Genomic DNA, 128,144 nt, shown 5'->3' on the forward strand with positions numbered 1-128,144 from the left:
AGCAACTGAGGCCAATAGGAAAAGGGGAACAGGTACTAGAGAAAAGGTTAGATCAAAAAGAATTAACCTAGAAGGTAATACCCACGCACAGGAAATCAATGTGAGTCAATGCCCTGTATAGCTATCCTTATCTCAACCAGCACAAACCCTTGTTCCTTCCAATATTGCTTCTACTCTCTCTACAACAAAATTAGAAATAAGGGCAAAATAGTTTCTGCTGGGTATTGAGGGGGGAGGAGAGGGAGGGGGCGGAGTGGGTGGTAAGGGAGGGGGTGGGGGCAGGTTGGAGAAATGAACCAAGCCTTGTATGCACATATGAATAATAAAAGAAAAATGAAAAAAAAATATAAAAGAATTAACCTAGAAGGTAACACACACGCACAGGAAATCAATGTGAGTCAATGCCCTGTATAGCTATCCTTATCTCAACCAGCAAAAACCCTTGTTCCTTCCTATTATTGCTTATACTCTCTCTACAACAAAATTAGAAATAAGGGCAAAATAGTTTCTTCTGGGTATTGAGGGTGTGGGGGGGGAGAGGGAGGGGGCGGAGTGGGTGGTAAGGTAGGGGGTGGGGGCAGGGGGGAGAAATGAACCAAGCCTTGTATGCACATATGAATAATAAAAGAAAAATGAAAAAAAAAGATGCCCCACTACTGACGAATGGATCAAGAAAATATGGTATTTGTACACAATGGAATTTTATGCAGCCATGAAGAAGAACGAAATGTTATCATTCGCTGGTAAATGGATAGAATTGGAGAACATCATTGTGAGTGAGGTTAGCCTAGCCCAAAAGACCAAAAATCGTACGTTCTCCCTCATATGCAGACATTAGATCAAGGGCAAACACAAGAAGGGGAGTGGACTTTGATCACATGATAAAGCGAGAGCACACAGGGAGGTATGAGGATAGGTAAGACACCTAAAAAATTAGCTAGCATTTGTTGCCCTTAATGCAGAGAAACTAAAGCAGATACCTTAAAGCAACTGAGGCCAATAGGAGAAGGGGACCATGAACTAGAGAAAAGGTTAGTTCAAGAAGAATTAACCTAGAAGGTAATACACATGCACAGGAAATCAATGGAAGTCAACTCCTTGTATATCTATCCTTATCTCAACCAGCAAAAACCCTTGTTCCTTCCTATTATTGCTTATACTCTCTCTTCAACAAAATTAGAGATAAGGGAAAATAGTTTCTGCTGGGTATTGAGGGGGTAGGGGGGAGAGGCATGGGGTGGGGGGGGTAAGGGAGGGAGTGGGGGAAGGTTGGAGAAATGACCCAAACATTGTATGCACATATGAATAAAAAAGAACCCTAGTACCACCAAAAAATTAACTAATTAAATGTACAAGCAAATATAATAAATATACACTATATGTGCTCACTGCCATGCCAAAAAAAAAAATCTATCAAGGACCTTAATATCAGACCTGAAACTCTAAAATTGGTACAGGAAAGAGCAAAAAACACTTTGGAAGTAATAGGTATAGGCAAGGACTTCCTCAATAGAACTCCAGCAGCCCAGCAACTAAGAGAAAGAATGGACAGATGGGACTTTATAAAGTTAAAAACTTCTGCACAACAAAAGGAATGGCCTCTAAACTGAAGAGAACACCCACAGAGTGGGAGAAAATCTTTGCCAGCTACACATCAGACAAAGGACTGATAACCAGAATATACAGGGAACTTAAGAAACTAAATTCTCCTAAAATCAATGAACCAATAAAGAAGTGGGCAATTGAACTAAACAGAACCTTCTCAAAAGAAGAAATTCAAATGGCCAAAACACACGAAAAAATGCTCACCATCTCTAGCCATAAAGGAAATGCAAATCAATACCACATTAAGATTCCACCTCACCCCTGTTAGAATAGCCATCATCAAAAACACCATCACTAATAAGTGTTGGCGAGGATCTGGGGAAAAAGGAACCCTCTTACACTGCTGGTGGGAATGCAAGCTGGTGCAACCACTCTGGAAAAAAATCTGGAGGATTCTTAAAAATCTAAACATGGGATCTGCCATATGATCCAGTAATCCCACTCTTAGGCATATACCCAAAGGAATGTGACTCAGTTTAGTCCAGAGGCACCTGCACACCCATGTTTATTGCATGGCTATTCACAATAGCTATGTTATGGAAACAACCAAGGTGCCCCACTACTGACAAATGGATCAAGAAAATGTAGTATTTATACACAATGGAATTTTACTCAGCCCTGAAGAAGAATGAAATCTTATTATTTGCAGGTAAATGTATGGAACTGGAGAACATCATCCTGAGTGAGGTTAGTCAGGCTCAGAAGACCAAAATTCATATGTTCTCCCTCATATGCAGACTTTAGATCTAGGGCAAATACAGCAATGTGGTTGGACTTGGATCACATGACAAGGGGAGAACACATACAGGAGGTATGGGAATAGATAGAAAACCCAAAACATGAAAGTGTTTGATGTCCCCACTCCAGAGGAGCTAATACAGAAACCTTAAAGCAGAGGTCAACACAGGAAGGGGATCAGGAATCAGTGTAAAGATCAGTTAGAGATGAACCAACTTGGGTTGTAACACATTTGTACATGGAAGCAATGCTAGGAATCTCTCTGTATAGCTATACTTAACACAACTAGCAAAAACACTTTGCCTTTCTTATTATGCTTATGTCTTCTCTTCAACAAAATTAGAGATAAGGGCAGAATAGGTTTGCCTGGAAGTGAGGGTGGTTGGGGGGGAGAGGATGGGGGTGCGGGACAGGGGGGAGAAATTACCCAAACAATGTACACACATGTGAATAAATGAATAAAAAATAAAACTAGCACTTCAGAAGATACTCAAATGAATCTTTCACACAGAAGAGAAAATATAAACATAGCCATAAAGTATGTGAATAAATAAATCACACAAGATGAGCAGATAAGCAATTGTAGAGTAGGCCTGGAGGAATGGCTCAAGCAGTAAGAGTACCTGCCTAGGAAGTATGAGGCCCTGAGTTCAAACCCCAGTGTTGCCTCCCCCACAAAAATTGTAGAGTAAGAAAGAATCAGACAGACAGACACACAGATGCACACCAACAATATGGCGGGGAATACCACATACCTCACAATATCAAAATAGAATGTTAGTGGTCTCAACTTCTCTATCAAAAGGCATTGATTTTCCAACTGGACTAAAAAAACAAGACCCAATGCTTTGTTGCCTACAAGAAATGCATCTCACTGACAAAAACAAAACATCAGTTTAGAATAAAAGGGTGAAAAATAATTTTCAAATAAATGGACTTCAAAACCAGGCAGGGTTAGCTATACTTATATCTGATAAAATAGGTGTCACACTAAATTAGTCAGAGACAAAGATGCTCATTCCATACTAATAAAAGGAACAATACATCAAGAAGAAATTGTTAACTTATATGCTTCCAATGTCAGCATACTGAACTTCGTTAAAGAGCACTAGACTTAAAAGCACACATTGACCCCAACACAATGATAGTGGGAGAATTCAATGTCATACTGTCACATCCAAACAAAAATCAACAGAGAAACCTCAGAATTAAATGGCACCATAGATCAAATGGACTTAACATACACCCACAGAGTATGGCATGCAGCAACAGCACAATAGACATTTTTCTCAGCAGCCCATGGAACTTTCTCCAAAACAGATCATATTTTAGGAAACAAAGAAAGTCTTACCAATTCAAGAAAATTGGAATAACTTGCTGTATCCTGTTAGACCACAACACAATAAAACTAGAACTTAAAACAAAAGAAACTAGAGAAAATATTCAAACACATGGAGACTGAACAGCATGTTGCTGAAGAAACAGTTATTGAAGAAATCAAGGGGGAAATAAAAAAGTTCCTGGAATCAAATGAAAATGAAAATACAGCCAGTGAAAACCTATGGGATACAGCAAAGGGTAACATTCATAGTTATGAATTCCTACATTAAAAACACAGACAGATTTCAAATAAATGACCTAATGCTACATTTCAAACTCTTAAAAAAACAAGAAAAGCCAAAACCAAAATCAGCAGAAGGAGGGAGATAGTAAAAATAAGGGCTGAAATCAAAGAAATAGAGACAGGGAGGGGGGCAAGAAAAAATGATATAAAAGGATCAACAAAACAAAAAGTTGGTTCTTTGAAAAGATAAGTAAGATTGGTAAATCCTCAACCAATCTGACTAGGAGGAGGAGGGGAAAGACCCAAATTAATAAAATTAGAGATAAAAAAGGGTATGTCACAACAAATACCAGTGAAATATAGAGATCATTAGGAAATACTTCAAAACCCTGTATTTAAATAAATTGGAAAATCTAGAATAAATGGATAAATTTCTAGGTACATTTGACCAAGTAACATTGAACCAAGAGGACATAAATCACCTAAGTAGATCTGTAACAAGTAATGAAATTGAAGCAGTAATAAAAAGTCTTCCAACAAAGAAAAGACCAGGACTTGTTGGATTCACTACAGAATTCTACCAGAACCTTAAAGAAGAACTAATATCAACATGCCTCAAACTTTTCCCTGAACTAGAAAGGGAAGGAACTTTCTTTTTTTTTTTTTTTTTTTTTCATTTTTCTTTTATTATTCATGTGTGCATACAAGGCTTGGTTCATTTCTCCCCCCTGCCCCCACCCCCTCCCTTACCACCCACTCGGCCCCCTCCCGCTCCCCCCCTCAATACCCAGCAGAAACTATTTTGCCCTTATCTCTAATTTTGTTGTAGAGAGAGTATAAGCAATAATAGGAAGGAACAAGGGGTTTTGCTGGTTGAGATAAGGATAGCTATACAGGGCATTGACTCACATTGATTTCCTGTGTGTGGGTGTTACCTTCTAGGTTAATTCTTTTTGATCTAACCTTTTCTCTAGTTCCTGGTCCCCTTTTCCTATTGGCCTCAGTTGCTTTAAGGTATCTGCTTTAGTTTCTCTGCGTTAAGGGCAACAAATGCTAGCTAGTTTTTTAGGTGTCTTACCTATCCTCACCCCTCCCTTGTGTGCTCTCGCTTTTATCATGTGCTCATAGTCCAATCCCCTTGTTGTGTTTGCCCTTGATCTAATGTCCACATATGAGGGAGAACATACGATTTTTGGTCTTTTGAGCCAGGCTAACCTCACTCAGAATGATGTTCTCCAATTCCATCCATTTACCAGCAAATGATAACATTTTGTTCTTCTTCATGGCTGCATAAAATTCCATTGTGTATAGATACCACATTTTCTTAATCCATTCGTCAGTGCTGGGACATCTTGGCTGTTTCCATAACTTGGCTATTGTGAATAGTGCCGCAATAAACATGGATGTGCAGGTGCCTCTGGAGTAACAGTCTTTTGGGTATATCCCCAAGAGTGGTATTGCTGGATCAAATGGTAGATCAATGTCCATCTTTTTAAGTAGCCTCCAAATTTTTTTCCAGAGTGGTTGTACTAGTCTACATTCCCACCAACAGTGTAAAAGGGTTCCTTTTTCCCCGCATCCTCGCCAACACCTGTTGTTGGTGGTGTTGCTGATGATGGCTATTCTAACAGGGGTGAGGTGGAATCTTAGTGTGGTTTTAATTTGCATTTCCTTTATTGCTAGAGATGGTGAGCATTTTTTCATGTGTTTTCTGGCCATTTGAATTTCTTCTTTTGAGAAAGTTCTGTTTAGTTCACATGCCCATTTCTTTATTGGTTCATTAGTTTTGGGAGAATTTAGTTTTTTAAGTTCCCTGTATATTCTGGTTATCAGTCCTTTGTCTGATGTATAATTGGCAAATATTTTCTCCCACTCTGTGGGTGTTCTCTTCAGTTTAGAGACCATTTCTTTTGATGAACAGAAGCTTTTTAGTTTTATGAGGTCCCATTTATCTATGCTATCTCTTAGTTGCTGTGCTGCTGGGGTTTCATTGAGAAAGTTTTTACCTATACCTACTAACTCCAGAGTATTTCCTACCCTTTCTTGTATCAACTTAAGAGTTTGGGGTCTGATATTAATATCCTTGATCCATTTTGAGTTAATCTTGGTGTAGGGTGATATACATGGATCTAGTTTCAGTTTTTTGCAGACTGCTAACCAGTTTTCCCAGCAGTTTTTGTTGAAGAGGCTGCTATTTCTCCATCGTATATTTTTAGCTCCTTTGTCAAAGATAAGTTGCTCATAGTTGTGTGGCTTCATATCTGGATCCTCTATTCTGTTCCACTGGTCTTCATGTCTGTTTTTGTGCCAGTACCATGCTGTTTTTATTGTTATTGCTTTGTAATATAGTTTGAAGTCAGGTATTGTGATACCTCCTGCATTGTTCTTTTGACTGAGTATTGCCTTGGCTATTCGTGGCCTCTTGTGTTTCCATATAAATTTCACAGTAGATTTTTCAATCTCTTTAATGAATGTCATTGGAATTTTGATGGGAATTGCATTAAACATGTAGATTACTTTGGGGAGTATCGACATTTTTACTATGTTGATTCTACCAATCCATGAGCATGGGAGATCTCTCCACTTTCTATAGTCTTCCTCAATCTCTTTCTTCAGAAGTGTATAGTTTTCCTTGTAGAGGTCTTTCACATCTTTTGTTAGGTTTACACCTAGGTATTTGATTTTTTTTGAGGCTATTGTAAATGGAATTGTTTTCATACATTCTTTTTCCGTTTGCTCATTGTTAGTGTATAGAAATGCTAATGATTTTTCTATGTTGATTTTATATCCTGCTACTTTGCTATAGCTATTGATGATGTCTAGAAGCTTCTGAGTAGAGTTTTTTGGGTCTTTAAGGTATAGGATCATGTCGTCTGCAAATAGGGATATTTTGACAGTTTCTTTACCTATTTGTATTCCTTTTATTCCTTCTTCTTGCCTAATTGCTCTGGCTAGGAATTCCAGTACTATGTTGAATAGGAGTGGAGATAGTGGGCATCCTTGTCTGGTTCCTGATTTTAGAGGGAACGGTTTTAATTTTTCTCCGTTAAGCATAATGCTGGCTGTAGGTTTGTCATATATAGCTTTTATAATGTTGAGGAACTTTCCTTCTATTCCTAGTTTTCTTAGAGCTTTTATCATGAAATGATGTTGGATCTTATCAAAGGCTTTTTCTGCGTCTATTGAGATGATCAAGTGGTTTTTGTCTTTGCTTCTGTTAATGTGGTTTATTACGTTTATTGATTTTCGTATGTTGAACCACCCCTGCATCCCTGGGATGAAGCCTACCTGGTCGTGGTGGATAATCTTTTTGATGTGTTGCTGAATTCGGTTTGCCATTATTTTGGTGAGGATTTTTGCATCAATGTTCATTAAGGAGATTGGCCTATAGTTCTCCTTTTTGGAGGTGTCTTTGCCTGGTTTTGGGATAAGTGTAATACTGGCTTCATAAAATGTGTTTGGCAGTTTTCCTTCCCTTTCTATTTCATGGAACAGTTTAAGGAGGGTTGGTATCAGTTCTTCTTTAAAGGTCTGATAGAATTCAGCAGAGAATCCATCAGGTCCTGGACTTTTCTTTTTGGGGAGACTCTTGATTGCTGCTTCAATTTCATTTTGTGTTATAGGTCTATTCAGGTGATTAATTTCCTCTTGGTTCAGTTTTGGATGATCATATGTATCTAGAAATCTGTCCATTTCTTTTAGATTTTCAAATTTATTTGAATATAGGTTCTCAAAGTAGTCTCTGATGATTTCCTGGATTTCCATGGTGTTTGTTGTTATCTCCCCTTTTGCATTCCTGATTCTACTAATTTGGGTTTTTTCTCTCCTCATTTTAGTCAGGTTTGCCAGGGGTCTATCGATCTTGTTTATTTTTTCAAAGAACCAACTTTTTGTTTCATTAATTCTTTGTATGGTTTTTTTGGTTTCTATTTCGTTGATTTCAGCTCTTATTTTTATTATTTCTCTCCTTCTATTTGTTTTGGGATTTGCTTGTTCTTGTTTTTCTAGGAGTTTGAGATGTATCATTAGGTCATTGATTTGGGATCTTTCAATCTTTTTAATATATGCACTCATGGCTATAAACTTTCCTCTCAAGACTGCCTTAGCTGTGTCCCATAGGTTCCGGTAGGTTGTGTTTTCATTTTCATTGACTTCTAGGAACTTTTTAATTTCCTCTTTTATTGCATCGATGATCCATTCTTCATTAAGTAATGAGTTATTTAGTTTCCAGCTGTTTGCATGTTTTTTGTCTTTACTTTTGTTGTTGAGTTCTACTTTTACTGCATTGTGGTCAGATAGTATGCACGGTATTATTTCTATTTTCTTATATTTGCTGAGGCTTGCTTTGTGCCCTAGGATATGATCTATTTTGGAGAAGGTTCCATGGGCTGCTGAGAAGAATGTATATTGTGTAGAGGTTGGATGAAATGTTCTATAGACATCTACTAGGTCCACTTGATCTATTGCATATTTTAGATCTTGGATTTCTTTATTGAGTTTTTGTTTGGATGACCTATCTATTGATGATAATGGAGTGTTAAAGTCTCCCACAACCACTGTGTTGGCGTTTATATATGCTTTTAGGTCTTTTAGGGTATGTTTGATGAAATTGGGTGCGTTGACATTGGGTGCGTACAGATTGATGATTATTATTTCCTTTTGGTCTATTTCCCCTTTTATTAGTATGGAATGTCCTTCTTTGTCTCGTTTGATCAATGTAGGTTTGAAGTCTACTTTGTCAGAGATAAGTATTGCTACTCCTGCTTGTTTTCGGGGGCCATTAGCTTGGTAAATCTTCTTCCAGCCTTTCATCCTAAGCATATGCTTATTTCTGTTGGTGAGATGAGTCTCCTGTAAGCAACAAATTGTTGGATCTTCTTTTTTAATCCATTTTGTCAAACGGTGTCTTTTGATGGGTGAATTAAGTCCATTGACATTAAGTGTTAGTACTGATAGGTATGTGGTGATTCCTGCCATTTAGTTATCTTAGTTGTTTGAAGGTTTGATTGTGTGTACCTAACTTGATGTTACTCTCTACTGTCTTGCTTTTTCTTATCCTGTGGTTTGGTGCTGCCTGCCTTTTCATGGTTAAGTTGGGTGTCACTTTCTGTGTGCAGGATCCCTTGCAGAATCTTTTGTAATGGTGGCTTTGTGGTCACATATTGTTTTAGTTTCTGCTTATCATGGAAGACTTTTATTGCTCCATCTATTTTGAATGATAGCTTTGCTGGGTAGAGTATCCTGGGGTTGAAGTTATTTTCATTCAGTGCCCGGAAGATCTCACCCCATGCTCTTCTTGCTTTTAATGTTTCTGTTGAGAAGTCTGCTGTGATTTTGATGGGTTTACCTTTGTATGTTACTTGTTTTTTCTCTCTTGCAGCCTTCAATATTCTTTCCTTAGTTTCTGAACTTGTTGTTTTAATGATGATATGTCGTGGAGTAGTTCTATTTTGATCTGGTCTGTTTGGTGTCCTGGAGGCCTCTTGCATTTGTATGGGAATATCTTTCTCTAGATTTGGGAATTTTTCCATTATTATTTTGTTGAATATATTACGCATTCCCTTCGCTTGCACCTCTTCTCCTTCTTCGATGCCCATGATTCTCAAGTTTGGTCTTTTGATGGAGTCGGTGAGTTCTTGCATTTTCTTTTCACAGGTCTTGAGTTGTTTAATTAATAGTTCTTCGGTTTTTCCTTTAATTACCATTTCATCTTCAAGTTCTGAGATTCTGTCTTCTGTTTGTTCTATTCTGCTGGATTGGCTTTCCGTTTTGTTTTGCAGTTCTGTTTCGTTCTTTTTTCTGAGGTTTTCCATATCCTGGCTGTTTTCTTCTTTATTGTTGTCTATTTTTGTCCTGAGTTCATTTATCCATTTATTCATTGTGTTCTCTCTTTCACTTTGGTGTTTATACAGTGCTTCTATGGTTTCCTTTATTTCTTCTTTTGCTTTTTCAAATTCTCTATTTTTATTGTCTTGGAATTTCTTGAGTGTCTCCTGTACATTTTGGTTGACCCTATCCAGTATCATCTCTATAAAATTCTCATTGAGTACTTGTAGTATGTCTTCTTTTAAATTATTCTTGTAGGCTTCATTGGGTCCTTTGGCATAGTTTATCTTCATTTTGTTGGAGTCTGGCTCTGAGTTTCTGTTCTCTTCATTCCCCTCTGGTTCCTGTACTAATTTTTTGCTGTGGGGAAACTGGTTTCCTTGTTTTTTCTGTCTTCCTGTCATTGTCCTTGGTGTTGTTACTGTCCCTGTACTGTGTGTAATTAAGTATTTTCTAGCTTGTAATAATAACAATGGTAATATTGAGAACGGAAGAGTGAGCTGAGATGGAAAGCAAGAAGTTAAAGAAAAGGGGAAAACAAATATACAGACAAGAGGGAGAAAGCAGAACAAGGTATCAGACAAGAGAGTTTCAAAGGTATAAACAGGGAGTGTTAGTGTACTAATCGACAGTAAGCTGAACAGACAATAGAGAGACAGAGAGAGGATTGAAAATCAAAGATAAAAAAAATAAAAAATAAGTATATGAAAGTAATATCTATTTATAAAAATGAATTAAAATAAAATGGAAAATAGGAAATAAAAAAAAAAAAAAACCAAAAAACTTCCAAGTTTATATGCAATGCAATTTCAGTCTTAATAATTTGGATGTCCGTCTTAATCTCCAGTCCTGGAGTTGGTGCCTCAGATGTTGTTCTGTAGTTGTCTCATCAAAGGGGATGCATAAAGTAGAACAAAACTACACTCACACACACACAGAAGAAAAAATAAAAAAAAAGCCCCACCAAGTGTCCCCAGTTCAAATGCAATAGTTTCAGTAAGTTTTTCGGCTTGCAGGTGTAATTCGGTTGTTCTCTCATCAAAGGTAGGGAGAAAAAGAAAAAAAAGCGTCTGGAGGCAGTTCTGAGAGTGGTATCTGCAACTGTGGCTTGCCTGCCTGCTGCTCTCAGCCTGTAGCTGGCGGCGTTATTTATGCAGATCTCTGGGGTGAGCTTAGCACTCACCTGGTCCCACAGGCTTTGTTTGCTCAGAGTTCTCCTGTGCGGGGGAGGGGGGCCTCTGCTACAGGCTTTTCCCTTTCCAAGCACTGGGAAAGGCGACACTGCCCCGCGTTGTCAGGCCTGCGTGTTTATTTACAGTTCACGTGGGAAGTGGGTCTTCCCTCCTCTCACAAGCGTCCCTGCTCCTGGTTGCTGGCGCGCCCCGCTCCCGCCAGAGCCTCTCCGGCCCGCCCAGCTCGTTTCTTTACAGTCCCGGGAAGGATTCCCTTCCCCCAATCTTCAGCGCTCAGGGCGCCCCACCCTCTTTCCAGCGCGTCTTAACTGTTCTTATTGCTTAGTACTCAGTTTCTCTTTTTTTCCCGGGTGGAGGTCAGTCTGTCCAGGGGGCTATGCTGCTCTGGCCCAGGCTTGTCTGTGGGGGAACCGCGGTACCGCGAAGCTCACCTGGTCCGCGTCTTCCCAAGCCGTATGGGCGCCGGCCACTGGCGGCCCCGGGGGCCTCCTCGGTTCTCCGTTTAACGTGAAGTGGAGATTCTCTGCACCGGCTCTAGCCGCCATCTTGGAATCTCTCGGGAAGGAACTTTCATCCCCAAACCAGACAAGGACCCAACAACAACAACAAAAGAATTATAGGCCAATCTCTTTAATGAAAATAAATGCAAAAATTGTCAATAAAATATTGAGAAGCTGAATTAACATATTAAAAAGGTCATACATAATCATCAAGTCAGTTTGATGCCAGGGATGCAGAGATGGATCAATATATAAAAATCAATAAACATAGTACAGCATATAAACAGAAGCAAGAACAAAAATCACAAAGTTGCCTCATTAGATGCAGGAAAAGCATCCTATAGTCACACCATATTAAATGGGGAGAAAGTGAAAACATTTTATCTAAAGTCAGGAATGAAACAACAGTGTCCACTTTTCCCACTTATTCAACATAGTTTTGGAATTTCTAGACAGATCAGTAAGACAGAAGGAAGAAATACAAGGAATTCAAGTGGGAAAGGAAGAAGTCAAACTATCCCTATTTGCAGATGATATGATGTTATACCTAGAAGAAAGTAAGAATTCAACCAAAAAAACTCTTAGACACCATAAATACTTTCAAGAAAGAGGACACAATATTGATATACAAAATCAGTTGCTTTCCTATATAGCAACAATGAACAGATTGAGAAAGAATTTAGGAAAATAACCCATTTATTTTATTTATTTATTTATTTTCATTTTTCTTTTATTATTCATATGTGCATACAAGGCTTGGTTCATTTCTCCAACCTGCCCCCACCCCCTCCCTTACCACCCACTCTGCCCCCTCCCTCTCCTCCCCCCTCAATACCCAGCAGAAACTATTTTGCCCTTATTTCTAATTTTGTTGTAGAGAGAGTATAAGCAATAATAGGAAGGAACAAGGGTTTTTGCTGGTTGAGATAAGGATAGCTATACAGGGCATTGACTCACATTGATTTCCTGTGTGTGGGTGTTACCTTCTAGGTTAATTCTTTTTGATCTAACCTTTTCTCTAGTACCTGTTCCCCTTTTCCTATTGGCCTCAGTTGCTTTAAGGTATCTGCTTTAGTTTCTCTACGTTAAGGGCAACAAATGCTAGCTAGTTTTTTAGGTGTCTTACCTATCCTCACCCCTCCCTTGTGTGCTCTCGCTTTTATCATGTGCTCATAGTCCAATCCTCTTGTTGTGTTTGCCCTTGATCTAATGTCCACATATGAGGGAGAACATATGATTTTTGGTCTTTTGGGCCAGGCTAACCTCACTCAGAATGATGTTCTCCAATTCCATCCATTTACCAGCAAATGATAACATTTCGTTCTTCTTCATGGCTGCATAAAATTCCATTGTGTATAGATACCACATTTTCTTAATCCATTCATCAGTGCTGGGGCATCTTGGCTGTTTCCATAACTTGGTTATTGTGAATAGTGCCACAATAAACATGGGTGTGCAGGTGCCTCTGGAGTAACCTGTGTCACAGTCTTTTGGGTATATCCCCAAGAGTGGTATTGCTGGATCAAATGGTAGATCGATGTCCAGCTTTTTAAGTAGCCTCCAAATTTTTTTCCAGAGTGGTTGTACCAGTCTACATTCCCACCAACAGTGTAACAGGGTTCCTTTTTCCCCGCATCCTCGCCAACACCTGTTGTTGGTGGTGTTGCTGATGATGGCTATTCTAACAGGGGTGAGGTGGAATCTTAGTGTGGTTTTAATTTGCATTTCCTTTATTGCTAGAGATGGTGAGCATTTTTTCATGTGTTTTCTGGCCATTTGTATTTCTTCTTTTGAGAAAGTTCTGTTTAGTTCACGTGCCCATTTCTTTATTGAGAACCCATTTATAATAGCCTCCAAAATGAAAATACATAGGAAGAAATTTATCAAGGGAAGTGAATATATGATATATATATATATATATATATATATATATATATATATATATATATATATATATCTATATATCTTTTGGTGGCACTGGGGTCTGGGCTTTGAACTAAGGGCTTATAAATAATGGCCAATAAATAAATGAAGACCTGCCCAACTTCCCTGGCCTATCATTTGAGCCACTCTGCCAGTCGTATAAAAAGTATAAATTATTTAAGACAGAAACTGAAGAAGACAGCTGAAGAAGGAAAGATCTCCCATGCTCATGGACGAGCAGAATTAACATTGTGAAGATTACAGCAGTTTTGTGAAATTACAAAATGTAATTTATATTTTCAATGCAATCCCATTAAAATTCCAACTACTTTCCTCTCAGAGATTGACAAAATAAGTCCTAAAGTTCAGATGACTGAAAAAAGGCCTGGCATAGGCAAGGAAATAATGAGCAAAAAGGGCAGCACTGGAGGTATTTTAATTCCTAACTTCAAACTATTCTACAGAGCCAGAGCAATAAAGATAGCATGCCTGGCGTTGGTGGCATACACCTGTAATTCTAATTACTTGGGAGGCTGAGATTGGGAGGATTGCAGTTTGAGGCCAGTCTAGGTACAAAGTTCATGAGACCCCCCATCTCCAAAATAACCAGAGCAAAATGAACTAGAGGTGTGGCTCAAGGGGTAGAGCACCTGCTTTGGAAGCACAAAGCACCTGGTTCAAAACCCAGTCCTACAGAAAACGCCTAGGATGGTACTGGCATAAAAACAGACGCCAAGACCAATGGAACAGAAAAGACCAGACATAAATCCACACAGCTACAGTCAGGTGACTGTTGACAAAGGAGCCCAAAATGTACACTGGAGCAAAGAGTGTCTTTACCAAATGGTGCTGGGAAAACTGGATATGTGCATGTAGAAGATTGAAATTAGATCCCTTTCTTTCATCCTGTGCTAATATCAATTCAAAGTGGATTAAAGACCTTAGTATAAGGCCTGACACTTTGAAACAACTGCAGGAAAGAGTATGGAATACACAGGAACATACAGGAATAGGCAACAACTTCCTATATGATTCTGTGATTAAAAGAAGGGGACAGCATCAAACTATATATATGCAAAAGTTCTTAATAAAATTATGGCAAATCAAATGCAGTAATACATCAAAAAGATCATAAACCATGACTTAGTTTCATTTCAGGGATGCAAGGATAGTTCAACATATGCAAATTAATAAATGTAATACAGCATTTAAACAGAAGTAAAGACAAAAAAAATCACATGATCATCTCAACAGATGCAGAAAAAGCCTTTGACCAAATTTAGCAACTTTTCATGATAAACATAATGAAGAAACTAGGAATAGAAGGAATGTTCCTCAATTTAATAAAGGCTATATATGACAAACCTACAGCCAACATTACACTAAATGGAGAAAAACTGAAACCATTTCCACTTACATCAGAGTAAGACAAGAGTGTCCACTCTGCAGGAGAGCAAGGAATACACTGGGACATACAGGCACAGGGAAAATCTTTCTAAATAGAACACCAGCGACTCAGCAATTAAGGGAAAAGATGGACAAATGGGACTGCATCAAACTAAAAAGCTCTGCACAGCAAAGGAAACAGTTAATAGACTTAAGAGACAGTCTAAAGAATGGGAGAAAAGCTTTGCCAGTTATTTGTCTCATTAAGGGACTAACAGGTGGAATCTACAGGGAGCTCAAAAACTAAACTCCCAAACAACAACTCAATGAAGAAATGGGCACATGAGCTGAATAGGCAATTTTCTTTCTGTATTCTTTCTTCTTTCCTCCCTTCGTTCCTCCCTCCCTCCCTCCCTCCCTCCCTCCTTTCTTTCTCTCTTTTTTCCTTCCTTCCTTTCTTTCTTTCTCTTTCCTTCTCTCTCTCTCTCTCTCTCTCCTTTCTTTCTTTCTTGTACTGGGGCTTGAACTCAGGGCCTTCACCTTGAGCCACTCTACCAGCCATTTTTTTGTGAAGGGTTTTTTTGAGATAGGGTCTTGAAACTATTTGCTGGGGGTTAGCTTTGAACCATGATCCTCCTGATCTCTGCCTCCTGGGTAGCTAGGATAACAGGCATGAGCCACTGGTGGCTGGCTGGCTTTCTTTCTTTTTTTTTTTTTTTTTAAATAGGGAAACCACTCAGACAACGATCTCATCTTCTTTCTCCTTCAAAGGAGAACAATCATCAATGGCAAATGGCACCTGCAAACAGTAGCACCAGGAGCAGGCTTCACACTCAGGTGAGGACATTAGGCAATTTTCAGAACAAGTGGTACAAATGGCCAATAAATAAATGAAGAACTTCCCAACTTTCCTGGCCAAAAAAGAAATGCAAACCACTTTGTTCTTGTTTTTAAATATCAAAGGTATGGTGAAATTAAACATGCCACAGAAGAAGCAATAACTGTTACTGATTTTCCAACTTTGTTCTTGGTAACCACTTTTTATTCCATTTCTAGGTCAATTATTTGACATGGCCTCTTACCAGCAACATTATTAGGGGATTCTGTATGCTTACGAACAAAAAATGAGATTAAATAAAACACAAGAGAAATTGATACAACCAAGAGATGCAGTAGCCGGGCATGGAACCCTCATGTCTGTAATCCTAGCTACTTGGGAGAATCGTGGTTCAAGGCCAGCCTGGGCAAATAGTTTGTGGCACCCCCATCTTCCCAGTAAGAAGAACAAAATGGACTCGAGGTGTGGGTCAAGCAGTAAAGCACTGGTCTTGCAAGTGCAAAGCCCTGAATTCAAGACTCGATCTATTAAAAAAAAAAACAAAAAACTGAGGCACATGAGAGATGCATGAAGTAAACACATGGATGAGGCTGCTATCAGAAAATGTGGGCTACTGTTCTACAATAAACTTATTACAGGTGCACTCCAAAATAACAATAAATACAACCAGGCTGGCCAGGAACCTTGATCCTCCTGATCTTAGCCTCTCAAATAGCTAGGATCAACTCTCTTTTAAAACTTTTTTTTCCCAGTGGTCAGGATGAAATCCAGAATTTCACACATGATAGGCAATGAGCTCTATCACTGAGGTAGCCCTCGGTCAAATAAAACTGGAATTTGTATACATTAGACAATAACTCCCTATTCTCCTCTCCTAACCTCCGTGGAAATTAGCATCCCCCCTACACCTTTTTAAAATCAGTGATGGGGATGAAACCAGGGCCTTGTGCCACAACCACCAGTCCTCCTGCCTTAATTCACATCGTCTTTCTGCCTTAATTCCTCTAAATGGTCTGAGGTTCCTTACGTTAAGGCCTTCATGTTCTTCCCTCAGGAATCAGGACCTGTGAAGAGGGGAGTCAAGTGGGTCTGGCCCAATTCTCTGAAATCACAGTCCTCTGATATTCTAGATGATCTCTCTGAGTGCAGTGGCCTAGATTTCAGTGGGAACTTGGTGAAGTAGGAAAGGGTCCATTGTCAGGTGACTTGTGGGCAGAGATCAAAGAGACTAAATGATCACATGTCACTTGGAGGGCATGCACAGGGCCGTGATTAAAACTATTAACTTTAGATGGGCCCCACTGGCTCACACGTGAAATCAGAGGTACTCAGTAAGCAGAGATAAGGGGGATCAAGATTCAAAGCAAGTCCCAGGGAAATAGTTTGCAAGACTCTGTCTCCATCTTCTCTCCTGACCCACCAGGCACCTCTATGTCTCACCCAAAACTTTCCCACCCCAGCTTTGCCTACTGTGTGGGCACAGTCCCCCCCAACCAAACACTTATCCTCTTCCCTTTTCAGACTGTCAAAAATCTCTGCATTTCCAATGCTCAGTTTCCCAGGGTGGAGTGGCATAATTCCTTATGCTCTTCAGCCCCACAAACATATCCCGTGCTACTTCCTCCACCAGTGCCAGCAGCTTTTGAGCTGTTTCCAAAGCAAAGCTCAACCCTGGAGACAATGCTCAGATACCTCCACCTGCATTGACCTCACTCTCTTCAATAGGTTCCACCCTGTAGAGACACTCAGTGACCTCACCAAGTTCTCCCTTACCCCCAAATCAGGGTTTTACCCAATAGCCCAATACTAACCTCTTACAGGGGCTGTGCTGTCTACTCTTTTTCAGTCTGGGAAATGGAAAAACCCCACTGGTGCCAGACCAAAACATTCTCCTGGGGGGGGTGGGAGGAAGTGGCAGACTGGATGAAGAGGTAGAGAGCCTGCCTAGCAAGCCTGAGGTCCTGAGTTCAAACCCCAGTACTGCCAAAAACAAAAATGACAAAACATTCTTCTGTCTGCACCAGGCCTCTTGTTCCTGTGTGCAACATCATCCTATTTTTGCTTACCCACCAACTGGTCAGGCACCTGTATCCTTGCATACTAGAGTCTGGACGTGGATACACTACAAAACAACCAAACAATCCAGGTTCCCCTTTAGCTTCCCTGCCCTTGGGAGCCCAAGTCTAAAGAACCATACAACTCGTTCCACTCCTTGTTGGCCTGGGACTCAAACTGATTCCTTAGCAGGAGTGGTGCTCCAAAACCAGCAAACTCTTTTTTTTTTTTTTTTTTTTGGTGGTCCTAGGGTTTAAACTCAGGGCCTGGCACTTGCAAGGCAGGCACCCTACCTCTTGAAGCACAGCCGATGATAACATTAAACTTTTTTTTACTTCTTGGCAGCACTAGGATTTGAACTCAGGGCCTCATACTTGCAAGGTAGGTGTTTTTACCATTTGAGCCACTCCACCAGCCCATTGACGAACCCTTGACCTACTAATTGCTGAAGGGGCAGGGCGAGTGTGGCTCTTTTTACAAGAAAAATGCTGATTCTATGTCAACAAGTGCAGGTTCCTTCACAATGCTGCTAAAAATGTCTGGGAAAGCACTCCTGATTCCTCACAACAAGGGATGGATGACTGGGGACAGTGGTCTGCCTGGATTAAGTGGATGCCATGGATGGCCCCTTTATTGGAAACTCTTAGTTTTTTCCTCATTCAGCTGACATTGGACCTTCTATCTTTCTTTCTCAGATGCTCATGGTTTGGTCCAGGATACCACCTAAAAACAGGTCATCTATGCTGTTCCTCCTGTGGGAACACTACAGACATCTAAAACAAAAAGTCCCTGCCAATACCCTCTACCTTTCAGAGACCTCAACTCCCCAACCCAGCACAAAGCAGTTAACAGACTATTGTGATCCCTTCTCCAAAACTACATATCAAAAGGCAGACATGTAGGAATGTTAAAGTGAACATTAGGGCAGCTTTGTTGCGACCAGATGCCATTTCTTATGACTTGCAGATGGCTTACTGAAACAACTCAGCCAGCCTCAAAGAGTTACAAACATCTGCCCTTAACCATTGTCACCAGGGACAAGGGATAGTTAAACAAGTGACCTAATCACAACTTATCTTTCTTATCTACCCAGCAAAAGAATTTTCCCATCAGCCATCTTCCTGGTACTTTTCTACCAAACCCCTGTACCTACCCCCAGTCTGTAAGTAGCCACGGACCCTACCTTCTCTTTTGGAAACAGCCCACCACATATTCTTTCCTGAATTAAACCTGTGCTGATGTTGAGTGGTCTCTTCATCTATCTCTCTGCATTTTTCAGTTTATCAGGAATTTGGTGAAGTGAGAATGGATCCATGGTCTGATGAGTTGTGGGCAGAGATCAAAGAGACCATCTGATCACATGTTTCTTGGAGGGATGTGATTAAACATATTAACTTCTATAAATTAAGGAAAACCACTCAAGGCCCCACCAAAAACCTCTCCCTCTTTCACTCCAGGCTGGGAGGGGCCTTTAACAAATACACCATCCTAAACACTGAGACACCGAAGGGTCTGACAATTCTTGGCATACATTTTATCAGGAAATTCTAACAAGAACCTAGACAAAAACTCCAAAATCTGGAACAGGGTCCCCAAACTCCCTTCTCAAGCTAACCAAAAATAGCCTTCAAGGCCTTCAGGAGAGGCGGCATTGAGGGGCTGATTGTATGGCCATGGCAACTGCCAACTCCCTGTCATTCCAGGGAGCCCCCAGGCTCTGTGTACTAGCCCTAGCCTTAGTTAAGGTAATCCCAGGCCACCACAGGCTTCCCCACACTCCTAATTGGCCTGCTATAATAATGGCCAGCCTGGACATTTCAGTTCCAATGCCAAAATCCATGTCCCCCACCAGACTCATGTCCATGCTTCAAACAGGAGTGCCATTGGAAATGACACTACCTTTCCTTTTTCACAGGAGAGGTCATTTCAAACCCAGCGTCCTCATAAACAGCTTATTCCTAGGGACTGGCAGATGCCTTTGACTTGTTCCTGGACTATGAGGCATCAACAGATGGGGGGACCTGTAGCTTGACTGATGTGGTCCAGGGGCTCCAGAGGCTCCCGTGTTCTCCATCTCCATCTCCCGTGAAGCCCTGAATGTGACAGGAAATAAAATCACTTTTCTTTTTTAGCAGTAGTGGGGTTTGAACTCAGGATATCACACTTATTAGGTTGGCACGCTACCACTTGAGCCATTCTGCCAGCCCATAAAATCACTTTTCTGACAGTGATGGAGACTTCATATTTTGCTCTAATTACCCCATCCCAGGACTCACTGTTCAATCCCTGATCCTCCTCACGGGAATAGATGAACAGGTCCCACAGGGTAGGTTACTTGCCTGCTTGTCTGCTCATCACTGGAAACTGCTGTCTTTACTCATTTTTTTCCTGGTACTGCCTTATGCCCATGTCCTGTTCTGGGTAGAGATGTCTACTGCAAGCTAGGATCAGCCTTAATGTTCAGAGGACAGGCAGCACTGAGTCCACTGTTTTTTTTTGTTTGTTTGTTTTGTTTTCAGTACTGGGGTTTGAACTCAGTGTCTTACACTTGCTATGCAGATGCTACACCATTTGAGCTACAACCCCAGTTGACAGTGTCTACTCTTGATTGGCACTTCTGGTCCCCAGCCACAACTCACCCTGACCACTGACCCTTTGTTACTTCACCAAATTCCCCTGAGGTCTGGAACCCTACACCCCGTGGACATTCTCTTTCTACAACTCCAGTGAAAACACTTCTAAAGACTTCAGCTTCTTCCTTAGCTGCCCCCAATATCCTCCAAAGTCAGAGGTCCAAAGAGGACTCTAGCTCTTCACTACTAAATTTTTATCAGCTGGCCTAACCCCTCCTCCCCCGCAATGTGCTTTGCAACATGCCTGTCCTGGTAGTAAACAAACAAAAACAAAAAAACAGATGGCCTTTATAGGACAGTATGAGATCTCGAGGGCATCAATGAGGCAGTTTCCCCCCTCCCCTTAATTGTCTCCAACCTAATACCCTATTACTAAGTCACATCCCCACAGGGTTCATGGTTACAGTCCTAGATTTAAAGGATGCTTTTTGTATCCATGTACACCAAGATTCCCAATTCTTATTTGTCTTTGAGTGGAGAGACCCCGATAAACAGATCTGTGAGCAGTCAGCTTGGACAGTTCTGCCTCAGCTTTTTGCCTACTCCCTCCCTCAAGTCTTTCCTTCTCCAATATATCCATATATTTCTTACAAAAGAGCCTTGGGTTAAAATACCATCCAGGCACTATATACATTGGATACAAGTGGGCTAAGACTCAGATGTCCTTATAAGAAACAGGATTTTGGTAGGTAACATCTACAAGAGGACCTCTGGCTAGGCAGCGTAGGGATTTCATTTTAAACATGGACACTCCTACCAAAAGCAACTATTCTGCTACTTCCTGGGAAGGCGGGGGTTCTGTCTTATCTGGATCCCCCAGCTTGGGCTCATGGCTGAACCTCTATGGGGCTTCACATGCCCTGAGGAGGAGCCTGTACATTGAACTCCAAAATGGGCCAAGGCCCATCATTCCTTAAAGCAAGTCCTTACTGCAGCCCCACTGTTGCCCTGTCTCACCGAGAAAACCATTTTCCACACATGTTCTTGAGAGAAGGGAGAGTGCCTGTGAGTCCTCATGACCCACCAGTCACCCTAAAGCATACCTAGAGGTCAAGGGTGGCCCCCATACCTCAGGGCATTAGCCCCGGTAGTTCTTTTGGTAGGAGAGGCTTCTAAATTGACTCTGGGACAAGGGAAATAATATTGACCTCCACCCAGTAACAGACATTTAAACTCAAAGACATGCCATGGGATATTGGATAAATTATTTTCAAAAGTACTATGGTTTCTTTTGAGGGACCTCTGACCTCCAAATTCAGTCAGGTCAAACTCTAAATCCTACTATATTACTACCAGACCCAAACACTGACCCCACTCTCCAACACTCTTGTCTGAAGTTCTTGCTCTGCCCTGCAGAGTCAGGTAGGACCACCAGGACACTCCCTTCTCTGACCCTGACACCACCTGTTAACTGATGGCAGCAGGTATGATTGGCAGAAGACCAGTTTTTTTTTCTTTTTTCATTTTTCTTTTATTATTCATATGTGCATACAAGGCTTGGTTCATTTTTCCCCCCTGCCCCCACCCCCTTCCTTACCACCCACTCCGCCCCCTCCCTCTCCCCACCTCAATACCCAGCAGAAACTATTTTGCCCTTATCTCTAATTTTGTTGTAGAGAGAGTATAAGTAATAATAGGAAGGAACAAGGGTTTTTGCTGGTTGAGATAAGGATAGCTATACAGGGCATTGACTCACATTGATTTCCTGTGCGTGGGTGTTACCTTCTAGGTTAATTCTTTTTGATCTAACCTTTTCTCTAGTACCTGTTCCCCTTTTCCTATTGGCCTCAGTTGCTTTAAGGTATCTGCTTTAGTTTCTCTGCGTTAAGGGCAGAAGACCAGTTTTTAGTTATGCAATTGTTAGCCTCTCAGAGGCTGTTAAGTCAAACCCCTTGCCCAGTAGCACTACTTCAGCCCAAAAGGCAAAGCTATTTGCCCTCACTTGAGCTCTTCAATTAGAGAAAAATAAAAGTCAATGTATGTACTGACCCTGCCTATACCTTCCAGGAAGTGCACACACACTCCATCATCTGAAAAAATGGGACTTTAACAGTCAAAAATACCCTAATGAAACATGTTCATGAGGTCATAATCCTACAAGACCATCAAACTTCCCATACAGGTAGCCATAATTCATTGCCAAGCCCACCAGAATCTTTGGGTAACAACTGGGCTGACAAACAAGCCAAGGAGGCAGCCAAACTATGCCTACAGGCAGCTTTACTCTTTCACCCTTTTCTACCCCCTCTCCAATATAACTCTAGGGTAACTTAGGAGACCATGGCTAAAGGACTCTCAAATGACCCTGAGAGTTGGTTACAACACCAGACCACCATCTGCTCCTGCCTGGATCCTCCCAATGGAAGGTTTTATCAGGCTTTCATAAGATTACCCTTTGTGGAGCCAATACCCTGCATAGCCCATGGGGGAACCTGTGCTATGCTTGTGGAAGACTGCTGCTTTGGGGTTAATGAATCAAGTCAGGTTCAAACTAACATTCATAAACAAACCCAACAAGCTTCTCAACTTAAGAGTCACCCCAAGGATGGCTCTCAAGGAAACTATCTGGCCAGGGTTATCCCAGGGATTCTGCCCTTCTTGGGCCCTCTGTATCTATTTTATTCCTTTTGTCATTGGTTTATGCCTTATTAATGTTCTAAACAAGATTTATTTCTTCTTGCCTCCATACCATAAATTATGCTACAACATGGGCTCCATCCTTATTGCCTGACCCTCCAATGCCCTTTGCCCCCCTAGACCATACCATTTTCTTTCATGTTCAGTTAGACTCTGTCATGTCCCTATGGCCTGCACTGCCACCCTCTGCCAGAACAACAAATATATAGGCAGCGACACCTCTACCACCCTTCCCAGCTCAAAGAGTTACAAGAAGACATTCTCCCCACTAAAACCAGGATTGGTTTAGTTGTTCTCTCGGGGTGGGAGGATGTAGAGGAGGCCCCCACTTTAAGGAAACGTGGCAGAGAAAGGAATATTGAAGAACAAATGGTGTCGGGGGGTGGATCATGCCAGCTGCAGGGCCCAGATGAAGCACGAAATAAAAGCCAAGCTTGCAGGATGTCTGCCCTTGCATGAAATTTAAACCATGATGTAGAGAAGGGACAACCAGTAAGTTGTGCAAAACGGAAGGCAATCAAAAGTGGCCTGATCAGAGGTATAAAATCTACTCTTCTACTCTGTGTCTCGGTAAATTCTTTTATCAACCTAAGGCTCCAAAATCCCTGACAGTAAGTAGTCAATGTTTCTCAGTAAAAACAGTAAAGCACCTCTTACACAAGTATGTCCTAAGATAACAGTAAGTACAATGTAGCACACATATACCAGGAATGTAGTCATTTGTCATTGTGACCATTATGTACTGTAAACAACTGTACATGCTACACTTTTACATGACTAGAGCACACTGTTTATGACAGCATCAAGGGAGTAGTGCATTCGCACTCCACCCTTAGGATGACTACCACGTCATCAGACAAGAGAAATTTTCAGCTCAACTGTGATCTATAGGTCTATTATGGTGGAAGAGGTCTATGTTGGCAGACACATTGCTGTGAGGCCTATGACCACACATTCATAACGTGCAAACATCACCACCGTCCATCTCCACAACTCTTTTTTAAAGCATTTTTTTTTCTCAGTGGTTGGTACAAATCCAGGGCCTTTTGCATGCAAGGCCAGAACTCCACCACTGAGCTAGGCTCGTAGCCAAGGAAAACCAAAACTGTATCCGTTAAACATCAACTTCCTATTTTCCTCTTCCTCCCTCTCCAGCAACTACCATTCCTGTTTAAATTGAGGGTACAGATGGAGCCCAGGGCCGTGCACATGCTCACCTGGTGCTCTAACACTGCACTACATCCTTGCCCACAACCTTCAGGATTTTTACCATACTAAGCACCTTATATAAGTGGATTTCCCTCCACAGGTGCAGATTGGTGGCAGTGAAGGTGTGGCCAGGTTTGCCACCTATGGCTCAAACTCCAGAGTCCCCATCCAAAGGCAGACTTGCCCCTGCACTGCCCAGACCTGTTGATCATGAGCACATGGGGTCCTCTGGGGGAACCACTCGCTCGTGATGCAGTTTTGAATGAGGGAATTTTGGATGCTGGATCCCTTCCCACTCTCTTCCCAAGCCACCATTTCCACTGTTGTAGGGTGGGAAATGAAGAGAACCGGCACCCTGACAGGTGGAAAGGGGTGCAAGCTGGAGCAGGTCCAGGCTATGTTGATGCCAGGAAGCAAAATGGAGGCTGCAGAGGAAGGCGCTTGTGTCCAGACCTTCTGCACACAGCTCACAGGCCTGGAAATGTGGAAGTGCAGGAGCAGTGTTTTACTGAATAGCCCAGAGAGTTCTGTTTTAGGTGCTGATTTCAAACCTCAAGGGCACTTGAAAAAGTACATGCCTGGTCTATTCTCAGCCTTTCCTCATTTTTGGTTTCAGGTAAGATGTTCCTAGTGGAGACATCCATGTCTCTTCTGACATGCCAGCACTCCCTATTTCCCTTCTCGGCCTTTTCTCCTTTGTACTTATGAGCACTTTGCTTGCTGAATGACCTAATTTTATTATCACTGACTGAAATGCAAGCTATCCGAATGCAAGTGCTGTGTTTTGCTCGCTGCTGCAGGTCCTGGATGAACATGAGCTCACAGAGGGATCACTGACTCAGGCCCAGTAGGCCCAGTGCTGAGGGCTTTTGAGTCTTGAGGCCAATGACAATGTTCCCATTTTGGCTTCTCTTAACAAATCATTACAATGTAATCCTGAAGCCATTCTACATTATAGTCTTCCTGCCAAAATATATGGTTGCCAGAAAAAAACAGTCTCTGAGGTTTTCCCCATGGATTTGGAAGGGATTTCTCCTCTCCATGCAGCTTCAGGTGACCCTGCAGCTCACCACCCCACTCGGCAAAGAATGCCTTGGAAGGCCATCTCGGTGGCAGATGATACTTGACTGGAATCCCATGGGGAGAGGCCCAAGGTAAGTTGCCATTACAGGGAAAGATGGTTTGCACACCTTACTCCTGTGCTGGAGAGAGACCTTTGCTGGGCTTGCTGTGCACACAGCAGCTTGAACATCCCGCCTGAATCCTTCCTGCAACTGGTTGAGTCTACACCGTCAACCCCCACACCATGGTAAAAGGATCCACAGAGCACAGGGTTTTCCGACTCTCCATTGTTACCTTTGCTTTTCTCAGCTGTCCACAGCTTCCTTTGGAGTTACTGTGTTGTGGAATTCAGGGAGTGAATTTTGGGCCCGCACACAGCAACACAGACTTAAAATAGAGTCTATGATCCTCCTTCTCACTCTCTGCCAGCCTCGGATATTGCTGGGGAGAGAGGCTGTGGCCATGGTAAACTCAGGACCAGGCTGGGGGACTTTGTCTGTGGTGGGGGTTCTCCTTGGCAGGATGCAGAGGGGGATATAAGGGAGGCTGGCTGTTCTTCTGCCCCTGTGTCCTGTTTTCTTGTCATCAGAGGACAGGGTGAAGGTCTGAAGAAGGGCAGGTGCACTGGCTCTCCTCCTTAGTGGGGGAGCAGAGGTCGAAGGATCTGCAGGGGGTGGGGTGGGCAGAATCTGTGGGCGCACGGGGGGCTTGAGGTGGGCACTTAAGTTAGCTCCCTGGCACACCTGCTGTCTCATCATGAAGTAGGTGGCCATCGCCTCATCAAATTTTCTCTGCAGTAGAGATTGGCATACATCACCTAGGTTGTAACCAAGGTCACACATGGCTACCAGTATTGCAGGGTCCAGGTGTTTTGGCAGAGGCTCCACAGCAGCACTTGGTGATTCCTGTTCACCTTGGCTTAGCCAAGGGTGCCACATAATGTTCTCTAGAGGGGGCCTCTTGCTAGGGTTTTTGGTGAGCAACAGAATAATCAGGTTTTGCAAACTCATGGAAAGGTATGATGGCAAGGCATACCTTGGGTTCAGGATTGCCTGCCTCAGCTGCATAAAGGTCTCCCCTGTAAAGGGCAAGGTTCCTGTTACCATAAAGTAGAGGAGGACGCCCAGGCTCCAGACGTCCACTTTGGGGCCATCATAGGGTTGTTCCAGGAAGAGTTCGGGGGCTCGGTATACAAAAGCACCACACAAATCTATCAGCCTCTGCCCAACCGAGTACCTGGTACCAAGGCCAAAGTCGATGACTTTCACATTGCCGTGGGCATCCAGCAGGATGTTGTCAGCTTTTAGGTCTCTGTGTACGATGCCTCTTTCATGACAGTAATTGATCGCACACACGATCTGTCTGAATACACTGCGGGCCTCGTCCTCACACAGGCGCTGGGCCTGTACGATACGCTCGTGGAGCTCCCCTCCGCTGACATATTCCATGATGAGGTAGACTTGATCCACTGTTTCCATCACCTGAAACAGCTGGATCACATAGGGGTGGCACACTGTTTTTAATATAGACACTTCAGATGCAATGTAGGAGTCTTCCTGTCCCTTCTGCTGTATTTTTACTGCAACTGGAGTCCCCGTGAGGCGATGGTAGGCAAGTTTCACCTGGGAATGGCCACCTATGCCTATGGTCCTCATGACCCTATACTGAGATGTGAGGATCTCAGAGAAGCTGGCACTGAGAAGGTACTGTGTTGTCAGCTCCTGACTACTCTCACTACACAATGATCGTAGCATCATTACTGAATTTTAAAAAAGAAACAAAAAGCCAAAAAAAGATAAATTGAAAATAACCAAGAATCAAAACAAAGAAAAAAAAAACCCCATAAAAATTAAATGAAAATGAAAAATATAAGCAAGTATAGAAAACAAAAACAAAGACCAAAACCAAAATCCAAAAATCTGTCAACCAAGTTTTGTATTAGTTCAGCGGGTCACCAACCAAGAGCTTCCTGTGCTGTATGGACAAAAATCCAGCTCAGGTGAACTCCTTATATATCTGCTGGATGGCAGTTGGCATTACTCACAATGGCCCTGGTGAGGTCAGAGAACAAATGGACCAATCACAGCTAGGTGCAACCCACAGTGCTAGTCTCACAGGTCCAAGAAACTTTACAAATTAAAAACAAACAAACAAACAAACAAAAAAAATAACGAACTCCAACTGATTTTTGCTTAGGTGACTCATGGAGACTGGTATTTCTCCCTATGAAGTTGAAGCCAGTGGATGCTTCAATGGCCTCTTCATTTGGAGCCTAAAAATCTGTGATAACTTTTGGCTTTTAAAAACCTCATCCTATCTGCACTCTAGGTATTCAATTCCTTTATCTTTAAACCTGGAGTGATTGATGTCAAACTAATCCTTTGGTAGCAGTTCTCAAACATTGTGCCACTGTCACAAAAATAACTGTTCCATAAAGCACCATGGAGCACTTTTAAATCCATGGGGTGGAGGGGAGAGAAGGAGAGAGCCCTCTTCACCATAATTTTCCTCATCAGATTTCTTGTCAGATGTCTTAGACCCAGAGGCAGTGGGCCGGTATTTTCAAAGTGATGAAGGATAAAACTATCTGCCAAGAATTATAGCAGAGAAAGGAGTAAGAAATGGGGGCATATACTGGTGGGTCAGCCCCTTGGTGCTGTGTAACAAAATACTTTAGACAGGGTCATTTGCAGCCAACAGAAATTTCTCACAGTTGTGCAGGTTGGCAAGTGCTTGATCAAGGCTCCAAGAGCATCAGTGTGCCAAAGTGCTTGTTTTTGTTTTCTTACTCTGTTACCCTGTTACCGTTTCCTCACCAGGTGGAAGGACTAGAGACATTCTTTGAAAGAAAACAATGTAGCAGACACACTTGCATCCCCCATGCAGATGTAACAGATGAGATTTTATTTTATTTGCGTTCATCTCTTCTTACTGCTGCTGTTCTTCTTCATGGGGTGGGGGATGGGTTCCTGGAGGAAGAGGCTCAGTGTGGAGCCTCAGCTGACTTTAAACTCTCTCCTTTCTTATTTTATTGCTGTTCTTGATTTTGATGCTAAAGGAGTTTGAATTCAGGGCCTCACGCTTACTAGGCAGGCACTCCACCACTTGAGCCACTCCACCAGCCCGGACTTGAACACTTGATCTTCCTTCCTGAGCCTCTGAAGTGCTGGGAGTACTGGATTACAGGTGCACCAACTCCCCCACCTTCTTCTTTTCACTTAACTTTTTTTGAGGGGGAATGGGGTATAAACCACACTTGCCTAAAGCCCTGGGTCCCATCTTCCCTCCTGGATATCCTCATTTTTGGCTTTTGTTCTGTTTAGCCTTGTTTTGACTTTGCAATGCTGGGGATTTAATCCAGGGTGCTTCCCACATGCTAGGCAAGTGCTCTACCACAGAGCTACATCCTCCTTGGATATAATTCTTAAGTCGTTCCTTCTTTCCCATGTGTTTATTGACCTTTCATCCAGTCAGCTCACTGAGTTCTTCTTAGGTGAGTGTACCTGCAGACATCCCTGAATTCCATGCAGAGTCGTGTGACCCTGCCCATAAAAGGACAATTTCTCCTCCATTGTAGTTTTTATTCCTTTATTTGTCTCATCTTACCGCGGTGTGCAAGACATCTAGTACAAGGTAGAATGTTACCAGTGATAGGAAGCAGAGTTCTCTCCTGTCTGACCTTAATAGAAATGTCTCAAATATTTCACTGGTAAGGATAAGGTAGGTTTGCTATAGTATTTGATAGGTACCCTTTATCAGGGTTCAGGAAGTTTCCTTTAATTCTGAGTTGGTAAAGTTTTTATTAGGATATTGTAGCAGGGAGAAGGATCAGAAGAAAAAAACAGTAGGCCTGAGTTCTGATAAAGTAGCAGGGAGGTGGGGATGGCATAGTAGAGAGGTAAAACCTGAGGAATCTGAGCGTGGAGAGGGTCACATAACACTGGGGAGAGGGAAAGTCACGTAGCAGTGGGGTAAAGTAGCCTATGGAATTGCATATAACCATATGTGGATTAGATCTCGCTTTTTGCTTCTGTAACCTGCTTTCAAGGGTATAAAAGGTGGGGGACCCCTTTGTTCTCGGGGCTCAGCCTTTGGACAGGAGTCCTCTGCGTCTGTGCTACACAATAAAATGTTGCTTCCTGCTAAACTGCCTCAGTGTCCCATATCTCAGCTTGAAATTCCCAAAATAATATTACAATTTTATCAAATGCTAGCCAGACACTGGTGGCTCATGCCTGTGATCCTAGCTACTTGGGAGGCTAAGACAGGAGGATCATAGTTCAAGGCCAGCCTGTGCAAATAGTTTGGGAGATCCCATCCGCAAAATAACCAGAGTACAGTGGACTGGAGGTGAGATGTAGCTCGAGTTGTAGAGCGCCAGCTTTGCAAGTGCAAAGTGCTGAGTTTAATCCCAGTGCCAACAACAAAAAAATTATCAAATGCTTTTGAGATGTTTGAGGTTTCTTCTTCATTGTTAGGTTGATAGATTACATTGAATTTTACTTAGCCAGGGTTGGTTTTAATGGTCACAGCACACTTGGCTGTTCCAGTAGTAGCACCCCTCCTTCATGAATTCCTATCCCTGTGTCCTTACTTATTTGTCACACCTCCCACATTGGTCCAATAAATTGGTTTGGTCAAGATCTGTTGTGATTTGGCCAATGAGACATTACAAAGGTGACACAAGCAGAGGCTTGAAAAGCACTTGTGCACTGGGCTTGCTCTGTTCTGCTGTTTACTGGGAATCCCGTGCCAACAGGAGAAGACTGAGGTGACCTGACGCAGATGTGACTCAGCTGACAGCCAGCTCTACAGCCAGACATGTGAGGGAGGCCGTGCCATCAGATGGCTGTCACTGCCCAAGGACTCAGGTGAGACCAGCAGACTGTCCAGGTGTGCCTGCCTGCGCTGCCAACCACAGAATCACAAGCACAGAGAACAGGTGTTTTCAGACAGTTTTTGTGTGCTTTGTTAGTCAGTGACAACTGATACAGGGAATGTAGAACTATTCAGTTTGTCTGTAACTTCTAAATAAGTATTGGACATTTCCATGTTTCTAATAATTATCCATTGTTTTGAAATTTCATAGTGACTTGAAAAGAGTTGTAGTAATTCTCATAAAGAATCCCCCACAGTATCTCGTATCACACACACTTTTTAATTCCTAGTGTGATGTTCCTTTTTTCTTTTGTTGCCAGAGGCTTGTCTTGATCTGTTTTTCATTTTCTTTTTGGTTCTAGGATTTGAACTCAGGACCTTCCAGTTGCTAAGCAGGAACTCTACCACTTGAGTGATGGCACCAGTCCTTTGTTTTTTGGAAAGGGTCATCCATTTTTGCCTAGATTGGCTGGATGTTGATACTCCTATTTATGTCTCCTACATAGCTGAGACCACAGGTGTGACCCATCATTCTCTGCTTGTTAATTGATGGCATATCAATATCATTTTGCCTGGGTTGGCCTTGATTCCAGATTCTCAGAACCTCTACCTACTGAGTAGCTGGGATTACAGGCATGTACCACCATACCTGCCTTCTTTTTCTAATTCTTTAAATGGGTGCTTGGCTTATTTTTAGCCTTTTCCTTTCTTGAGTATATTAACAAAACATTTTTTTTCTTTAATGATGTACATGTCTCTCTAGTCACTGCTGTAGCTAACTCTCATAAATCTTCTTACATGATGTTTTCCAAGGCCCTTCATTTTTTTTTCCTTTTTTTTTTGTGTGGTTATAGAAGAAACCCAGGGACTTCTGCACAATAATGTGAAGTGGAGATTCTCTGCGCTAGCTGGAGGTGTGGAGGGGTCAAAGTTATGCCTTTTCTCAGTGATTATGCCTGCAAAGTGTGTCTCTGGCGTCTCTCCAAGATTTCACTATAGGAGGCTCGCTTTCTGCTTCCTCCCTCTAGCTGCCATCTTGGAATCTTTTCAAGAAAATTCTTACAAGACTACTTGTAGTGACGTGTCCAAGACCACATGGCTAGTGATACAAAGGTCCATTATTCCTTTCTTAAATAATCAATGTTAATGCAATTGACAGTAACCATCTGTCATTTGGAAGGTTGAACCAGGGTGTCAAGTAGTTTAGTTCTTACTCCAAAACAGTCAAAGACTAGAAGTATTGTTCAAGTGGTAAAGAGTCTGCTTTGCAAGTGTAAAGCCCTGAGTTCAAACCCCAGTCCTACCAAAACCAACCAACCAAACAAACAAAGACCCTGCTAGGCAAGTGAGAAGTTCTGGGTTCAATCTGCTGCTCCCACCCTATCCCCAAAGAAAAGAGGAAAAAGAAGAAGAGGGGAGGATAGGCCCTTCCACAGAATGAGAAATCACTTATCAAAAACAAAACAAAACCAAAATAATGCCACACCACCAGACTGTGGGTGTAGCTCAGTGGTAGACTGCTTGCCTACATTATATAAGGCATAGCATCAGCACCATAAAAGAGAGAGAAAGAGAGACAGAGAAATAGAGACTCACAACACTAATATCATTTGTCGTAACCTCTTTTTTGGGGGCATTAACTAAATTCATTGCTTTCTCCTCCAAATAGAACACTGTCCTAAACACATAAGAAAAGAGAGACAGGTCAATAATGCAAAGTCACATGAGGAATGCCATTCTTTTTTTGACGATACTGAGGAACCTTAACTCACGTCTCACATTTGCTAAGTAGGCACTCTACCACCTGAACTTTTGTGTTGGGTATTTTTGAAATAGGGCCTCTTGAACTATTTACTCACGCTGGCTATAATCCATGATCCTTCTGATCACTGCCTCCTGAATAACTATAACTAGAAGCATGAGTCACGTCACCAATACCCAGTTAAGGATGCCATTCTTAGGTTAGGAGGTGAGGGAGGAGCACTGTGAGTTCTAGGCCAGCCTGGGCTACACATGATGCTGCTGTCTCAAAGAAAAACAAAGGGAGAAAAAAAAAGAACACCATTAAAATATATGGCAAGTGCATGTGTCCCAGGTACTTGGGAGGCTGACACAGGAGGATCACTTGAACCCATGAAGTCATAGGCCAATTAATACAGCAAGATTCAGTATGGAAACACACACACACACACACACACACACACACAAAACCATGAGTTTTTTTCATTTGGAAGAACAACATCTGTGGCACATTTTCTTTTTGGGAGAAATCTGTAGTGTTGATTTCTGATTTCAAAATGTGATATTCATGTTTTTGCCACATTTGAAACGTCCTTTAAAGTCTTCTATAATCACTTAAGTAAAATTCTTACCATGGTTTGTGGAATTGATGCATGGTTTTGAACTCCTAGAACTTGGTGGAGAAAAATCTGTGCACAGTTTTTCCCAACCCAAAGCATCAGTGCCTGCGAATGGGAATAAAATTATTTTAGAGGATGCCTCATAGTAAGTGTTGACACCACACCTCTGGGAGTATTTTTAAAAGGTCAGAAGGATGCGTGTATTTAGAGATTGTATAGATCAGAACAGGGCTAAAAATAACTAGTATTTACCACGATGGAGACTGTGCAATTAGTATTTGCCACAGTGACACCTAGCATGGAACAAGGCTGTGGTGGGAGAAAATGGCTGACACAAATACATGTTGCGCAAAGAGTACAAATTTATTCAAGAAGAGAGATACTATGGGGAAAGAAACCAAATGCTTAAAAGGAACAGTGGTACAGTGAGGTCAGAAGTCAAACTACTCACAGAGCCTGCATCCAAAAGGAAAGCACCATCTCTGCTCAGCTTCTCCACAGACAGCTGAAGAACAGGGGGCTGAGGGATGATTCTGTCCTTGATGCTGAGGGCTCCCTGAGGAAGTGAGGAGGTGATTAAAGCTGCAAGATACAGGTAGGAGAGTCACAGGGAAGAACAAAAACAAGTAAAGGACTGTTACCTCCAAGAGTTTGGGCCTTATTCAGTTAGGCCAATCACAGTTATTCACAACATGAAAAAAGATGAAGTTAAAAAAAGCTGCTTAAATTCCAAGAAATCCAAATTAACTTCTGATCTTAACTATTATTTCAAAAGCAAATGCAATACATATAATGTTGTATAGTGAACAAATGACATTAGTGAAGTCCAAATAACATCTGAAATTTAGTTAATAATAGTATAGCAATCAATTTGAGTCCACCAAATTTTACAAAAGAATCATGGTTTTGTAATTTTATTTTGATATGATGTCTTACTACATAAACCAGGATGGCCTTAACTTCACCATCTCCTGCCTCAGTCATGATGTCCACCTCAAAACACTTTAAATAATTTTTTTTGGGGGGGGTCTCTCTATTTTGCCTAGGCTGGTCTCAAACTTGGGGGCTCAGGTGATCTTCTTGCCTCAGCTTCCCAAGTAGATGGGATGACACATGTGGACCATCGTACTCATTAGGGTAAAATGGGTGAGAGGTATGCGAGAACTTTCTGTACTATATTTGTAACTGATCTTTAAATCTAAAATTCCAAATGAGGGGCAGGAAAGGAGGGAGGGAGAGGGAGAAATGAGAATCTCTTTCAGATGTTAAGCAGACTTCTACCCATTGGCTCCACTGGACCTGGTTGCTTGACTTGGGCCATATGTACATCCTGAGAGAGCAAAAGCAGCCAAATGCAAATGAAATTTAATAGTGCTCTTCAACTTCACATTTATCAAAGATAGAAATGCAAGTTTCTCATTTATAATTGACTGTAATGCTGTTATCTGCTAACACATAAACAAGCCTTTCAATATTCATACTTATCCATTTTGACCAAATATATATTTAACTACTTAACCTATGTAAATCAATCTTATTCACAGTGATGGTTAAAACTGGAAACGGTGTCATGAGAATGTATACTTCAAATGAGTGAATGCTTACATACATGGAAATAACCTCCCCCCCACACAAGTGCTAGGGGTGAAATCCAGGGCCCTATGCATGCGAGGTAAGCACTCCACCACTGAGCTACACCTTCAGCTCCTAAATATGTTTAATTATGACAATGATCACAATACTGATGATGCTAATGACGGTGATGGCAATAGCTGTGTATGAGTTATATCATGTCTATTATAGCCAGGCACTGTCCTAAGAGTTTTACATGTGTTCATCTAGATGCATATTTGTCCTGTCTGATTTCTGTAATGGAAAATGAACCCATGCCCACCAAAAGAAGACATTTAAAAAATATGAAATTTTGTAAATGTCTGAATTACCAAATTTACTCTGAATTATTATTTCAAAAAAATATTCTAAGACGTCATACACATGTGTTAACTGTGGCTACAGCCTCACCTAAAAGCCTGGAGCAGTTAATGAACTGACCAAGGCAAAGCTATCTTGTCTGTTTCCTAATCTACTATCTACCATGACATACAGTGACAGTGATGTAACAATCTAAGCAGTATCACAGGAAGGACGTCAGTACGTAGCAGATGACAAAGGCACACATGATGGGCTATGGTATCCACTAAGTGTTCTACCAATGCTGCATGATAATGAGTGGTGGCTGTCTCTGTTTCTCCCACACTTAGAGAAACTAAACAATATACCAAAGCTTGCAAATCAATAATGAAAAGTGGTAATACAAATGATGACTACTAAGTAAAAGAGAGTTTATAAGTAAGAATGACATTTAACGAGTATATTAGCTTCATGGGAAATAATGAAGTTTTGAGGTAAAGGTTCAAGTATTCCAGTGGAAGGAAAGGGGTAAAAGAGGCAGAGAGAACAGGAATGAGACAGGCACTAAAGCAAGTGCAGTGACTAAATCAAAAAGGATGAGAAAGCCCTGGGGTAAGCGCAGTTTGTGAGGGACAGGAGATCACTGCTTACGTGTCATAGTCATCTCAGCTTTAACCTCCACTCTGACCAACATGGACCCGTCACGTGTCCTGGCGGTGCCCTTGCTGGGTCACTGTCCTGCAGAACCAGCTGGGCTTCTGATGCCCCAGGAGCACCTGCACTTGTGCAGCCGCCTACTTCCCAGGGCTGCAGAGCTTCAGTGCTGTGGGGAGAGGGCCGGGGCACGAAACTTCCTGTGTCCTGTTACACACTCTCTGCCTGACTAAACCAACTCTCTTCCTTTCTTTCCTTCTTCCTTCCTTCCCTCCTTCCCTCCCTTTTCTTTCTTCCTTGCTCGTATTGGGGTTTGAACTCAGGATCTTGCACTTGATAAGAAGGTAATCTACCATTTGAGCTATACCACCAGTCTCTTTCTGTTTTAGATGGGATTGTTGCACTATTTTGTCCCAGCTGGCCTTGACAGCAATCCTAACTATGCCTCATGCATAGTTAGGATCACAGGTGTGTACCATGACTGGCTTATTTGTTCCCCAGCGAGCCTCAAATCTCGATCTTCCTGATCCCTGCTTCTGCCTTTGACTATAGTCATGTACAACCATGCCCCGGCCCTGCCCAACTAAACTTTCTCCTGTACGGATCTGTTCCCTTTCTTCTAAAATCCAGTTTTAGCAAGAACCCTACTGAGTCAGTTTAGTAAGAAGTCCTCACAACCCTCAATATCTGATCACCCTCTATGACTGCTCAGGTTCATCATTCTCCATCATCCCCCAGCTGATGTCTGATCACCCTGACTGTCTTCACAAGAATCCTGTTAGCAAGAATCCCCTTTACTCTTTTTTCTCTGTTAATTTGAGACGGTGTCTCAATACGTGGCCCAGGCTGGCCTAGAACTCACGATCCTCCTGCCTCAGAAGGCAGAATGATGGGATCACAGGGTTGTGCTAATAGGCCCAAGTAATCTTGATGGTACCTCTTCATATTTTCTATCCATCAAGCCCACCCTGCTCTAAAATTCCTAAATGCCCATGATGCATTCAGAGTTGAATGCAATCTCTCCTATAGTACTTCAACAAGTGCCACTGAATGAAAACAGAAAAGGCCCATAAGATCTTTGACATCAGTACATGGTCAGTCACTAAGAAGGGGGCAAGTTCTATGGGAAATCAAAGAAGCAGAGCTCCATGCACCCATTAAAATATTTAATGTGTCTATTCTGTTTGTTTTGTTTTGTTATTTGTTTCTTTTGGCAGCAATGGAGTTTGAACTCAGCCCTTGCACTCTACCACTTGAGCCACACCCCCAGCCAAGAGTATCTATTATATACTAAGAACTATTTAGATACTGGAACAAAGCAGTGAATGAAAAACATAAAAGCTCTATAGTTATGCCAGATTACATCCTATACAAGGGAATTAAATAATAAATAAGAAAAATACCTGATCAGTAATATGTGCTTTAGAAAAAACCTAGGATGGAAGAGCCAGCGGTGTCAGGGTGTTATAGGGAGGGGAAGGATGAAGTGGGGCATGTTAAATGGAAATCAAAATAGGAAGCCTGAGGAGGACAGATGTGACAAAAAATACAAAACAACAACAACAACAAAAACCCTGGAGAGGGAAGACCTCATATTTGTAACTCCTGTGCACTTATATGCAGAAATGGAAATACGTATCTTGAGTTCAAGAAACTAGAATGTGGAGTCAAAAGCCTTTCCTATGAGGGAAGAGAAGGTTGCCCACAGCATTGAGAAGAGACTGCAGACACCAGACAGGCAGATCACGGGAGTTCAGAAAAACACAGAAATTGACAAGATCCAGAGCAACCCTCATCAGAGCCTGTCATAAAAAGCATTACTATCAAGAGCTTTTAGATAAAATGTTATGAGGTTACTTGAAATTTCTAAGCTTGGACATTAAACTCTAGACACTGGAGAAATAAGCCTATTCACTGATCCCAGAGTTCTCTCTCTTTTTGGGGAGGTGAGGTAGAGACACAGGGCAGTTAGGGAAACATATGAATAATAAATATGAAAAGTCAGGTGCATAACGGTCCATGACTGTAATCCCAGCACTTAGGAGGCTGAGGCAGGAAGACTGGGAGTTCAAGGCCAACCTGGCCTACATAGGGAGACCCTGTCTCAAAACAAAAGAATCAAATGAAAAACCCTAGAAACAAAGCTATTCACAAAGAGCTATAGGACCGCAAAAGGAAAGGTGTGCCAGAGAGGTAGCATTTGATCTCAAAGACAAGGCTATGGAAGTGCAATCCAGACCCTGAAAATAGGTACACGAATATGAGAAGACTTATCCAAAGAATAAGAAGTGTGGGCTGGGTGGCAGCTCAGTGGTAGAGTGATTGCCAACATCCAACCATGCCTAAGACTAGCTTCAAACCCCAGCAGTGGAAAAAAACCAAACCAAACAAAACAAAAAACCTGAGAACTATAATAGTGCTGAAATACTGTAGGGACCAGGAAAGAACCAAACCAAAACAAAACAGATGCATGTGTGCAATTACTTCTGAAAAAAATTAATTTTTTCAATTGGTAACAAATTATAAATGGATATATTTATAGGGCACAAAGTGATATGATGTAGTATACAATGTGGAATGACTGAACGGAGTTAATATACATCCATCACCTCAAATGCTCATTTATTCCTGCTGTGTAACTGACACTGTACTCTTGACCAGCATCTCCCCATTCTACCTCCACCAGTCTCTCTATTCTCAATCACCATTCTGCTTTCTGCTTCTACATGTTCACTTTTGAAACTTCTAGTTATAAGTGAAAAAATGCAGTATGGTGGCTTTTTGTGTAGCAACACAATATATCATTCTTCTTTTGGAAAACTATCATTTGAGTGGCTGCAGACATCCCTGCACACATAGTGAGCATCTCTTATGCCCAGGGCACTTCCAAAATCAGTTACTTGTAACTTTCTTTGACTATAAACCCCTCAAAGTTCAAAGAAGAGGTAAGGTCCCTGTCCTCACCACGTTCAATTGACATAGAGATACAGAAGCAATGTTTAGGGAATCACAGGGTAAAAGTTTGGGGTTTTGACGTTTTCACTATGCTGCTTTCTGGTTTTGTTTTCTTACCTGTTTAAGGAGAGTCAACATAAAAAGTGGGAAAAGCCGCAAAGACAAAGGGACCATGAGTCCAGGCTGCTGGTTACTGAGGACTGAAGAGTGGTAAGCTACCAGAGTCGATGAGGGTATTCACTAGAGCATCTTGGGTGTCACTCAGACTGGCAGTCACAGACCTGTCCACAGCTAATGGAGGTGAGGGTGGGATAAAACAGACACAAGGCAGCTTAGCAACTCCACTGGTAAGGATAGGAGAAATAATTTTAAAAACCGTGATGTCTCCTTCCAATTTACTCCACACACAGTGAGTGAAAACACACAGCACATAAAAGCACATCCAACCAACCTCTGTTCAAATGCCATTCTGCCATTTCCTAGCTGTGTGACAATTTGAAAGTGACTTAACCTTCATGTCCTCAGTTTCCTTATTTCACAAATAGGAAAACTACATTCTATGTAGTTAACCATGTTATTTTGTATGACACTGAGAAAGATTTTTTTTTTTGCAGTGCTGGGGTTTGAACTCAGGGCCTACACCTTGAGCCCCATCTTTGTGATGGGTTTTGTCGGGGTAGGGTCTTGCAGACTTTTTGCCCCAGCTGGTTTTGAACCATGATCCTCTGTATCTCTAAGAGCCTCCTCAGTAGCTAGGAAACAGGCATGAGCCACTGGCACCTGGCTCACTGAGAAATTTTTTTAAAAAAACACCCTAGAATTCAATTCAAAATCTTACTCCCACATAGATTTTTAAATTTATTTTATAGTTAAGGACCTAACAGACTTACTGAGGCAGATTTTTACCTGTTACCCCACTCTGTTTATATGTATTTCTGCATACTCAAAAATATTTCAATACTAAAAATACTATAACTGTTTTAAAGACTTGTCAACCAGAAACCTAGTCAATTCATGTGGCATGAAATGAAGTGATGTCATTTACTGCTGTGACCAAAATTTGCACATAGAGGGAAGAATGAGGACTATTGTTACTGGTCCACAGCAACCCTAAGTCTTCATCAGTTGAAGACATGCTCTGATCCTAATTAAGATAGAATATAAAAAATGTGCATATTTTGTGCTCAACCAAATATGGTAAAAGGATCCATACCTACAAAGCTATATTGAAGTTTTAAAAATCTATAAATACTGCCTGAAAGTTATTCCTTTGATGTTAATAATGTTGACAATAAGGACTGTACAGTCATCAAAAATATTACATTTTTTTGGTACTGGGAATTGAACCCAGAACCTCACTTGAGCTACACCCACAGTCCCTCTCCCCCTCTTCTTTATTTGTTTTTAAAATAGGGTCTTTCCTGGGCTGGCCTGGAACTTGACATCTTCCTTCCTCTACCTCCCAAGTGGCTGAGATTGCAAGTGTTCCACCACGACTGGCTCAAACATATTACTTGAAGAAAATAAAAAGTGTGACCCTCAAATTTCTTAGACCACGATCTTCAAATTATTTTTCTTTTGCTGCTGCTGCTGCTGCTGCTGCTTTTTGATATGAAACTCAGCATTTTAGGCAAGCATTCTACCACTGAGCCCTTTTTATTGGATTCTGGAGACAGTCTTGCTATGTAGCCCAGGCTCCTCAAAGAACTCATGATCCTCCTGCCTTGGTCTCCTGAGTGCCGGAATTACAGGTATGTGGCACCACACACAACCTCAACTTTTAAGTTTTCAACAACATATCAGACGAAAGTGCCAGGCACTGGTGGCTCATACCCGTAATATTAGTGACTTGGGAAGCTGAGATTAGGATGATCAAGAGAGGAAAGCCCAGTCAAATACTTCATAAGAGCCCATCTCCAAATTAACCAGAGAAAAATGGACTGGAGGTATGGCTCAAGCAGTAGAGCTCCTGCTCTGCAAGCATGAAATCCTAAATTCAAACCCCAATCCCACCAAAAAAAAGACTAAACAGGCTTCATGAAAGAAAATTTTCCCTATAGGAAACTCAGAAAACAGGTACCTAGTTCTGTTAAAGGCAGATTAGACAAACAGACTTTGTGAAAGTCTTCCCTGAGGCAGAAAGGGGGTAAGAATCAAACTGATGCTAAACTTTACATTTGAAAACAGGACAAGAGGATCAAGACAGCAACTAGATAAGAGATTGAAATAAATAGGTAAAGAACCCAATAAGTTTTCTCCTAGCACACAAGATTTGGGAAGGCTGTGAACATGTGTGTGGTAGTAAACTGGTTTTTAATCTCAAATTCCATGACTGCAAGTCTAACGATCTTTATAGTGACCTGCCACCTCTTACTACACAAGTTACTGTGCTCATAAAGCACTGTTATAAACAATCCTACTAAGTACCGACATTAACCGTTGATAATATATGGTTATTTAAGTCCAAAGCAGAAGAATACAGAGAGACAGAAATCAGTTTGGAGGGAATAAGGCCAGTGTGGGAAGGAGGCAGGAGTGGCACTAGTTGCTTATGGGCATCAGATTCATTTGGGGTGACAAAAATGTTTTAAAATCAGATTGAGATGATGGCTGCAAAACTCTGTAGATAGGCTAAAAACGACGAATGGTACAATTAAAATGGTGCAGACCTATGGTACATAATTCTATCTCAATACAACTGTTTAAACAAGCAAAAAGGATTATCTGTGGCAGATCTTTTCGTTAACATAGCTATAAGCACCCAAATTGAAACCTATAAAGATAATCATTTACAAGAAAACAAAATAGGTGGATTTGCCTAATGGTTTTACTTGGAAAATATTTACAAGTGACATCCACTCTTACCCATATTGGCCAATAACCCTGAAATTGCTTGAACATCAGCTCCCAGAAAGACTTCATTCAGAGTTGAAACTACTGGCAAACACAAAGTATGGACACGTATTCTTTTTTCACCTTTGGGGAAAACACATAATAGTAAGGACAGCTACATTCAAAAAAGATTATGCTAAAGTCAGGTCTTTTCACTATAGAACCAAGTAGTGTCATACAGGAAGCAGAGATGGTATCAACACTCTAGTCTGTGACAACAATAAAGTTTTTTTTCAATTATTATTTTTTACTGTAAAATTCTTTTTATTCAAGCTATTACTAAATAGGTAACAAGCATTATATTTAAATGATGATAATATGCTAGCATTTTCTTTCTTCTCTGTCTCAGTCCCTTCCTTCTTCTCTCTCTCCCTTCTTCTCTCTCTCCCTGGCCCTTCCTTCTTTCCTTTCTTTTTTTCTTAAGACAAGGACACTATATAGCTGATCTAGCCACCTGACTGTTGGAATTACAGATATCTGCCACCATACCTGCCAATATGCTAGTGTGCTTTACAGCCTGATTTAAAGTTCAGAAAATTTTAATTTTATTGATTTATTTGCAGTACTAGAATTTGAACTCAGGGCCTCACACTCGCTATGCAGAACTCTACCAGTCAAACCATGCCCCTAGCTCTAACTTTACCCTTTTTAAATACAGAAGAAAAAAATTAAAAGAAATTGATTAATATTCACAGTGCCTTTTCTTTGGTAATTACCTACAACAACTACTATCAATACATCAAAGAAATAAAATGAAAACCCTTGGAATCATCAAATATCTATCCATCTCTCTCTCTCTCTCTCTCTCTCTCTCTCTCTCTCTCTCTCTCTCTGGTGGGGATTGAACTCAGGACCTTATGCATTTAACATGGGATGTGAATAAACTGGGCACAGCAGGAAAGTACTCAGGAATAAAAAGGAGCAAACCACTAATGATGCAGCATGGGGATGCATCTCAAATACAACTATGCTAAGTAAAGGAAGCCAGACTCAAAAGTCCCAATATCCAAAATCTGAAATGCTCCAAACCCTGAAACCTTTGGACCACCAATCTGATGCCACAAGTGGAAAAGCCTACACCTTAAACGTGAGGGTAAGGTAGCTGTCAAAATGAAGGCACACTAAAAATATTGTATAAAATGACCTTTTGGCTATGTCTATAAGGTGTATAGGAAACATAAGTGGACTTTATATTAAAACCTGATCCCATCCAAGATATCTCATGATGTACATGTAAATACTCAATTATTTGAAGAAAATCCAAAATTGAAAACTCTTCTAGTGCCCAGCCTTGTTTTGTTTTATCAAATAAAACATGACGTCTAGCAGAGCACTGATAGCTCCCTCCTGTAATCCTAGCTACTCAGGAGGCTGAGATCAGGAGGATTAAGGTTCAAAGCCAATCCTGGGTCGAGAGACCCTATCTAAAAAATATCCAACACAGAAAAGAGCTGGTGAAGTAGCTCAAGCAGTAGAGTGCCTGCCTAGCAAGTGGGAAGCTCTGAATTCAAACCCCAGTACTGCCAATACTGTGCGTGTGTGTGTGTGTGTGTGTGTGTGTGTGTGTGTGTGTGTTTGTGTGTATGGTACTGGGGATTTAACCCAGTACACCTGAAGGGGTCTACCTCATGAGCTGTGCCCCTACCTTTTTGCTTTTATTTTTGACATAGGATCTCACTAACTTTGCTGGAATTTCAAGCAGGTATATGCCATCACCCCCAGCTCAAAAATCAATTTTACATTAACATTTATAGTGTGCTATATTTATATAAAAATTGAACTTTCTTTTTTTTTTTTTTAAAGTGGTGCTAGAGTTTGAAATCAGGGTCTATACCTTGAACCACTCCTATTTTTGTGATTTTTTTTCAAGATAGGGTCTCAGGAACTATATGCTCAGCTGAACTTTCTTAATACTAAAGATTTTTTATTAAAAATGTCCTAAGGCAGGGCGCCACTAGCAGCTCATGCCTGTCATCCTAGCTACTTGAGAGACAGAGATCAAGAGGATCTTAGTTCAAGACCAGCCCAGGGAAAATGAAAAAAGGCATCCTATCTCAAAAATACTCAACACAAAAAAAGGGCTGGCAGAGTGGCTAGAGTGGTAGAGTGTCTGCCTTGTAAGCATGAGGCCCTGAATTCAAACCCCAGTAGCACACACAAAAAAAAAAGAAAGAAAGAAAGAAAGAAAGAAAGAAAAGTAAATTGAAAAATGCCTTCACATCACCTGAGGATAAGACACAAATTTTATGTTATTAGGAATGACTAAGTCCTACCCTTAAAAAAGTGCTGTCTGTCTGCAGCACAAGCCCTCTCAAAACTTACCTCAGATCTCCCCTTGGTGAGGACTTTCCCTGGCTACTCTCTTAAAATAGCAATCCGAGCACTTCCTCTATTCTTTACCTGCTCTACCATTCTCTTTAACTATTTTATATTACTTATTTATCCTATTTACTATCTCACTCACCTATTAAATTAAGGCCTACAATTTTTTTTTTTTTTTTTTGAGATAGGGTGGCGCTATGTTGACTAGGCTGGTCTAGGACTCCCAGGGTCAATTGATTCTCCTTTCTGCCTAAGGCTCCCCAGCACTGGAATACAGGCTAGAACCCAGCTCAATAAAGATATTTTTAAAGTGCTTCTCAGAGTGTCTGCATGAGTATTTGAGACCCAGTGTTATGGTCCAGATGTATAAAGCCAGGACTTGGGAGGTTGAGTCAGGAGGAACATGAGTTCAAGGCCAGCCTGGGCTATACAGCAACCCAGTCTCCAAAACAAAACAAAATAAACAAATTTGTGAATAAAACGATCTAGGAAAATAAAAACAGCATGGCTTTACTGAGTAAAGCAACAAAGCTCTTATGATCAGAACACTCTTTTGGGTTAATGGAAATTATGAACTACCCCAAATAGAGTTTCTCAGAGGCCATACAAGACATTCCACATGAACCAACTTACCTTTACTACAATATTATGCTGAAAGTTAACACAGTAGAGCTCATGTTGTGGTTTTTGTGACAATAAAAGCAAACAAAAACTTACCTTTGCTTGATGTATACAAGAGTGCTAACTGAAAAGAAACCAATTGTGTGTCAGTAAGACTCTCTTTCACTGACATCTGCACTGCGTACCTGGCATCCGGGTTGACATTGGGCAGAGACAGGAAGTCTGTGGAGCAGACAAAGAATTTCCCATGGAAAGTGTGAACGGTGAGACCTAGGAGAGAAGAAATTTAAAAATGACTTTATATGCCTGCCTCTGGATATTTACACTTTATCCTAGTCACTTATGAGATAATAAAAATAGGTAGATAATAGACAGTAGTTAGTGAGGTTGAGGGGGACAGGTGTCTTCTTTAATGAAGGTGAGGAGACAAACTTCAAAACACTTTCTGGGAGGACAATTTAGCTCTACATATTAACATTTTAATTTTTAAAAATTTTGGTGGTACAAGGGTTTGAACTCAGGGCTTCATGCTCACTAGGCAGGTGCTATACAAATTGAGCCACTTTGTCAGGCCCCAGGGAGCTCCCCTCAGCCCTAGAGGCCTTCCAGAGACTCTGTCTCTACATCAGTACCTGGGTAGGAACAGGGAGGTAGCATGGTAAACTGAGGGCAAATCAGGCCCAGGATGGTTCTGAATATTGGGGGAGGAGAGGGAGGTCTGTGCCTGTGGCTCCAACAGGTCCCTTGGGGACAGATTCTGGTGGGTACTTTCTGGTCTGTGAAAATACCATCTCCCTAAACCTGTTAGACAGTATTCCTAATGTTGTATGAGAGCATTTCTTACAGACTTGTTTTTTCACTTTTTTTTTTTTTTTTGGGAAGGAACCCAGGGTCTAATGCATGCAAAGCAGGCTCAGTGGTAACTGAGCTACACCCCCAGCTGGAGAAAGCATTTCTGGGGGGTTCCTTCAGTAGTTGATGCCCACAGGTTTTAAGGAGCTGCGCCCACCATTACCCACACCTAGGATAGTGGGAGGTTTTAATGTCTGCTTTGTGCCCTGTCGTGGTTTTAATATTCCTTTCCTGGTGTTTGGCAGGTTGATCATGTGTTAACAGAAGTCCTCATGTCCTCTTATGCATTTTCATTAATTTGAATTTATTCCTCTATGAAATCAGAGTGCCTTATGTCCCCCACACCCACCCCACCCCAAAAAACAAATCTTATTGTGAGATCCACCTTTTTGACTTGAAATTAAGATCAAAATATATTCTTACATATGCATGAGAAAACTTTTAAAGGGAATGTAACAAGCCACAGAATGGGACATAGTGGACTATGTTTGATTTCTCTTTTTATTATATGTTTTAATACTTTTTCATCTTTTTTCCTCTGTGGTGCTGGGGATTGAACCCAGGGCCTCAGGCATGCTAAACATGCCGTCTACCATACTGCTGTACAACAACCTGCCTGCACTACACACACACACACACACACACACACACACACACACTCTCTTTTATTTTTCTCTCACGATCAACTTTATCAAGTATTTGATTTCTAATGAGATTTATCATAAATGAAGAAAAGGCTAAGCAAGTTAACCACACAGTGTTCAGTTAGGCACTCTACAGAGAAGCACAAAGCTAATTTGTTGGCATTTTCCCAGGCTCTTCCAACTCTTTTTTTTTTGGGTGAAGGGGAAGTACTGGGATTTGAACTCAGGGCCTTGCACTAGTTAGGCAGACACTTGAGCCTGCCCTCAGTCTAAACTCTTTATGAAAAGTAAGATATTATAAATAACCTCGATTCATCACGTAGAAAGTGTCGTAAGCACTTTTAGGATATACATTTCCCCCTAATTAACAGCTAATGTCTGCAGTAATGAACATTTTTAAAGTCTGCCAATCTTGAATGAATGAGTCGGATCCCACAAATGTGCCCTTTAAAACAAATGCAGTGGGGCTTGGTGTGTAGTTTGGTGGTCAGTACACGCTTAAGTGTCTATTAGGCCTGGATTTAATTTCCAGTGCTACCCCTTTATTTAGTGAGGTCACATTATTATAGTGAGAGGTAATAGAGAACAAACATTATATAGGCAAATACCTTTTTTTTTTTTTGCAGTACTGGGGCTTGAACCCAGGGCCTCATGCTTGCTGGGCAGTGCTCTACCACTTGAGCCACTCCTCCAGCCCTTTTTCGTGTTGGGTATTTTGGAGACAGGGACTTGAGAACTGGCTTCCAGCCATGATCCTCCTGATCTCTGCCGACTGAGTAGGTAGGATTACAGGCCACCAGTGCCCAGGCAAATAGTTTGACTGACAGATTTAAAAATACATTGGATACATTAATGGATCCTTATCATTTTTTCTGTAGGTTTCATGTAATTTTTCCGCCTTAACAATGATTGCCTTAGCTGGCTATCAGTGGTTCATGCCTGTAATCCTTAGCTAACTGGGAGGCTTGAAATAGGAGGATTGAGGTTTGAGACCAACCTTGGCAAATAGTGTATGAGATCCCATCTCCAATATAACCAGAGCAAAATGGACTGGAACAGTGGTTCAAGTATTAGAGTGCCTACTTTGCAAGCAGGAAACTCTCTGAGTTCAAACCCCAAGTCCCCCTCTAAAAAAAGATTGCCTCACACCCTGTTAAGGATCAAAAACATTTCCACATGAATAAAAAATTTGAACCAGGTTGATAATGTCCTGAAAAACCAAGTAGACCACAAATTCAAAGATTTCCTCCTTCTAGAGATGGATATAATAGTGAGAACGCCACTGAGCTATATCCAATTAAAATGGTTAGGAGGGCTGGAGGCATGGCTCATGTAGTAGAGTGCCTGCCTAGCAAGCTCAAGGCCCTGAGTTTAAGTTCTACTACAGCCAAAGGCGAAAAAAGATTAGAGGGTAGGGCTTGTAACCAAGTGGCAGCAGTGCTTGCCTACCATGTGTGAGGCATGGGTTCCATGACCAACATGGTAAAAAAAATTTGTTTAAAAAGGCATTCAGAAGGATGAGACAGCAGAATCAAGTTTGTGGCTAGCCTGAGCTACGTAGTGAGACTCTACCTCAAAAAAAAAAAATTTTTTTTTAAAAGACTGAAACAGCCAATCTTATGAATATTTCAACCACAATTTAAAAAAAATTATTTAATTAAAACAAAAAAGGGTTAGAGGCATGGCTCAGGTGGTAGAGCGATTACCTGGCAAGCACAAGGTCTTGAGTCAAACACAAAAAATGTTTTTAAAGCCAGCCATGGAGGTATGCACCTACAGTCCCAGCTACTCAGGAGGGTGAGGCACATTCAGGACCAGCCTGGGCAGCATGCCATCACCTCCTGTCAAAAAAGAAAAAAGATCTTCCACTAACATTTTAATTGTTCAGTAAGTCTAATAAATAATTCATCAGTAACATAATTTTATTTTCCTTGCAGCCATGTGCTCTCATTTTAAAAAATTGAGATATTTCACATACTATAAAATTCACCATTTTAAAGTGCATAGTTCAGTATTTTTTAATATAGTCACAATAGTCTCTAATTTTTTCCCCAGTACTGGGGTTTGAACTCAAGGCCTTCTGCTTGCTAGGCGGGTGCTCTCACTTGAACCACAACTGCAGCCAGTCTAATTTTTAATAGGGTTTCTTCTTGCTTCTTAAGTGCATTTTCTATAATTACATCTTATAAAGGCAGTAAAGTATCCTAACAGAGTATCCCTGAAGATTTAACTAGGTGAAAACATATGTATTTATTGATATAAAAAATAACATTTACTTCTATGTAGGGAAAAAAGAAAAGGTATTCCCACCTTTAGTGCACCGAATCCTTATAACTGCCTTAAAGCCAGTCTTCCGAGTGAGGTATCTCTGTAATTCCTTCTGTAATTTCTGTACTTGGACCGGATTGTGCTGATGATGGTAAGATGGATAGTAATATACACTACCTGCTGAGTACCGAGAAATACAACCTAGAAGACAACACACTACTGATAAATATATATATTCATACATATAAATACATATACACAGATACATAAATACGTATATAAATGTACATATTTTTAAATTTTTAACATTCTGTTTTTGAGACAATGTCTCACTTCACAGCTCAGGCTAGCCTCGAACTTGTGATCCTCCTGTCTCAGCCTCCAAGCACACAGTTCTTTTTTAAAAACATTATTTCTCTACGCATTTCTGTATGTCTTTATATACTGCCTGTGCTAGCTGCTGTGGCGCTTATGAGTTTATAAACACAGAGCACTGTCTCACCAGCTGAGATTTGCCTTACTTAGAGTACTAATATCAGCTCTTTTAATTTCATTTTCTCTCTCTTTTTTATGAGTGTATATTAATTACACAAAGGGGTTTGTTATATTATGGATATAATATACTTTGATCGGATTCAATACCACTATTACCCTTTCTTATCTTCCTCCCTCTGTTTTTAAGCAATTTTTAAACAGGTTTGATTATTTCATTTTCATGCTTGGGTATGAAATGCTTTCATCATATTCACCCTCCTCACCCTCTCCTTTCACCCTCCAGGCTTCTGTCAGTTCCCAACCCCAAATGCTCCCTCATGAACTCCTATTAAATAATGCTATTACTATATGAAAGTAACTGCAGCCATTTTACCCAGCTTTTCTCTGTCAAAAAGAATATAATCCTTTATGTAGTGGTATGGAAACTTCTTTACCTCACTCCTACTAAATTAGCGTAGCCCACTATAAGGTTTACAATAGATTAAACTGATCAGCAGGAGGCGATGGCACACCTGTAGCCCACAGCTGCTTAGAAGGCTGGGGGGTGGGGGATACTTGTACTTGAGTCCAAGAATTTGAGACCAGCCTGGGCAACATAGCTAGACTCTGTTTCACAAACAGATCTGTTCTCTGAAGGGAATAAATTCTTTTACATTGCCTCCTACTTAGAATAACATATAAATGTCATTTCACCACTCACTGAAGAAAAAAAAATCATGAAGAACTTATACAGAGAAGCCCACTCAGAATACTGTCCACTGAGAAGGAATAAGTCAACAGCTACCTGCTGACCAGAACAGTCCAAGGCTAATTTCTTATAGAAGTCAGAGGATGGAGTCAGGTGTATTTCCTGTGAATAAATAAGTAACAGAAAAATTTTAAAAAATTATTATCAGAAATGTAAATACACATCCACATATGTGTATAACAATTGTAATATCCTTGATTCACCTCTACATGTGTTTCTTTGGGGATATTTTTTTGGCAGTACTGGGGTTTACACTCAGGGCTCACCCTTGCTGGGTAGGTGTGAATTCAACCATGATATATTGTAAGAACTTTTGTAGATGTCACAATATACAGTACAATAAAAAAATAATAAATTTTAAAAAATGAGCTGCTTAAGAATTTCCTATGAACTTTTTACCGCTAGGGATGTAGCACAATGGTAGCAACATTACCTAGCATGAAAAAGGCTTTGAGTTTGATCTTCAACAGCACTAAAAATTTTTTTAAAAGAAAAGAAAAACAGACAAAGAAAAGGATTTTCTATGAGGGTCTCTTACATTAACAGGATAAGATACTGGCTTCTCTCTCATCTTTTGGAAAATGTATGTCTCAAATAAGTTGCTCAAAAGCAATTGCCAGTCTAGCAAATCTTGGCCACTGCTAACTGGTCATCTAGGTTCCACCTTGTTCCTAGCAAGTGTATTTCCTTAGTTTCCCAGACTTTCTTATCAAAGCCAGATTGGATTATAGTGGCCTGCTAAAGATATTAGAAACAAGGCATTGGGTACATCGGGAAGGAGGAAAGGGAGGAGGGGGGACATGAATAAAGATTTTAAAAGGTAATTAACATGACACACATGAATGCTGCCATATACAAAGTACAGTTCACCAACACATCTGACCTTTAAAATGCAGATGCTTCCTGATGAAGACGGCTCACATTCAGGCCCCACTGAGGTGCTTACAAAATCAAGTGAACAGGTCTTCTGACTACTTCAGGGGGCTCTCAGGAAAAGGAAAACCAGTGTTACAAAAACAACAATTATTAAGGAACTTATAAAAATACTAACAGTGAATAATTCAAAATGTTTCATGTCTACTCTTCAGGCTTTCATTTTACTTTACCAGTGTCTTAGAAGCTGGGCATGGTGATGCATGCCTGAAGGCAGAGGCAGGAAGATCATGAGTTCTAGGCCAGTCTGGGCTACCAAGCAAGACCCTGTCTCAGAAACAAACAAATAATGAATAAATAAAAACAAAAAAGGTTTCTAATGGCTTTATCAAGATATAGTTCATATATCAGAAAGCTCATCATCATATAGAGTACAGTTCTAGACCGGGGATGTAGTTCAGTGACAGAGCACAAGTCTAGCCTGCACAAAGGCATGGGATAGGCTTTGTTTTGTTGCAAAAATAACAAAAATTAGTTCTCTTATTTGTGACTTATTCCCAAAGTTGTACAACCACCATCTCATGTAATTACAGATCTTTTTCACCGCCTGAACAAGAAACACTGTAACCACTCACAGTTACTCCCAGTTCCCTTCCCCCAGGTTCCTGGCAGCTAATCTGGTTTCTGTCCCTGTGGAGTTGTATGTTCTGACATTTCACATAAAGAGGACAACGCTTATGTGGTCTTCTGTGATTGACTCCATTCTGTCAGCAAATGTTTAAGATTCATCTGAATCACATCCCATTGTAGGACGAGACCACATTTTGTTTATCTATTCATCAGATGACAACTGAGTAGTTTCCACTTTTTGGTTCCTATTATGTACATTCACGTATTAATTTTTACAGACATGCTGTCAATGTTCTTTTGTATATATCTACTGAGTGGAACTGCTGGATCACATGGTAACTCTGTTTAACTGTGAGGAACTGCCAGACTGTTTTCCACAGTGGCTGCTCCGTTTCACATTCTCCTAGCAGTGTATGAGCATCCCAATGTTTCCTTATCCTCACCAGTACTTGCTATTGTCCCCCTCTTGAATCTTAGCCACCCTACTTGCTATGAGGCCACAATTCATTGTATTTGCCTGATAGTCAGGATGTAGAGCATTGGTCAAATTCATCTGTAGATATTTTTGGAAGTGCTGGGGATTGAACCACAGAGCCTTGTATAAGCTAGGCACATGCTCTACCACTGAGCTACATCTCCAGTCTTAAGAATACTGACTATTACATATTGTGTATTCAAATCCTTTATCCAAGCATTGATTGGGCTTTTTTTAAAATTGTTAAACTGTATAAGCTATTTAGGAAATCTAGGTATCAGATGTGATTTGCAAATATCTTCTCCCATTCTGTAGGCTGTCTTTCCACTTTAGTTTTTATGGCACTGGGGATCAAACCTGGGGCCTTGTACATGCTAGGCAAATGCTCTACCACTGAGCTATACTCTCAGTGTGTTTTCTCACTTTCTTAGTGATGTTATTTCTGTTCATTTTCTTGAGACAGTCTCACTGTGTAGACCAAGTTGTCATTGAACGTGTGATCTTCCTATCTCCACCTACTGAGTGCTGGGACTTCAGGCTACACCGCCACACCTGGCTTCTTCATGATGTTCTATAAAGCACAAACCTCTTTAATTTTGAAGAAGCCCAATTTATACACTTTTTTTCCCTTTTTGCTAACAATACTTTTGATGATGTATCAGGAATCCAAGATTCATTCCTATGTTTTCTTTCTCCTAGAACTTTTAAACTTTTAGTCTAACACTAGGCTCTATGAGCCACTTTCAGTAACTATTAATTTTTTCTGTAGTGCTAAGTATTAAACCCATGGCCTCATGCAAGGTAGGCAAGTGCTGAACCTTTGAACTAAATCCCCAGCCCAAGTTAATTTTTTTATGTGATAAAATATACACAATACATAAAAATCATCATCCTAATTATTTTGAAGTGTACAATTCAGTGGCATTTGATGTATCACAATGCTGTGTAATCATCGTCTATTTTCAGAAACTGTTCATCATTCCATACAGAAACTCTGTACCCACTCACAATACCGTTGTTCCTTTTCCCTCCAGCTCCTAGTAATCTCCATCTTATTTTCTGTCTCTTATGAATTTGTTCCTTCTACATACTTCATATAAGTAGAATCACAGATTATATTTTTCCTTTTATGTCAGGCTTATTTCACTTAGTAAAATCTTTGTTTCATCCGTGTTGTATCACGTATCAGAAATTTATTCTTTCTTAAGGCTGAATAAAATTCTATTATGTTTATACCATATTTTGTTTATTCATTCACTTGTTGATGGCTACATGGGGTGTTTCCAGCTTTTGACTATTCTGAATAATGTTGTTATGAACGATGAAGAATGATCCATTAAGTCTCTGTTTTATTTTTTTCAGGTCTAAAATGAGAAGTGGAATTAGGAAATCATATGCTGATTTTATGATAACTCTAAGGAACTACAAAACTGTTTTCCATAGCAGTTGTACCATTTTCTACTCCCATCATCAATGCACAGGGATTGCAACATTGCCACGCCTTGCCAACACTTGTTTTTTTCCATTCTTAAAAACTAGTCGTCCTTCTGATGGATGTGAAGTTAACTTATTGTGAGTTTTCGATTTTTTTTAAAAATATTTTTTGGTCACAAATAATTCACAGAAGGATTTTTGTTTTGTTTTTTGTTGTGAGGATTGAAGTTAGAGTCTCTAAGATGCAAAGCAAGCACTCTACCACTAAGCTACATCCCCAACTCTCATTGTGATTTTGACTTACATTTCCCCAATGATTAAAGATGTTGAGCATTTTTCATGTCCATATTGTCCATTTGTATATCTTTTATGAAAAAATGTCTAGTCCAGTTGTCTACCCAGTTTTCAATATTTTTTTTTGTTTTTGAGATATAGTTCTTTATGTGTTGTGCATAACAAATTCCATATTAGATATATCATTTGTAAATTTTTCTCCCATTCTGTGGGCTGCTTTCTCTCTCTGGATAGTGTCTTCTGATGTACAAAAGCTTGTTCTTTCTGTTTTTCTTTTGCAGTACCAGGGATGGACCCCAAGGCTCTGTATATACAAGGCAAGCCCTCTAATACTGAGCTACATCTTGAGCCACAAAAGGCTGTTGTTTTTAAGTACTCAGGATGGAACCCAGAGCCTTGCACATGCCAGGCAAAGTGCCATACCACATGAATTTTATTTTGAGTTAGGCTTTACTAACTCTGCCCAGGCTGGCCTCAGACTTATGATCTTCCTGCTTCTGCTTCCTATGTAGTTAGGATGACAGGCTTGTATCATTACACCCTGTGCACAAAAGTTTTTAATACTAATAAAATCCAAGTAGGTGTCTTTCAACTCTACTGCCTGTGCTTTTGGTGTTAGCTCTAGGATGTCATGAAGATTTTCCCTATGTTTTGTATTTTTAGCTCTTAAGTTCAGTCTTTAATCCATTTTTAGTTAATTTTCCTTAAATGGTACAAGGTATGCATCCAGCTTCACACTTTTGCATGTCTAGTTTCCACAATCATTCTTTTTTTTTTTTTTAATACATATATATTTATTTATTTATTTATTTATTTTCATTTTTCTTTTATTATTCATATGTGCATACAAGGCTTGGTTCATTTCTCCCCCCTGCCCCCACCCCCTCCCTTACCACCCACTCCACCCCCTCCCGCTCCGCCTCCTCAATACCCAGCAGAAACTATTTTGCCCTTATCTCTAATTTTGTTGTAGAGAGAGTATAAGCAATAATAGGAAGGAACAAGGGGTTTTGCTGGTTGAGATAAGGATAGCTATACAGGGCATTGACTCACATTGATTTCCTGTGCGTGAGTGTTACCTTCTAGGTTAATTCTTTTTGATCTAACCTTTTCTCTAGTTCCTGGTCCCCTTTTCCTATTGGCCTCAGTTGCTTTAAGGTATCTGCTTTAGTTTCTCTGCATTAAGGGCAACAAATGCTAGCTAGTTTTTTAGGTGTCTTACCTATCCTCACCCCTCCCTTGTGTGCTCTCGCTTTTATCATGTGCTCATAGTCCAATCCCCTTGTTGTGTTTGCCCTTGATCTAATGTCCACATATGAGGGAGAACATACGATTTTTGGTTTTTTGAGCCAGGCTAACCTCACTCAGAATGATGTTCTCCAATTCCATCCATTTACCAGCGAATGATAACATTTCGTTCTTCTTCATGGCTGCATAAAATTCCATTGTGTATAGATACCACATTTTCTTAATCCATTCGTCAGTGCTGGGGCATCTTGGCTGTTTCCATAACTTGGCTATCCACAATCATTCTTGAAAAGACCATCATTCCCCCCATGAATGGTCTTGACAATGCTGTCAAAAATCAATTGAAGAATGTGAGGAAAAAAATTTACATTAGGTTTATTTTTAAGCTTGCTATACAACTTTAGGGTGTCCATGTCCTCAAAAGCTTATGCTGTTGGCTTTGCTTTTGTGCCACTGGGATTGAAATCAGAGGTATTTTTGTTTTTTTTTTTGTGGCACCAGGGTTTGAACTTAGGGCCTAATGCTTGCCAGCCAAGTGCTGTACTCCTCATGCCATACCCACATTCTGAACTCAAGGCTTTGTACTTGTGAGGCAGATCCTCTACCACCTGAGAAATGCCTCCAGGTCTTCTGGCACTGGTTCCTTTGGAGATAGGGTATGGATCTTTGCCCAGGCTGGTCTGGACTGCTATCATCCTATTTAGGGTTCCCACTGTCACTGAGATGACAGGTGTGTGCCACTGAGCCCAACTATAGGTTGAGATGTGGTCTGGCAAACTATTTGCCTGGGACAGCCTCCCAAGTAGCTAGGATTAAAGGTAAGAACCACTGGTGCCGGGCTGAACAGAGTGTTGTACGTGCTCGGCAAGTGCTCTACATTCCCAGCCCTCAACACACTTCTTAAATGAAAGAGAAGGAAAAAGAAGGCTAAATTTAATAAACTTAGGATTAACTTGTTTCGTTTCCTCATTTCTAAAGAGAGAGATTGGACTGAAGGAATCTCACAACTCCAACAATCTAATAACTTTATAGTCAAGACTTTCCTTTACAGAATAAGCACATACCATATACTGCTGACTTGTCAAATGGTCATGAAAAATCATGGAAAATTCCTGAAGCAGTTTAATAAATGTAAGTGTAAAACACATACCTTTAATGTCTGAAACTATCAGCATCTGTGCTTGGGAGAGACCTTCTTGAAGACTGTAGAAATGAATTCTGCTGTCAAATGTTATGAAGCCATTTCTTGTGTTACCAGGAAGCCTAAAAATAAATTCAGACAATGTTTTGTCAAGTTTTCCAATATATATGCACATGAAATATCTGCTAAGCTTACAAGCAAACATCTAATTCATTATTATGGGAAGTGGCCTGGCACAAACGAATCTTTAAGCCAGCCAATGTTCCTCTACCATGAAAACATATCCTCTCCAAGGGAAGACACTACATATAAGCCAAACAGTCAATGAAAGACCACAATACAGAAATTCAAAAACTATTACTTCTATAGAACATATGATATAGTTAGTTACTTAGGAAGTAGCATGTAAAAATACTAGAAATATGTACAAAACTTTACCGGCAATTTGAAGTGATTTTCTAAAGAATGCATCAAGAACTAGGGATGTAACTCACTGGTAAAGCACTTGTTTAGCAGGTCCAAGGCCCTGGGTTCAATCCCCAACACCATGAACAAAAACTATCACATATCATCTCTAAAATGTAGCATAAATTTAGGTAGTGCATCTTTTAAAAAATGTGCACAAACCTTTTTATATTACTTAAAGCATTTCTTTAAGAACAAAGAGGACCAAAAGCATATGTTTGAAGAACACAAAAGTTACTTAAAGAGGAAAGAAACTAGCTTTTCATCTTATTGATCAGGCTTGGGTTGAGTCAATGGGCTAGTTCATAAACACACAACCCCCCATGCACAATCTACAACATGAGAAGTACAACTGATGGCAGGAATGAGGATGTCTTATTCCCCAGGTGAGGGAACAACTCTACTTTTGATGAGATTTGGTCTACACATTCCTCCATATCATACAAGAACACTGTACTTCCTTACATGAACAGTCACACTAGTTTGTGCGGATTGCACTGAGTCCAAGCAAAATTTAAAATAGCTATTTTAAGAGACTTAAAGAGTTATAACAACCAAATACAATGTGTGCATACAACGTGGAACTTTATTCCAAAGGACTATGGTAAAATGAGGGCTATGGTAAAATGATTTTTTTGAGACAACTAGAAACACAAGAAATAAAATGGGTATTAAATATGATGGAATTATTGCTACTTTTTGCCTAGCTTTGAAGTTAGGGTTAAATGTATAGGTAAAGTGAGAGGTGCTTTAAAATACTCAGGGCGGGAGGAAGTGTGTGTAGAGAGGGAGAGTGAGATGAAGCAAAATGCGGGACACCAGTGGCTCACATGTGTAATCCTAGACACTTGGGAGGCTGACATCAGGGAGGATCACATCAGGGAGGATCACAGACTCCATCTCCAAAATAACCAGAGCAAAATGCACTGGATGTGTGGCTCAAGAGGTAGAGCATTTCCCTTGCAAGCTCGAAGCTGCAAACAGCAGTTACACCCCCAATAACTGCACCCCTCCCACCCCCGAGAAAAAAGCAGAATGCTGAAGATGGAGGATAAGTAAGTACCTAGAGTTTCATTACATCATTTTTTCTATTTATCACAGGTTGGAAAATACTGTTTCTAAGAAAACCAAGGCCTAAGATTTCACTGATTTAAGTAGACTTTTAGAACATAATTATATAGCTTTCTTTGTACCTGAAAGCTAATTATTCATTTTGCAAACACTTAGTTTCACATTTAAGCTGAATTAAGACACTTACAAATCTAGATTGCCTAACAAACTCTGGCAACCTGAATTAAGTATCCAGTTTCAACTGTAGCATGAGACACATCAAATATGAAGAGGTGGGCTGGCAGAGTGGCTCAAGTGGGACAGCGTCTGCCTAGCAAGTATGAGGTCCTGAGTTCAAACTCCAGTACAGCCAAAGTATAAAGAGGTACCCTGGAGGTTGTGGTGGTCCCAACTGAACAAAGAAAAAAAACCTCATTAAATACACTTAACAGGACTGAATTTAAATTTACTTTCTGGGTCAGCAGACAGCAAAACCATAAAATAAGCATTATTTACAGGATGGGTGTAGAACATGTAAAGTATCTTCCACTGTTCACATAATTAAAAGAAAAATGAGTCTGTGCCTGCCATAACTAAGAAGAGTGTTTTCTCCAGGACAGAAAAGGTTGGAAATATGAGAAGGGTTCCTGGCATTATTGGTAATATTTATTTCTTGACCTAGGCAGTGCTGATGAAGGTGTTTCTTTATAATTAGTTCATGGACTTACATATTTGTGTTTTTATTGACTTTTCTATATGAGCATTGTATTTCACAACTTAGGGAAAACATTTTTCTGAAAGTGCTAAGTTTAGCCACAGCTGGCTATTTAACTAAAACATTTCAACCAAATTCCATTAAAATGTGAGATGCTGTTTTATAAACTTCTTTTATAAAGATATACTTTTAATTCAGTAAAAAGCATGTACCACCTGCCAAATTAAAAAAACCTGTAGCTCAAGAGGTAAGCCAGAGGGGCTGGGGGGATTGCTCAAGTGGTAGAGCACCTACAAGTATGGGGTCCTAATTCAAATACCAGTACCACCATTAAAAAAAAAAAAAAAAAAAGAGAGGTGAGCCTGAAAGGAGCAAAGCCTTAGTAATAGGCAAGTCTCCAAATTTAAAGGAAGACATTAAAAGCTAGAGGATTAAAGGAACTCAGGAAGGCCATTTCAAAAGAACAGATGCTTGTGCTTTTTTGCTTTTAATTCAACAGGGAGAGCTACATTACAGAAAACTACTACCAACCACTTAAAAGCCACAAAATGTTGTCTTCATTGCAACTTTGGGGTGAAAGAGTGAGCCCTTACATGTTCCACAGCAATAGGAACTGTCTACAGACTATGCCAGAAAAATACACTAACATACTAAGCTCTTAAAGGTTGGCATTAAGTCTTATCTTCACGTTCCCTTTTCCTGGAGGCAGTGATGGCACAGTGAAAGAGTAACCATATCAACTGGCCTGGGTTTTATGCAAGTGTTACCACTTACTTAGTGGTGTTAAGTCACTCAGTTTACATTTGTCTTCACATTTGTAAAATGGGATTAACAGCGTTTCTCTGGATGACCTCTTAGTGTTATTTGTGATGATAAAAAATGTACATGCAGTCTGAAATGTAAAGGGCTAAATAGAAGGCATAATTGTTACCATTTTTTGATACAGGGTCTCACTATGCAGCCCAGGCTGGCCTTGAACTTGAGATCCTCCTGCCTCAGCTTCCTGAGTGGTACATTTCAGGTGTGTGTCATCACACCCAGCTCAATAAAAATGGTTTTCAAAAATCTGTTCTATTCCACCATTTCTCAACTCTTAATGATATTTCCTTACAACTACTTTGTTTTCAATGTGATATTGCCATACCCATTCTCTAATCTTAAGAAAATGTTGGTAGTATGATATTTTCAAACAGATTCCAAAGCAGTTACTGAGAAAGATCTCCTCTTCAACTACATTTGCACAGCATGAATGAAGCACTCTCTACCACCACCACCACCTCCACAAGAAATCAATAAATGCAATAAGATCCTACCACCAAAAGGAAGTTTGCTTTTGTCAACTATCAGGGATTACATAATGCTTTATTTAAATTCTCAAATACTTCCAGTCATCCCCTGAACAGTTCAACTCTCTTGGAACTGCACCGAAGCACTTACGATGTGACCCTTACAGAGTCTTCAATCTCATTTCCCTTCTGGTCTCTTTTCCTGTACATCCCCTGAGCTTCAGCCAGGATGAATTCCTTGCAATCCCTTAAATACACCGCGTTTCCCGACTGCAAGCCCGCACTCCCACGCTCACCTCCCCATCACTTCTGAGCGCTTCCCCATGCCCGGCGGGGACCGGCCCAGAAAAGGACGACCTGGTTCTGGTTCTGGTCCCGGCTCTGGCGTGGGGGGCGGGCGCCTGGCTCCCCGGGGAGGACCGCGTTTCCCACGCGTGACCGCGGCCGCGGCCGCTCCAAGCCGGCAGCGCGGGCAGGGAACGCGCCGGGACGGAGCTCAGGAGGCGGGAGGCTGCGCTGGGGCGAACCGGGACCGAGCGCCGACCGCACACGTCCAGGCGGCGTCGCGGACGGCTGGCTGTGAAGGCGACAGGCTGGTCTCTAAGCGAGTCTCGGGCAGGGTCCCCGCATCCTCCCGAGGCCCTGATCCGCCTCCCGCAATCCCCGTCCCTCACCTCCCCGGGCTCGGGTGCCCCCTGGGCCCGGCCTCCGCCCGCGCAACCTCGGCTCTATACCCGCGCTCCGGCCAGATGCTCATCACCTTGAAGGTACACGACGGGCACGATGCGCGGGACTGGGGTCCGGCGGGGGTCGCGCGGCCGCTACTTCCCCTGGGAAATGTAGTCCACGAGCAGACCAAAGCCTTCTGGGACGTGTAGTTTCCAGCGTTTGGAGGCTACTGAAGTGCCTCTGAGTACACCCCTGTCCCCTCAGCTGTGGAGCCCTGAGTTCCAGGCAGTAAAGGTAGGTTGGTGGGGGCCAGTGTCATCGCTGTGCACTTGTTTGACTGACGGTGATGCCAGCATATGGTGAACCATGGTAGACTCACGTCCCCTGCAATTATCAGCAAAGGACTGTTGAGCACCTACTAGGTGCAGCCATGCACCATGGAAATCCGTTTGAAATAAGTTAATGGACAAAAACAAATACCATTAAGCCGGGCGCCGGTGGCTCACGCCTGTAATCCTAGCTACTCAGGAGGCAGAAATCAGTAGGATCACAGTTCGAAGCCAGCTTGGGCAAATAGTTCGCGAGACCCTATCTCGAAAAACCCTATCACAAAAAAGTGGGCTGGTGGAGTGGCTCAAGGTAAAGGCCAGGAGTTCAAGCCCTGGTACCGGGAAAAAGAAAAACCAAAACCAAAAACCTAACACCATTGCTCTAGATCAAGGAGGGTTTTTGTTTGTTTGTTTGTTTGTTTTTGCGGCACTGGGGTTTGAGCTCAGTGCCTACACTTTGAGCCACTCCATCAGCCCTTTTTTTTGTCGTGGGTTTTTTCCAGATAGGGTCTCGTGAACCATTTGCCCGGGTTGGCTTGGAACCGTGATCCTCCTGAAGGCGTGAGCCACTGGCGCCCGCTGATTGAGTAGGTTTTTGTAAGCCAGGGAGCAAACAAGAAGTCACAAATATAATTAGACAGCAAGACCAAAGAGGTAAAAGAAATGGTGCCATTACGCAGAAAATTAGTGATACATTTTGATTCACTCCTTGTAACAGCTCTACATTAATCACAGTCAATTACTGTCACTCTCATTTTAACATAATAGTATATTGCAGATAGCATTTGTCACCTATCCTGTTTTTCCCCCATTGAAAAATATGTCTTAGACACTGGAATTTGCTAGTTAATACTCTATCAGTAGTGTTTCTAAGAGCTTCAGTGTATTCACTGCATTTAATGCTTTAAAAGCAATTCACTAAAGCTCATTCAATACATTTTACTAAACCCTGTTTGCTCGTTATTTATATTAACATTCGTTTTTGCACCATTAATATCCTTGCACCTATATCTTTGAAGATTATTTTCTTAAACTGTTTGGGCTTGAATTTCTGAATCAAGGATTGGTAGAACTCTCACACATTTGAGTACACTGCTGAATTTTCTTCCTGAAAGGTTTTACAATTTATGTCTCCGTGAGAGCTTGCTGACAATATGTGCCTCGTGCTCCCACCCACTCTATGTTTTCTTTAAATCCTTTTATTTAATAGAGCAATTTTTGTTTGAACATGTAAATTTAAGGTTTGTAAAATTGGTTATAATAAAATGTTATCTTATTTTTATATATAATTTTAGTTGCTTGGAAAATTAAATGTACTATATATTTCTTCATCATTTAGATATTTTCTATTTTTTTCTTACATACTATTGTTGTATTGGGGGTGCACTGTGACATTTACAAAAGTTCTTACAATATATCTTGATGTTGATTGCCTGTAAGTACCATGTTAGCTTTCTATCATTGTAATAAATATGTTGGATAATTAGCTTATAAGAGAAAAGGTTTATTTTTAGGCCTCACAGTTTTGGAGGTTCTTGTCTATGTCTAACAGTCCCCATTGCTTTTGGGCCTGTGGCAAGGCAGCACAACATGGTAGGGAGCTTGTGGTGGAAGAAGCTGCTCAAATCATGGCTGGAATATGAGAGAAAGAGATGAAGGTCCTTCATTCTCTTTCAGCACACAACCCCAATGATGGGGAAGACCTCTGGCTAGGCGCTATCCCTTCAAATTTCTACCACCTTCCAATAGCACCTGAAGCTGGGGACCAGGTCTTTAACACAGGGGCCTTTGGAAGACATTCCAGATCCAAGTATGTCATGGTTTGTATGTTATGTGTCCCTCTCCAAAAGGCTCAAGTATTGAAGGCTTGTTTTCTATCTGGTGGAGCTATTTTTGGGAGGTGGTAGGACGTTTAGGAGGTAGGACTCGTATAGAAACTAGGTCACTGGGGGTGGGTCACTGGGGCTGCCCCTTGTCCTGGGCCCCTCTCTGTCTCTGCTTCTTGTCTGAGGTGAACAGCCTCTGCCACATGCTCTGCCTCACCACAGACCCAGAATCAAAGGAGCCAAGAGCTATGGACTGAAGCCTCTGATACCATGAACCAAAAAAATCCTTCCCTGACGTTGTTTATGCCAAGTATTTTATCACAGTGATAAAAATTCTAACACGAAACATAGCAGCTACATTGGTCATTTCCTATTGAGGTGTTCAAATGTGAATTTTCATTTTGAAAAAGCATATATGCATAATTCTTAAAAGGGATAATCTTTGTTGTTTACTCTGAAAATTATGCATTCACAGTGTATGCAATTAAAAACACGTAGTATAGAAATAAATCCAGCATTGATTCATAAATGCTCATTTATGAATTTAAAATGTCAAATATATGCAGAAAGTCAATTAGAGCATAAGAGTCCAATATAACACGTGATTATAAAGAGAAGACCAGTAGCCATCCACCCAAGTTGAGAAGGAGACACTTACAAACACTCAGTATTTCCTTCTTCTTTTTAATTTTTTGGCAGTACTTGGGGTTTGAACTCAAGGCTTCACATTTGTTAGACAGCCCCGACACACTTGAGCCACACCTCCACCCAGTACTTTCTTTTAAGCACAGCTGCTATCATGCCTTTTTAGATAGACCTTTCTTTGCTTTTCTTTAGTTTTACCATGCATTTACACATCCTTACAGAAGAGATTCGCCTGTGACTAACTTTACATAATAAGACCATAATCTGTATTTTTGTGTCTTCTCCATTTTGTTAGATTTGTCCTTCTTATTGCAGATAGTTTTATCTACCATGGACATTTTATGTTATGTTCAGGTTTTAGCTATTCAGGCCTGTACTAACAGTTTTTAACTATGTCAGTGATAGAATCCAGGAGGTGGTAAATGGTGTCTGTAAAATTGTATCGACTTCTCTTTATGTTTGAAATTTAAAAATATACTGGATGTACTTGTGTTTACAGTGAAGGATTGTGTTAGAAATGGTCCATAAGAGGCTCTAAACCCACTTATTTCAGAAACTTGGGGGGGGGTGATCATTTCTTTTAACAATCTCTCCTTATCAATTCTATAAACATTGTCAAATAATGTTCTGCTTTTAAGGGAGAGTATACAGTGATAACAAAATGAAGAGGACTCTGATAAAATATTGAGTGCCTAAAATATTGAATGTTTATGTTGCATACATGAAACACACTTTCTGTACTTTTTAGCAAGAGGTGGGGTGAAAATTACTCCAAAATGAATGTCAAGCAGTCATGAGTCAACCCCAATGGGTGTACTCACTGATGAGCTCTGTCTTCACCTCTGTTCAATATTCAGCCATAGGAGCATGCATTGATTGGTAAGAACAGTCACAGTGACACATTAATGGTGCTCATCATTTTGCTTTTCTCTAATACTATTTAATATATAATAAATGGAGGTTAAGTGTACACTTTTAAAAATGACGAGAAATGTGTTTGACTCCCAACAAGACACAGAACATCCTCATGATCCCAGAAAGTTCCCTCAAGCTAACCTCCCAGTTGGATCATGAATGTCCCCCAAAGGTCCATGTACTAACAACTTATTTTTTCTTTTTCTTTCTTTTATTCTTTTTTGTGTTTGTGTGGTATTATGTTTCAGATTCAGACCTTTGTGTTTTCTAGGCAGGCATGCTATGGCTTGAGCCACACTTCCAACCTCACAGTAGAACCTTTGGAAGGTGGGATTTGGCTGTAGCCTGAGTGGCTGTTTGTCACACTCAACCCTTCTGGCCCCTTCTCTCCCCTGGTCCCCTTCTCCCCACAGAAGCCACTCAGCCATGAGAGGACCAAGGCTCTGCCTCCCAAGAGCACTTGGCATTTTACAAAGTGGCCTAGAGAAAAACAGGCCAACCATACCCTATAAGGGTTCTTGTCCCAGTGGAGGGCCCTCCAAGGAGGTGAGGGTGGTCCTGGATAGTCCTCAAATATCTGGGAAAATCTCTTCCACCAAAGGTCTGTTTCCCATGGACACCTAGACAAGGCAAACAGCACAGGTGTGAGTGTCCTGGTTGCCCACACGGCCCCAAGACCTGGGCCCTAGTTCTCCTCTCCAGCTGCCTTACCCTACTTAGTATGCAGTTCCTCTGACCTTCCCACCTTTCAATAGAACTCAGGAAAAAAACAAAATAAAACAGGACTCAGGGTCTTTTCACACACAGTTCATAATACTATTCTCACACACTACTCGCATTAGTGTTCACACACTATTCACACCAGTGTTCACACACTATTTACACGCTACTCACACTACCATTCACTGTACTATTCACACCAGTCTTTACACTACTGTTAGGACTGTGTTTGTTATAGTTTGGATCCTGAAAGTCCCTCAGAGGCCCACATGTAGAAGGCTTGGTCCTCAGCCCATGGCACTATTGGGAGGTGGTAGAAACTTTAGGAGGTGGGGTTTAGTAAAAGGAAGTTAGGTCCTTGGGACATACCCTTGAAGGAGAGATTGGACCCAAGCCTCTTTCTGTCTCTCTCTGCTCCTGGACACTAGGAGGTGTTTTACTTTGCTCCATCACACACTCCCCACCATGATATTCTGTCTCATCACAGCCCCCAAAGCAACGGAGCCAACCAACCATGGACTGGAAACTCTGAAGTCATGAGCCAAAATAACATTTCCTCCTGATAAGTTATCACAGGTATTATATATAGTGATGGAATCCTGACTAATCTACTATTTCACCCTCCTATTCACACACTGTTCACTCAGAACTCAGCTTACAACCCTCTGCACAACCCTTTCTCACTTAGAGAACATCTATGTACCCTTCAGATCTCTGCTGAGCCCTCACTTCCAGAGCTCTCCAGACCAGGTCATTTCCTGCAAGGTCAAGTCCTTAAAGTCATCTCAGTTAAGGAGAGTTGGTATTAGTTCTGAAATTCATATGGCCAAAAAACACATGAAAAAATGCTCACCATCTCTAGCCATAAAGGAAATGCAAATCAAAACCACACTAAGATTCTACCTCACCCCTGTCAGAATAGCCATCATCAAAAACACCACCAACAACAGGTGTTGGCGAGGATGTGGGGAAAAAGGAACCCTTGTACACTGCTGGTGGGAATGCAAGCTGGTACAACCACTCTAAAAAAATTTTTGGAGGTTTCTTAAAAATCTAAACATAGATCTGCCATATGATCCAGGAATCCCACTCTTGGGGATATACCCAAAGGAATGCGACACAGGTTATTCCAGAGGCACCTGCACACCCATGTTTATTGTAGCGCTATTCACAATAGCCAAGTTATGGAAACAACCAAGATGCACCACTATTGATGAATGGATCAAGAAAATGTGGTATTTATATACAATGAAATTTTACTCAGCCATGAAGAAAAATGAAATCTTATCATTTGCAAGTAAATGGATGGAATGGGAGAACATCATTCTGAGCAAGGTTAGCCAGACTCAGAAGACCAAAAATTGTATGTTCTCCCTCATATGTGGTCTTTAAATCTAGGGCAAATACAGCAATGTTGTAGGACTTGGGTTACATAACAAGGGGAGAACACATATGGGAGGTACGGGGTTAGATAGAAAACCCAAAACATGAAAGCATTTGATGTCCCCACTCCAGAGGAATTAATACAGAAACTTTAAAGCAACAGAGTTCAACACAAGATGGGGATCAGGAGCCAGTGTAAAGATCAGTTAGAGATGAATCAACCTGGTTTGTAACACATTTGTACATGAAAGCAATGCTAGGAATCTCTCTGTATAGCTATCCTTATCTCAACTAGCAAAAATGCTGTATCTTTCTTATTATTCCTTATTTCTACTCTTCAACGGAACTGGAGAAAAGCGCTGAACAGGTTCTGCCTGGAAGAGAGGGGGAGGGGGCTAGAGGGTGAGGGTGGGGGCAGGAGGGAGAAATGACCCAAACAATGTATGCATCTGTGAATAAATGAATAATAAATAAATAAATAAGTCATCTCAGATCACTTTTTTGTTGCACTTACAGTGATGTGTTCATACGTGTCTAAAGCTCATGTTCTATCTGTCCCTTGGTCCCTTCTCAGACTCTGAGTCCTGCTCAGTTACGCTGAACCTGCCTTGCCTCCTGCAAAAAGAATACACTCCTTTCAACATGCAGAACATGTTTCTAATAGTGGGACTGTTGGAGGTGGAAACGAAGAAGGAAAGAATAATAGCGGAAAATATTGAAATATGTCACATCTGTTTAGGAACAAGACACAACAAAATGTAATTAAAACTGTTGAACAATACAGAGTAAGGGGAAAGGGTAAGGAACAGTAATAGAGGGGGTTAGACTTATTTGAGTAAACATAATTAGATGTAGAATACTAAGGCAAAACCCCACCGAACAATGAAGAGACACTAAAACATGAAGCACAGGAATGTAAAACAGAACATGTTAAGGGGAGGGTAGTGGGGGGGTAAGTGAAGAGGGTAAAGGAAGGTGACTATGGTTGATGTACTTTCTATACATATATGACAATGGAACACTGAAACAGCTGAAGGCATTTTAAGAAGGTAGAAGAAGGAAGAGGGAGAATAATGTAGGGTATGAACCAAACTGAGGAACAGTGTATGTATATATGGAAATGTCACAATGAAGCCCCATGAACAACTATCATAAACTAATAAAAAATTTTTTTCAAAAAGAACTTAATATAAGGCCTGAAACTTTGAAACTACTGCAGGAAAGAATAGGGAGTATACTGGAACATATAGACAAGATCCTTCTGCATAGAACTCCAATAGCTCAGCAATTAAGAGAAAGGATGGACAAATGGGAATACATGAACCTAAAAAGCTTCTGGACAGCAAAGGAAATGGTCAACAGACTGAAGAGGCAGCCCACAGAATGGGAGAAAATTTTGCCAGCAATGGATCAGATGAGGAGGGATTATTAACCAGAATTTACATGGAACTCAAAAAGCTAAACTCCCAAAGAATCAACAATGGATATATGAGCTGAACAGAAAATTTTCAGAAGAAGTAGAAGAGGTCAAAAAACACATAATGAAATGCTCAACATCCCTGACCATAAAGGAAATAAATACAGATCAAACCACAATAGTTATCATCAAGAACACAAGCAACAACAAATGGTGGTGAGAATGTGGGGGAGAAGGAACTTTTATATATTGTTGCTGGGAACATAAATTAGTACAACCATTATGGAAAGCAGTGTGGAGATTCCTTTAAAAACTGAAATTATAACTACTCATACAATCCAGTGATTCCACTTCTGGGCATGTACCAGAAGGAAAGGCAGGATAAATAGAGACACCTGCACCCCAATGTTTATTGCAGCACTGGTCACAATAACAAAGCTGTGGAAACAGCCTAGAGGCTCTACAACTGATGGATGGATTAAGAAAATGTGGTGTGTTCAGGGGGGAGAAATGACCCAAGCCTTGTATGCTCATATGAATAATAAAAGAAAAAAAAAGAAAATGTGGTGTGTATATACACAATAGAGTACTACTCAGCTATAATGAGTAGGTAAATGGATGGAATTTGAGGACATCATGTTAAGTGAAGTAAGCCAGGTTCAGAAAGGCAAAGGATGCATATTTTCTCTTATATATGGAAGATAGATACAAAAGATAAATATACACAAAACAAACATGTTAGTGCACACATTTATGTAGAGAGTAGGTTTGGAACACTGGAACTCCTCTATGGAACTTGGGAGAGGATGGAAGGAAAAGAGAATGATAGCGAGTCAACAGTATCAAAATACGTTGCATCTGTGCAGGTAGATGACATAATGATACATACTGAAAGCCGCTGAATAATAGAGGGTAGGAGAGAAAGGGCAAGGGATAGTAATAGAGGGGGCTGAACTGACCAAAGTACAGTGTACTCACAGCTGAGATACAATGAGAAACCCCTTTGAACACTGACTTTGGAATTAAGAATGAAGGCCTGTCAAATAGATCCTGTGGCAAAAGTGGGTACTCCTTGGGGAGGGGTGAATGGAGGAAATGAAGGAAGGTGAGTATGGTTGATGTACTTTTCATACATTTATAAAATAGAACACCAAAATCTTTTGTAATTGTTTTAGGTAGGATGGGAAAGAGGATGAGGGGGAGAGATGGTTGGGGTAAACTTAACCAATGTGCAATGTAAGGCTATTCAGAAATGTCATATAATGAATCCCCCCTGTACAATTAATGTATGCTAATAAAAATGAATAAAATAAAATGTGGTTCATATATACAATGGAATATTATTTAGCTATAAAGAAGAATGAAATTTTGTTGTTTGGAGGTTAACAGATGAAACTGGAGAACATCATGTTAAATGAAGTAAGCCAGGTTCAGAAAGACAGGTTACATGTTTTCTCTCACATGAGAAAACAGATGCAAACACAAGCAATATTATATGTATTATATCAGGTCATCTTTCCAAAAGTGGAACTGTTAGAGGAGAATAAGGGAGGAGGAAAAGAAGTGAAGAATGATAGGGAGTCAATAATATTGAAAAACATTACATCTGTGTAGGAACAAGGCACAAAGAAACACACTGAAAACTTGAACAATATAGGGTAGGGGGCAAAAGATAAGGAAGAGTAATAGAGGGGGTCTGACTGATTAAAGTGCAGGTAAAATTCCAAGGCAAGACCCCACGGAACAATGAACAGACACTAAACAATGAAGTGTATGAATGTAACACAGGTGGTGTTAAAGGGAGCACACTAGCAGGAGTGAGAGGGTAAATGAAGAGGTCAAAGGAGGGTAAATATGGCTGATGTACTTTCTATACATATAAGAATATGGAACATTGAAACTTGTCAGTCATTTCAAGAAGCGGAGTGAGAGAAGAGGGAGATTAAAGGAGGGGAGGAATCAAACTGGGGTACAATATATGCATTATATGGAGCTGTCACAATGAAACCACCTGTATAACTATCATATACTAATAAAAACCTTAAAAAAATTCTCCTTCTGTGGCACTCACATTCTTGCAAGGAAGACAGGCAGTAAGTAATGGATAGAGTAAATAAGGACCTCGCCTGCCCATAAAGTTAATGTTAGGAACAAAATATAAGTGACACGGGACAGTGGGGACTAGAAAGCTGGGGTTGGGGAAAATGGGAGGTAATTTTAAACAGACTGGACCAGGTCAGCCTCCTTGAGAAAGGAGGTATGTGTGGAGGCTAGATAGAGGTAAGGGACTAAGCCATGCAGATGCGTAGGGGACAGACCCTCCAGAAAGAAGAAACTGGCTGTACAAGGGTCCAAAGGTAGGAATGGTTGGCATGTTTGAGGAAGAGAAAGTAGGTCAATGTTGCTGGAGTGGAGCAAGAAAGGGGAGAAGCAGCAGGACGGACACCTGGGTCAGAGACCTTCCTGGAAGCCTGGTTGCCCGGGGCCATGTGGGGACTGACTGAGGGAAAGGGGACAGGAGGCAATGGCATGGCCATTCGCCTTACGTGTGAATGGCCTCACTGCGTCTTCTAGTATGGGACCGATTCCAGCTCTTTTGGGTGCCCTGGCTTGCAGTTCCCCTCCCTGTCCCTCCAAGAACTCAGAGTTGCTCATGTGACATACTGGGCCACTGAAATAGGAACAGAAGTAAAGAGTTTGATCAGGCAGAAGGGCCTGTGAACAAATTTGCCTCTACTTTTCATCTGGCAATTATCTGATGGTGGCTACTCTGTCACCTGGAGTTCTGGGGTGACTATGAGGTGCAGAGCCCTTCTTAAACCCGTGTTTAATGTGTGAGCAAAACCTTTGCATGTGATTGTGTTGTGGTGTTACTGCAGCATGGCCTAGCCTATCCTGACTACTAGAATCTAGGGAGTCTACGGCAATAGTCTAGATAGGGGATGATGGTGGCCCAGACCAGGGCATTAGCAGTGGAGCTGCTGAGATGTGCCGGATTCTGGGTATGGTGAATTCTACCTTGTTGAATGCTGTGTGTCTTTACAGTCATATAGATATTCTTGAGCTTCATTCTGAGATGCAGTTAAACTGCTTGCAAATATTTTCGTCCTTTCAGGTCTTGTCTTTATATTTTGTTAGGCAATATCAGAGCTGCATTTAACCTAGGGTTAATTTTTCCCCACTAATGAGGCTAGAGCCTCCTTAGAAACCCAACTGATACCCTGTGAGTTATAAGGTTTTCCATCTTGTGTTTGGAAATAAGCAGGATTCCTGGTCCTGTGTGGGTTCTCTGAGTTTCTGTGCATTCTTTAGGGTGGATTTTTCCCTGGCCTTGGGTGATGTCATTATACACAAGTGCTGATAGGCGCTCTGCCAAACAATCAAGCAACTTCTGCCATCTTGGGCCTCTCTCTGTGGATTGTTTTCCTCTCCAGCACTGTTAAAGCTGCCTTGACTTCTTTGTCCTCCCAGCCTCTTCTCCACAGTCTGGGAGGCCACCAGGGAATCCATTGCAGGATTCTTGTCCCCAAATGTCATTCCTCTATTGTCTGAAGTCCACACCTTGTCTGTCATTGTTCCAAATACTTTGTCCAATTTTTAAAATTTATTCTAGAAGGAAGGGCAAATCTGGTCTCTCTTGCTCCATGTCTGCAGGAAGTCCTGTATTAATTTTTGAGACAGAAACCATGCTGAGGGTTTTCCACCACCATTCACTGAGCAAGGAAAGTGAAGGTGGGAGAAACTGCCAAATCTCTTCAATTTATGAAGAAAATAATTTCAAACCAACCAAAAGCTACTGTGACCAATTGACAGCTTATTTTTCTTTTTAGTGGAGCATAAAATAATGCTACCTTTTTTTTTTTTTAAGTTTCAAGTTGATATCGTGTATTTCCATCGCTAAATCTGGCAGTTCTAGCCTACAACCATCTTTTTTTTTTTTCATTTTTCTTTTATTATTCATATGTGCATACAAGGCTTGGTTCATTTCTCCCCCCTGCCCCCACCCCCTCCCTTACCACCCACTCCGTCCCCTCCCTCTCCCCCCCTCAATACCCAGCAGAAACTATTTTGCCCTTATCTCTAATTTTGTTGTAGAGAGAGTATAAGCAATAATAGGAAGGAACAAGGGTTTTTGCTGGTTGAGATAAGGATAGCTATACAGGGCATTGACTCACATTGATTTCCTGTGCGTGTGTGTTACCTTCTAGGTTAATTCTTTTTGATCTAACCTTTTCTCTAGTTCCTGTTCCCCTTTTCCTATTGGCCTCAGTTGCTTTAAGGTATCTGCTTTAGTTTCTCTGCATTAAGGGCAACAAATGCTAGCTAGTTTTTTAGGTGTCTTTCCTATCCTCACCCCTCCCTTGTGTGCTCTCGCTTTTATCATGTGCTCATAGTCCAATCCCCTTGTTGTGTTTGCCCTTGATCTAATGTCTGCATATGAGGGAGAACATACGATTTTTGGTCTTTTGGGCCAGGCTAACCTCACTCAGAATGATGTTCTCCAATTCCATCCATTTACCAGCGAATGATAACATTTCGTTCTTCTTCATGGCTGCATAGAATTCCATCGTGTATAGATACCACATTTTCTTAATCCATTCGTCAGTGCTGGGGCATCTTGGCTGTTTCCATAACTTGGCTATTGTGAATAGTGCCGCAATAAACATGGATGTGCAGGTGCCTCTGGAGTAACAGTCTTTTGGGTATATCCCCAAGAGTGGTATTGCTGGATCAAATGGTAGATCGATGTCCAGCTTTTTAAGTAGCCTCCAAATTTTTTTCCAGAGTGGTTGTACCAGTCTACATTCCCACCAACAGTGTAAGAGGGTTCCTTTTTCCCCGCATCCTCGCCAACACCTGTTGTTGGTGGTGTTGCTGATGATGGCTATTCTAACAGGGGTGAGGTGGAATCTTAGTGTGGTTTTAATTTGCATTTCCTTTATTGCTAGAGATGGTGAGCATTTTTTCATGTGTTTTCTGACCATTTGAATTTCTTTTTTTGAGAAAGTTCTGTTTAGTTCACATGCCCATTTCTTTATTGGTTCATTAGTTTTGGGAGAATTTAGTTTTTTAAGCTCCCTGTATATTCTGGTTATCAGTCCTTTGTCTGATGTATAGTTGGCAAATATTTTCTCCCACTCTGTGGGTGTTCTCTTCAGTTTAGAGACCATTTCTTTTGATGAACAGAAGCTTTTTTAGTTTTATGAGGTCCCATTTATCTATGCTATCTCTTAGTTGCTGTGCTGCTGGGGTTTCATTGAGAAAGTTCTTACCTATACCTACTAACTCCAGAGTATTTCCTACTCTTTCTTGTATCAAGTTAAGAGTTTGGGGTCTGATATTAATATCCTTGATCCATTTTGAGTTAATCTTGGTATAGGGTGATATACATGGATCTAGTTTCAGTTTTTTGCAGACTGCTAACCAGTTTTCCCAGCAGTTTTTGTTGAAGAGGCTGCTATTTCTCCATCATATATTTTTAGCTCCTTTGTCAAAGATAAGTTGCTCATAGTTGTGTGGCTTCATATCTGGATCCTCTATTCTGTTCCACTGGTCTTCACGTCTGTTTTTGTGCCAGTACCATGCTGTTTTTATTGTTATTGCTTTGTAATATAGTTTGAAGTCAGGTATTGTGATACCTCCTGCATTGTTCTTTTGACTGAGTATTGCCTTGGCTATTCATGGCCTCTTGTGTTTCCATATAAATTTCACAGTAGATTTTTCAATCTCTTTAATGAATGTCATTGGAATTTTGATGGGAATTGCATTAAACATGTAGATTACTTTGGGGAGTATAGACATTTTTACTATGTTGATTCTACCAATCCATGAGCATGGGAGATCTCTCCACTTTCTATAGTCTTCCTCAATCTCTTTCTTCTGAAGTGTATAGTTTTCCTTGTAGAGGTCTTTCACATCTTTTGTTAGGTTTACACCTAGGTATTTGATTTTGTTTGAGGCTATTGTAAATGGAATTGTTTTCATACATTCTTTTTCCGTTTGCTCATTGTTAGTGTATAGAAATGCTAATGATTTTTCTATGTTGATTTTATATCCTGCTACCTTGCTATAGCTATTGATGATGTCTAGAAGCTTCTGAGTAGAGTTTTTTGGGTCTTTAAGGTATAGGATCATGTCGTCTGCAAATAGGGATATTTTGACAGTTTCTTTACCTATTTGTATTCCTTTTATTCCTTCTTCTTGCCTAATTGCTCTGGCTAGGAATTCCAGTACTATGTTGAATAGGAGTGGAGATAGTGGGCATCCTTGTCTGGTTCCTGATTTTAGAGGGAATGGTTTTAATTTTTCTCCGTTAAGTATAATGCTGGCTGTAGGTTTGTCATATATAGCTTTTATAATGTTGAGGAACTTTCCTTCTATTCCTAGTTTTCTTAGAGCTTTTATCATGAAATGATGTTGGATCTTATCAAAGGCTCTTTCTGCATCTATTGAGATGATCAAGTGGTTTTTGTCTTTGCTTCTGTTAATGTGGTTTATTACGTTTATTGATTTTTGTATGTTGAACCACCCCTGCATTCCTGGGATGAAGCCTACTTGGTCGTGGTGAATAATCTTTTTGATGTGTTGCTGAATTCGATTTGCCATTATTTTGTTGAGGATTTTTGCATCAATGTTCATTAAGGAGATTGGCCTATAGTTCTCCTTTTTGGAGGTGTCTTTGCCTGGTTTTGGGATAAGTGTAATACTGGCTTCATAAAATGTGTTTGGCAGTTTTCCTTCCCTTTCTATTTCATGGAACAGTTTAAGGAGGGTTGGTATCAGTTCTTCTTTAAAGGTCTGATAGAATTCAGCAGAGAATCCATCAGGTCCTGGACTTTTCTTTTTGGGGAGACTCTTGATTGCTGCTTCAATTTCATTTTGTGTTATAGGTCTATTCAGGTGATTAATTTCCTCTTGGTTCAGTTTTGGATGATCATATGTATCTAGAAATCTGTCCATTTCTTTTAGATTTTCAAATTTATTTGAATATAGGTTCTCAAAGTAGTCTCTGATGATTTCCTGGACTTCCATGGTGTTTGTTGTTATCTCCCCTTTTGCATTCCTGATTCTACTAATTTGGGTTTTTTCTCTCCTCATTTTAGTCAGGTTTGCCAGGGGTCTGTCGATCTTGTTTATTTTTTCAAAGAACCAACTTTTTGTTTCATTAATTCTTTGTATGGTTTTTTTGGTTTCTATTTCGTTGATTTCAGCTCTTATTTTTATTATTTCTCTCCTTCTATTTGTTTTGGGATTTGCTTGTTCTTGTTTTTCTAGGAGTTTGAGATGTATCATTAGGTCATTGATTTGGGATCTTTCAATCTTTTTAATATATGCACTCATGGCTATAAACTTTCCTCTCAAGACTGCCTTAGCTGTGTCCCATAGGTTCTGGTAGGTTGTGTTTTCATTTTCATTGACTTCTAGGAACTTTTTAATTTCCTCTTTTATTGCATTGATGATCCATTCTTCATTAAGTAATGAGTTATTTAGTTTCCAGCTGTTTGCATGTTTTTTGTCTTTACTTTTGTTGTTGAGTTCTACTTTTACTGCATTGTGGTCAGATAGTATGCACGGTATTATTTCTATTTTCTTATATTTGCTGAGGCTTGCTTTGTGCCCTAGGATATGATCTATTTTGGAGAAGGTTCCATGGGCTGCTGAGAAGAACGTATATTGTGTAGAGGTTGGATGAAATGTTCTGTAGACATCTACTAGGTCTACTTGATCTATTGCATATTTTAGATCTTGGATTTCTTTATTGAGTTTTTGTTTGGATGACCTATCTATTGATGATAATGGAGTGTTAAAGTCTCCCACAACCACTGTGTTGGCATTTATATGTGCTTTTAGGTCTTTCAGGGTATGTTTGATGAAATTGGGTGCGTTGACATTGGGTGCGTACAGATTGATGATTATTATTTCCTTTTGGTCTATTTCCCCTTTTATTAGTATGGAATGTCCTTCTTTATCTTGTTTGATCAATGTAGGTTTGAAGTCTACTTTGTCAGAGATAAGTATTGCTACTCCTGCTTGTTTTCGGGGGCCATTGGCTTGGTAAATCTTCTTCCAGCCTTTCATCCTAAGCATATGCTTATTTCTGTCGGTGAGATGAGTCTCCCGTAAGCAACAAATTGTTGGATCTTCTTTTTTAATCCATTTTGTCAAACGGTGTCTTTTGATGGGTGAATTAAGTCCATTAACATTAAGTGTTAGTACTGATAGGTATGTGGTGATTCCTGCCATTTAGTTATCTTAGTTGTTTGAAGGTTTGATTGTGTGTACCTAACTTGATGTTACTCTCTACTGTCTTGCTTTTTCTTATCCTGTGGTTTGGTGCTGTCTGCCTTTTCATGGTTAAGTTGGGTGTCACTTTCTGTGTGCAGGATCCCTTGCAGAATCTTTTGTAATGGTGGCTTTGTGGTCACATATTGTTTTAGTTTCTGCTTATCATGGAAGACTTTTATTGCTCCATCTATTTTGAATGATAGCTTTGCTGGGTAGAGTATCCTGGGGTTGAAGTTATTTTCATTCAGTGCCCAGAAGATCTCACCCACGCTCTTCTTGCTTTTAATGTTTCTGTTGAGAAGTCTGCTGTGATTTTGATGGGTTTACCTTTGTATGTTACTTGTTTTTTCTCTCTTACAGCCTTCAATATTCTTTCCTTAGTTTCTGAACTTGTTGTTTTAATGATGATATGTCGTGGAGTAGTACTATTTTGATCTGGTCTGTTTGGTGTCCTGGAGGCCTCTTGCATCTGTATGGGAATATCTTTCTCTAGATTTGGGAAATTTTCCATTATTATTTTGTTAAATATGTTACACAAAAATAATGCTACCTTTTAACAATCCATGGCATTTGGGACTTGAAAAGTATACTATTTCACAGTCTTTCTTAGAATTCCAACATCTGGAATTCTGAAAGTCTACTTCTATGGTCTCTTGTTTCTGCTGCATCTAATTCATTATACTTTGCCTTCTCCTATCTTTGATTTTTTGGTGGACATTTTATTTAAGAAAATATTTGTGGAAATAAAGTCCAAAGTGACATTATTTTCTTTTAGAAAGGATTTGGAGACTTCATGCTCCAAAGCCAAACTGCAGCATATTCTGCAGCTGGCTTGAGACTTTCTGACTTACCCATATTTCTACTAGGCAGCCTGTGAGAGTCTCTGTCCAAAATATGGATCTGATTTACTAAGATTTCAGCCCTTGGAAGGCTCTGATTCTAAACTGTGTCCACCTACTTCTTTAAGGCTAACAAAAGAGCAATCCAGCTCTTTGGTACTCAGGGCTCCTGCCTGATGCTATGGTCTGAATGTGTTCGTGCACCCTCAAATTCATGAAATGAAACCTCCATTTCTCAGTGACGCAGTATTGGTAAGGTATTGGATACTGAGGAGAACACTTATGAGAGGATTAATGTCTTTCTGGTGGGAGTTCTCATTCTCAAGGGACTGGATTAGTTACTAGGAAAGCAAGATGTCATAAGCAAGGCTGTGCCTCGTATTTTGACACTTCTGCACATGTTCATTTGCTCTTCCGTTTTCTTTCATGAATTGAAGCAGCATGAGAGCCTCACCAGAAGCTAAGCAGGTGGAAGAACCATACTCTTGAACTTTACATCTTCTAGAACTGTGAGGTGTACAAAGCTTTTTTTCTTTATAAATAACTCACTCTCAGGTAGTCTGTTTTAGCAATAGAAAATGGACTGAGACCCAAATATTGTTTGGTCTTTTCTATTTTTTGAGAAATGTAAGAATATTTTCCACCTTTTAAAATGTAATTTGCTATATAATCTTCCGTTAGTGCTGCATATGTATTTTTACTTGCTTTCTCATTTAAGCAAACATTATATTGCACTTAGCCTGGGTCAGACACTTCTAAGCACTGTATCTCAAAAAAACTCATCACAAAAAAGGGCTGGCAGAGTGGCTTAAGGTGTAGGCCCTGAGTTCAAGACCTAGTACCACACACACACGCACACACACAAAAGAGTAAAGGTTTGTTTTGGCTCATGGTTTTGGAGGTTTCATTCCACAGTCAGGTGGCCCTATTGCTTTTGGGCCTGTGGCAAGGCAGCACATCATGGTGGGGAGTATGTGTTGGAGTAAGCTACTTTCCTCATTGCCACTGGGAAGCAAAGAGGTGAGAGGAATAGTCCAGGGTCCCACAATCCCCTTCAAGAGCATATTCCCCAGAGACCTAAAGACCTCCCACTAGGCCCATCTCTTAAAGTTTCTATCACTTCTAACAGTGCCATGCTGAGGTCCAACCCTTTAACACATGAGCCTTTAGGGGACGTTCCGAAGTAAACACTCATCCATGGGAGGGCTGTAGTAGTACTGTGCAGGAGCTTGAAGAGGCTGGAAAAAGGCCTTAGTCTTGCTTGCAATGTTCAACTTTTAAAACTCAAAGAAGAGCAGGTACTTACTTACATAATTAAAAGATACTTTACAAAATAAATCGAGGTGGATTTCTAAGAGATAATGTGGGTGGGGTAGTTTCCAAAATATATTGTTAAGTGCAAAAAATATCTCTTATGTTTTTGTAATTTTTTTGCTAAAAATGAAACATGGGGAGAATAAATGAGAAATAATGAAAATGATTGGCCATGGGAGCAATGAAAGGGGAGAAAATGCAGGGAGGGAAGTTGCTATCTTTTTATAGGTTTTGACTTTTGAGTCATGTAAATAGTTTGCCAAATAAAGAAATTAGGACCGGGGCTGTAGCATGGTGGTAAAGTGCTTGCCTAGCATTGGTGAGCCCCTTGGTTCACACCACAAAAAGAAAATGCAATAAATAACAATGTAATTATGTAGCTAAACTTTTAGGGAGAGAAAAGAGACTATGCCCATTAATAATGTAATTTCAGAAAATGATACATGTTAGGAAAAAAATCCATGCAAGGTGATGGAACAGAAAGCTATGGGGCTGGGCACTGTGACCTTGGACTGTGAGGTCAAGGAAGGCATCACTGAGTAGATGACATTTGAGCTGAGCCCTGAATGACAAGAAGGAGACCACGAATTGGAAGATGTGAGGAAAAAGCAATGCAAAGGTCCTGGAGTGGAGAAATCATGGTGTTCCCCAGAAATGAGGAGGCCAGGGAGTCTGGAGCCCAGGGAGCCAGGAGAGAAAGGTAGTAGAGGTTGGCAGGGACCAGACATCTACTGAGTGCCTACTGTATTCCAAGTGCTATGCTTGCCAACATCACCCTCTTCTGCCCTTGAGACACAGAGAAGCCAGAGTACCCTCTGCTGGTCCCCCATGAGTTGCATGACACAGACTAATGTCACCAGCAGCAAAAGCGAGGGGATGGTGGACATTCCTCAAACTGGGATGATGCGGGCCTGGTGGGCACTGGGAGGGGAGGGGACAGCCCTCGAGTAATGGTTCATCCAAGAAACTGTAAGGAAAGGGGATAGGCTCAAAATCAAGCAAAGGGGCACCAGGAGCAGCCTCAGAGACTGCTGGGAACTCAACTGTGTTGACCCGATGCCAGGCAAACTCAGCCTTGAGCTCAGCCTGTTAGGGCCTTGCTAGTCAACCACCTGGGGACAGGGAGAAGGGACACCTTCCAGCGTGAGCATCATCTCAAGGCAGCCTCCCTGGGAAGCCCGTGCGATGGGACTGCTGTTCAGGACAAAGACTCCTGGACCCTGGGCAAGTTGCCCCAACTTTCATCCTCGGTTTCCTTAGCTTCTCAGCCTCAGTGAGAAAATAATCCTACTGTGACTCCTCTAGAAGTCTCTACTCACACCTCGCTTGGGTGGGTCAGTAAGTCCTGCTTTCTGTCTAGCTGCATTCCCTCCTATGGTCATTTATTGATTACTTCAGCAAAGGCATCCTGGGCACCTTCCCAGGATCTAGCATCCAACAGGGGCTGGGGCTGCATCAGAACAGGACAAAGACCCCTATCTGCTGGAGTTGCTATTCAGTGGAGGGGAGGATGGCAAATACACACCACACAGTGAGAGGAACACATGGGTGCTGGGTGTGGAGTGTCAAGGTGCAAAGACAAAGGCCAAGGAAAGGCGGGCAGGCCTGAGAGGAAAGGCTAGGCAGTTGCTGAATTAAATAGGGAGGTCAGGGAGGCCTCCTAGCAGGCTTGAGGAGAGAGGAAGCAGGCCATGCCCACATCTGGGAAGAGAACAGTCCAGGCCCAGGAAGCAGCTGTAGCAAAGACCCTGAGGCAGCAATGTGTTTGGTGCAAACTAAGGGCAAGGATGCCAGTATGTCAGAGCAGTTGGGAGAAAGGAGGAGGGCAGTGAGGCCAGGGAGAGGTTTTCTAGACCATTGCAGAGCCTTGGGCCTTTACTCTGTGTCCATGGGGACCATTGTAGGGTTTGGAGCTGTGGAGGGACATGCTCTGACTTATGCTTTCCAAGGGGCCTTTCTGGATGCTTGGTGTAGAATGCACTCTAGGGGCAGGGATGGAAGGAGGGACACCGGTGAGGAGGTTCTGCAGGGGTTCAAGCAAGAGGTGATGATGACTCACACCAGTCTGCTTATTGGTGGGAAAGGGCCAGGGCTTGGATTCCTCCTGTATTAATCTATTTGCTGTTTGTAGAACAAAATACTTGAGGCTGGGTAGCTTAAAAAGAAAAAGTAGTTTATTGAGCTCAGATTTAGAGGCTGAAAGTCCAAGATTGGGCAGCCCCACCTGTTTGGCCTTTGGTGAGGGCTTCACAGCATGTGATGTCATGGTGTGAGTGTATGTGAGAGGAAGATGTCACATGGTAAGACAAGAAAACAGAGCAATTCAAGGGCCAGGCTCACTCTTTTGTAACCCACTCTTGCAGAAACTAGCTCATTCCACAAGACCAGCATTAATCCCCCTGGAGGGAATGCCCACAGTGGCCTATCTCCTACTAGGCCACACCTCTTAAAAGACCTTCCCACCTCTTAATACTACCTTGCAGGGACCAAGTCTCCAACATGTGAACCCTTGGGAATAAACCACATCCAAACAATACCACGTCCTGATTTAAGCCTACATATTCCCATTTGATTCTGGGGAAATAGGGAATTATATCCAGCAACTTCCTGTCCCCCACAGCCCCCTCCACGGTGCGTGTGTAACAATCCAGGCTTCTCAAGCCTGAGACGGTACTGGGCACTGGGATTGAGGTCACAGAAGACACTAACAGTTGAAGTCCCGCCATTAGGGCCATGGTGGCTACCAGCAGCGAGTAAAGGAAGAAGGGACACTGCCCTTAGCTCTGATCCCCAGCTTGTCCTCCTCTGCAGAGTTGGGGGACATCAGACTGGAAGCTAGAAGCCATGGACTTGACTGCTCTGGCTTCTTACTTCAGTGGGAGACTTCCCATCTATCAGTCTGTTTTTAAATCCCAACCAGCAACCAGGCAGCAACACAGGTGTTTCCTCTTTGCCCCTTCAATTCTGTGCCAAGTCTTCAGGGTGAGGAATTTCATCCCCACAGGACAGAGGAGGACACTGAGGCTCAGAGAGGTGAGGTGAGTTGTCCAGAGTCACATAGCTAGTGAGAGCAGAGCTGGGATTTGCACAGAAGTTTGGGATCTTACCCTTCTCCATCTGTCTTTGACACCTGGGCAGGTAACAACAAGAAACAACAATAAGGAAAAAATAATAGCCATTACTTACACCAGGCACTAGGCTAAGTGCATTACCTGCATTTCTCATTTGCTCCTCTCAACAGGACTCTAATGTGGGGACCATGATGACCCCCATTGTACAAAGGAAGTAATGAAGACTCAGAGTTGGCAATGACTTAGCTAGGCCCCCCAGTTAGCCAGAGGCAGGACAGATTGTGAACCCAGTTCTGGGGATGTAGTACTTTATGGCTGCCTGCCCCACTAGGGCTGGGCCGGTGGTGGGAGCTGGCCAGGGAGGTGGTGGTGGGATGTAGATCTGTGTGGAAGGGGGATGAGGAGGGGTATAGAACCCGTTGGAAGATCCAGCACTTCTCAGGGGCCTCATCTCTGCAGAGGGTCAGGGTGCACCGCAATGATGGCATGGGTGCTTTTTTGGTAAATGAAAATCCAGGGATGAGGAGGTGGCTGATCTGCACCCAGCAGGTAGCACCAGGCTCTGAGAGGGTTCAAACAAGATTCTACGCATCCACCATGAAATACCACCCAGACAGCAAGCACAGCTTTCCCCATTGCCACTTTCATTCCCCCTGGGGAGCAGAGCACACCTGCAGTTCTAGCTTTACAACCGGGAGAGAAGGGGATTGGGCACGAATCCCAGCCCTGCAACACCCTTGCCTAAGGCCTCTCTTCCTGCCTCCTCATCTGTAAAGTGGGATGACTACCATGGCAGTCCTGACAGTGGGAGGGAGGGCTGGATGAGGGCTCTGTGTGCCTGGAGACCATCCTCACACCAGGCTCTCTTTGGGACCTACCTGGCTCATGTGGTCTGCAGAGAATGTTCAGGAACAGCTTATGAAAGCCAGTGGGCTGGACAAGAAGGCCTGCCTCTTGTGGAGATGGAATCTTGTGCTTCTGAGTTCTGTCACAGAAGTAGGAGTTCTCTAGGGCTGTTGTGACCATGTGTGGTTGTCCCTATGCATCTAGAGGGGACTCCAAGAATCCCTGGCAGATACCAAAATCGAAGGATGCGCAAGTCTTGCATATGAAATGATGCAGTGTTTGCTTATCACCTATACCTCCTCCTGTATACTATAAAGTATCTCTGAATGACTTACGATACCTAATGCAATATACATGCTGTGCAAATAGATGTTACACTACTTAGAGACATGACAAGGAAAGGAGAGTCTGTATACATTCAGTTCAAACACAATTTTTAAACATATTTTCTATCTGGGCACCAGTGGCTCACACCTGTAATCCTAGCTACTAAGGAGGCAGAGATCAGGAGGATCGCAGTTCTGACACCAGCCCAGAAAATAGTTCTTGAGACCCTATCTTGAAAATACACAACACAAAACAGGGCTGGTGAGTGGCTCAAGTGGTAGAGCACTTGCCTAGCATGCGTGCGGCTCCTGAGTTCAAACTCCAATACTGCCAAAAAAATTATATTTATCTATCTATATATATCTATATATAGATATATATCTATATATTTAATTGTGGTTGGTTGGATCCGAGGCTGTGGAACCTGCAGACACTGAGGACTAACTGCACAAATGATAGAAGTTTATCTTATCACCAAAGTTCTGGAGGCCAGAAGTCTGAGATTAAAGCACTAGCAGCATTGGGTTCTTCTGGGGACTGGGAGGGAGAATCTTTCAGGCCTCTCCTACCCTCTGGTGGTTTGCTAGCCATCTTTGATGTTCCTTGGTTTCTATGGTGGTGACCTCCATCTGTGCCTTTCTCCCTGTGTGTCTGTGCCAAAATTCCCTTTTTTTTTTGTTTTTTTGAGACAGGGTTTTGCTCTGTTTCAAACTCACAATCCTCTAGCCTCAGCCTCCTGAGTGCTGGGATTATGGACCTGAATCATCACACCAAGCTCCAATGTCCTCTTTTCATAAGAACACTATCATATTGGATCACAGTCCACTCTAATGGAGTCATTTTAACCTGATTGCCTCTGTAAGACTATTTCCAAATAAGGTTGGGTTCAGAGACTGTAGCCTGTGAGTTCGGAGGGGACACAATGCAGCTCATAACAGCAGGGAAGGGAAGGCTTTATGCTGGCCTCTGCACTGCTGTGCTCAGGAAGCTTCTATAGCCTGGATGCTCTGCAGCAGTGGCTCTCTGAGGTGGCCTCCCTGGAGTGGTGGGCAGCCACCCAGAGAGGCCGGGGGAGATGCCCAGCACACCAGTGCAGTGGGATGAGGCCAGCAGAGCCAGGCAGGGACGCTGTCTCTCTGAAAACATTGCCACCTGGCTTTTCAGGTGGAATTTCTTTGGAATTTTTTTAAAAGGGCAGTCAGGCCTGGAGTTTTCTGAAATACCTTTCCAAAAAAGATGTCACCAAAATCTCTAGGAGTTCCTCTCCCTCTGGAGTTGTGAGAATCAAATTAATGATTGAAAGTATGAGAACATCTTTTGAAATTGTAATTGAATTGATATATAAATTTCCAAAGGGTAAGAAATTACTATTAATGTAATATTTTACAGTTATTAAAATATTTGAATAAGAAAAAGCCTACCCATTCCAGTATAATTAAAGTGGTTTTTTTAAATTGCATTTCTTTCTATTTATTTCTAAAACTTAAAAATAATTTTTTTGAAAAAGGTGCTTGTCCCTTTGGCCTAGAAATTCCACCACTAAGAAATACCCTAGGGAAGCAACTATATGTGCTTTCATTACTTAGCTACAACTGCCCTCATTTCAGTATTCTTCTTAAAATATAAAAAACTAAAAACAACCTGGAAACATCTTAGATGTCCAACTATAGAGGCCTGGTCCAAGGATAGGTACTATGGTGTCTGTCAGAGTCAAACATCATACAACTGTTACAAGACCACTGAGTGTATGAAGAAATATTTTAAATGTATTTTAAGATAAATTGTTACAAAGTAGTGCAACCTAAATTGTAACTATGTATCCATAATCTTACAAACAAAATATTTTAAAATTATACAACTCAATAGTGACTACTGAACTCCAGGGTAAAATCACAAGAGATTGTGATTTTCTTTCATTTGCTTTACTGATTTTTTTCTGCATTTTCTAAATTGATCAGGCATAACTTTTGAGTACAAAGGGAACATGCAAAGTGGTAACATCAACTGCAAATGACCCTGCACACCACCTTGCAGGAGCCACCTTCTCCCTGAGACTGAGAATGTTACCAGTTGCAAAGCACTTTTCACTCAGCCTGTCTCCTCAGGAATGTTACTTCTACATGGCAGTACAGTTATTTGAAGACCCACAACCTTGTGACATAAAAAATGCCCAACACAGACCCGTGTACATAGTAAACACTCCAGAAATGGTACTGACCTGATTTACTAAAGGTGTACATAAATAACTGCATTCTGAGAGAAATGGAGTAATGAAGTTTCCTGCCCCTTCAAAGGCATAGGCTGTCTTTGACTAAATGGAACATTGTCATCATCCCCATCTTCATCACAATTACTGACATTTACTGCGCACTTAGTATATGCCAGACATGTGTTTGCTTTTAATGAAACAACACAATAGGAAGTTCTGTCATTAGACCCCTTCAGAAGAAACTGAGACTCAGAAGAGTAAAGTAACTTGTGAAGGTGGCAGAGCTTATGAAACAGGGGATCTGGGTTGTTAGCCTGTGTCTGCCTGGTTCTGCAGCCATAAGTCTTGTACCACCACATTACCCTGCCTTGAATACAATGGTGGCCATAATTACACTGGTAATCCACAAAGGGTTATGAGTTAATAGGAAAGCTAGTTGTTGAACTTTATCACTCTATGTGAAATATCGCTGTAAGATCACAAAATGCCAGAAGTTCCCACTGAAATACAAGAACCAATTATTACAATCCCTATGGAAAGGAAAATAGTATTTCAATGAGTGTGGTACAATGGCAAGTGCATTGACCTAGTAATCATTACCAGGGTTCAAGTCCTGCATCCTCTACCAACCCACTGGGAGAATTAGGGCCCCCAGTTCAAGTCCATCTGTATGGGAAAAGGTTGGACTAATGGTTACTAGGGTCTCAGAACATTCTCCCGATTGTCTTTGCTTTCACTCTGGCCCTCTCCAGGATACTGTCTGCCCTGCAGACAGATACCAGAACATGTCATACTCTTTAAATTCATCTGAGAATTCCTCCACTCTCTGAATAAAGACAAAGATGCTTAAGATATCATTAGGACACCCAGGCCTTTGCCCACCTCTCCAACCTTTTGTCCCCTTACTCACTCCTTGGAAACTTCAAGTCCCTTGAATTCAGATTGCCTCTTGCACCTGTTGTTCATTCTTCCTGGAACCTCCCCTCCCTGAACCACCAAACCTAAATTGCACACCACCGGAGTTTATACTCATCCATCAAAATAAAACTCTACTTCAGAGAAGCCTTCCCAATCCCTCCAGTCTGCAATAGACCCCAACTCAGTCTCTTATCTCCCTGCATTTCCCTCAGAAATGTATCATAGTTAGTAGTTATATGTGTTCATTTTGGTTAGTATGTATCCCCAGCATATGTACCTGTCAGACTTAAAATAAGTTCTCACTGCTCAATAAACATTTATTCAATGAATTAAATGCCAGACTATTGGTGGAAAAATTGAGTTACTAGGACATATAGGCGAGAACATGGTGAAGAGGGAAAATGGGTAGAGACTGGCCTAGGAGTCAGTGCAGTGCAGTGCAGGTAATCAGAACGTCTTAGCTCAGGTACTGAGAACAGAAGAGTAAACAGAGATGAGCCTGGAAAGGTCCACAAAGGTGCATCTGAAGAGCCAGGTTAGTGTCTTTACCCAGCATCTCAGTTAACACTGGGAGGGGAGGGTGGACTCACTCTGTCCTGGCAAGACTGAGCCCTTCCATCTGTTCCTGGCACAACCACAGACTCAGTATTTGCATCTGTACCTCTGGATGCAGTCAGTGTTGGGCAGGCAGCAGGTCAGCGTTGCATTCTGTCCCAACATGTTGCCATGTAGCTGCTGTGATCTGGTGCACTGAGCTCTAGCATGGCCAAGACATCACACTCCAACTATATTTCTGCTACACCAGGATGGTGCTCATAAAACAATAGCTACTTGTTCTCACTGTTGTTCTTCTTGGTAACAACAAGTGGAGCCTGGGATGTTCTGATCCAGCCTCAGACAGCGTATCTCATAACCCGGGGCAGGGAAGCTGTAAGGGAGAGACCCTAGCCTCAGTCCTTTACACTACGGATAAAACCCTCCCCAGCTCCCAGTAAGCATTTGATTTGTGTGGGGAGCTCTGTAATATTCCAGACAGACTCAAAGTCAAGGAACTTCCCCAGAGCTCCTTAGCCAGGTGGTGACAACCATCATCAGAGACAAGTCCTGAAAACAGAGCGAAGAAGAAGCTTCCTGTTGTGAGTCTCCTAATTCAGTCACTTCATAGGGACAGCTCTGACACAGCCCTCCAACTGCTCTCCTGTACCCATAAGAAATTAGGATCAACCAATGAAGGTTTTTTGAAAGGAGCAAACTGTAAGTCAAACACTAAGGAGTAGGGAGAAGAGGACAGCCATGCTGGGGAGGTAGAAACACAGGCCTGGGCTGGAAACAGGTCAGCTAGACTGACGGGGGAATACTAAACATTTCCTACACGGCACACACTTTCACCCCATGTACGTTGCCAGATAACATTGATAGCAAAACAAAATAATTACAGTCTACAGATGCAAATGAATTCTGCCCACTGCAGCAAGCAATGCTCTCCAGCCTGTGGGAACTGCTAATTCTAGTCTCCACTTGTCCTGTCAATACAATCAACCTATAAACACACTGTTCTCTGGATTCTCCTTTGAACTAGGTGTAATCTACACAACCCCTTTCCTCATTAAATGAGTGAAATAAAATCCTTAACACATGTTCATTTTTATATGAAAATCTTTTTTTGTTTTTAATCATCTTTTAACAGTTCTTAGGAGAGTTCTGTATTTCCAGAGCCACAAACTACCTTCAAGCTCATCCAGCTCCATTGGTTTTATTAATGAGAAACAAAGTCCAGAGAGGGGGCAGGCCTGACACCTGGGGCTTGTGCTAAGAGTTTTATGGGTCACAGGCTCTCCAAGTGTCCCTTTTCATATTGTGCCCTGATAGAGAAAGCACTGATTTATTAGTCACCTCCAACCTCCTCTTCTGACAATCATTCCCCTCCCGTTTGGGAGCCCCCTATTCTTTCCTCTGGACCTTCCTTGTACCCAGCCATCTGTCCAGTGGTGCCCCCTCCTCCTCTCTTGTGGCCAGCTCAGGTAGTTTTGAAAGATACTGGTTTGGTGCACAGTGATTTTCTTCCTTGTAATTTAAACAGGCCCAGCATTGTTGGTGCTATTTAATGGATGCAAGAAAATGATAGAGGTTTTAAAGTGATTAAACATGCAGACCATGCAAACAAACAAACAAAAGAAACAGATGTTGGATACTGAATATGTAATGAGCAGTCTGCCATAGGAACTTTAGAGGATTAATGCACTTAGTTCAGGCTCCAAGCATACAGAAAATGTTTGTCCAGAAGGTGATGAATCCTGCCCTCAGCATATTCCTGTTTCCTGGGGAGATGGCCAAGTTCTAGATAAGGAGATTTAAATAGAAATTTGTGAGCAGAAGTTTCTAAGTAGAAAAGGAACCCTCCTACTTGTCCCCTTCCTCTTACCAAATAGTCCTCCCCTTCCAGTTTCATGTCTTTTTTTTTTTTAAGTCTAGACTCTACATGAGAAAAAAATGCAGTATTTGAATGAGACTGGTTTATTTCTCCTAAAATGATGATTGACAGTTCCATGCATTTTCTTGCAAATGACATGATTTCATTATTCTTATCTAACCACTTATTCTTAATCACAAGGCCATACTGTCTCCTTGGTACACAGGGCCATTACTTTGTGCCGAACAATATCCTACTCATTTAGTGACTGATTTGGGTATTGCAAAATTGACCAAATTTCTTCATTTTTCTCCCCATTTCTTATATCCTTCCAACCAAAATCAGAATTCCTTGCGAATCTTAAGCATTAAAGAGACATTATCAGGATCTAGACTGAGACCTGAGTTTCTCCAGATGTACAAGGAACTTCTTAAACTAAGTGAGCTCTATATCCTGAATGTCAGTTTAGCACTTCTGGCATTCTTCAATGCTAATGTCATATTAGAGTTTTGTAAATCATCAGACACAACAGTTGCTCAGAAGTCCCTGGACCCAACCCAGCTTACCCAACACACGAATGTCCTCTATAGCATCCTATCACTCCATCATTTGCTTACCTTCTCACAGGACAAGGAGCTCATCCAATCAAATGTGCATTCTCAGCACTTAGAGTGGTACCTGGTGAGGTATTTGATAGGCTTATTGATAGAGAGAATGAATTAATGAATCAACAAAAGAACCTAAAATTCCAAACTCAGAGGATAGCTCTATGAACAAGAATGTTCTACACTGTAAAACTTTTAAAATCACATTTAAAATAGTAGCACCAGTAACAGCAGCTACTACTCATGCAGAGATTACTAGAGGCCAAACGTTATGCCAGTATCTTCACGTGCATAATCTCGTTGTTAAGATTTGGAAATTAAATGTCCCTCAAAGGCCCATGTGTTGAAAGCTTGGTTGCTAGCCATAGGAGGTGGTGGAATGTTTAGGAGGTGGGGCCTATTAGGAGGAAGTTGGGTCACTGGGAGTGTGCCTTCGAAGAGGATGCTGGGATCCCTTCTTCTCTCTCTTTTGCTTACTGATGGCCATGAAGTGAATGGGCCTCCAGGCTTTTCTACCATGATGCACTGTGCTTCCATAGGACCAAGGCAAGAGGGCCACGCAACTGAAGCCTCTAAAACCATTAGCCAAAATAAACCTCTCTCCTTTTACATTGATGATCTCAGGTGTTTTGTCACAGCAACAGAAAGCTAACACACTAATTGAGCTGAAATTCTCCTGTCTAAAGTTCCAGTCTATTTGTCTTTTCTAATCATAGCAGCTGCCATCCAAGGCCTTGCTGTGTGTCCGGCACCATGCTGCATATCTGACACTCATTCAATACTGTCAGCAAACCTGTGAGGGAGACATCATCACCTCCATGTACTGATAAAGAGACTGAGGATCAGGGAGGGTAAGAAACCGGAATTAATGTGAACTAGCACAATGACTATGGAACTCAGTAAGCAGATTCCTCAAAAAACCAAAACTAGTCTTCCCTATCATCCCATCACATACCACTCTTGGGCATATATCTGAAGGAGTATAAATCGACATATAAGAGAGAAACCTGCATACCCAAGCTTACTTCAGCTCTTTCCCCAATAGCCAAACTGTGAAAACAGCTCAGGTGCCCAACATGAATGACTAAAGAAAATATGCTGTATATACACACACAGACACACCATGGAATATTACTCAGTCACAAGGAAAAGTGAAATTATGTCATTTGTAGAAAAGTGGATAGAATTGGAGAACATCATGCTGCGTGAGATAAGCCAAGCTCAAAAGGCAAATACCTCACATTCTTGCTCATTTGTGGACACTAGACCTAAAATGAGGATACAGCTGCTGCTGCTGCTGCTGCTGCTAATAATGGGACATGAATGTAAATGGAGGACTGTGTAGGGGGGATCAGTGCAAGGGGGAAAAGAAAGGATACTGAGGGGTGAAGAGGATCGAAGCACCCCTCATATACACATGTGAAGTCAGCATAATGAAAAAGAGGCAGAAGGAATAGAAATGCAATGGAGGGAGTGAAGTGGTTTAAAGTACACTGAACACATATATGGAGCTATCACAATGAAATCCCTTCATATTGTTAATGTATGCTCATTCAAGAATAAAATACAAAGAAGAAGCTGAGTGGAAGTGTCTGGATTAAAAACCACGTGCTTCACCACACGTAGCCTGATGGCTAAGTAGCCTTAACGTGCTGTCCCAGTGCGGAATTCAACTGAGCACTTCAGCTAAGGTCCACAAGATGCCACTTGCTGTAAGACACTCCAAGCAGTGAAATGAGGAACATGATAAGTAGCAAGAGTCTTTCACTTTACAGCTCTTTTCTCCAACTGACTCCTCCCCCAGAGAGCTGCTCAGCCCCCCAGGACTCCTTAGCATGTGGGAGCCAGTCACCGGGGAGCTGCCAGTTGCTGAACAGGGGGCACTGACCATCATGTACACGTCCAGAGGTCCTACAGCTCCACCAAGGGCCAGACTCAGGAGCCTGATACCCTCCCTTCTGGAGGTAGCAAAGCCATCACACGCCCCTGCCTGAGCATCTCTGCATGTCCCCACCTGGGTACACTTGACTCTTATACCAGACCAGCAGATTGCAAATTTGTGGTGTATCTGGATCAGACTTTTCTGCCCTGCACCAATCACTGTCTCTGCCCCTTATTCGCGCAGCCCCTCAGGCTTCTATCTGCGTGTTGCAGCTAAGCCCAGTTTTACATTAGCTCCTCCTTGGAGCATTCTCTGCTTCTGGACCCAGACCTGCATGCTGGTACACTTTCTGCCCTCCTTTGAAGCCTGAAAGTCTTTTTGATTCCCTCAATTTCTAGTTTAGATTTAGTTTAGAGTCCCTCAATTCCCATTACTTTTGAGTTTGTCTGACTTATCTTGGCCATTTTGTCCCTCTATTCTATTGTCTATGGTTTGAAAGAAAAGCATTTCAAAGTCATGCCTCCTGCTTAGATACAACACATAGTAGGCAGCCATGGGAGACACTCACTCAGGGACTTTTATGCCAAGTACGGCCTGTCAAACTGAGGGCAGGGCAAGACAAAAGTGTGAACTCACATTCAGATTCCACCACTGGACCCATTTCTTTCCTCTGCTGCCCCTCATGTATGTAACTTATACTAAAGTTCTTAACTATTGAGCCTCAGTTTCTACAATCAGAAAATGGGAGTCAATAATAGATTGATTCCATAGTTTTGATGCAAAGTTATGGATTTTAGCACAATGTCTGACACAGAGTAATTGCTATCTACTGTGGTTATTTTTGTATAATTAATCTATTGCTGACATAACACTGACACCTGACACAGGTGAAGTTTGATGAAAAGAGATGGCCTAAAGCTTACTGTCAGGGATTCCATCCTTGACTTTCCATGGCTGGATTCCAAGGCCCATCTTAAGTATAGACATTTCTCTATATTCCCTTTCCATTCTTCCCTACTCCCCATGCCCCCATGAGTCTCTACCAGTAGTTATCACTGCTTGTTTAATTCCTCATGGTCCTTCTGCCAGTAACCTGCAAAGCCTGTCCCTCTCCATCTGCATCTTTCCACCCTCACTGTCCTATTCATTCCAGACCATGCCCTCTTATAGCACTACTGTGATAGCTGTTCAATTTGTCTGTTCCTTTGGACTCCATCAACTCATCAGTATTAGTCAGACATGTTTTCTCTGTGACAAAATGCCTTACATAAACAGCTTAAGGAGAAGAATGATTTATTTTGGCTCACATTTGCAGAGGTTTCAGTCCATAGTCCTTAGCTCTGTTGATTCTGGGTTCACAGTGAGGCAGAACATCATGGAAGTAGAGGCATGTGTTAGAGGCTAATCACCATATGGCAGACAGGAAGCAGAGGGCAAGGGGAGAGAAATATACCTGTAAAGATACAGATATAAAAGTATGCACCCTGTGACCTACTTCCTCTAGGTAGGCCCCACCTCAAATTTTCCACCACCTCCCAAAACAGTACCACCAGCTGGAAACCAAGCATTCAACACACGAGTCTATGGGGAATAATTCATTTTCAAATGGTAACACCATCCTACACTTAGCCCCACCATAGCCTTGACCAATTGTCCTTGTCAACCTACTTCTTAAAACCCTGTAATGAGTTTCCATGGGCCATAGAATAATGTCCCAACTCCTTAACATGGCCTACAAAGTCCCTCATGACCTAAGCCTCCTGGACTTTCCATTTCACCTTGTCCCCACCTTGTCTTTGTTCACCATGCATCAGATGTCCTAGTCTTCATCCTGTTCCTAGAACCTGCCAAGCTCTCTTCTGCTGGGATCGAAGAGGTCCTTAACCCGAAAGGGCTCAGGGCAGGAACGAACAAGACAAGACACATGTTGAGAGGGCCAGCAGGCTGATGACCAACTGGCAAAATTTTTTTTTCACAGCAAGCTTTATACAAAAGAGGAAGAGACTTAAACATCAAAAACACTCTGACCTAGTTACAACCTTTCTGTGTTTTCCACCCTGCATTTTTACTGCCAGTGTCCTTGACAAGTATAAACTTCTTTTTAGTTAAGGGAAACCATTTAGCCCTCCTTTCCACCATGATAGAGGCATGGTGCACCTTGTCGGAATGCTGCTAAGCCACAGCGAACTTGTCAGACTGTGGCTTTTGGTTCCCAACACTCTTCCACTTCCAGGCCATTGTGTTGGTTGCTTCTCTGTCTGGAATGCTGAACCTATAATTGCTCCTGTGGCTAGCTCATTCTTGACCTCAGTCCTTAGTTCAAGCGCATATTTTGAAAGGACCTCACTGACTATGCTCTCCTACACAGCTCACCAGTAACCCCCTCACTCATCACTGTGCTCCTCTCCCGTCAGTTCTGATGATTTGTCATTTTTTATTTTTTGAGTTCTCATGTATCTTCTTAATTAGAGCATAACCTTTATGGGGCAGAGATCTTTCATGTTTTTAAGCATTATATACCCAGTTAGTGCACATAGTACTCAACACTGATAGGCACTCAATAAATACAAAGTATGTGTTAAATAAATGAGTTATTGTTTCAATATGTGGTGAATGTTACATGTTTCCAGTCCCAAATCCACTAAGGGCCAAAACAGCATAGGGACACAACCTATTCTGACTGCTGACTCATTGAAGCCCAGGGAGAAAGCAGTGTTGGCAAAACTTGTAGCAGGATTCCACCTGGAATTTCTAACACTTAAATTCAAGGAACCTCCTTGAATACCTCCTTCCATTTTCCCTACATGATTCTCTGTCAGCAGTTCCCTTCAACCTGCCTACAACTCCCATTAGGAACTGTCTCCATTCCCTTGACACATCCTCTCCTTAAGTGCCTGTTGCTTCCCTAGCATCTTCTGTCAGGAAAACAAAACAGAAGACTTTCTCCTTTAAGGATTGACTACTAGTTGCTCTAAGATGTAAATTCATTCAAGAGCTAAAACTTGTAAGAATTCCAGAATCTTAGAATGATTGTGACCATAACCTCTGACTCTCCTGAGATGGAAACTTAGGACTTTATGAGGTGTCTGTCTGCTCTGAGGGCTGGACTCACCAACACTCCTCCCTACAATCTAAAATGACCTCACATCTCTGACAAGGCTATCTGTGTCTCAAGTTGGTGCCTTAAGTTGGTATCTTAAAGGTTTTCTATATGGTGAAGTTCCCAGTTTCCAGGGCTCTTACATTCTTTTTTCCCTTGCCTGCCATGGCAGGTAGATAAGAAAGACTTGCACAAGAAGGGGGAAGTCAAACTCATTCATCAGCAACCAACCAACAAACCAGAGCCATGGACCCCTGGGCTCCTTCTGGCATGGATGCCACTGTGTACCCTCTCCACGGCACAATATAAATCCTTCTCAGTGAACCGCCTGACTCATGCAGAGTTATGTCAGCTGGTCTTTATGGTTCTAACACTTCCAAAGCTTGTGAACATGCTTGAGGTTACAGTACAGTGGGTGACACTATGTGCATGCAGGCTGAGAGAAACAGCTTCTAGCCATTTAAATGCTTAGCATATCCTAAAGAAATCTCATTCTGCTTCCTCTTACCATGTGAGTGCCAGGGTTCTGGAAGTTAGGGGAGAATTACCTATTTATGTCCATTGTCAGCATCCCACCCTGAACTTATTAATAGCCATCATTTGACTGTAGTTGGTAAGCTGTGTTGAAAGCACCCTGGTTGTTAAGATTCAAGAAATTCATTTAAGAAGGCAAAAGAAAAAAAAAAGAGCAACAATAAAACACAGGTTTACCCAAGCACACTATAGAAACCTAACCTTCCTTTCTCTATCACTCTCCTGAGACACTGCCCTGAGCCTCAAGTGAGAGGGAAAGCTGGCCTTTTAGGATGAAGCTGGTGGTTCTGTACCTACAGGACACCTATAGGCAATGCCTAGGGGCTGCCTGAGCCAGGCAGGGGCAGGAGCACCCAAGGCTTAAGGAACAGAGATTGAAACCAGCCCACAAATTGGAGTAGACACCACTCTAAGCGTTAGTGTTTTCCAAGTCTTCTACACATAGTGTACTAAGTGGTTCTTACAGGACCAGAGGCCCTTCTTGCTCTCCGTCTTGCAAGAAGACGACTTAAAAAGGTTCAGTGGTTAGCCAACAACAACACAGTAGATAGAAGTGCCAGTTCTCCAAGGATGCTGACTTCTTGTCCAGGATTTTACCTTATTTGTAATAATTCCTGTTTATAGCACATAAACTGTCACACACCTGTCTGCTGCCCATCACTGACTTCTGTGTTACAAGTGGAATCTCAGCTCTGTCAGGGCAACAAGCAGCCCAGTCCTGGATACTGAACTAACCAGAGAAAGGAGTCCCCAGAACTGAGTAAGTTGAAAGCATGTGGAGAGCTTACAGAAACCCGATTGCTGACCCCAAGTCAGGATTTCTGTTTAGTATGTCTGGGGTGGGTTCCCTAGTGATTTGGTGATGCTGGTCTGGAACTATCATTTGGAGAACAGATGACGTACACTAATCATGACAATCCTGGTTTCCAGCACCCTTAAAATCAGGCATGACCATAGACAGCAGCAGTTTCTGCCCATGAAAGATAAATAGAAGCTTGTTGAGGATTTCTAGGAACATTTGCTTGCTTGGCAAAAGGAGTTATAGATAGAGCCATCCTATCTACTGTGTTCTGCTTGTACTGAGAGATGATGCCTGGGACTGAAACAGATATCCTGTGTCCATGAGGCATGTTATGGCTTCAGTGTGTTCCCCAAAGATCATGTGTTAGAAATTAATCCCCAATGCAACAATGATGAGACGTTGACCTTAGAGGTGATTAGGTGAGAAGGGTTTGGCCATCATGAGTGAATTAATGCCACTATTACAAGAGTGGGGTTCTTAAAAAGGGTAAGTTTGGATCCCCCTTCCTTGATCTCTCCCACTCAGGTGATAATACCATGACTTCTGCCATGTTATGACACAGCAAAAAGACCCTCACCAGATGCAGCCCCTTGATCTTGGACATGTCAGCCTTCAGAACTATGAAGGAAATAAGTTTCTGTTCATTATGAATTACTCAGTAGGTGATATTTTGTTTTATAAGTATAAGATGGCCAAGACAAGGCAGAAAGACAAAAATATAGGGAATGAATAGAGGAGGACAAAAAGCCTGGGTCATTCATGACATACTTGAGGCCTTTTATTAGCTCTGGACCATTCATTTCTGAACTTCTTCCTATTTTAGAAAGTCAGACAATCAAATGGCATCATTGCTTAAACATTTTTCAGGTATTCTGTTACCTGAAGCTAAAATTAATCATGACATTAAAAGTTTATGCAAAAATGTTTTTAAAAATCCAACAATGTCCAGGCATAGTGGTGTATGGCTATAATCCCCACATTCAGGAAGCTAAAGCAGGAGGATCATGAGTTCCAGGCCAGTCTGGGTTACAGAACAAGACCTGGTCTCAAAAAATGGGAATTAGTACCTCTCAGTACACAAAGCATCTTCACATTCATTAGTACATTCCATTCCCAAAGAAACCATAATTTGGCTTCCTTTTTTTCTGGAAAAGGTGCTTGATCAAAACACTTTGGGAGTGCACTGACAGAGAATGGGTTTAAGAAACACTTCTTTGTATTAAGGGATGTTGTTAATTAACATTGAATGAAAAGATGTGAACCAGTGTAAACATTACCTGAGGATGTAAGTTTAATTTCAACTTGTCTTTATAGACTGTACTGTGCCTAATACATGATAATTGTCCTCAAAGACTGGATTAATTAAGCAAAAATGAAATTTAACCTTCTGGACACATTGTTGATGTATTAGAGATCTATTACTTCCCTAAATAGCCAAAGGTATCGTGGCTATGCTGGAGAGCAATGCAGGAGATAATACAACATCTGACTTCAAATTATGCCACAGCATGGTACTGGCACAAAAACAGACTCATAGGCCAATGGAGTAGATCAGGAAATCCAGAAATAAGCACAAACAGGTACTGACACAACTGATTCTTGACAAAGGCACTGGGAACAAACACTGAAGAAAAAGATACCTTTAACAAGTGATACTGGGAAGGCTGGCTATCTACATGGAGAAGATTGAAGCTGTCTCTAATCCTATACAAAAATTAACTGGAAATGGATCAAAGAACTTAAAATAAGACACAAAACTTTGAAACAACTAGAGGAAAACATAGGGAAACCCTTCAAAATCTAGGTATAGATTAGGACTTTCTGAATAGGACTCCAATAGTTCAGGAAATACGAGCAAGAAATGACAAGTGAGATTGTACCAAATTTAAAACTTCTGTACTGCAAAAGATACAATAAACAGGGCAAAGATATAGACTAAATAGTGGAAGAAAATCTTTTCTAGCTATTCATCCAACAGGGGATTAATATCCAGAATATATAAATAACTCAAATATCGAACACTGAAAGAACAAATTATCTAATAAATAAACGGGCAAAGGAACTGAACAGACACTGTCAAATGAAGAAGTACAAATGGCCAATAAATACATGAAAAAAATGTTCATCCTTAGTCAGCTCACGCCTTAGCCAGTTCACCCCTGTAATCCTAGCTACTCAAGAGGCAGAGATCAGGAGAATCATGGTTCAAAGCCAGCGCAGGGAAATAGTTCGTGAGACCCTATCTTGACAATACCTGGTACATAAAAGAGCTGGTGGAGTGGCTCAAGTGGTAGTGTGCCTGCCTAGCAAGCATGAAGCCCCGAGTACTGAAAAAAGGAAAAGTATAAAAACTACAATGGAGGAAAAATTGTAATTTTATGTGCAGGGTCACATGATTGTTCACATAAAAAATTCAAGAATGCTTATAGGTACACTATAAGAATAATTCAATAAGGTGGCTAGGTTAAGGTCAATAAACAAGTAGGAAATAAACAACTTGATAATTAAATGTATATACATGGAAATGTCATAGTGAAACTCTCTGTAGAGCTATCTTTTTAAAATTTTTATTTTATCATTTTTACATTTACTTACATGTGTATACATTATTTGGGCCACCTTACCCCTTCCCCCCTTCCAGGTCTGTATAGCTATCTTATACAAATAAAAATGTCTTTTTCCAAAAATACAGAACAGGAAGGTAAAACAGGTCCTGTCTGGAGGTTGGCACCAGTGGGAGGGGGGTGGGTTATAAAGAAAGGGTGTAGGAGGGTGAATGTAGTGGAAATATTAGCACTTATGTATGAAAATGAAAAAATGAGACCTGCTGAAACTATTCCAGGGTTGGGGGGAGAAGGGGATAAAGGAGAATGATGGAGGGGTTGAAGTCAACCATGATATATTGTAAGAACATTTGTAAATGTCACAATGTATATCACTGCCACAATAATAAATAAATAAATAAATAAATAGAGTTTAAGGCCAGCCAGGGCTACAAAGTGAGACCCTGTCTAAAAAAAAAATAGTAAATCCAACAAAAACAAAAAGAACAAGAAGAGAAGAAGTAAAAGAACAACAGCAAGAGATCTGAAACAAATAAAATAAAATCTCATCTGTTGAATCTGAATGGTGGATGCAAGTGTGTCTGCTACATTGTTTTCTTTTAAAGAATGTCTCTAGCCCTTCCACCTTGTGAGGAAACAGTAACAAGGTAGCAGTCAGAGGGAGAAAACAAAACAAGCCCTCTGCACACTGAATTTCCTGGTGGCCTGATCTGGTACTTGCCAATCTTCAATTGAATTAGGAACGATCTGTCTAAGGTATTTTGTTACAGCAGCACAAAGGACCTGACTCACCCATATATGCCCCCATTTCTCACTCCTTTCTCACTCTATAATTATTGGCTGATGGTTTTGTCCTTCATCACTTTGAAAATACTAATCTGCTGCCTTCGGGTTCCAAGGCTTCTGATTAAAAAAAAAATCTGATAAGGATCTTAAGTGGGAAATTATGGTGAAGCACTTTCTCTCTCCCCACCCACCACTGATGTTATGTGTCCCATGGTGTCTTAGGGAAGGAGCAGCTTTTTGTGACAGTAGCACAATGTGTGAGAAGTGCTACTACCATCCTTTGATGTCAATCACTCCAAAGATAAAAGGAACTATTATTGCATTGAATACCTTTAGTTAGCTTTGGTTGTTCTTTGTTTATAGGATTTTTTTCAGTTTTCTTTTTCATTTTTAAATTTTTTCCTTTGTTTGTTCCTTTTAAAAGCCAAATATTATCACATACTTTCAGACATGAAGTAATGAGGCCATTGGAGCAACCTACTGGTTTTAATTTCTAAGGAGTAAATATCAGTGTCCATGATCCACAAAGCAAAAACCTTTGGTGCCCATTTTGTTTTGTTTTATTCTATTAAAATGGAACGGGTCCTTGTAACCAAAAAGAGAGACAAGCACTGTCATCTCACCCTGCTGTGATTGGTCCATTTCTTCTCTGACCTCACAAGGAGCCACTGTGAGGGTATGACAACTAAAAACCAGCAGGTATGTAAGGAGGTGGCCTAGGCTGGATCTGTTTATATGGCATAGGAAGCTCTTGGTTGGGGAGCTACTGGACTAACACATAGCTTATTTGACTTTTTTTTGGTTTTGGTGACTATTTTTCCTTAAGTTTTTCTGTTTTTCTTTACTTTTAAAAATTTGATTCTGTTTTGGTTTTGAATTTATTTACTTTTTGAAAAGTTTTATTTAGTGTTCATTTTGGTTTTCTGTTTATATTTTTGCTCATTTAAAATTTTTTTCTTTTTATTTTCTAATTTGTTTCTTTTTACTTATTTATTTAGGTAGCAGTGATTTTTCTTTTTTAGTTTTGGTTATTTTTTCATATTTCCTTTTACCTTTTCTGATTTACTTTTTACATTTTTTTTTAGGTAGCATTTTGTGGTTTTACTTTTGGTTGCTTTTTCTTTTTTTATTGTTTTATGTTTTCTAATTTTTTTTACCTTTTTAGTTACTTTGGTTGCTTTTTAAAAATTTCTTATTTACATTTTTATATGTTCTTTTGTTCTCTAATTTTTATTTCTTTTTACATTTCTTTTTTATTTCGGTAGCATTGGTTTTGGTTTTGTTTTTAATTTTTAGTTTTGGTTGTTTCATTTTTGTTTTCTTTTTATTTAGCTTTTTCTTTTGAAAGTTTTTTTTTGTAATTTGGCAGTAAAACTACCTTTGTTAGGTAGTAAGGGTATTGAGGGATTGACAGCATGACACTCTTTCACTGCCAGCTCCTGGGGCTCCCATGGCTTAGCCAAGGTAAGGAAGGATTCCCAAGTCCTGCTGTAGAGATGCTGCCCAAACCTGGATGCTAGTCTCCATGTCTGATCTAGTTACAACCTGCAGGAGATACCAAAGTCTCTTTTAGACAGAAAGTTCAAAGAGGCACACCTGATAATGAAACAGCAGACATGACGGGGGGCTAGCTGCACTATCTACATTAAGCTCCATATATCTGGGAGTTACACCTTGCCCATCCCTGGTAGATCCTTCCATGTTCACTCTTCCCCAAGGGAAGAGAGCCCATGCACCTTCCCTTCTTTACACCTTTACCTTGTCCTATAAGAAGGCAAGGCAGAGGGGCAGAAGAAAGCCTGCTTACCTAACATTTCCCTCTGCATTCTGCAGAAGAGGACTTCCATACCCCAGCATAGTCCTCAAGCCTTGTCCTAAGATTTCTCTGCCTCTTGGGGAGATGGAGCGTGGCATGTCCTCTGAGGGCATGTCTTCAGATGAACACGCCCTTACCAGTGGGCAACCTCATCATGTCTCTACCTACAGTCTCTACTTACAACAAGAGTCAGGCTGGAAGGGGTTGAGAAAGAGGATCATTACCTCTTAGTCTGAGTCCATGTTGTTTGTAACCCAAAAGTCACACCTTTGGTTCCATGATAAAGTGGCTCCAAAGAAAGCTTCATACTCTTCTGTTGGGCCTTCCCCTTCAATGGGCTCCACTCCATCAGCATGCAAGAATGCACCTTACACCCCAGCCACCTCTCCCTTCTCTTTTTCCTTTATGGGAAGTGGCCAGTGTGGAAGGCACTAATTCAGGCCCATAGCACTGTTTCCATGTCTAACTTCTCTCAAACGGAAACTAAATTAGGCAGCTTCTCTCAAGCCCCCTTGTCATTCAGTAAGGAATTTGGAAAGGCAACTCTCGCTTCTGACTTAGAGACATCCATGTCCTCTTTACCACATGCCTAAAGTGGGAAGAAAGAACTCAAATCCAAATTAAGGCTCAAGAATGGTCTCAGATCATCTCCATTCTAATGAATATTCCCCGGGGGCTGAAGCAGTCCCCAACTTCACAGAAGGGATCCCAACTGTGACTGTCAAATGCTCCCAGATGACTCTCATTCTCCCAGTCACCAAGCCCAGAACCACATGCTTACATATCTCATACAGGGGATGAAAAAGGTCAGGGAAATAACAGGGGGTTGAAGAAAACACAGCAATATTCCTTTCTAGACTATCAGATAATCTCCATGAATTTACTAATTTGGACTTTGATTTGGTGGAAGGGAAATTTGATCTAGCCAGGAACTTCATCTCCTAGCTGGCACCTGACATTCAGCACAAACTCCAAAAGCTTGATAAAGGACCCAGTTTGTCCATTTCAGAATTGGTAGATGTGGCCTTTAAATTTTTCAACCACAGGGATGAGGAACAAAGGGAGGCAGAACTTTAAAGAAAATAAGCTCAAGAAGAGAGAGCAGACAGAATCATTTAATGCAACTGCTATTACCAACACAACTGGGACCAGAGTTACCCCAGGCTGGCCAGAAAGTCCAATGCCTCCAGCAAGGGCTCCAACAAAGTGCTTCAACTGCAAGCCACCTGGCCACTGGAGGGAGCAAGGAATGTCCCCAGAAGCAACCACCTCCAGAACCTAGTTCCCAATACAAACAAGAGGGACGCTGGGGAGGTTTTGTTCTTTGCTTAAGAAAGGAGGGAACAAACCTCCCCAGGGCTCAAACAGTTCCTTAAGGGGAGCACCTCTACTCAGCTGGTTGCTCCTGGACTTTTGGACTAGGAATATTGGTGTGCCCCAACGTTGGACTATGCTCTCAATTTCACTATTGATATGGCCAAGCGTGGGGCAATTCTGTCTATAGCAGGTAAGTCAAATATTATTCTCTTCAAAACTGGAGCCACTTATTCCAGGCTCTCTGAATTTACAGGCCTCTCTCCCCACCATTTGTGGAAGACAAACGCAGTCAGAGGACAATCTCTAAGGCTCTCCTTAATTAACTTGTGCTCTGAGAGATCAAGTCTTAACTACTCATTCCTAATTATCTCCAATTGCCCAATCCCTACCCTGGTAGGGACACTATGACTAAACTAGGCACCCCTGTATCCCTGACCTCTAAATCTCCTCCCAACTAACTTGCCCTCCAGGCTCCCTCCATACCAGACACTTCCTCTTCTCTGCCACCCTTTATTCTTCAACATGATTTCATGAGGTATGTGACACAGAATTTCTAAGCTACTCTTCTCACACCTGTATCTATTAGTCTAAAAGACCCTTCCCAATTCCCTTGTAGGTCCCAATACCCCATCAAACTAGAAGCACTCAATTGATTCAAACCTTATATACAAATAATTTCTTAAAACATACCTATCAATTCCCACTAACTCTATAATAACCCAATCCTACCTGTCTAAAAACTGTATGGATCCTACAGACTGGTTCAAGACTTAGGGTAATTAACGAGGCTATAGTTTCTCTCTACCCAGTGGTACCAAACTCCTAGATGCTTCTTAGTACTATTTTTTCTGGGTGAAAGCTTTATTTTCACTCTCTTGGATCTAAAGATGCCTTCTTTACTATTCTTTTTCTAAGGATTCTCAAAATCTTTTTGCCTTTACATGGACTGATAATGACTCCTACAAGTCCCAACAATTCATCTGGACTGCCCTTCCCTAGGGTTTTCATGACAGACTTCATCTTTTTGAACAGGCTTCTGTTAAATACCTATCTTCACTCATCTCCCTAACAGCCATCTAACTTCAATTTGTAGATGACTTGCAACTCTGTAGCAAAAACAAAGAGACTTTTGACAAAAATACTGTCCCCTTGCTTACTCACCTAGCACAAAAGGCTATTAGGTTTTCCCCAAAAATGATCACCTATGTCTTCCCACTATCAACTACCTGGGTTTTCTCTTAACTCATGAGCAAAGGGCCATCACAGTCCAGGGAAAGAAATTTGCCAATGGTCTTAAGTCCCCTTCATCTAAGACAGAACTTAGAGCATTCCTAGGACTAATCTGGTATTTCTGCATCTGGATACCTCAATATGACCTGATTGCCAAACCTTTATATACGGCCCCTAACCAGCCCAGAATTGGAGCCCCTGGAATGGAACACAAACAACCAACAGGCCCTTTTTCTCTCCAAAAAGTGCTTGTATATGCTCCTGCTTTAGCCCTTCCCAATCTTAACAAACCATATACACCCAGGAAAGGAAAACTGCCCTGGAATATTAGGACAAAGGAGTGGACCAGATTTTAAGTCTGTGCCATATCTGCCCAAAACTTTGGAACCACAGCATCTGAGAATGTGTTCCTTGTCTTAGAACTTTTTCAGTTGTCATCTTCCTCACTTCTAAAGCAAGAAAGTTGACCCATGAACTATATTTCCATGTATTAATCCCTCAACAGGTCATGAGTGTCCTAAATAATAAGACCTACCACACTTTTCTTCCAAAAATATATCATGCACAATCAAACCCCCCTCATGTACAACTCCGCCCCACTTTCTCTGCTTGTGCAAACCTCAACCCTTCCACCATAGCCCCAAACTCCCATCATCCCTTGCCTCTTGAACAATCATGCAAAGCGACCCTTGAGCTCTCCACTACTATGAGGCCTGGCCTACAAGACACCACCCTCCCTAACTCTGACTATACTTGGTTTGTAGGTGGCAGTAGCTTCATGCTTAATGGGAAAAGACTTGCAGGTTATGTTGCAGTATCTGTCCCAGAAGTCATAGGAAGTTCCTCTTTACTGTCCAAGACCTTAGCCCAAAAGGTGGAACTGACTGCCCTCACCTGAGCTTTACAATTAGAACAATCAAAAAGACAAACATTTATACCAATTCAGAGTGTCCCTATCATGTCCTAACCTCCCATGCCACCATTTGGAAAGAAATGGACCTCCTCACTTCTCAAGGATATTCTATCAAATATTTCACCCTCACACGACCTGTAATACGGGCTGCTCAATTACAAACACAAATAGCAGTTGTCTACTGTAGGGATCACCAGAGGACTCCTCTCCTTGCAATTGCATGATAAACTAAAAGCACCACGACACTTAGCTGGTATATCCCAGCCTTCTCTACTTTAGGAGATGATTATCATGCTTTACTGAATATAATGTGGAACATATTGATCTCCACAGGACATCCCTACACCTTATCATCTGCTTTACATGAAGGGGAGATAAATAGATTCTATCAAGCTTGATAGTGATTATACAGAAACTTCATGGGAGGGGGGGTGTATGTTATTTTCCAAGCAACTGTGGCCCATGATAGATGTCCATAAAGAATATAGTATAAGGTATATGCTATAAAGTATATTTTGTGTGTGTGTGTGTGTGTATGGGGAGAGGAGAGGAGAGAAGAGAGAGAGAGAGAGAGAGAGAGAGAGAGAGAGAGAGAGAGAGAGAGAGAGAGAAATTAAAAATATGTATTGGAATTTGACTCCCTGGGACTAAACTGGAAATTAAATTCATTACCTATTATAAAGATGTAGAATTGTACACTGAGGCCTCAGTGTCTTAGAATATAATCAGCAAAAATAAAACACAAAGACACGAGACAAGGAGTAACATAATGCATGTTCTTAATGGTCTTACCCTGACTTGACTGCCACATAACTTTTATCCTTGGCTTCTTCCTCTTTAAGATCAAGAAAGGTAATCAAAGGATTGGGATGTTTCTAACACCAAATGTCAGTCATTCCACACTCTATGAGATAGATAAAAAGAATCACAAGATCTGCCAATGGGAACAAGGATAAACCTACTCAATATCCCAACTTTGTCAAAGGCAGCTACCTTCCTCAACCTAACTGGCAAGAATACTGAGGTTAAACAAAATTTATCAGGACTGGGTTGTTTTGGTTTTTGTTTTGTTGGATCCTAAGTACACAGAACTAAACAAGTCATAATTCTTGGTCCCATTATTAGCCTTAGCATGACCCACTTTGTGTACTTCTAATAATATAATTAGTATCAGCAATATACCACTGGAAACATAAGATACACTTGAGAATAAGTAGCATCTAAACTTCTAAGCCTCCATCTCATCTTGCTGTTTCCCCTCATCTCAGATGAGCATCATTCCAAATTTTTGGTTTACAGTACATTGTTTTACTTTTGCACAATTTAGCAACACCTATGTCATTTCCTTTTAAATATTAGTTTTTGTCTTCTCAAATAATTATCAGGTTGAATGAAAATGTTTGCATTCCTCTTGATATTAATTGGCTAAGAGTCACCCATTTTGTTGCATGTCTCTATATTTCATTGCTTTAACTATTGTAAAAGATTTAATTCTATGAATGTACGACCACTCATTCATACAAATCTCCCTCAGAAGGGCATTTGGACCATTTCCAATCTTTTGACATTGTTAATAGTGCAGCTATGAAAATCATTAAACATCTCTTTTTGCTCTTTTTCTATAGAAGTGTCCTGAACATTGTTGGCACTTCACCATTTCATAGAAGTTTCAGAATTATCTTAAGTTTCATGGAGAAAACAACCATGTTGAATTTTCACAGGTAATCTTTTGAATCTATAGAACAAGCTAGGAAAATGTACTCTATGATATTAGGAATAACTGTCTATGAACATGGTATCTCCCTTATTTAGGTCTTCTTCAACATGTTTTTAATAAGTTTTATTTTCTCTTTAGATGTTCTACACATATTGTATTAGATTTGTTTCTAAGCTCATGATATTCTCTAATAAAATTATCAGTGGTATCCTTATCAACCAGGGTTTATATATTGTTTTTTTGTACCTAATTCATGTCAGTAATAATGACACTTTTAACACAAAGGCTTCCTTGCCTACAATCAATAGAAGGAAGGTTTTAGTTTTTAGCATTAGGTTAAAGATTTGGGAATGAAACTTTCTCAGGAGGTAGATTTCAGTTTTTATCATTCTGGCTCTAATTCTGGTTCTGGTATTGCTGGTTCTGGGCTAAGTAACACCTGTGGTACAAGGCAAAAATGCCCACTTAACAATGAACAAACACCTAAACAATAAAGGACAAGAAAGTAAACCAGGTCATGCTAAGGGATGGGCACTAGTCAGAGGGGAGGGTAAATGAAGGAGGTAAGGAAGGTGAATATGGTTGATGTACTTGCTATACAAGTACATCATAAGAAAAGGACTTAGAAAGAAAGGATAATAGTGGAGGGCATGTAAGAATTCAGGGTATACCATATATATTTATATAGAGAGGTAGAGATAGATAGATAGATAGATAGATAGATAGATAGATAGATAGATAGATATGGACATGTCACCATGAAACTTCCTGTATAACTGTCATTAAAAAATGTCTTTTTTAAAAAAAAATTGAAAGACAGAAAGGTAAAACAAGTCCTGTCCCAGGGTTGATACCAGTGATGGAAGGAGGACATAAGGAAAGGGTAAAGGAGGGTGAATATGGCAGAAGTACTATGTATTCATGTATGAAGCTGGAACAATGAGACCTGTTAAAAGTATTCTAAGAAGGAGGGAGGGAGGATAAAAGAGAAAGACAGAGGAGGTGAATCTAAGATATATTTTGAGCAGTTTTGTAAATGTCACAATGTGTCTACATGTATACAACTATATGTTAATCAATAAAAATACTCCCTGTGTAGCATGTCTCAAAATGGCTGCCATCAACACTTGTGCTTATTGTACACAGTCATTTTCCACTGAGGAGTGGAGTCTGTTCTGCTCTCCCCTTGAATTTGGCCTGGTCTATGTATTTTTTATAAACATAAATAGTGAAATTAATGTAGATGATTTTCAAGGACAGGTTAGTAGAAGCCTTTCAGCTTCGATCTGAGTCTCTAGTAATTCTCAGTCTCGGGGGATCTAGCTACCATGGCAGGTAAGACCACCATGCTATGAGGAAGCCCAAGACAATCATATGTGGAAGTCAGGTAAGAAGAAAAACACTCAAACAACGAGTTTCTTCTAGCCATCTCCACTCAGGCAGGATATATGAGGATGAGGAAGTCTCTAGGTGATGCCAGCCTCTGATGACATCTGAATGCAACTTCATGCAGACCTCCAGAAAGAACTAACAATTCAGTAGAATCCAGTCAATACAGCATGAGAGGTCAATAAATTATTCTTTGAAGTGAGTAAAAATTGTGTTGCTTATGCACTGATCAGAAAAAACAAGTAAAGATAACTGTTTTTTAGACTGTGTGTTTAGAAGAATCACTGAATTCCCAAGAAGATTCCCGTTGAAGAATAGAAATGTATTTCTAAGGCTCTACATGTTTATAATCTTCCCCTTCAACAGGGAACCCCTTTCTTATATTTTATAATTGGAGATCTATAAAGAATCTCTTTGAAGGAAAGAGGAGAAAAAGGGGAAAGATGACAAGACAGTTCTAGCTCTATGCATCTGATAAACTACAGACCAGATGATCTTCATTTCCTTCTTTCATTATCTTCCTGTGGTACTACTAAATATCATCCAAAGAAAAAGCAATTAAGACATCACTGAGGCATGGAAGTGAGAATTAGGATTGCTTGAACTAAAGGGGAAAACACAACTGGGATACTCTGAGAGGGACCACACTTGTATAATCAGGAGATGATCTATGTGGTAACGAGGAGAGCTCCCACCACTCCACATGACCTCACTGCTGCTTAGGATCATTCTGAACATGATATACTGAACATGATTTTCATCTGGATCATATTTATTATTACATATAATTCAAGTTTTTGCCAGTACTACTATTTATTCAGTATGTTCCTTTACATTAGCTTACTTTTTCATATTAGTGAAATTGTAGTTAATTATTTTCCCTCCAATATACTCCAAAATATAGGCACAATTATGAGAATGATATTCAACCATAGACTAAAAATTATCCCATTTTTCATACCCTCTGCTAAATGACCCTTTCAAGTCTAGGTATCTATGGTCCAATATTCCAGAATATACTAACTTACTTGAAATTGCAGTTACCCTAGAGGCTTAAGTCTGCTTTCCCTGCATTTGAAGGTCTCATTGTATTTTTCTTCATCACTGAAGTTTTTTTTTAATATTAATTTATTGGCAGTACTAGGGTTTGTACTCAGGGCTACACCTTGAGCCACTCCACCAGCCCTTTTTTGTGATAGGTTTTCTCACGATAGGGTCTTGTGAACTATTTGCCCAGGCTAACTTCAAACTGTGATCCTCCTGATCTCTGTCTTCTGAGTAACTAAGATTACAGGCATAAGTCACCAGTGCTCAGCTATGCTATGCCTGAAGTTTTTTCTTGTTTTCTATACTGACAAACCCTCATGGTTTTGTAAATCCCTTTACAATAAAAAATATTTCAATAAAAATATTGAGCAAAATGTGCTAGGCCCCATACAAAGTGCTAAAAAGAGTGTAATATTTTGAAACCTGGAATACTATTTTTTTAGGCAAAACTATAAGGAAACAATTATTTTAGCCTAGCTTCTCAGCTTTCTTTAATTCCCATGCCTGGTTCCTTTCAAGTCTTGCTCATATACTTACAAAGAATGGTGCTTCCTTACATAATTCCCTAAATGACATGTCAATGAAGACCCACACTGGGGAAAAAGGTCAACCCCATCTTGCCAAAGCTAGTCACATGGCAACCTTCTGACAAAATGAAAATGCTTCTGGCTTGGCCTTTCCAGAATGAAATTAATTACAAGAATTCAACTCTAAGTCTGTGGGTGCTCATGCCTTGTCCCCTGAGCATTAGTTACGAGTTTGCACTTTCTGTGTTGATTAATACAGACAAAACTTCATAGCCTGAGGAGGGTTTAGAACACTACGATATGATTTTCCCTTCCTACTCCATTCTCTGGGCTGGCTCCTCCTGTTCCAAGAATCATTGACATTCTCTGTATCTGTCACCTATTAGTCCTGACCACCTGCCTCATGCCTGTGCACTGAAAGCTGACAGAATTGCATGTGCAGCCTCCTCTCCATCAAACAGGCCTGAAAGTCTCCCTGGAAGCCAGGACTAACCCCTGAGTGGTCCTTTCTCTGAGGCCTGTCTACCTACTCTCAGCCAACAAGACATTCATTTTGGATTCATTAATTTGACAGATATTTATTAGCACCTATTTTATTCATATGTGCATACAATGCTTGGGTCATTTCTCCCCCCTGCCCCCACCCCCTTCCTTACCACCCACTCCACTCCTTCCCTCTTCCCCCACCCCCTCGATACCCAGCAGAATCTATTTTGCCCTTATCTCTAATTTTGTTGTAGAGAGAGTATAAGCAATAATAGGCAGGAACAAGGGTTTTTGCTGGTTGAGATAAGGATAGCTATACAGGGAGTTGACTCACATTGATTTCCTGTGCGTGGGTGTTACCTTCTAGATTAATTCTTTTTGATCTAACCTTTTCTCTTTTCTCTTTTTCCTATTGGCCTCAGTTGCTTTTAAGGTATCTACTTTAGTTTCTCTGCATTAAGGGCAACAAATGCTAGTTAATTTTTCAGGTGTCTTACCTATCCTCACCCCTCCCTTGTGTGCTCTCGCTTTTATCATGTGCTCATAGTCCAATCCCCTTGTTGTGTTTGCCCTTGATCTAATGTCCGCATATGAGGGAGAACTTACGATTTTTGGTCTTTTGGGCCAGGCTAACCTCACTCAGAATGATGTTCTCCAATTCCATCCATTTACCAGCGAATGATAACATTTCGTTCTTCTTCATGGCTGCATAGAATTCCATTGTGTATAGATACCACATTTTCTTGATCCATTTGTCAGTGGTGGGGCATCTTGGCTGTTTCCATAACTTGGCTATTGTGAATAGTGCCGCAATAAACATGGGTGTGCAGGTGCCTCTGGAGTAACCTGTGTCACAATTTTTGGGTATATCCCCAAGAGTGGTATTGCTGGATCAAATGGTAGATCAATGTTTAGCTTTTTAAGTAGCCTCCAAATTTTTTCCAGAGTGGTTGTACTAGTTTACATTCCCACCAACAGTGTAAGAGGGTTCCTTTTTCCCCCGCATCCTCGCCAACACCTGTTGTTGGTGGTGTTGCTGATGATGGCTATTCTAACAGGGGTGAAGTGGAATCTTAGTGTGGTTTTAACTTGCATTTCCTTTATTGCTAGAGATGGTGAGCATTTTTTCATGTGTTTTTTGGCCATTTGAATTTCTTCTTTTGAGAAAGTTCTGTTTAGTTCACTTGCCCATTTCTTTATTGGTTCATTAGTTTTGGGAGAATTTAGTTTTTTAAGTTCCCTATATATTCTGGTTATCAGTCTGATGTGTAGCTGGCAAATATTTTCTCCCACTCTGTGGGTGTTCTCTTCAGTTTAGAGACCATTTCTTTTGTTGAGCAGAAGCTTTTTAGTTTTATGAGATCCCATTTATCTACACTATCTCTTAGTTGCTGAGCTGCTGGGGTTCCACTGAGAAAGTTCTTACCTATACCTATAAACCCCAGAGTATTTCCTACTCTTTCCTGTATCAATTTTAGAGTTTGTGGTCTGATATTAAGATCCTTGATCCATTTTGAGTTAATATTGGTATAGGGTGATATACATGGATCTAGTTTCAGTTTTTTGCAGACTGCTAACCAGTTTTCCCTGCAGTTTTTGTTGAAGAGGCTGTCTTTTCTCCATCACACATTTTTAGTTCCTTTGTCAAAGACAAGTTGGTTATAGTTGTGTGGCTTCATATCTGGGTCCTCTATTCTGTTCCACTGGTCTTCATGTCTGTTTTTGTGCCAGTACCATGCTGTTTTTATTGTTATTGCTTTGTAATATAGTTTTAAGTCAGGTATTGTGATACCTCCAGCATTGTTCTTTTGACTGAGTATTGCCTTGGCTATTCGTGGCCTCTTGTGTTTCCATATAAATTTCACGGTATATTTTTCGATCTCTTTAATGAATGTCATTGGAATTTTGATGGGAATTGCATTAAATATGTGGATTACTTTTGGGAGTATAGACATTTTTACTATGTTGATTCTACCAATCCATGAGCATGGGAGATCTCTCCACTTTCTATAGTCTTCCTCAATCTCTTTCTATAGTCTTCCTCAATCTCTTTCTTCAGAAGTGTATAGTTTTCCTTGTAGAGGTCTTTCACATCTTTTGTTAGGTTTACACCTAGGTGATTTTTTTTGAGACTATTGTAAATGGAATTGTTTTCATATATTCTTTCTCAGTTTGTTCATTATTAGTGTATAGAAATGTTCATGATTTTTCTATGTTGATTTTATATCCTGCTACCTTGCTGTAGCTATTGATGGTGTCTAGGAGTTTCTGAGTAGAGTTTTTGGGTCTTTAAGGTATAGGATCATATTGTCTGCAAATAGGGATATTTTGACAGTTTCTTTACCTATTTGTATTCCTTTTATTCCTTTTCTTGCCTAATTGCTCTGGCTAGGAATTCCAGTACTATGTTGAATAGGTGTGGAGCTATTGGGCATCCTTGTCTAGTTCCTGATTTTAGAGGGAATGGTTTCAGTTTTTCTCCATTAAGTATAATGCTGGCTGTAGGTTTGTCATATATAGCTTTTATAATATTGAGGTACTTTCCTTCTAGTCCTAGTTTTCTTAGAGCTTTTATCATGAAATGGTGTTGGGTCTTATCAAAGGCTTTTTCTGCATCTATTGAGATGATCAAGTGTTTTTTGTCTTTGCTTCTGTTAATGTGGTTTATTACGTTTATTGATTTTCGTATGTTGAACCACCCCTGCATCCCTGGGATGAAGCCTACTTGGTAGTGGTGAATAATCTTTTCACTGTGTTGTTGAATTCGGTTTGTCATTATTTTATTGAGGATTTTTGCATCAATGTTCATTAAGGAGATTGGCCTATAGTTCTCCTTTTTGGAGGTGTCGTTACCTGGTTTTGGGATAAATGTAATACTGAGTTCATAAAATGTGTTAGACAGTTTTTCTTTCTTTTCTATTCATGGAACAGTTTAAGGAGGGTTGGTATCAGTTCTACTTTAAAGGTCTGATGGAATTCGGCAGAGAATCCATCAGGTCCTGGACTTTTCTTTTTGGGGAGACTCTTGATTGCTGCTTCAAGTTCATTTTGTGTTATAGATCTATTCAGGTGATTAACTTCCTCTTGGTTCAGTTTTGGATGATCATATGTATCTAGAAATCTGTCCATTTCTATAAGATTTTCAAATTTATTTGAATATAGGTTCTCAAAGTAGTCTCTGATGATTTCCTGGACTTCCATGGTGTTTGTTGTTATCTCCCCTTTTGCATTCCTGATTCTACTTATTTGGGTTTTTTCTCTCCTCATTTTAGTCAGGTTTGCCAAGGGTCTGTCGATCTTGTTTATTTTTTCAAAGAACCAACTTTTTGTTTCATTAATTCTTTGTATGGTATTTTTGATTTCTATTTAGTTGATTTCAGCTCTTATTTTTATTATTTCTCTCCTATTTGTTTTGGGATTTGCTTGTTCTTGTTTTTCTAGGAGTTTAAGATGTATCATTAGGTCATTGATTTGGGATATTTCAGTCTTTTTAATATATGCACTTATGGCTATAAACTTTCCTCTCAGGACTGCCATTTTTGTGTCCCATAGGTTCTGGTAGGTTGTGTTTTCATTTTTATTGACTTCCAGGAACTTTTTAATTTCCTCTTTTATTTCATCGATGATCCATTCTTCATTAAGTAATGAGTTATTTAGTTTCCAGCTGTTTGCATGTTTTTTGTCTTTACTTTTGTTGTTGAGTTCTAGTTTTATTGCATGTGATCAGATAGTATGCACGGTATAATTTCTATTTTCTTATATTTGGTGAGCATTGCTTTGTGCCCTAGGATATGATCTATTTTGGAGAAGGTTCCATTGGATGCTGAGAAGAATGTATATTGTGTAGAAGTTGGATGAAATGTTCTGTAGACATCAAGTAGGTCTATTTGATCTATTGTATTTTAGATGTTGAATTTCTTTATACATTTTTTGTTTGGATGACCTATCTATTGATGATAATGGAGTGTTAAAGTCTCCCACAACCACTGTATTGGAGTTAATATATGCTTTTAGGTCTTTCAGGGTATTTTTGATGAAATTGGTTGCATTGACATTGGGTGCATATAGGTTGATAATTATTATTTCCTTTTGGTCTATTTCCCCTTTTATTAGTTTGAAATGACCTTCTTTATCTCATTTGGTCAATGTAGGCTAGAAGTCTACTTTCTCAGAGATAAGTATTGATACTCCTGCCTGTTTTCGGGGGCCATTGGCTTGGTGAATCTTCTTCCAGCCTTTCATCCTAAGCCTATGCTTATTTCTGTCGGTGAGATGGGTCTCCTGTAAGCAACAAGTTGTTGGATCTTCCTTTTTAATCCATTTCGTCAAGAGGTGCCTTTTGATGGGTGAATTAAGTCCATTAACATTAAGTGTTAGTACTGATAGATATGTGGGATTCCTGTCATTTAGTTGTCTTAGTTGTTTGAAGGTTTCATTGTGTGTACCTAAGTTGAGGTTACTCTCTACTGTCTTGCTTTTTCTTTTCCTGTAGTTTGGTGCTGCCTGTCTTTTCATGTTTAAGTTGGGTTTCACTTTCTGTGTGCAGAATCCCTTGCAGAATCTTTTGTAGTGGTGGCTTTGTGGTCACATATTGTTTTAGTTTCGCTTATCATGGAAGACTTTTATTGCTCCATCTATTTTGAATGATACCTTTGCGGGGTAGAGTATCCTGGGGTTGAAGTTATTTTCATTCAGTGCCCAGAAGATCTCACCCTACACTCTTCTTGCTTTTAATGTTTCTGTTGAGAAGTCTGCTGTGATTTTGATGGGTTTACCTTTGTATGTTATTTGTTTTTTCTCTCTTACAGCCTCAATATTCTTTCCCTGGTTTTTGAACTTGTTGTTTTAATGATATGTTGTGGGGTAGTTCTATTTTGATCTGGTGTTTTGGTGTTCTGGAGGCCTGTTGCATCTGTATGGGAATATCTTTCTCTAGATTTGGGAAATTTTCAGTTATTATTTTGTTGAATATATTATGCATTCCCTTTGCTTGCACCTCTTCTCCTTCTTCGATGCCCATGATTCTCAAATTTGGTGTTTTGATGGAGTTGGTGAGCTCTTGCATTTTCTTTTCACAGGTCTTGAGTTGTTAAGTAATAGTTCTTAGGTTTTTCCTTTAATTACCATTTCATCTTCGAGTTCTGAGATTCTGTCTTCTGTTTGTTCTGTTCTGCTAGATTGGCTTTCCGTTTTGTTTTGCAATTGTGTTTCTTTTTTTTTTTTCTGAGGTTTTCCATATCCTGGGTTGTTTCTTCTTTGATGTTGTCTATTTTTGTCCTGAGTGCATTTATCTCTTTATTAATTGTGTTCTCTGTTTCACTTTGGTGGTTATACAGTCATTCTATGGTTCCCTTTATTTCTTCTTTTGCTTTTTCAAATTCTCTATTTTTGTTGTCTTGGAATTTCTTTGGTGTCTTCTGTACATTTTGGTTGACCATATCCAGTATCATGTCTATAAAATTCTCATTGAGTACCTGTGGTATTTATTCTTTTAGATTATTCTTGTGGGCTTCATTTGGTTCTTTGGCATAGTTTATCTTCATTTTGTTGTAGTCTGGATCTGAGTATCTGTTTTCTTCATTTCTCTTTGGTTCCTGTACTAATTTATTACTGGGGAGGAACTGGTTTCCCTCTTTTTTCTGTCTTCCCATCATTGCCCTTGGTGTTGTTACTGTCCCTGTACTGTGTGCAATTAAGTATTTTCTGGCTTGTAATAATAGCACTAGTGATATGTATGGAAGGGTGAGAGGGGATGGAAAGCAAAGAAGTTAAAGGAAAAGGGAAGAACAAATAATCAAGTAGAAAAAAAACAAAACAAAGAAACAAACAAAAAAGTTTCAAAGATATAAACAGGGAGAGACAGTATACTAATGAACCGTAAGCTGAAAAGGCATTAGAGAGACCGAGAGAGGATTGAAAATAAAAAATAAAAAGAATAAAGATAAGAATGAAAATAAAAAATAACCAAATGAAAGACAAAAAAATATATAAAAAAATCTCCAAGTTCAAATGCAATGAAGTTTCAGTCTTAATAATTTTGGTGTTTGTACCTCAGCCTCCTATCCTGGAGATGGTGCCTCAGATGTTGTTCTGTAGTTGTCTCATTAAAGGGGAAAAATAAAATAGAACAAAATTGCACAAAACAAAACAAAGCAAAACAAAATAAAACCCACAAAGTGTCCCAAGTTCAAATGGAATACAGTTTCAGTAAGTTTTTCAGCATGCAGGTGTAGCATCAAAGGTAGGGAGAGAGAAAAAAAAGAGTCTGGAGACAGGTCTGTGAATGGCTATCTGTGGCTGTGGCTTGCCTGCCTGCTGCTGTCAGCCTGCTGTTGCTGGAGGCTTCATTTATGCAGATCTCAGGGGTGAGCTTAACACTCACCTGGCCTTGCAGGCTTTGTTTACTCAGAGTTCTCCTGTGCATGAGTCTCTGCTACAAACTTTCCCATTTCCAAGCACACTGGGGGAGGTGACATGGCACCAGCTTTCTCAGGCCAGCGTGTTTATTTACAGCTCATGTGGGAGGTGGGTCTTCTCCCCTCTCCTGTGGAGTTTTCCTCCCTTTGCCACTCTCACAAGCTTTCCTGCTCCTGGTTGCTGGGCATGCACCACCGCTCTCGCCCTCTCCAGCCAGATCCAGCTTGTTTATTTACAGTTCTGGAGGGATTCCCCTCCCCACTCTTTGGCGCTCAGGGCACCCCACACTCTTTGCCATGTGTCTTTATTGTTCTTATTGCTTATTACTCAGTTTCTTTTTGTGTTCCTGGGTGGGGGTCGGTCTGCCCAGGGGGCTATGCTGATCTGGCCCAGGGTTGTCTGTGGAAGTACCATGTACCACTTAACCCACCTTGTGGTCTGTGTCTTCCCAAGCCGTCTGGGCGCGGGCATCTGGTGGCGGCCTGGGGGCCCTCCATTCAACGTGAAGTGGAGTTGCTCTGTGCAGGCTGGAGGTGTGGAGGGGTCAAAGTTTTGCCTTTTCTCGGTGGCCTTGCCTGCAAGTGTTTCTCTAGCATCTCTCCAAGATTTCACTTTAGGAGGCACGCTTTCTGCTTCCTCCCTCTAGCCGCCATCTGGAATCTCCTGTCCACCATTTTGAAAGAGTATTGTACCACATACCACTAACCTGAGGGAAAAAAATCAAAATTCAGAGTTTCTATTCAATGCATATTGCTTTCACACCAGTATAGGGTCAAAAAAACCATTAACTCAAACCATTGAGAGGTAGGGACTGTCTGTACTTAATATTTTTATAAGACTTAATTAAACAAGAATTCGGATGACAAATGATAAAAGAACAAAATACAATTAACTTGATGATTGCATAACTAAGGAAACAAATTAAGAGCTAAATACTACTACTATAAAACTCTTTAATAAGAAAAAAATAAACCAGATAGACATATCCATAAATGGATTACTGACAGGAAAAATGCTTAATATAATCATAATGAAAGAACACAGAACAAAATCAAAACAATTAAAAGATAAGCAATATGGAGGACAAAGATGATGTAACTTACAGAGGACCCCTACCCTGATAAGGTATTCAGCCATAAAAACACAACAGAAACAGAGTTATGCCTGAAATGAGGAACTAAATCTGCCTACTGAAAAAGTGTACCACAGTAAAACAAAAATTGATGCATAAGCACTAAAACCAGGTATGAATATATATCCGTACATGCATATATAAAAACTATTATGTAACATACATAATATATATCATACATTGTATATTTTTTCTTTTATAAGGCAAAAATATTTAGCCTAACAATTCTCAGCTGCATCCACAGTCAAAAGATAACCAAAGGTTACGTACAGAGTTCTAAAAGAAATGAAGTACAAGAGTATCATACCCTACACCAAACTGTCTTTCAAGTTAAACTTACAAGGCAAAATTCTAATATGAAACAACTAGGAAAGAATATAACCTCTAAATCCTACTTGTGAAACAAGAACTAAGGTAAAATTAAATTCAACCAATGAAAACATGAATGAAGATGACAGGACCAAGAGAACTAATGCACCATCCAAAGTCATAAGATATTACAGAAATATCCACAAAGTTTGGGAGAAGTTGAATTTAATACACTCACTGAATGACTTATGAATAAAGCAACTGTGTTAGTCAGTTTTCCATTAAAAATAGGAAAATTCAACATAAAATGAGGTTTTGTTCGACAATCACTCACCCCATCACTCTGCCTGTGGCAGAACAGAACGTCATGGCAGGTGCATGTGGTGGAACAAAGCTGCTCACCTCAAGGTGTCTAGGAAAAGAGAGAGAGAAGAAGGGGTCAACGACCCACATACCTTCCAAGGGCACAGCCCAGTGACCAAACTTCCTTCCACAATGCCCAACCTCTTAAAGATTCTACCATCTCCCAGGAGCACCATGGACTGGGGACCAAGCTTTTCACTTAAAAGCTTTTGTGAGACATTCCAGATCCAAGCTGTAACAGGAAGTATGCAACATGTAGTTTCATTTGACTTGTCCCTGTTGCTGGAAAGGTATAATTTGATTCATCCTTTATGAATACACGGCTCTACTCTGCTACCAAAATTTAATTCCCCAAGAAACACAATTAGGCATATAGAACTGATCCTCTATCAAACTGTATTCTTCTCTGCTCCAATGATATTGCTTACCTGATTCATCTCTGCTCAGAAGAGCCCTATTTATAGTTCCAAAACCTTCCCTATATATTGCTATTATAGACTATTTGATAATATATCTTAAAAGTTTTAAATATCTTCACATCTTTTGGCCAAAGTATTTATTTTCAGGGATGTGTATTAAAAATAATTCAGGCTGGTGTTGTGGCTTGCACCTGTAATCCAAACTCTTTGGGAGGATCACAGCTTGAGGCTAGCTGGGTAAAAATGTTAGCAAGATCCCAATTCAAGAAAGATGCTGAGTGTGGTGGTATGTACCCCTGTCAGGACGTGTGAATAGGAGGATCACAGTCCTGGTTGGCCAGGGAAAAACTGTGAGAAACTATTCAAAAAATAACTAACGCAACACCCACATCACAAAACTAGAGAGATCTCAGTTTTAATAATTAATCTGATGATACATCCCAATCTCCTAGAAAATAAGAGCAAGACAATCCAAAGAGTGACAGATGAAAAGAGATTATAAAAATCAGGGCAGAAATCCTGAATTGAAGACCAAACAAACAATATAACAAATCAATGAAATAAAAAGCTGACTCTGAAAAAATAAACAAGATTGACAAACCTCTATCCAAACTAACTAAAAGAAGAAAGGAAGAGACCCGAATTAATAAAATCAGAGATGAAAAAGGTAATATTCCAACAGATGCCAATAAAATTCAGACGATCATACAGGAATACTTTAAAAACCTATACTTCTGAAAGCTGGAAAATGAAGAAAAGATGGATAAATTTCTTGACACATATGACTCACCAAAATTGAACTAGGAGGTTATTTAAAACTTAAACAGATCTACAACAAGTAATGAAATTGAGACAGTCATAAAGAACCTTCTAACAAAGAAAAGCCCAGGCCTGGATGGATTCACCACTGAATTCTACCTAACTTACAAAGTCTGGTAGACCAACACCAATGCTCCTCAAATCACTCTGTAAAGTACAAAAGGAAAGAATACTACCAAACACGTTCTATGAAGCCAGTATTACCTGAATACCAAAGCCAGGGAAAGACACATCAGGAAAAGAAAGTTAGAGGCCAATATCTTTGATGAACACAGACTTGAAAATCCTCAGTAAAATACTTGCTAACAGAATCCAACAACACATTAAATAGATCATGCACCATGACCAAGGAGGTTTCACTCCAGGGATGGTACAACATTCACAAATCAATAGACTAATACAGCACATAAACAGAATCAAAGACAAAAACCACACCATAATATCAATAGATACAGAAAAACCTTTGACAAAATTCAACATTCTTTCATGATAAGAACTCTGAAGAATTTAGGAATAAAACACACATAAATTTAACAAAGGAGGTGACTGACCTAGACAATGAAAATTACAAGTCACTAAAGAATGAAATCAACAAAGACACCAGAAGATGGAGGATAGCCCATGCTCATGGATCAGCAGAATAAACATTGTGAAAATGTCTGTGCCACCCAGAGCAATCTATGCAATCCCTATCAAAATTCCAATGACATTCTTTCACCAAGATAGAAAAGTAAATCTTACAGTTCATTTGGAAGCACAAAAGACCTCAAGTAGACAAAGCAATCCTGAGCCAACAGAGTAACATTGGAGGCATCACAATACCTGACTTCAAACTACACTACAGAGCTATAGTAATGAAAACAGCATGGTACTGGCACAAAAACAGATGTGAAGACCAATACAATAGAATAGAAGACCCTGAACACAAACCCATGCAACTACAGCCATCTGATTTTCAACAAATGTGCCCAAAATATGCTTTGGAGAAAAGCTAGCCTCTTCAATAAATGGCACTGAGAAAACGAATTTCTAGCTGAAGACTGAAACTAGATCCCTGTCTCTCACCTTGTACAAGCATCAATTCAAAATGGATGTAAGATTTGAAACACTGGAATTAATCCAGGAAAAAATAGAAAACACATTGGACTACATAGACATAGCTAATAACTTTATGAATGGGACTCTGTTAGCTCAGCACAAAGTGTTGACAAATGGGACTACATGAAACTAAAAAGCTTCTGCACAGCAAAGGAAACAGTCACCAGACTAAAGAGAGTCTACAGAACTGGAGAAAATTTTTGCCTGCTATATATCTGACAAGGGATTAATAACCAGAATATACAGAGAGCTGAAAAAACTAACCTCTGAAAGAATCAAGAACCCAATGAGTACATGAGAAGTGAACTGAACAGACAATTCTCAAAAGAAGTACAAATGGCCAATAAACATGGAAAACTGCTCAAATCCTTGGCCACAAAGGAAATGCAAAGCAAAACTACCTTGAAATTCCACCTCTCTCCAGTTAGAACGCTATCATCAATAACACAACTAAAAATTCTGGCAAGAATGTGGGGAAAAGGAACATTTCTACACTGTTGGTGGGAATGTAAATTAGTGCAACTACTATGGAAAGTAATATGGAGTTCCCTCAAGCAACTAAAAATAGAACTACCATATGATCCAGTGATTCCACTCCTGGGCACATATTCAAAAGAATGTACTCCAGGATATGACAGAGCCACTTTCACACTCATGTTTACTGCAGCACTATTTACAATAGACAAGCTCTGGAAGCAGCCCAGATAGCTCCCAACTAATGAGTGGATTAAGAAAATGTGGTAGATATACACAATGGAGTTTTATTCAGTCATAAAGAAGATTGAAATTCTGTTGTTTGCAGGTAAATGGATGGAACTGGAGAACTTCATGTTAAGCTAAGAAAGCCAGGCTCAAAAAAATCCAAGGTTGATGTTTTCTCTCATGTGGAAGCTAGACTTATAAGACATGAATATCTCTCTCTATATATATGCATATATATACATATACATATACATATATATAGAGAGAGAGAGAGAGAAAGAGAGAGAGAGAGATTGTATTAGTGAGTTTGTCTAAGGGAACTACAGGAGAGAGAAAGAAAATGTTAGAGAAAGAAAATATTGAAACAATTCCTCTATATTTAAATATAATATAAACCACTATACAATAAACTGCTGAGTATTAGGGGAGCATGGTAATACAAGATGAGTGAGTAAGAGAAAGAAAGGGGGTTAATTTGACAAAAGCAGAAGTATCAAGGTCAAACTCCCTTCGGGGGGGGTGGGCAGAAGGAAAGGGAGAATGAGGGTGTATATGGTGGATGTATTTTGTATTCATATATGAAAATAGAAGAATGAAACTTGTTGCGATTGTTCTAAGAAGGGGGAGGGGAAAGAGGGAGAATGATGGAGGGGGTAAATCTGACTAAGATATACTGCAAGCACATATATAAATATTAAAATGTATCCACCTCTACAACTATTACATGCTAAAAAATCATAAAAAGGGAAAAACAAGAAAAAAGAAAAAATAACTATAGCAAAAAGAGCTGGGGGCACGGCTCAAGGGGTAGAGCACCTGCCCAGTGAGCATGAGGCCATAAGTTCAAACTCTAGTACTGCCCCCCAAAAATAGTAATAATAATTAGAGGTCCCAGTAATTATATGCCTATTATACTGAGCATAATAACTGCCTTCAAATAAAGACATGATTAGATTATGGTATACAAAAGAATTTGAACATTTGGCCATTGTTATATCAGAAGTTAATAGAATAGAATAATACACGAAAAGATGAAGCTATAAGAAGTGAGAGTATATGTATATTTGCTCTGATTCAAAATGTGTAAAAAATATGTACATAAAGATAAAAATAATAGAAATATACTCTGTTTCCTCTGGGCATGGCTTTAAAAAATAAATTTCAAGTCATGATGGAAAATTCAAGATAAATAGTAAACACAAACTTGAAAAACAATTGTCACCTAAAACCCAGAACTTCAGTGTACTATCTTAACCTTACATGGTGATAATTTCATATATTGTTGTGTAAAAGACTTTACATGTAGGCATATATGTTTATAGCCAAATAAAATGATTATAGTACAGATTTACCTTTAATATTATATGTGTTCATATAATTATATTTCTACTTAACAGAAACTCAAGCAAATATAATAACTAGACTATGAGTTTTTTGCTATAAAAATGTTATCTCTCAAACTGTAAAGTATGAGAGATCATTAAGAAACTTTGGTCATTTTTTTACTACCATGTTTTCATTTGAGATTCATAAAAGTGTTAATTTCATTTTCTTCTACTTTATTTGCTGCCTTCACATTCAAGCTTTTTGTTCTATTAGTTTCACCTTGTCAAGGTATATAACATTTCTATTCTAATTTGTAATCACAGTTTCCACAGTTACTCACTCTGTCTTCATTCTGGATGTATGCTCACACCTATCTTTTATCTAGACCTTTTCTGAAGCTGTTTTCCTTGTGTTGATTCACCATTTCATGTGCTGGATTTTTTTTCTCACAGTGCTCACAAATCTTGATTCTGTTCATTCCTACATACTCATGAAAATGAGACTACTGTGCATATACTCAAAGAATAATGTGGCTGGGCTACCAATTTGGTTTGGGTTATACTATTAAGACTAAGTCTTAAGTCTAAGTCTTCCTAATCCCCCAAATTGTCATCCACAGCTAAACCTCCACTGCACTGAACATCTTGTCAATACTTTGAATAATGTCACTGAGACACTACCTGTGCACAAATGGACCAGCAAGGAACACTGATGTGTACATCAACACTCCTTGACGAAGCACAGTTTCTCTTCCTGCCTATGTCACCAACTATTACACTACTCTGTGACTTGCTTCCCTTCCACAATCAGGGTGCCACTACTGCTAATGAATGTTCACATTGCAAATATTAAACATGATGTACTATGAACATTAAGTGTGGTTAAATTTTAGGAGTCCAGGTCTGCTGCCTCGTCCCACCCTTTGTAGACCTTGAACTCCAGTTTCTTTGTAGAATGGGAAGACAGGACCACAGTACAGTTCATCTCTAAAGTACATGATGCCCACTCAAATGCCATGCCGTACACATGCATGAAGCAGCCTGAGTTTGATTGCAACAGCATCTTAAGATACATTTGTTCAACACAAATATTTATTAATTTTCATGAAGAATATTCTACTTTTCTTGAAAAATAAGGCCCTCTCAATCCATCTTTCATTTTTCCACTTTTCATAAAGAAATACATATATAAGAAATATATTATTTTAACTCCACTACCGAGAAAGTAACAGCAACACATGCACGTGAGAAATGTCACTGCCACACATTATTAGTGCTGCCAGAAACAGGCGAGCGAGAGAAGCAAACTGGTGAACTCCTGCTCACCCTGTCCACTAGACAGCTGCTCTTCCCAAGAAGTGTATCCAGTTCTCTCTGTTTGTGAAGAGAAGCAGAAGTGTTCAATTAGATTCAACATTCTTTAATAACACACTGAACAAGTCAGGTATAGAAGAAACATTCTTAAAAATGCTAAAACCAATAAAAAACCCACAGTCAATATCATGATTGGGGGAAAGCTAAAAGCATTTCTGCTAAGATAAGGAACAAGACACTAATTTCATCACTCTTATTTAACATAGTACTGGAAGTGTTAGCAAGAGCAATCAGGCAAGAGAAGAAATTAAAGGCATCCAAATGGGAGAGGAAGAAGATAAATTATCCATGTTTGCAGATAACATAACTTTGTACATAGAGAAACCTAAATACTCTTTTATCAAAAAGCAGAAAAAACCTGTTAGATAGAACTAATAAGTTCAAAATCAACATACAAAAAAAAAATCCACTTTAATACACTAATAATGAATTGCTGAAGAAACTAAGAGCAATCCCACTTACAATAGCTAAAAACCAAAATATTTTCGTATAAATTTAACCAAGAAACCAAAATACTTCAACAGTGGAAATTATAAAACACAAATGAAAGAAATTATAGAGAACACACACACACAAAGATATACCATGTTTATTAATCAAAAGAATTAATATTGTTAAAATGGCCACAATACACAATGTGAGCTATAGATTCAATACCCATCAAAATACCAATTACCTTCTTCACAGAAATAGAAAAAAACAGTCCTACAATTCATATGAAACATCAAAGACCCAGAATAGTTAAACCAACCTTGAGCCAAAAATCAAAGCTGGAGGCATAATAACACCTGATTTTAAAACATTATACAAAGTTACAGTAGCCAAAACAGCATAAAAAGAGACACATCAACTAATGGAATAGAATAGGGAAACAAGAAACTAAATACATTCATATGGCCAATTGATTTTTGACAAAGTCACCAAGAACATACAGTGAAGAAAAAACAAGTGTCTTCAATAAATGGTGCTGATAAACGTGGATATGCATGTGCAAAAGAATGAAAACAGATCCTTTCTTATAACTTCACACAAAAATCAATTCAAAATGGATCAGACACCTATGTGTGAATTCCAAAAGTGTGAAATTACTACAAGAAAACATAGGAGAAGCACTTCAAGACGTTAATGTAGACAAAAATTTTGTGTTTTAGAAAGGACCCCAAAGACACAGGCAACTAAAGTAAAAACAGACAATGGGATTATATCAAATGAAGAATCTTCTACACAGCAAAGGAAATAATTGATAGTTAAGAGATAACCTACAAAATAGAAGATATTCACAAACTATTCACCTAATGACAGACTCACACACAGGATATATAAGTAAAAAAGGTGAATACCAAAAATAAATCACTGAGTTAAACCTGGGTTAAAGAACTAAATAGACATATTTCAGAAGACATACAAATGGCTGAACAAGGATATAAAAAAAGTTCACCAGCAAGAGGTACAGAACAGAAAGGGTTGGAGTTTGACTGACCCGGGAGCTGCATGGTGGGCTGTACTTGACAGCATTTCTCAATGGAGCATCATGAGAAGGCGGTGTCCAGGGTGCTGCTGTTGGAAACCTAAGTCCCCACACTTTCCTTTTCCCTAAAGCTCACAGCAGGCATTACCATTTTGTCCCTGTCAGCACCTATGTTGGGGCCTGGCGTGGCCCTGGTGGAACAGCACTGAAGCAAACCCACTGGAAGCCATGTGCAGTGAGATTCCATCAGGAAAACAGCTGGGGCGGTGGAGAGGGAGGACCTGCTGCTCCCCTCAGCCTCTCCACTCTGTTGTGCTGCCCACATGAGGACCTCATGGGGCGACGGGAGACACACATGCCCAGCTCTCAGGACCAGCATGTGGAGGTACTCCCACTAATCCTCCCACAGCGAAGCCCAGGCCTGGGAACTTTGGGTCCATGCCACCTTTACCACAGCAAGCAGGAAAACTAAGCTATTCCAATGTGTACCACCCCCTCTGGCTGCCTGGCCAGCATCCCAAAAAGAAAGGGGTGAATATACCCCAGTTTCTGCTCTCTGCAAGGGACACATAGTCAAAGACATCACAGAAGGAAGTACAGATAGGCAGAGATAGCGAATATCCACTATAGCACGCACAAACACCCCAGTGGAGACAATGCTCGTTGCTTTCTATTTGCTGATTGGCCGATTGGTTGGTGTGAGTGTGTGTATGTATCCTGTTTTGTTTTTCTTTTTATATATTTCTTTTTTAGTGTTCTCTTTAATTTTGCTACTCTTCCTCTCCTAATAGTCAAATTATTTTGTTCTTTCTCTGAAGGTATGTGAATATATATACACACACACACACATATATATATATATATATATATAATTTTTTTCTTTTCCCTTTTTGTAATTATGGCCTTCACTGTCCATTTTTCTCCTGCTTTCTCTCTCTCTCTCTCTCTCTCTCTCTCTCTGTCTCTCTCTCTCTTTCTCCTATTTGGTATTGGGCTTCATGCGTCTGAGCAGGCACTCTACCACTTGAACCATCAGTCAGCCCTTTTCTTTGTTGGATATTTATGAGAAAGGGTCTCACCCTCCTCCCTCCCTCCCTCCCTCCTTCCTTTCCTCCCTTTCTTCTCTCCCTTCCTTTTTTTCTTCAGGCAGTCTATGAACAACAATTCTCCTGATTTCTGCCTCTCTAATAGCTAGGATTACAGGTGTGAACCACTGGCACCCTCTGCTCCTGCCTTCTCCTGTCACTTGTTGAATACTCTGACTTACACAAACAGGGAGATTGACCACATAGTTTTGCTTTGCTTGCTTGATTCCTTTTTATTGAAAAAAAACCAGGAGACAAAAATTCCCTAGAAGCAAATGAAAATGTAAATATAACATATAACAATCTGTAGAATACAGCAAGGCAGTTCTAAGGGTGATATTTACAGCTATGAGTTCTTACATTAAAAATTCAGAAAGATCTCAAATAATCTAATCGTGTGTCCCAAGGACTTAGGAAAATAAGAAGAAGTTAAACTCCAAAACAGAGGAGGAAAGAAATAATAAAGATGAGAGCTGAAATGAATGAAGTAGAGTCTAAAAGAACACTATAAAGGGGGTGGGGGCATGGCTCAAGTGGTAGAGCTCTTTGAAAAGATTAACAAGATTGACAAACCTTAGCTGAACTTACTGAGAGAAAGAACACCCAGATTAATAGAATTAGAGCCAGGCATGGTGGTTCACACTTATAATCCCAGTACTCTAGAGGCTGAGGCAGGAGGATCATAAGTTTGAGGTCAACCTAGGCTCCATAATGAATTCAAGGATAGCCTGGGCTACATAGTGAAATGCTGTCTGAAAGAACAATGGTGATGATGATGATTACAGACAAAAGGGGGATACTGCAACAGATACCAGTGACTCCAAAGGATCATTAGGAATTATTATGAATTTTCATACTTCAATAAATTAGAAAATCTTGAAGAAATTAATACATTTCTAGATAATATGTATGACCTATTAAAATTGAAGCAAAAGGATATTTAAAACTCAAACAGATCAGTAACGCATAATGGGATTGATACAGTAATAAAGATTCTCAACAAAGAGAATCCCAGGATCAGGTGGATACACTGCTGAATTTTATCAGACCTTTTAAGAAGAAATAATATCAATGCTTCTAAAACCACTCCATAAAATCTAGGGGAAAGGTCACTTTCAACTCATTCTATGAAGCCAGATTACTCTGGTACCAAAACCAGATAAGGACATCAGAAAAAAAGAAAACTGCAGAACAATATCTTTGGTGAGTGTAGATACAAAAATCCTCAAAAAAATTCTGGCAAACTTAGTTCAATAACATATTAAAAAGATCATACTCCATGATCAAGTTGCTTTCATTCCACAGATGGTTCAACATGTGCGAATCAATAAATGTAATAGAGGACATAAATAGAATCAAGGGGGAAAATCACACAATCATGTCAACAAAGGCAGAAAGGGCCTCTGACAAAATACAGAAAATCTCAAGGTAGAAGTCCAGAAGAAACTATGTACAGAGGAATCATACCTCAACACAATAAAAGCTACACATGACAAACCCAGAGCCAACATCATCTTGAATGGGGGAGAAGGACAGCACTTCCTCTAAAATCAGGAGCCAGACAAAGATGTGCACTTGCATGACTCTTATCTAAAAACAGTGCCTGACACACACAGTCATGAAGACCAATGGAATAGAAGACCTGAAAATAAGCCAACACAGTTACAACCTACTGATGTGTGACGAATGTGCCGAAAACATATGCTAGAGAGAAGACAGCCTCTTCAGCAAATGGTGATGGGAAACCTGGATATCCAGTTGTTTTTTTCTGCGGACCTCTATTGCAGGTTTTGTTGTTGCTTTTAGTCTGGTCATGCTTCTGGTCTGTGAAGTGTGCCCCGATGCCATCCACACTGCTAGGTGTTGCCTAGCTTTAAAATCCACCTTCATACTCTGCCTCATCTGGATCCTTGAAGGAGACAATCTGCCTTCCTTTCTTTCCTTGTTTCTTAGAGGTGAGTGAATTTTGAAGACACCAAGTCTTAACTTACCTTTAAAAGTCCAGATAAAAATAGGGCATGTGTATATAATTAGAAACCTGAGTCTGCACCCAGTTCTGCCAGTGATTCATGGGAACTGGGGCGTCCTTGACCACCTTGCACCTCAGTATCTTCCTGTGAAAAGGAAGCTAAGGCTAAGAGCTAGGTTTCCTGATGCTGAAGAACTATGCTTTTTGGCAAAACTCTGCAACTCACTGTGTAATCTTGGCCCACAGCTTCACCTGCCCTGGCTCAAATTCTGGCTCTTCCACACATAGCTGGCTGAGCCTGGGTCTTATTTAACCTCTTTTGACTCAGTATCCCCCTCTATAAAAGATAGCATAAAGGCTCTAACTTTTCAGAATGACAGGATGTGATCCATGTAAAGGACTTGAACACCACAAGTCCATCCTGGTGAATACACTCACATGAGAGAACTGAGACACCAGCTCCCCTGCAGCAAAGTCTAAGGCCTTTCTGTGGTCAATCTGTGTGTCCACTGAGGATGAGCATCAAGAGTCATTGAGAGTCAATCGCTGGCTCACATGGGAAATGTAAGCCAAGTCCCTGTGTCCAGGGAAAAAACTGACTACGTCAGAGACAGCGATGACATTTCTGCTCCAATGCAGAACATGTCACTGCTGCTCAAGACTTCAGGATGACGGTACTGTCTAGTGGCTACAACCCCATCACTAAGAGCAGGAGTCTAGGGTCTGGCCATCACAATGGGTGACCTTGGACACCTCACTCTGGCCCAATGTTTCATACCTATGTAAGATCTCCCATACCATGCCTCATGAGGAACACAGATGAATGACACGCTGGGGAGAGAGGCAACATTTGTCTCACTCCATCATCACTGTCAGGTCTCCACAAAGACCAGAGAACAAGTTTTGCCATGTTGATAATGGCATGGCAAATTTTTGTGATTCAGGGGGTTTGATGTCCACCAACTCTGACAGGGAACCACAAGGTTAGCCCCAGTAACAGATGGCCTAGGCACACTTCTGCCTGCACTAAATACTATATTAATGTGGATTAAATTGTGTTGTTGGACTGGGTAGAGGAGGGAAGAATTAATGAACTTCTGCTAAGCAAGACTGTGTATCTGTTGGGAAGAAGTATTAAATTAACATGGAAAAAACACTGAAAATAATCACTTCAGGCCAGCTTTCTATAGGATGGTATTACTAACATACGTAACAAAACAGCAATTGGTTCAAAGTAGAGAACAAAGATGAACCACCAAGGAAAATGCAGAAGGTAGTGGATTCCCAGCCTCCTACAGATGACAAGTAGATGGAGACCCTGGGGAGTTGAGCCTTGGTGACCAAGTGAGGGCACAGGGTTTTCCATGACTTTTGTTCTGTCCTCACAAGCCAGGAGGACAAGTTCATTCATGTCTTATCAGTAAGCAAACTGTATCTGGAGAAGTTCACATCCTTGCTACATGGCTAGGTGGTGGCAGAGTCAGGGTCTGAACCCAGATCTCATACCCACCACTGACTGGTCTATGCTTGAATGTCTCTCTTGTCAGGGTGCTCACTATTTCACCAGTTGGTCTTATCCCATGGTAGAGAGACATTTGCCAAGAAGCATTCTCATTTTTTTTTGTTTTTGGTGATACTGGGTTTTGAACTCAGAGCCTTATGCTTGAGCCACACTCCCAGCCAAAAGACATCCTCTTAAAGGGACCTAAGAGAACCTTCTTGTGACTTTTCCCAGAAGACACTGATTCTGCTTTGCTTCCTCCCAACCCGTCCCCACACATACCATGGTGTCCTACAGAAGCAAACACCTCCCTCTTTCGCCATGGTAGCCTTTCAGAGATTAAAGTTGCTGATCACCGTAATGTTTCTCTCCCCAGGGAGAAAAACCTCCCCTGCTTTTCCCCGTTGCCCACTGGTGAGGTCTCCAGAGCCTTTTCATCTTAATCGCTTCTTCAGAGAGAGTATGACAGTGAGAGTCTTGGAGAACTGGACAGAATTTCTCAGTGTATCCCAGTCAAAGGAGACCCAACAAGGGGCATCTCTTTGCTTCTTCTAGGCTTGCTATTTCTGCTAAAGTGCTCCCAGAGCCCCTGTCTGTATTGGCAGCTTGGTCAAATAGCGGTTCATGATGGGATGAGATTACTCAGTGTGTTACCCAGCTCCACTTTTCAACAACCATCCCCAGTTGGTTCTTAGCAGAGTGCAAAAGATTTCACCAGACAAAACCACCAAGAAAACTCTAGCACTTGCCCCAATGGCAGTCCTTGTGACTAAATACCTGTCAGTTGGTCCAATAAAAACAGGCCATCCTGCTAACTAACAAAAACCACCACTGCTCTTACCCCTTACCCTTTGTTTTACAAAACATTTTCACATCAACAGCAAAACTACCAAGTTGATTAGGAAAATCCTACAAGTTTAACATTATTATTTCCTTTTTCCAGA

General features: G+C 40.6%; 1 protein-coding gene, 2 long non-coding RNA genes and 2 pseudogenes across 6 annotated transcripts; 1 reads left to right on the top strand and 4 right to left on the bottom strand.

Annotated features, from left to right (window-relative positions):
* Window positions 1-15,466: 15,466 nt before the first annotated feature.
* Window positions 15,467-15,668, bottom strand: LOC141418253 (small nucleolar RNA U3; annotated as a pseudogene).
* Window positions 15,669-21,858: 6,190 nt separating this feature from the next.
* On the bottom strand, window positions 21,859-32,393 carry LOC109674016 (sperm motility kinase Z-like). Its single transcript, XM_074057436.1, has one exon. It carries the CDS (start codon window positions 26,924-26,926, stop codon window positions 25,475-25,477), a length of 1,452 nt encoding a protein of 483 aa, XP_073913537.1. The 5' UTR covers window positions 26,927-32,393; the 3' UTR covers window positions 21,859-25,474.
* Window positions 32,394-32,858: 465 nt separating this feature from the next.
* Window positions 32,859-53,270, bottom strand: LOC141417959 (uncharacterized). 2 transcript variants are annotated; one of them, XR_012442552.1, is made up of 7 exons: window positions 49,653-53,270; window positions 48,806-48,871; window positions 47,569-47,727; window positions 43,948-44,032; window positions 40,793-40,903; window positions 38,045-38,218; window positions 32,859-32,989 (listed from the first exon to the last, which is right to left on the bottom strand). It is a non-coding gene; the product is annotated as an uncharacterized lncRNA (long non-coding RNA). The 2 variants fall into 2 exon arrangements; XR_012442553.1 differs by lacking the exon at window positions 49,653-53,270 and having other exon boundaries at window positions 48,722-48,806.
* Window positions 53,271-53,852: 582 nt separating this feature from the next.
* Window positions 53,853-59,220, bottom strand: LOC109674015 (uncharacterized). Of its 3 annotated transcripts, none has more exons than XR_012442555.1 (3): window positions 59,141-59,220; window positions 54,874-54,986; window positions 53,853-54,050 (listed from the first exon to the last, which is right to left on the bottom strand). It is a non-coding gene; the product is annotated as an uncharacterized lncRNA (long non-coding RNA). The 3 variants fall into 3 exon arrangements; XR_012442556.1 differs by having other exon boundaries at window positions 59,115-59,207; XR_012442554.1 differs by lacking the exon at window positions 59,141-59,220 and adding an exon at window positions 58,677-59,061.
* A 68,301-nt stretch (window positions 59,221-127,521) lies between these two features.
* The window catches only part of LOC109674017 (aldehyde dehydrogenase, mitochondrial-like), a 12,749-nt pseudogene continuing 12,126 nt past the window's right edge, over window positions 127,522-128,144 (top strand).

The sequence above is a fragment of the Castor canadensis genome, chromosome 16 (assembly GCF_047511655.1).
Source record: "Castor canadensis chromosome 16, mCasCan1.hap1v2, whole genome shotgun sequence".
Classification (NCBI taxonomy): Eukaryota; Metazoa; Chordata; class Mammalia; order Rodentia; family Castoridae; genus Castor; species Castor canadensis.

What these genes read in the sequence shown, in the direction of transcription:
- LOC109674016 (XM_074057436.1), bottom strand. Translation starts at nt 26,926, where the DNA reads ATGATGCTACGATCATTGTGTAGTGAGAGTAGTCAGGAGCTGACAACA.